Source organism: Psammomys obesus, unplaced genomic scaffold (genome assembly GCF_907164565.1).
Source record: "Psammomys obesus unplaced genomic scaffold, mPsaObe1.curated_primary_1811, whole genome shotgun sequence".
Taxonomy (NCBI): domain Eukaryota; kingdom Metazoa; phylum Chordata; class Mammalia; order Rodentia; family Muridae; genus Psammomys; species Psammomys obesus.
Genome location: NW_026595981.1, coordinates 16,046,619 through 16,190,797, shown reverse-complemented (window position 1 = coordinate 16,190,797; position 144,179 = coordinate 16,046,619). Strand labels below are relative to the sequence as shown.

The 144,179-nt window shown below is 38.5% G+C and overlaps 1 pseudogene; it reads left to right on the top strand.

Annotated features, from left to right (window-relative positions):
- The first annotated feature begins 31,714 nt into the window (after window positions 1–31,714).
- LOC129686628 (small nucleolar RNA SNORA17) lies at window positions 31,715–31,804 on the top strand (annotated as a pseudogene).
- Window positions 31,805–144,179: the final 112,375 nt, after the last annotated feature.

Sequence of the window (144,179 nt, the reverse complement as noted above, 5' to 3'; positions counted from 1 at the left end):
CCTCTTCAGGCACCTCTGAGCTCAGAATTTTTGACGTTGTTGGTCTCCTTGTACAACTCCTGTCCCTTTCAGGTTTTTCTATCTCCCCCTTCTTCCATAAGATTCCCTGCACTCTACCCAAAGCTTGGGTATGAGACTCAGCATCTGCTTTGATACCCTGCTGGGTAGAATTTTTCAGGGGTCCACTATGGAAGATGCCCATACTGTTCCTTGTTTTCTCCTACTTCCAATGTCTATCCTGTTTGCTCTTCTAAACCAGGATTAAGCATCTTCCCTATGGTCCTTCTTCTTGTTTAGCTTCTTTAAGAGTATAGATTTTAGTATGTTTATCCTATATTATATGTTTAATATCCACTTGTAAGTGAGATCCATATGATTGCATCTTTCTGCTTCTGAGAGGTTATAGAGAAAGTGGAACTGTCCTCCACTGCTCGTGGGAATGTAAACTTGTATAACCACTTGGGAAATCAATCTGGTGCCTTTTCAGAAAATTAGGAATAATGCTGCCTCAAGATCCAGGTATAATGCTCCTGGGCACATGCACGAAAGCTGCTCAACCACACAACAAGGACATTTGTTCAACTATGTTCACAGCAGCTTGATTCATAATAGCCAGATTCTGGAAACAACATAGATGTCCCTCAACCAAGGAATAGATACAGAAATTTTGGTACATTTTCACAATGGAATACAACTCAGCAATTAAAAACATGGAAATCATGATTTTGCAGGCAAATGGATGGCACTAGAAAAGACCATCCTGAGTGAGGTAACCCAGAAAATATTTTTTTTAATTGACAGGGATTTTATCCATATAATACATGAAAGAATCCTTCTCCATGTTGTGAGTGTGTGTGTGTGTGTGTGTGTGTGTGTGTATCACTATGGAGTGCAGATTAAATCCATGTGCTTGTAGATGATGGTCACAGTGTTTGACTTGTGAGCCCTGTTTTTTCCCAGTTTTAGAGTCAATTGAGGTCCGTATGGATCCTCACAGTGGAAAAGTGAGCACCCCTGAGAACTATAGAAATAATACAATACCAAACTAAACTAAAAAGTGACCACTGTTGAGAACTATACAAATAATATAATATAAAGCTAAATGGAAGCAGTAATATGGAGCAAGGAAATAATTGAAGCATACATTTTGAAACGTTGCTTCATTCAACAACAAAAGAAGTATTGGTGGGGGGAGTATATAAGCCAAAATGATGGATTAGGCATGGGTGTTTAAGGAAGATTAAAATAAATATATCCTCCATCTGCTTTGTGCCAGGAAGAAACCTTTTAAAACACTTTATTGATTTTAAAGAAAGCTTAATGTATTTTAACTGAGCTAAGCGACTTGAAGGAGAATGTGACTAATGATGGATTTTTTAATAATGTTTTCATAAAACATTAAAATAGGTCTTAGTTCTACTCATCTTTCACAATGACAATACTCCTTGCTGGAGTAATCTTAGAATAAGCTTGATGTATTTTAATCCTATGTGAAGCTTTCAAATATGTATTGCAATGCATTTTAATAAAACATATAAATAATGACATCTCTGTAAACAGTCTTATGTGCATAGACCTTCCACTGAGCTCAATGGCGTTTATAAGCTGATGTTAGCAGCTATGCTGTAAGTTAAGAAAGAGTTATCCTTTTAATCGTTGTAAACTCCTCATTGGCAAACTAGACTATTTTGCACACTGAGAATTTGTCTCTAGAATTTATTTAGAAAATACATTGTGTTGTTAAACTCTTTTGTTGGTCATTAATAAATATACTGCCTTTAGCCACCATCAGACATCAAATACAAAGAACTAAGCAATAGTCATAAATGCTGATGGGTTGGTAATTACATTGGTGTTCTTACAAGAAAAAAAAATGTATTTCTTGTTATTTGTGTTAAACTGATGTTTTAAAGTCATTTTAAATGACATAAGTGGGTGAGACAAAGAAAACTTCTAGCAGGTGGACATTGAAAAAAATAAAACAGGAAAAAAGGAAGTTTGAAATAAAACGTTCCCTTGGGATATGGAAAGGATGTTCAACAGTGTATCAGGGGCACAGCATATAGAAGATATGTCATTGTTCCTTAGAGGCATGCTGCCAGCCTGTTTAAATGAGTTGTGAATCTGTAACTGTTAAGCCAAGTGATTGGGGGAGAGTGAAAGACCTACTTAAATACTGTGATGAGAAGGGTGATTGTGCATGAAGATATCATGGGCCATGAGTTGGAGGAGAGGGATGATATGGAGGTAGAAATGACACAAGCTCTCCTGTGGCAAATCTTCTTTTACCCAGGAGTCAAAGTCAGAGTAAAAGGTTCACTGTACACAGAAGAGAAAGAGTGCACAGATTTTTGTGATATTCTTGGGTTAGGAAAAGCTCTATCAAAAATAACCTAGGAATTAAATGGTGTATATAAGTTACTTTTAGGCTGCTGTGATAAAAAAAAAACACTATGAGCAAGTAAATTTTAAAAGAAAGCATTTAATTGAAAATAAAGTTTCAGAGGGTTAGAGTTCATGATGGCTAAGTGAAGGCATGGTGGTAGATATTGCTGAGAGCTCACATCTCGTACTGCAAGCAGAATGCGGAAAGTGCACCAGGAGTGGTAAAAATCTTTTGAAACCTCAAAGCCTGCCCCATAGATATTTTGTTTGGTTTTGGTGGAACAGATTGTACAAAAGGGTTCAGAATGATCTTTTGTCATGTGACACACTGGTGGTTTATCTGTAACAGGTACCTACAGACTTATGATGTACAATATACTGATGTAAACACAATCATTTATACATCTATAGTCAATGGTATCAAACAAAAATTGTAAAAAGTTGTTGTTGTTTAGAATGTACTTAAGGGTTATGCTGTTTACTAAAGTAGTGGATGTTGGTTCTTTGGCAAGGTATGTGGGCCATGACTACATTCCTTGGGTTATTGTGCCATAATAGTTGGGTTCATAGGTATCATGAAAAAGTAGAATTTTTGGTTATTTTGCTTCCTCAGAAGCTTTCACGGCACCTGTTGGTACCATGATAGCTAAGTCCCCAGGGAGAGGAGGGCATTCAAGTCAGTTCCAGCTCAGGTACCTTTGGACCCTGTATCTGAAGCACATGGTATCTTCAGCAATAGGGACTTACCTTCTACCTCAGGGGCTCAACCAAGGGCAATAACAATAGTCTGTAATGTTTTGCAGGTCTCAAGGATAGCTTTGACAAACAACTCAATAGAAAGCTTCTCATACCTAGTGTTGGAGTTTAAATAGACAGACTTTATCTCTTGGAGGGAGCATTGTTAGGCCATGTGAAGCAATTTCATATATATATTCTTATTTGTGTGTGTTTTAATTGCTTTTAGAAAGATAGTTAATCGTATGATCCCTTAGTGTAATTTAAAGACCTTAGTGTAAATTTTATTTTTCTCCCTCCTTCTGTGTTTATTTCCTTCACCAGTCCTAATTATAAGCCCCTAATTTTCTCCATTCCCCCATAAGATCATTTGTACTCCGCTATTCTCTTCTTTATTGCTCTCACACATCCACTCTACCACAGCAATGATTTTTTTATATAATTTTTATTTATTATAGTTTATTCACTTTGGATCCCAGCTGTAGCCCCACCCTTGCTCCCTTCCAACCTCACCCTCCCTCCCTCATCTACTCCCATGCCCATTCCCCAGCCCACTGATAGGGGTGGACCTCCTCCGGTTCCATCTGACCCTAGCCTATCAGTTCTCATCAGGACTGTCTTTCATAGTCTTCCCCTGTGGCCTGGTAAGGCTGCTCCCCACTAGGGGGGAGGTGGTCAAAGAGCCAGCCACTGAGTTCATGTCAGCACCTGTTCCCCTGCGCTTACTTCAGGATATGTACTGCTATCTGAAGAGATTTGGGGCTAGGAACCCCCAATGAGAGAAAATATTTGGCATTTGTCTTTCTGGGTCTGGGTTACCTCGCTCAGTATGATGTTGCCTGGTTCCATCCATCTACTTTCAAATTTCATGATTTTCCTTTTCCTTGAAGGTGAACAGTGTTGTGGGACTCTGCTAGATAAGGCTGAAATCTGCCATCTCCAGATATCCAATCATTTGTGCTTGGTCTATAATGCCAGACTACCTATTCTCAGGGAGGTTCTGAATATCTCCCTTGACCTGGATAATTTCAGATATTGTAAGGAGGTCACATGGCCGTGAGGGCTGATTACAGGCCTGTCTCTTCCCATGATATGGAAACTTCTGTAGCAAGCATCTAGGAATTCCTAGAAATGGCCCTTCCCCGTTAAGGATCTTAGCCCAGCAGTGACCTTCAGTTGTACTTGGAGATTCCTCCTTAACCCTCCACTCCACATGGGAAAATTAAGTAGTGTATTTTCCATCTTGTTATAGGACCATTAAATATTCCAGATCCCCTGACTCCAGTGAATCAACACATTCACCCTCGAAATCTCTCCCTCTGCCAAGAGTTCATGTTTCCCTTGATTTCATAGGAATAAAGGTTTGTAGGTTCTCACTTTCTCACTTTAAGACTGTCTGAGATCCCTTGTTTATCCTCCTCTGGGTCAGGCCTGCCCTCTGGTCCTCTGGGCATGGACCTCACTGGGTCTGGGCCTTGCCAGACCTGGGCCTCAGCTGCAAGTCGTCTAGGCATGGGCCCTGGCCCTCACCTCTGTTGTTCTCAGCACAGCAGTGTTACACAGAGCTGTAACAGTTTTGTATCATCATAGGCTTTGGAATGCCTGAGCTTTCACTGACACCAGTAATCTCATGCTAAAAGAGACAAACTGTATCACTTTATGGAAAACATTTTTCATACCCTGGCTTAGTGCACTTGGGCCTCCTTCTAAGGAACTCTACCTGCCCCTGAGAGAAATGGAACTCCCTGCCTGGACTTCAGCCTGAATCCAGGCTCCATTGGAACAGAGAATGATAGTGTTCCATAATGCTTATATACATTTTCATCATTCATTCATCAGCTGAAAGATACCCTGAATCTTTCTTTTTTCCTAGCCATTGTGAATACAGCAGCAATGAACATGGCTGAGCAAGTATCTGGGGAATGTGAGGTCATGTTCTTTGGACCTATGCCAAGGAGGGACATAATTGGGTCATACAGATTGTCCTTAAACCCACAGATACGTGTTCATGTTATCCCACATCAAGGAAAATTCTCCTTGCAGAAGATAGACATTTTCAATAATGAGAAAAAAAAAATCTCAACCAATCAAAACTTAGAGAAGTGGAACCCAGTCCCAAAGGAACTCCCACAATAAAGCTCATGAATCATTACAGAAACGGAGCAGAAAATTGTAGAGACAGGGATAGAAGGAGTTTGCTTTGAGCCTGTGTCTGTTAGGCATATCAGATGCTACACTCACATATTTTCAATAGGACTACCTAAAATGAGTTGAATGAAAGAAAAAAAAAAAGGGGGGGGGATTCTAACCTCACCAGGGGTAAGGAGGCCCAGGAGTCTCAACCTTATACAAGGAACTACCGCAACTAATGAATTCTGAGATCTGGAAAATAATCTTCCCCAGGGAAGAGCACATCAGCTGGTTATCCAATACCAAATGGTCACCCCTGAAAACATGCATAGAAATAACATTATACAGACTAAGCATGAGTAAAGTTGCACTTACGTATTTCGGGAATACATGTATATACATATAAATATAGAAACATGTTTAGAAACATGTTTATATTTTAATTATATATTATATTGCATGTTTAATTAAAAATTTTGCAAACATACAAACAGACTTTTTGTCAACTCAGAAATAAATGCTCTTTCACAAAGCATATTTATACCTTTTAGAATTGGTTGGCAAAGGCATGAGGATAATACATTCAAAGATATATTAAACAAGTTAATGAAGTATGCCCTTTGCCTGATGAATGTAGAACTACTTAAAACATCATCTATTTGAAACACAGGAAAGAAATATTCTGTATAATGTTTTTTATATTCAAGAAAAAACCATTCTAGAAATTTGTAGGTGTATTAAGCAAGTACATATCTTTTAAACATTAAAACAATTTTTGAAATTCATGCTCAGCATTGATTTGTTATGTTTACTTGCATTCGAATTTTTTTATTATTTTATTGAACTGCTTTTTTATTTTTAAGCATTAAACTCTTCTTTCATTGCTGCCTAGTTGAAGCAAATGGAGTGATCTTTTCTGATTTTCTCTTTTCTTTTCTTTTCTTTTCTTTTTTTTTTCTGTTTTCTGAGTGTCATTGATGTGACATCCAGACATTCATGAGGTCAACTTAAAAATAGCTGTAACTTTGTCTGTTTACACAATAAGAATAGGTGTTATTTCTGCATAGTTGACACATTCTTACCTGACAGTTTTATCAAGAAAGATTCTAAAAAGGGGCAGCTGCATTTCATATCATGATTCAAAAGACTAAAATTAGTGGAAGGCAAATAGAAGTACACATTCAATGGGGGTAACAGGAGTAGTCATTTAAAAAGAGAGAAAACATTAATTTTGAGAGTTTGACAGGTCGCTATTTTCAGAACAACTGGGCATTTTATTTTCTTTAAGTGTGTTTAGTGTACTGTTTTATTTGCGAGCCAGAATTAGATAGCTGTGGCTTCAGCCTGCATGACCGAGAGTCTACAGAGCCTGTAGAACGAGCTTAGCCTCAATCAAACGATTCAACGCCCAAGATAATTTATTTTCCTCAAAGGAAAAATTAAGCAAAAGAGTGACAGAGCACCGACATCTAAAGCTATTATCAGCAGCTATAATTTATATTGCCTACATTGATTTTTGTTCTCTGTAGGGTGCCGATGCAACGGGCCTTCAAATTTAGCAAGAGGACTTTTAAAGGAAATATAAAATCTGCAGAACATACATCCTCATGTAATTTTATACCTACAGATGCAAGAGCCCTGAACCAAGGGAAAAGCATTTTATGTTTAAGCTCTCCATCGGCATTAACGTAAATTCCAATCTCCACATCTTATTTTCTCCTGCTTCGGTGTTTTTAAAATGATTAAGAACAAAAAGTTACATCTGTTTCCATTGCTTTAAGGATAAAAATCAATTTTCACCACCCAAAGACAATGTAGCACTAATTAATTGAAATACGTTTTTTTTTTTTTAAACCTTGAGTAGCAATGAGTGGGTTTCCAAAAAAGATTTCTTTCCTCCCTGGTAGCTGAAAAATTAAATATGTCACCTTAAAGATGGCTCTATGTCAAAAAAAATTAACAAAATTAATATAAATTACTCAGGGTTTGAATAGAAGTAAATGATAAAAGTATAATAATATAATAAAATGCTTTTTAATATAAAATACCAGTTTTGAGTATTGTGTTAATAATGAATGTATTCCCTTCGATTCATTTCAATGTTTCATTTTGATAGTATTGTAGATTAATTACACTTCAAGACTCTTACTTCAAGACTCTCAATAGAGTCTTATTGCAAACGATGGCTAGAAAGAAGGAAAAGGAGTTACTGAACAGGTTGTGAATAGTGTTGAGATGGTTGGTCTTAGGTGAACAAACATGGGCAACCAATCTAATTTCAGATTCAAATTTTGACACGCATCACTATTGATGTGTGTGATGAGCATCTTCCTTCAACCATAGAAATGGATTAAAGTTCCTTAGCTGATCTGTTTTCATTTTATGGCTCTGAGATAATTTTTTCACTGACTGATCCAATTATACTTTAGATTTAATGCTTGATTCAACTGTTCTAGCCATGTATAAGTATGTTCATTTCACTGTACTATTTCTTTTTTTTTTTCTAAGAGAAATGGTATGTGGTTAAGTTGGGGTGTTGTGCCTTAAAAACTGTCTGCCTCTTTTTAATAGCTTGTTTGTTTTTGTTTTGTTTTGATTTTTGAACAAGCTTTTACCCATTAGACTGCCTGGCCAGTGGGCCTCTTGGATTTGCCATTCCACTACTTGAGCACTGTGATTACAAATGTGCACCTCGACTCCTGATTTGTTACCTGAGTACTTGGAACCCAACTGAAGTAGTCCCTGTGAATGGACTTTCATTTTATCATCAGTATAAATTAAGTTATCTGTTTCATGATTCAACAATGAGAAAGAGAAAATACCTAGTCTAATTGTTGAGCTATAACAACCCAGTTGTGATTCTCAAATTATGACGTGAAAAGAATAGGAGCTCCACAAGGACCAAATATATCTGGGTTCAGGGGTCTTTTCTGAGACTGACACTAAACCAAGGACCATGTATGAATATAACCTAGAACCTCTGCGCAGATGAAGCCCGTGGTAGCTCAGTAACCAATTGGTTTACCATAGTAAGGGGAACAGAGACTATTTCTGACAGGAACTCAATGGCAGGCTCTTTGACCTCCCTAACCCAAGGGAGAAACAGTCCTGCTAGGCCACACAGAAGAGGACTTCGCAGTCAGTCCTGAAGATACCTGATAAAACAGGGTCAAATGAGAGGGGAGGAGGTCCTCCCCAATCAGTGGACTTGGAAAGGGGCAGGGAGGAGATGAGGGAGGAGGGAAGGTTTGGGAGGGAATGAGGGTGTGGAACACAGAGTTCATAAAATGTAACTAATAATAAAAAAAAAATTAAAAAAAAATCTTTGGCTTTGTTTTTCAGAATTCTCAGCCAAGGGAATATTTTTTTTAGACCATATGTTCTCTCTCTGGTAAATTTCATGATAGACAGATATAAGAGAGGGCCTTTGTTTCAGAATACCTGCTACTATTGCTACTAATGTTCTTAGTAGCATTAACCTTTAATGCTACTAAGTATTTCTGCCTTAAAATCGTCATACAGATATGATTCATGAAACTTTTAGCATCATCTTTTTCTCTTTCTAAATAGACAGGCTTTATATAGAAACAAAACAATGGTGTGACAAAGGCACCAGGGTTTCAATAAAAAGGCAAAAATTATCTGTAACAAAAACACCTAACTCAGAAAGACAAAAACTGCATGCTTACTCACAGACACAGATCTCAGCCTTGTGTGTGTGTGTGTGTGTGTGTGTGTGTGTGTGTATCTGTTTAGTAGTAAAGCCTAATAAATAAGAAAGAAGATTAAGAAAGTCAATAACAAGACAATGATGAAAGCCAAGAAAGACAGCCTGGAGAGAGGCGACAATGTGAGTGAGCATAGGAAACCAGTCAATATAGTGATCACGAGTTTAATTGAAGAGACTGATAACTCCAAAACACAGCTCCAAAACATGTTGGTTTGCAAAGGACAATTTATCTCATTATGCCACGAGTTGAGACGCACAATGTGTGGTCACTACTTTTCAGGCAGTTGCAGTACAGTTCTCACATACAGAGAAGCAACTTTCAACACAATTGAAAGGTTGCCGCTCAAAGTACAGTAATATGGTCTCTGAAGTATTCAGAAAACAAGCTAATACTTCTTCATGATAATTCTATAAATTCATACATTGAGCCAAGTGCTATGCAATAAAGATGTCCCTAGATAGACAAATTAAAATGGAAAAAAAAAAAAGCAGATGAGTTTAGAACTAATGCCAAGGTTCTGAGGAAAGCCATGCCACCACAAAAGCAGAGATAAGTGTTGGAAAGTTTGGCTTCTCTAGGAGACAAGAACTAAAAATGACTGTGCAAGAGGTGATTGAGCATGAAAGTAATTTCTGATGTTTTTACTAATGGAAGGAGAACAAGAAATCTTTCTGTTTCTCTCAGATTAGGGCTATAAGTACCTGAACTGACAACTTTTTTATCTCTTCAGAGTGTGAAAACTTACAGACTTTCTTGGGTCCAAAGAGAACAGAAGATCAATTTGAGGTGACTAGAGTGTATTGGAGGGAGTAATGGCCATGAAAAACATCAAAAATATTCCAGAAATGGGAAAATAATAAACTGGAAGCAATCAAAAATAAAATTGTTTTACAATAACATCGCTAGTAAATCCAACATTTTCAAATGTATTAAAAAAACACTAAAAATAGCCAGAGATGAGTTTATTTTATATAAATTAAAATGATGAAATGAAATAATGGGACTGGAGAGATGGCTCAGTAGTGAAGAACATTAGATGCTCTTCTCAAGGACCCGAGTTAATTCCCTTACCTACATGCGGCTCACAATTTTCTTTAACTCCAATCCCAGAAGATCCTATTTCCTCTTCTGGACTTCACAGATATCAGGATCACAGCATCATCGGTGCATTGGTACTCATACATACATGCACAGAAAACACACATAAATATAAACACACATTAAAGAATGAATTGAGAAAGTCTAGGTACAACCCTGAAAGGTAAATAAATGTAACTTTTCAGAATGGAATAAGAAATAATAAATAAAATATAAAAATAAGGCAAATGGGATTATAGCTGTGGTCTTTGAACTGTGGAGACTAAGAAAGGTGGATTCTCATAAAGATTATGCTAGCTTGATTTTGTTGTGAAAGATAGGCCAGGTTGAACTACATTATGATATTATTTTACTCTCTCTATCTGTACATATATATTTAATAAAATATTTAACACATAATATATTTCATAAAAGATAAGGTGGCTCAGAACATATTGTATCATGTATTGGAAATAAAAATGTATGGGCACTCAAGCATAACATTCCTTCTGGGCATGCTGGAATAGTGTTATTACCCTGCTCCTCCAGATATAGAGCATACTGAACATGAGGCTAAATATGAAATAAGCATTAGAAATATGATTCCTGAAATGAAGAAACAATAATCTCTTGAAGTACTTGAAACCAATAATTTCCAAGATTTTGACTAAGAGACAAGTATTGAAAGAATTTCTGTTTGAGTTTACTTTCTATTGCTATGGTAAAGAACATGATAAAAAGATAACTTGGAGTAAAGAGTATTACTCTTACAGATAGTCAAAATGTTGACATTGAAAAGTGTCAGTCTTGTGCCAGGAACACACACACAATGAACAACAACAAAATATTAAAAGCAGCAAGGAAAAAAGGCCAAGTAAAAAATAAAGGTAGATCAATCAGAATCACACCTGACTTCTCAACAGAGATTATGAAAGCCAGAAGGGCCTATTATACAGACAGTAAGAGACCACATTGCAGACCCACACTACTATACCCAGCAAAACTTTCAATCACTGTAGATAGAGATAACAAGGTATTCTATGACAAAACTATTTGCAGATGTTGATAGTATTTACATCTATGCTCTGATGTAGCATTAGGCCCTGTTGGGAAACCCTCCTGCTGCTAAAGTCAAAGTCTGACATTTCCAGAAAGCCCTGAGAATGGTAGGAAATGACAGGCTTCCTCTGTCAGTAAGGCTTGCTGTTCTCTCCCCTGGGTTGATCCAGGACCCTACAGCCCCTACCTGAGGAATGTCACTTAAGGAAATTAACCCTTAAGGAAATTACAAGTCCAGCTCCCTCTCTTCTGACAAGAACCCATTCAGTAAATACCTGGGATTCCTAGAATGCCTCCCTATGCTAACAAGTACTTTATCCCTTCAGACAATGACATTTACCCATCCTGAATATTATTACTTTCTCCGCAGAGTTCTAGATAAACCTCATTCACTGCAAACAAAATTGATCTGCCTCCCCAAAGCTGATCCCAGAGTGTTGTCATTTCTGCTTGTACTCCCAATTCCTTGTCCACAGGGACTTATATTGGACCCTGGCACACAGTACAGTGCCACAGTGTAGACACAGGCCCTGCATGCTATAAAATGGAACTGCCAGACAAGGTATGGCCACTGGTCCAATAAAGCAAGATTATGTATGAGGTAACCAATAGTCTCTTGATTGGATCTGGGGCCTGCTTCACAGGAAACAAATTAATACCTGCCACTGTAAACATGTTAAGAATCCATTGCTAGAGAATTCATTGGCCATAGGGGAGATTTTTTTTTTCTAAATGGACATGTGTTCAAGCTGTTTTCTAAATATTTATGTCCTTAGATTTGTGTTGATCTTGGTCATTGAAACGCCACTTCTCTTAGGAATGTGATCACTGGAAGGCTTGCCAACCCCTGGTGGATGACCTTACATCCATCCACGTATGGGCATAATTGACTAGACTCAGTGGACTAAAAATAGTTTAAAAGGAGAAAATAATTTGGGAAGAAAATATGGTCGGAGGTCTAGGGAACAAACTGGAAACGGGGAGTGAAAGGTGGATATGATCATGTTATACTGTATATATGTATGAGACTTTATTGCTATCTGATTGAGGTATCAAAGCAGAGGCTGAGCCTCATAGCCCATCTTTGGGCAGAGTGCAGGAGATCTTATAAAAGAAGGAGGAGATAGAAAGACTTCGAGGGGACCTGAGCTCCAAAGGAGATCAACAGAGGCAAAAAACAAAAACAAAACACCTGAGCTCTGGGGGCCCAGCAGAGACTGATACCCCAAACCAGGACCATGCATGGAGAGGACCTAAAACACTGGCTCAGGTGTAGCCCATAGACTCTCCAAGTAGGGTCCCTAGTAAAGGGAGCAGGGACTTTCTCTGTCATAAACTCAGTGGCTGGTTCTTTAATCAACTCCCCCTGAGGGGAGGGGTACAGCTTTGACAGGCCACAGAGGAAGACAATGCAACCAGTCCTGATGAGACCTGATAGGCTATGGTCATATAGAAGGGGAGGAGCACCTCCAGTGTCAGTGGACTAGGGGAGGGACATAGAAGTAGAAAAGGGAAGGAGGGTTGGATTGGGAGGAGACAAGGGAGGGAGACACAACCAAGATACAAATTGAATAAATTGTAATAAATAATAATAAAAAAAAATCATTAATAATTTCAAAATTCAAAACCAGGTAGAAAGTAAATTAAGTATGGAAAAATTGAAAATATAGACAAAATGAGATCAAAATTCTCTTACTTTTCAAGATAATATTATTTTTACCATGTCATCATCACACACTCTCTGAGCACTGGGATAGCACAGCTCCTTTACCAGATGACAATGTTAAAACATTGCATTACAAACATGCTGTCATTTTTACTACACAATTTGAAATAACAGTAAAATTGGTTATTTCTGCTTAATGTTGCCAAACTCTGGCATGATAATTTGGGGCTCATGTTATGTAGATACCTCATATAAAAACCAAAGAGAGATGCACTCTGAAAACCATTTTAAAAATTTGCAACTGTATTGAACAGAAAACAATCATTCACTTCCTCTTACTTTGATGACTGCTTCCAACTTCATCATATACACTTTTGAACCCTGATACTTCCACTTAGTTCTATGAATTGGCAAATGAGTTTATTACTTACTGCTGCCAAGGAAATAGAATCTCCTTACTTCATCATGACTCAGTTATTATCTAACCAAGGAAATACCTCCAGACTCATACATAGGTGATGCAAACTGAGTCCCAGTAGCATGTTGCCTTGAAATGCATCACTTGCATGACTTAGTAAAGGGAACATCTCTTCAGTTTTCTCTTGGTATTGACTCCTCCAACTGATTAAAAATACAACATTGATGCATGGTAGCATCTGTTTAATCATCAGGTGTATAACCCAGATATCTATCTGTTCATTGAAAACTGTTCTTCGTTACTCTCTCTCTCTGTGTATGTTTCTACAAGATAATGACATTTCGTATTTCTTTCTTTTTCTCTCATTTTCTTTTTTGAAGTCTGATATAAGCAAGAAAGCAAACAAACAGACAAAAGCAAACATTAAGTGCAAAAATTCTAATGTGTCCAGCTTTATTTTAGTTTTGATGCTACACTAAAATGTTTTTTTTTTTTAATCATTTAAGACCATCAAATTTACAGTAACCTTATCTTAAAATCTTTGGCCATTCTCACATTTATTTCATCATTTTGAATAGAACACAGTAATTACTGTGTTACATTTTATGTAACTATCTATGATCACAAGTCGCCCCTAAGTCATATAGTTAAAGTTCTTTCTCATAAGAGAATGACTGCCAGATGAAAAACAGCTGTAGAATAGACAAAGATAGCAAATATCTAACCTATGGTAGTTGCCACATTATTGTTTTTATATTAAGCTATTGATAGCTACACATGCATAGTAATGAGTGTGAGCAATTCTGCAATCTTCCCTGTAGACTCACTCAACTTCAAAAGATCAGTCATAAATGCTAGATCATATTGTAATATGGACATGTCTTGCAGGTCTTGGCTTTGTGAATCCCTAGATAATAACAAATATCTACTATAAGGAAGAATAAACCTGTGTTTTGTTTGTTGGTTTCTTTCTTTTTTTTTTTTTTTTGTAAGTGATGGAATTCCTCACAAAATATAGCTCACAATAATATCATTGAAAAAGAAGGAGGGGCCAAGATGGTGGCACTGGGAGAACACCATGTCTGAGAAGCGGGACAACACACTCCGGGCAGCAACCAGGAGACTTAACCTGGGCCCTAAAACAACAGCGATCATTCATGTTTCCCAGGTGAGGGGAGGCTCCCACGGCGTGGGAATCGGTCGGGTCCACTCTCGGCTGCCCAGCCAGAACCCGGAAGAGAACCCAGCTGACGCTGGCTTTGGGTCTCCAGGCTGGTGCCACAAGCTTGCTTATCCTGATCACTTTCCAGGCTGATTGGTGGGCACAAGGGTGCCTGAGGCTGAGAGTCCCAGTCGAAAAAAAACCCCACGGGGAAGGAAAGTTGCCAGACAGGTCACGGGTCACCCAGTCTTTCCCTGGAAGGTCTCTCCGACCACGGGTACCTGTCTCCATCACAATTGAGCTCCTGCCGCACACTGATTGCAGCTTTGCAGCTGCATGCCCAGCTCAAAATCCCTACTCCCTCTTTGGAGGAGGCAGGAGGTGTCCAGCAGAATCTTCCACAGACCACATGGTCTGTACCCCAACCCGAGATCTGGGCTGAGAAAACCCAATCCTTTCGGGCACTCCCCCAAACGCCACCATAACCCTGCCGCAGCTGAGCAGAAGGATAAAGAGGCACACAGCAGCTTCACAGTGCCGGAACTCCAGTGCTGCAGGCCGCTAATAGCAAACAAACTACAGCTCGGGATGTGGGACTGTGGTCATTCTACACGTCCTGAGATTATCCTGGATCCAGCACAATAAGGTCTAGCAGCAAGTTCTATCACCGGCGCCCCCCCCAACCCCTGGCAGAGAAACGCCGGCTCAGGGCTCAGGATCAGACTGAGAAGCCCCAACCCCTGCTGGCACTCCCCTGAGAGCACCTCCATAAGCTTGCCCTAGCAGAGGAGAAGGTCAGAGGGGAAGGACAGAGAGGCAGCCTGCCAAGGACACAGCACCCTCTCTCCAGCTCACCCAGTGGCCCCTAGCAGAGAAACCCAAGATCTGGATCTGAGGACACTCAACCCTACCCGGTAATCTCTTGGGATCAGCAAACATAGATTCTACCGCTAGGCTGCTTCTGGCAGAGAGATCTGGGCCCCGGATCTGATATTGAGTACACTTATCCTAACTCTTTCCCGCGCCACCCAGGGACCAGTCAACATAACCCCTCCTGGCAGAGGGAAAGGACAAAGAGGCAGCACACAGGAAAGGTGGACACCGAGTCCTGCGGCCACAGTGTCACAGAGCTGACTGTTAGCCTACACGTACACTTCCGCAGCAGGACCAAAACAGAGAGTAGTGAGCAAGGGGAACCCCTGTGCATTCCAACTGGTCCTGCAAGAGAGTGAGTGAGCCTTCTAGGAAGAGATTGCCCCAGACCCAGGGCCTCTCCACAGAAGCAACCAGATGAGATCCCTGCCACCCACACCCCTAGTGTGGACATCATAGGGATTCATGGGAGAGCGACCCCAACATTGAAGCCTCTGCCTTGTGGGTCCACCAGGGTAATCCAGGCAAACAATCCTTGGATCTCAGTTAGAACTGCGTAATAGTGGCTTGCAGGCCACTGCAATAGTCAGAGAATCTGCGCATGCACACTGCACACGCTAAAAGCACAAGGGAATAGCACCAGCGTCACATTCCTTATTAGGCAAAACTGAAAACACAGTGCGCACTCCCAAAGCAGTGAACCTCTCTCATCTTCCTGAAAAAACAGTCCAGAAAACAGAAAGAGAGGATCATAGCCCAAACTACAATCTCGAGGAACAACCAGTGAGGATTATAAATAACCAGATGGCTAGAGGCAGACGTAAGAACACTCCCAACAAAAATCAGGACATAATGACCTCACCAGCAACACCACAAAACAATGGACACTTCAATTCACTAGATATACAAGAAAATGACCTCAAAACTATGTTTCTCCAGCTATTAGAGGCCCATAAAGACAAAATGAACAAAGCCATCAGAGAAATAACCAAAGAAATCGAGACTAACCAAGAGGAAACAAATCATACTCTCAGAGAAATGACCACGAAAATTGAGGCAAACAGAGAAGAAATGCACAAAGCTCTCAAAGAAATGTTCACACAAATGAAGGCAAATAAAGAAGAAATAAACAAAGCTCTCATAGAAATACAGGCAATTATACCCAAAGAAGTAGAGGCAGAATTAGTGATACATAGAGAGGAAACAGACAAAAAAAATAGAAGCTATCATTGAAAAGCAGGAGTCCACATTCAAACAGATGAAGGAAATGGTGCAAGACATGAAAACAGAATTAGAATCAATAAAGAAAACACAAATAGAGAAAAACCAGGAGCTGGAGAACATAGAGAAAAGATCAGGAACTACAAAGGTAAGCATCACCAACAGAATAAATGAGATGGAAGAAAGAATCTCAGGAGCCGAAGATACACTTGTGGAAATTGCCATGTCTCTCAAAGAAAAAATAAAATCAGAAAAGTTCCAAACACAAAACATCCAAGAAATCAAGGACACCATGAAAAGACAAAACCTAAGAATAATAGGAGTAGAAGAAAAAGAAGACATCAGGCTAAAGGTCCGGAAAATATTTTCAAGAAAATTATAGAAGAAAACTTTCCCAACTTAAAGAAGGAGATGGCCATAAACATACAAGAGGCCTACAGAACACCAAGTAGACTAGACCAGAAAAGAAATTCTTCATGTCACATCATAGTCAAAACACTGAACCTACAGAACAAAGAAAAAATTCTAAAAGCAGCAAGGGAAAAAGGCCAAGTAACATATGAAGGTAGACCTATCAGAATCACACCAGATTTCTCAACAGAAACTATGAAAGCCAGAAGGGCCTGGACAGATATCATACAGTCCTTAAGGGACCACAGATTCCAACCCAGACTACTATACCCAGCAAAACTTTCAATCAACATAGATGGAGAATTCAAGATATTCCAAGACAAAACCAAATTTAAACAATATCTACATAGTAACCCAGCTCTACAGAAGTTACTAAAAGGGAAACTCCAAACCAAAGAAAACAACTACATCGAAGGAAACAGAGGAAATAGATAACTACACAACAAAAAAACCAAAAGAAGACAAGCAATGAAACTCAGTGACACCACCAACACCACATCTAAAGTAAGTAACAATTGTTGGTCACTAGTTTCTATCAACATCAACGGACTCAACTCCCCAATTAAAAGACACAGACTAACAGAATGGTTGCAGAAACAGGATCCATCATTCTGTTGCATCAAAGAAACACACCTATGCAACAAAGATAAACACTACCTCAGAGGGCTGGAAAAATGTCTTTCAAACAAATGGATCCAGGAAACAAGCTGGAGTAGCCATCCTAATATCTAATAAAATAGACTTTCAACCCAAGTTGAAAAAACGATAAGGATGGCCACTATATTCTCATCAAAGGAAAAATCCACCAAGAGGACATCACAATTTTGAATATCTATGCCCCAAATACAAGAGCACCTACATTCGTAAATGAAACAATATTAAAGCTTAAATCACACATTGATCCTAAAACCCTAATAGTGGGAGACTTCAACACTCCACTCTCACCAAGGGACAGATCAACTAGACAGAAAACAAATAGGGAAATAAAAACACTTACAGAGACCCTAAATCAAATGGACCTAATAGATGTCTACAGATCTTTTCATCCAAACTCAAAAGAGTATACCTTCTTTTCAGCACCACATGGAACCTTCTCCAAAATAGACCATTTAGTTGGTCATAAAGCAAGCCTCAACAGATACAAAAAGATTGAAATAATCCCTTGTATTCTATTTGACCACCATGGACTTAAGCTGGACCTCAACAACAACAGAAATAACAAACAGCCTACACACACATGGAAACTGAACAACTTGTTACTCAACGACAGCTGGGTTAAGGAAGAAATAAAGAAAGAAATTTAAGACTTCCTAGAATTCAATGAAAATGAAGGCACAACATACCCAAACATTGAAAGCAGGGGAAAATTTAGAGCATTAAGTGCCTGCAAGAAGAAATTTGTAACATCACATACAAACAACTTAATGGCCCAACTGAAAACCCTAGAAAAAAAAGAAGCAGGTACACCCAAGAGGAGCAGAAGGCTGGAAATAATCAAACTCACGGCTGAAATCAATCAATTAGAAACAAATAAAACTATTCAAAGAATCAATGAAACAATAAGCTGGTTCTTTGAGAAAATCAACAAGATAGACAAACCCTTAGCCAAACTAACTAAAAAGCAGAGAGAATCTATCCAAATCAACAAAATCAGAGATGAAAAGGGTGACATAACTACAGACACAGAGGAAATTCAAGCAATCATTCGGTCATACTACAAAAGACTATAGGCCACAAAATTTGAAAACCTAAATGAAATGGACAATTTTCTTGATAGATTCCATCTTCCAACATTAAATCAAGATCAGGTAGAAAGACTGAACAGCCCTATATCCCCCAAGGAAATTGAAGCAGTCATTCACAGTCTCCCCTCCAAAAAAAGCCCTGGGCCAGATGGTTTCAGCGTGGAATTCTACCAGACCTTCAAAGAAGTGCTCACACCAATTCTCCTCAAACTATTCCACAAAATAGAAACAGAAGGTACATTACCAAACTCATCCTATGAAGCAACAGTCACCCTGATACCTAAACCACACAAAGACCCAACAAAAAAAGAGAACTTCAGACCTATCTCTCTTATGAACATTGACACAAAAATACTCAATAAAATACTTGCAAACCAAATCCAAGAACACATCAAAGATATCACCCACCACGACCAATTAGGCTTCATCCCAGGCATGCAAGGGTGGTTCAACATATGGAAATCCATCAATCTAATCCACCACATAAACAAACTGAAGGAGAAAAACCACATGATCATCTTCTTAGATGCTGAAAAAGCATTTGACAAAGTCCAACACCCATTCATGTTTAAAGTCTTGGAGAGATCAGGAATACAAGGCACATATTTAAACATAGTAAAGGCAATATACAGCAAGCCTATAACCAACATCAAACTCAATGGAGAGAAACTTAAAGCAATCCCACTGAAATCAGGGACAAGGCAAGGCTGCCCACTCTCTCCATACCTCTTCAACATAGTACTTGAAGTCCTAGCCAGAGCAGTAAGACAACTAAAGGAGATCAAGGGGATACAAATCGGAAAGGAAGAGGTCAAAGTGTCACTATTTGCAGATGATATGATAGTATATATGAGCGACCCCAAAAATTCAACCAGAGAACTCCTCCAGCTGATAAACACCTTCAGCAAAGTGGCTGGATACAAAATCAACTCAAAAAAATCAGAAGCCCTCCTGTATACCAAAGAGAAAAGGGCCGAGATAGAAATTAGGGAAACAACACCCTTCACAATAGCCACTAATAACATAAAGTACCTTGGGGTGACACTAACCAAGCAAGTGAAAGACCTGTTTGAGAAAATCTTCTAGTTTCTGAAGAAAGAAATCGAAGAAGATCTCAGAAGATGGAAAGATCTCCTGTGCTCATGGATTGGTAGGATTAACATTGTGAAAATGGCCATCCTGCCAAAAGCAATCTACAGATTCAATGCAATTCCCATCAAAATACCAACTCAATTATTTACAGACCTTTAAAAAAAGATTCTCAGCTTCATAGAAACAAAAAAACCCAGAATCTCCAAAACATTCCTGTACAACAACGGATCATCTGGAGGTATCTCTATCCCTAATCTCAAGTTGTACAACAGAGCAATAGTAATAAAAACTGCATGGTACTGGCATAAAAACAGAAAGGAGGATCAATGGAACCGCATAGAAGACCCAGAAATAAACCCACACACCTATGAATACTCGATTTTTGACAAAGAAGCCAAAACCATTCAATGGAAAAAAGACAGCATCTTCAACAAATGGTGCTGGTCCAACTGGATGTCCACATGCAGAAAAATGAAAATTGATCTATATTTATCACCCTGCACAAAACTAAATTCCAAGTGGATCAAAGACCACAACATAAAACCAGATAGTCTAAATCTGTTAGAAGAAAAAGTGGGGAACAGCCTAGAACTCATTGGTACAGGAGAGAACTTCCTGAATGGAACACCAACAGCACAGGCTCTAAGAGCAACAATCAATAAATGGGACCTCATGAAACTGAAAAGCTTCTGTAAAGCAAAGGACACTGTCATCAAAACAAAACACCTGCCTACACATTGGGAAAGAATCTTCACTAACCCTTTATCGGACAGAGGACTAATATTAAGTATATACAAAGAACTAAAGAAGCTGAAAAGCAGGAAACCAAGTAATCCAATTAAAAAATGGGGAACAGAGCTAAATAGAGAATTCTCGACAGAGGAATATTGAATGGCAGAGGAACACTTAAAGAAATGCTCATCCTCATTAGCCATCAGGGAAATGCAAATCAAAACGACCCTGAGATATCACCTTACACCCATCAGAATGGCCAAGATGAAAAACTCAAGGGACAACACATGCTGGAGTGGTTGTGGAGAAAGGGGAAACCTCCTCCACTGCTGGTGGGAATGTAAACTGGTACAACCACTCTGGAAATCTATCTGGTGCTTTCTAAGACAATTAGGAATAGTGCTTCCTCAAGACCCAGCTATACCACTGCTAGGTATATACCCAAAGTTTGCTCAAGTACACAAAAGGAATATTTGCTCAACCATGTTTATAGCAGCATTATTTGTAATAGCCAGAACCTGGAAACAACCCAGATGTCCATCAACGGAGGAATGGGTATAGAAATTGTGGTATTTTTACACAATGGAATACTACTCAGCAATCAAAAAGGAGGAAATCATGAAATTTGCAGGCAAATGGTGGGATCTAGAAAAGTTCATCCTGAGTGAAATATCCTAGAAGAAGAAAGACAAACACAGTATATACTCACTTATATAGACCTATAAGATATGATAAACATAATGAAATCTATACACCTAAAAAAGATAATCAAGAGAGCAGACATGGGGTAAAATTATCAATCCTCGTTTAGAAAGACAGATGGGATGCGCATTGAACATATGACAGGAGTCTACTGAGTGCATTTGAAAGACCCTAACTAGCAGTGTTTTCAAAGCAAAGACTCATGACCAAACCTTTGGCAGAGTACAGGGAATCATAAGAAAGAAGGGGAGTTAGTCTGATGAGGAAAGGATAGGAGCTCCACAAGGACCAAATATATCTGGGCAAAGGGTCTTTTCTGAGACTGACATGCAACCAAGGACTATGTATGAATGCAACCTAGAACCTCTGCTCAGATGTAGCCTGTGGTAGCTCAGTAACCAATTGGTTTCTCATAGTGAGGGGAACAAGAACTATTTCTAACAGGAACTCAATGACTGGCTCTTTGGCCTCCCATTCCCCAAGGGAGGAGCAGTCCTGTTAGGCCACAGAGGAGAGCTTTGCAGCCAGTCCTGAAGATACCTGATAAAACAGGATCAGATGAATGGGGAGGAGGTCCCCCCTATTAGTGGACTTGGCAAGGGGCACGGTGGAGATGAGGGAGGGAGGGAAGGACTGGGAGGGAATGAGGGATCGGGACACGGCTGGGATAGAGTTAATAAAATGTAACTGATAAGAAAAAAATAAAATTAAAAAAAAAAGAAAAAGAAATAACTATTTTCAAAAATATCTATCTTGGAATATATTTCTAACATCTTTTTGAAAACCTGGTATATTATTTCAGTAATTGGCTCTAGAAAAGGCTCTGTAATTGTATATATCTTTTTTAATAAGGAGTATGATAAACTGGTCATGGGAGTCAAGCCTTTAATCTCAGCACTTGGGACGTCAAGGTAAGCAGATTATTTATGAGCTCAAGGCCATCTTGGTCTTTATAAGTGAGCTCCATGCCATTTAAGACTACATAGTGAGACCCTGCCTCAAAAATTAAACAAACAAAAATGAAACAAAATTATATCCCTTGAAAAGGTGCAAGTAAAATATAAAATATGTAACCCAGAATATTAAAAATATTGAAGTAAAAAAATTTGCCAAGATGAAAGTTAATTTTTAAAATTAGTGTTTGTTTTAATCAAAACATACTTTAAATTGATACTTTAGGATGTCTTGTTTTCTTGTAAAACTGTTTCTGTCAGAATCTCATAAAAAGTAAATATTCTGCACTTTATTTATTTATTTATTTATTTATTTATTTATTTATTTATTTATTTATTTTTAAAAATATAATTCAAGTATCTTAGAACCAGTCTGTCCCTACCACCTAATTCTAGTAATAGCTTCTAAAAATGTTTTTATATCTCATCGGAGAAAGTTTGTCTATTTGCATGGTGATTTTCAACCAGGGTTGAATCTAATTGAAAGGAACCATTTTTGGCTATCAACAACATGGAGAAATTCCTGCTCTTCCTAACTAAGAATCTCATCCCAAATGTCAAGCATATGGGGTTAGAAATGCTTCTGTGGGAATAATTACAGATGCAGATTTGTTCACACTTGACCATGGAATCCTAGCATCATCAACAGATGAAATAAATGCTGATTTGCCAACATTATTTTTTATCTTGGGAGGGGGTGTGAGTGATTGTTTGTTTGTATTTGCAATGGATGGAATTTTGTCACAGGTAAATTCTGGGCCAGAGTAATATCACTGAAAAGAAGAAAGTATTTTCAATAGACATATTTATCTTGGCATATATTCTTAACATCATTTTAAAAACCTGGGATTGTATCTTAATAATTGGCTCTTAAAAGGATTCTGGGTTATAAATCCAACTGTGATTATGGATGCCATCTCCAAAGCCTGCTTTCAATAAAGAGCTCAAGTGCTTACTTCTGATGTGTGGGTGTGGGCAGGTTAACATACCTATCATGACATCCTTCCTCTTCCCCATTCCTCTCAGAATGTTTCTTCTTACTAACAACAGATGACTCTCGGACAAAAACAAGAAGTTTTCAAAATCTGAGAGGTGGTGGAAGATTACTATTATTTCACAGGTCTTAGGTTTCGACAAATGAGAAAGGTGAAAGAGGAATGGTAGAGATTCAGTATCTCATACTAAATCACACACACACACACACACACACACACACACACACACACACACACACCCATATATACACACGCACAGTAAGTACACAGACAGAAATTGTCTGTGTCTGCATAGTTGTCTGCAGAGTTCTTGATATTTTTCCTATAGGCCAAGGTCACTCACCCTCCACCCTTTGACATTTCTTTATCAATCTTATGAGATAGTTTGTCTCCTTTGTGAGAATATGAAAGGAAACATATTTTGAGATTCTTGATAATCCCCAAAATATTAATGTTTCTATATTCCACTATCCATTTTAGCTTTATTATTTCTGGCCTTTTAATTTGTACTTGATAGTATTCTAGTGTTCTATTTGAACAGTTCTCTGTGTTGTTCTGATTTTTTACTATAGATTTGTGTTACTGCTTTTATGGTTTTATTCAACAAATGATTATGAGTAAATTTGCATTATTAATTTCTAACCATTTAATATCCAAAATATTGTATATTTTTTCTTTTTTATTATTATTATTAATTACACTTTATTCATTTTGTATCCCCCCATAAGCCCCTCCCTTTTCACCTCCCAATCCCACCCTACTTCCCCTTTCTGCATGCATGCTCCTCCCCACATCCACTGATAGGGGAGGTCCTCCTCTCCTTCCTTCTAATCTTAGTCTATCAGATCACATAAGGAATGGCTGGATTGTCTTCTTCTGTGGCCTGGTAAGGCTGCTCCCCCCTCAGGCGAAGGTGATCAAAGAGCAGGCCAATCAGTTTATGTCAGAGGTAGTCCCTCTTCCCATCACTATGTAAGCCACTTGGACACTAAACTGCCATGGGCTGCATCTGTGCAGGGGTTCTAGGTTATCTCTAGTCCTTGGTTGGAGTATGAGTCTTTGGGAAGTTCCCTGTGTTCAAATTTTCTTGTTCTGTTGCTCTCCTTGTGGTGTTCCTGTCCTCTCCAGCTCTTGCTATTTCCCACTTCTTACATAAAATTCCATTCACTCTGCCTGCCAGTTGGCCATCAGGCTCAGCATCTGTTTTGATAGTCTGCAGGGCAGAGGCTTTCAGATGCCCTCTGTGGCAGGTTCCTAAGTTGTTTCCTGTTTACTTCTGACTTTCAGAGGTCCTCTGTAGCAGGTTGCTAGGTTGTTTCCTGTTTTCTTCTTCTTCTGATGTCCATCCTCTTTGCCTTTCAGGATGGGGATTGAGCGTTTTAGTTAGGGTCCTCTCTTTTGCTTAGTTTGTTTAGATGTACCGATTTTAGTGGGTTTATCCTATGTTGTATGTTTATATGAGTGAGTATAAACCATGTGTGTCTTTTTGCTTCTGGGACAACTCACTCAGGATGATCCTTTCCAGGTCCCACGATTTACTTGCAAATTTCATGATTTCCTTATTTTTCATTGCTGAGTAATACTCCATTGTATAGATGTACCACAGTTTCTGCATCCATTCTTCAGTTGAGGGACATCTGGGTTGTTTCCAGCTTCTGGCTATTACAAATAAAGCTGCTACAAACATGGTTGAGCAAATGTCCTTATTGTGTACTTGAGCCTCTTTTGGGTATATGCCTAGGAGTGGTATGGCTGGATCTTGAGGAAGCACTATTCCTAGTTGTCCGAGAAAGTGCCAGATTGATTTCCAGAGTGGTTGTACAAGTTTACATTCCCACCAGCAGTGGAGGAGGGTTCCCCTTTCTCCACAACCTCTCCAGCATGTGTTGTCACTTGAGTTTTTCATCTTGGCCATTCTGATGGGTGTAAAGTGAAATCTCAGGGTTGTTTTGATTTGCATTTCCCTAATGGCTAATGAGGTTGAGCATTTCTTTAAATGCTTCTCTGCCATTTGATATTCCTCTACAGAGAGTTCTCTGTTTAGCTCTGTAGTCCATTTTTTAAGTGGATTACTTGGTTTGCTGCTTTTCAGCTTCTTTAGTTCTTTATATATACTGGATATGAGTCCTCTGTCAGATAAAGGGTTGGTGAAGATTCTTTCCCAATCTGTAGTTGCTTTGTTTTGATGCCAGTATCCTTTGCTTTACAGAAGCTTTTCAGTTTCAGCAGGTCCCATTTATTGATTGTTGCTCTTAGAGCCTGTGCTGTTGGTGTTCTGTTCAGGAAGTTCTCTCCTGTACCAATGAGTTCTAGGGTATTCCCCACTTTTTTTTTCTAGCCAATTTAATGTGTCTGGTTTTGTGTTGAGGTCTTTGATCCACTTGGACTTCAGTTTTGTGCAGGGTGATAAATATGGATCTATTTTCATTTTTCTACATGTAGACATCCAGTTGGACCAGCACCATTTTTTGAAGATGCTATCTCTTTTCCATTGTATGATTTTGGTGTCTTTGTCAAAAATCAGGTGTCCATAAGTGTGTAGGTTTATTTCTGGGTCTTCTGTTCTGTTCCATTGATCCACCATTCTGTTTCTATGCCAGTAGAATATCCAAAATATTGTATATTTTTAAAAAGTGATTTTGTTCAATAACTGAATGAGCAAGTAACTAGAAATTGTTCATTTTTAAACACTTAACACCTAAAATATTGTATTTTTAAATCATAAGGGATTTTAAACTATATATTTTTTAAGTATCCTCTGTATTAAACTGGTTTTGTCCTTTGTAATGTTTTTTTTTCTTTGTTGTTTATTGGAAATTTAGGATGCTATAGAGATTTGATATATAAATCATTTTGTAGAATATTATTTGTTGTTGTAGATATTTTCTTTGTGACCCAATAAAAATCAATATATGAAGATAGTCAACATTTTGTCCTATAAAATTGAACAGTTTCCTATTACTGACCGATGCCACTGCCTGTTCATGGTCCCACACATTGCCTCCCTGGCAAGGTGGAGTGCACCATGGCCTCAGGTGGCAGATTCGACTGCTCACAACAAGCTATTCCTCTCCACCCTCGCGTCTCCAGTTCCATCTCTCTCCATAAGACTTGAACTATGCAGCTTCTCTTTCTCTTCCACCTCACACTTAAAACTGTAGTGGTGTCCCCTGCAGGCGGGCCACAAGGCTGGCAGGTCTCCCAGTGAAATCCTCTGCCTGACTGAGTGAAATGCCAACAAGCTGATCTCTTGGTGTCGGGAGGGTCTCTAGATGCCTTCCCCCTCCAGTGTCAGGCAGGCCCCTGTGTGTCTATGGACTGTCTGTGCCTTGCCGTGGCACGCAGCTCTCTCTAGAAATAATATCATATGGCCCATACACACTGAAGCTTTCACACATTTTTTTTTGTCTGTTTCTTTTCCAATATAATGTTCATTTCATGCAAACGAGGAAAGTAAATTACAAATCTTGAAATCAGTCAATTCACCTTGCCTGTGGAAAGCCAGCCAGCCCTGCTTGATTTCAGTTGTATTTTTTCCATCACTTTACTTTCATTTTTCTTTCATTAGATTTTAGCACTGCAGACCCTAGGCAGCATGTAAACAGATCTTGTTAGTTTTAGAGTCACGTGAGAGTTTGTGGTTTTTTTCATTAACATGACTTGCATATTTATTGATAAACTTGGAACTATTTTTAATCTTGATTTTTTCTGACTTAATTACCATGCCTTATTTTTACTAATATTTTTAATGTTTTTAGTTTTGCCTCATTTCCCCATTCAGTTTTTGACATATTAGTTTTTAACTATGCATATGTTCTTATTCTTAGTGACATTTTTATTCAACCTATTTGTGCTGAGTCTGATAATCTTAAGCTTTTCCTCTTCTTCCTCCCTAGAATTGCCTTCTACTTCCCAAACATTCTTCCTCATTCAGTTTTCATGTATTTTTTTTTTAAGTCTAGACTCTTTATATATAAGACAAAATGTGCTGTGTGTCTTTTTGAGTCTAGCTTACATGGATCCATCTGATAAGATGAGTTTTTGTCCTATTCATTTTCTTACGAATTGCATAATTTTTTACCTGGATAAAAATATTGTGTGTGTGTGTGTGTGTGTGTGTGTGTGTGTGTGTGTGTCAGTGTGTCTGTCTGTATGTGACATATATTCACACATTGAGGACCCCATAGGCTTGTTTTCATAACTGAGGTAATTTGAAAAGTTATGTGGTAAATATGGTATTTCAGATGTCATTATCATTTTTCCCAGTTTGATCCAATTTGGCATATTCTCAGGACTAGAATCATATGGTTGTTCAATCTATAGAATTTTGAGGAACCTCCATAATGACTTCAAAGTGACTAGCTTAATTTATACTCTGGCCAGCAATGTTTAGGTGTTCTTCTTCAGCCACATTTGCTTTAGTTTGTATTCCTAGGAGAGCCACTCTGACCAGAGTGAGACAGGATCACAGAGAAGGTTTGATTAGCATTTCTCTGATGACTAAAGGTATTCAACGTGGTTTTAGACATTTGTTGTTCATTTGTGCTTCTTTGAAGATTGTTGATGAATTTAATTGTCCATTCATTAACTATATTTGGGTGTTTTATTATATTTTTTCTTTAATAATATTAATTAATTATTCACTTTACATACTTATCTTAGGCCCTCCTTCCTCTCCTTCCATTCTCATCCTCTCTCCCACTTCTCCCTATCCTCCCTTCGTTATTTTTCAGATAAGTGGAGCCTTTTCTTTTTCTTGTATTCTCTCTGTATATTCTATATACTAAACTGTGCCATGAATAGCTGATAAAGATGAGGTCCTATTTTGTAGTCTGTGTCTTTATTTTTTTTATTATTTTTCTATTGTTTTGCTGGGCAAAATCAGTTTCATTCAATGTGATCCTCTTTGTTAAATTTATTATTATTTTCTGAATGATTGACATTCTATTAATAAAGTAATTACATAGATTTTTGAAGTTGTTCCCCAAGTCTTCCTTCAGCAATGTCAATAATTTAGAACTTAAGGACACTGTTCTGCTTGGGCTGATTTTCAAAAAGACAGAGAAGTAGGCTTAGAGCTCCAACTTCTATGTTTAAGTACCTATGTTTCTGAGCATCATTTGTTAACCAGGCCACAGAGGAAGACAATGCAGCAAGTCCTGATGACACCTGATAGGCTAGGGTCAGATAGAAGTGGAGGAGGACCTCTTTATCAGTGGTCTAAGGGAGTGGCATAGAGGGAGAAGAGGAGGGAGGGCAGGATTGGGAGGAGAGGAGGGAGGGGGCCACAGCTGGGACACAAATTTAGTACATTGTAATAAAGAAAAAAAAAGTTTTAAAAAGACACTTTAAAAAGGAGACTATGTTCTTCCAAATAATTGATTTCTTGTCCCATTTATCATGAAATGAAATTGAATTCTCTCACTTGTCTTTTCTACATCTATCAATATAATGTTATACATGCAGAAACGGCTTTTGACAAAATCCATATTCCTTCCTGATAAAAAGTCCTGAAGAAACAAAGCATACAAGGGACAAGGTAATAAAGGCAGTTTAAAGCTAGTCCACAGCTGACATCAGCCTAATGGAGATAACCTCAAGGACAGGAAAAAGACAAGGATGTCCATTCCCTCCACACCTATTTCATACACTACTTGAGGTCTTAGCTAGAGTAATATGAGAATCGGAGGAGATCACTGGGTAATAGGAAAGGAAGAATTCAGCTTCTTTACTTGAAGATGATGTAACTGTGTTAAAAACTACGTTAGTTTTTAACGTAACTACATTAAAAACTCCTAAAAATCAATCAGGGTGTGGCACTGTACATAGATAGATATAGGTATAAATGTGATATAGAAATTATTCTGTTAATGTATGAAGTCATAAGTTTTATTTTGCCTTTGTGTTATTTTGTTGTTTTTTTTTTTCAGAATAATTTAAAATTACACTGGGGAAAACAAACTCAAAACTACTCTTGAAAGCAAGAATCTTGAGGATAATTACCTTTCACACAATGTAACCATATGATAGGTATCTGGTTTATTTGGCTTATAGCTATGTACATAGGATGGGGGCAAAGGTACCAGCAACTTCAGGGTGAATTAACTCTCAACAGAGGTGCGAGTCTTCTATCTAAGAGTCGAGTTTAATGGTAAAGATAGAAAGGATAATGTAAATTACGACTTCGGTGTTGTGTAATTGACTGCACACATGTGGAATAACTTGAAATTGAAGAGTTACAAAATGAGATGTGTCTTATGTGTTGCTCTGAGTTTCAATTATGGCATGAAGTTCGTATCTCTCAACTGAGAGTGTTGTTATTATGTTTATTTTGCATTTATGCAAGTGAGATTTAAAGAGAAAATGTTGATTCTTTTCATTGCCCATAATAGGTTTTTAACAGAAAACATTAATGTGAACTATTGGCAATCTAATATGTGTTTCAGAATGTTGCTTTAATTAGCTAGTATATTTTTCTTGAAAGTCAGCATTAGAAGATCAAATATATGACAGTTATCTAATAATTAAGTGAATTTTCAAGTGCTTCATAAATTTAGTAAGTATAAACTACTTACTAAGTACATTATTGACAGAATAATTTGTGCAAAAGCATGAGGCACGGTGGATGGACACACAAGCATAGATATTTCCAGAGACCTGTCTGGATACTTCCTGTTGGGATACTTCCTCTTGATATTAGTAACCTTTAACTTCTCTGAATTTATTTAAAAATGATGGACAATAATTCTCATTTCATCAAATTTTAAGAATTTGAGTAATTTATGTATGAAATTACTGTATATATTAACTGAAAACTTCTCAATGATATATTTTCAAGTTATATATATGGTATGCCCAAATTGTATGTCCTCAGTTCATCTTACATACATATATAAACACACACACACACACACACACACACACACACACACACACAGAGGATGGTGACTCAGTTCCTATGGGTTGTATAAAAATTAACACCTGACGCTCTTGATGGCCTTGTAACCCTCTAAATGGAAGTGGTGTTGGTCATTTGAGAGAAGGGAAGCAGAGAATTGCACTTAGAAATCAATTTGGCCAGTGTAATTGGAGAGACACCTGTTCATACAGGAGAATTCTTTTTTTCTTTAAAGAAAATCCGTCACCAATACACAAGTTATATAAACAGTCTCTGTACCTACAGATGATAAGATGCTATAGCAGTCAGAGGAATCTGAACCAACATGCTTAGTCCCTCTTCTCTGACATCTATTGCCTCTCCCCATAAAAGAGAAACTAGCCTTCTATTTTGCAAAGCAGCATCTACCTATGAGTTCATTAGCATTACAATTCTGATTTTCTTTACTATCAATAATGTCCCAAATTTCCTTACAATTGACCTCACAATCAAGGAACTGTGAACACAGGGGAAAAAAATGCGTGGAGTTAAAATGGTACAGTCGTTTTTTTATGCTTTATAATTGAAATGTTTTAATGAATTTTTTTTTTTAGAGCAAGAAAATTTTGAACTCTAGTTTGCTCCTAACTCTAACTGTGATCGCAGGTACTGTCTACCCTATTGCAAAGATGACAGTTTGCAGAGTTCTGTGTAATGATCCTACTCACCTATCATGGAGTAAAATGCTGCGGTTCCTATATGTACTTGAAGTTTATCATCAAAGCATGTAAATACCTCCCTGAGATGTGCGACATCTCTAGCAAATAAAATTGAGGAATATGTTCAGCGAGAACAATTTGGCTTCTGCTGGTGTGTCAGGTGATGCAAATAGCTTAATGCAGATAATCCATTCTCCACTCATCTTAGAGGAGTGATGTCAGCCACTGTCAGAATTGTCAAGTAATACAACTAGTCTATCCCACAAAAACTGCACTGGGGACACATAGAGCTGAATCCAACACGATTATTGATCAGGGAAATATTCAGCTTAGCTATTTCAAGATACTGCACAGTATTGAAAGGCATAAAGTGTTTCATTTCATTTTGAAATAATACAAAGCAATCAATAATACATACAGATTTCTTATTTGTTGCTAAAAAACTTAAGCGTAATGGGGAAATATTAAAGCTGGGACTAGAAAGGCATTTAAATGTCATTTTGGTTATTCTCTCGCTACAGAACAGGCTTAATTCAGTTTACATAGATCATTATTGATTCCAGTTCTACAAAACCACAATGAAAAAAAAAAGCCCAACAAATCTGACATAATTTAAACTCCACAAAATTTAACATTTTTCGCCTCAGTATAATCCATAGAAATGCGAAAAAAAAACATTCTTCCATCTATCTTAGAAACTAGAAACAAGTTATGATTAACATTACTATGAAATTTAAATGTAAAAGTGTATCCTCCAAAGCTCAATTTAAGACTGGCTTATAAAAACAATATTATAGGTTACAATTTCATAGCATGTTCTGGGATTACTCCCAAAATGACTCCTAGAGATAGTCATAGTTTGTGCTCCTGCTTATTACTCTTCTGGAACTCTCCCTGTGCTTTATGAATTCTTTTATGAAACAGGTACCACTGCATTCATTAACCAAATTCTCTGCTCCATTGGAACTAGAAAACCTCTTGAAAGGGCTGTTTAAGAAGTACAGTTCCTTCTACCGTTAGAGATCTTGCCGCCATGGCTGCTGAGTCATGTGTGGAGAGAGGCTATGTCTACTCCCAGTGTTCTGACCTATGAAGATTTGAATGATTAGTAGCTTAACATTCCCTGAAAGTAGCTAGCTAGAGAATCCCACCAATCCCGTGCCAGGAAGGCCCAGATCAGCTTCCAGGACAGGCAGCAAGCAGGAGATTAGCAGAACCCCTCCTGGGACAGCGGACCCTAGGCCGAACTGAGCCCAAGACACAGGGCCACATGGACAAGCAGGGCGAGGAGCTAGACAGAAATGACCACCATACTATTATTGAGGGGCACAGACAAGGGTGCTAGATGGAGAAAAACACAAGCCCGACCCTGTACACAGACACTCCGGCGCATTAAAGGAGCAAGTAGGTGGTAGAGAAATGAGAGATGAAATGAAACAGAAGGATGTGGGAACAACAAAGAGAGGCATCACAGGAGACTAGAGGGTAGTGAGGAACAGCCTGATGTGAGTAGATGTTGTTGCCCCCAGGGACCGTAGTGGGGTCCTAGCCTATGCTGCCAACAGGGGCAGGATACAACTGGGTTTGTTGTCCGTTGCAGCAGAGACCTAGTACCACCAAAGGCCAGGTGAATGTCCTCGGTCTGGGCTGCTGTCTATGGATATGTTCATGTCTAAGGGCTATGCAGAACTGGCCCCACCTTTCATCTGGGCATCCTGGGAGAGCTGAGCCTACAGGCATGACAACCAGAAGAGCTGACCCTGACCCTAGACAGTAGGCACCGTGCATTGTGGGAGTGGCAGGGGAACCATCCTCTAGGAGGAGAGCTGGCTCTTCCACTCAGTCTCTGTGGTGGCATAGATGAAGGCAAGGTGCCCTCTCCCCGCTTAATCCTCCCCTTCTAGTACTCACCACCTGAGGCAGGTGAGAAACCTTTCCCAGTGTTCATGAAAGCAGGAGAGCAATCCCTGCCTTTCACCTGCTGCAGCACTGGGGACAGTCAGTCCTGCGCCCCCCTTGGGCAGCACAGTAGAGCTGACCCTGGTGGTGGAGGTGCGGGTGAGGTGGCACTGAGGGTGTGAGCATGAGAAAGCTGGTCTTGTCACTGGTCTGCCATGTGGTGACAGGGGCAAGGGAGAGACGCCCTCCATTTTTTCCTCCTGCCACCAAATGCACGTAGGAGAGCTGACCTTGAAGTCATCAGACTGAGAAAGTCAGCCCTGACTCACTTACTGCATCATTTGGGGGAGCAGGCTCTGAACCTCACTTGAACATCACAGTAGAGCTGGCACAGGATATGGGGGTTGTGGGAGAACTGGCCCCAAGGGTGTGAATGTGGAAAAGCCAGCCCTGCCTCTTGCCGGCGTGGGAAAATATTCATTATATTATATTTTAATGTAAACTATTAAATATGACTTTATAGTTATGTTAAAAGTAGCTTTTTAAAGATTTTCTTTTTTAATTTTAAATTATGTGCATTTGTTGGTCATCTGGTATGTGCTTTGCAAGTGCAGTACCTGCAGAGTCCAGTAGAGAGCCTTGGATCCTCTGAAGCTGTTTGTTAGTGCATATATTAGCTCCTGGTTTGTCTCTCGGGACTCAATATAGCCTTCTCCTAACTATTAAGTACCTTTCAGGGTAACTAGGAAAAACTAAACAGCTTTTTGGATTGTAAAATAGAATAGTGACCAAGGACATGATCCTTTACATTTGAGAAATGTATGGCTGGATTCTCCCAGATAAATAGATGATAATATATTCAAAATTATCTGACAACAGCATAGCCTCGGGAATTTAAATCAATGTTTAAAAAAAATGTAGCTGTGTGTAACACATTACTTTGCTCTAAGATTCTTTTTATCTTCAAAAACATGTGGCGACCTTTTGAAAAATGCCCAATATATAGTTTTAGAAATTCTTTTTAATCTTCTATATTCTGCTATTCAATACATAGACATAGGATAGTACAAGAAAATTAAGAAGTTGAAAGGATCATGTTATTTAATAATATCAATGGACTCCAGGAGGTAGAACCAGGTGTTAAGCTTGATATAAAGTTAAAGCAAAGGGATAAATGGACAGAAATTATTATCTGCAGTGCACACTGTCTGGGAACATCTATTCCATTTTCTTTTTCTGGTACTTATTATGTTGCTTATAATTAGAGAAAAATTTATTATAATTCTCTTGTTTACTGATTCCAAAAGTACATTGTTTTTCTCATGGGGACATTTTATTGGAAATGTATTCATTCACAAATTATTTTCTTTCCTTATATGATTAATTTATTTTTTATTCAGTTTACATCCTGGATGTAGCCCCATCCCTTCTCTTCCCCGAGTCCCATCCTTCCTCCCTTCTCCTTCCCCCCTTGCCTCTTTCTCAGAAGAGGGGAGTTCCCTATCCCATCTACTCCAGATCATCATGTTGTATCAGGACTGAACATGTCTTCTTCCTCTGTGGCTTGGCAAGGAAATCTCACCGGGGAAAGTGATAGAAAAGCTGGGAAGTGAGTCTGTGTTCACTGCAGTCCTCACATCGTTTAGTAGAGGACCCACATGAAGCCTCAGCTATACATCTGCGATCTTTGTAGGGGGCCTAGGTGCATGGTACTTAGTTGATGCTTCAGTCTCAGCAAGTCCCTCTGGGACCTGGTTTGTTGGCCCTCTTGTTCTTTCTGTGGAACTCCTGTTACCTCCATATCCTTTTCTCTTTCCTCCCACTTTTCCACAAGACTCCCTTTGCATCACCCAATGTTTGAATGTGAGTTTCAGCATCAGTTTTGAGGCTCTGTTGTATAGAGTCTCTTAGAGGACAATTCTATCAGGCTCCTGTTTGAAAGCTTAGCAGAGTATCATTCATAGTGTCAGGGCTTGGCACTCTCCCATAAGGTAGTTCTTTGGCTGGGCCAGGCATTGGTTAGACATTCCCTCAATCTCTTTTTCTGTCTGCTCTATCTTTATCTATGTACATCTTGTAGGCAGGGTAAATTTACAATACGAACAAAAACTGCATGATTCTGGCATAGAACTAGACTGGTGAATCAATGGAATCAAATAGAAGACCCAGAAATAAACCCACATATCTACAGACACTTGATTTTTGACAAAGGAGCCAAAACCATACAATGGGAAAAAGACAGCATCTTCAAAAAAATGGTGCTGATCTAACTGGATGTCTACATGTAGAAGAATGCAAATAGATCTATATTTATCTTTCTGCACAAAACTCAAATCCAAGTGGGTTAAAGACCTCACTATAACACCAAATACACTAAATCTGTTAGAAGAGAAAGTGGGGATGAGCATGGAACTCATTCTGTTCCTGAACAGAACAACAACAGCTCAGGCTCCAAGATCAACAATTAATAAATGGGACCCCTTGAACTGAAAAGCTTCTGTAAGGCAAAGGGAAATGTCAATAGAATGAAACAACAATTTATAGGTTGGGAAAAGCTCTTAACCAATCCTACATCCAACAATAGGCTAATATCCAAAATATATAAGGTCAAGAAGCTAAGGTCAGATGAAAGGGGAGGAGGACTCCCCTATCAGTGGACTGGGGGAGGTGGCAGGATTGGGAGGGGTTGAGAGAGGGGGCTACAGCTGGGATACAAAGTAAATAAATTTTAATAAAATAAATTAAATAAATAGGGAAAAATAATAAAAAGAAACTAAACACCAATAAACAAAATAACTCAGTTAAAAAATGGGGCACAGAGTCAAATAGAGAATTTTCAACTGAGGAATCTTGAATGGCAAAGAAGTACCTAAAGAACAACCCACTTCCAAAACCTTTGATCTGAAAATTACCCTGCTTACAAGAAGTGCAGGGATAAGGAGGGAACAAAGACTGAGGGAATGTCCAGCCAAGAACTGCCCCAACTTGAGACCCACCACGAAACAGAAAGCCAGCCCCAGACACTGTTAATGATGCTCTGTTCTGCTTGCAGAAGGAGCTTAACTTGGCTGTCATCTGAGAGGCTTGAGCCAGGAGCTGATCCAGACAGAAGCTGGGATTTCAACCAAGCATGGGGAAGAGCTTGGGGAAAAGAGGAAGGACCTGGAGGGGACAGGAACATCACAGGAAAACCAACAGAGACAACTAACCCAGTCCTATGGGAACTTACAGAGACTGAGACATCAACAAAAGAGCATGCATGGTCTGGACCTAGGCCCCCTGCATATATGTGCCCAATGAGTGGCTTGGTTTTCATGTGGGGCACATGGCAAATGGAGGGGAATGGACTTTTTTCTAACAAGGACTCTATTCCCTGCTTTTGAATCACTTCCTTCTGAAAGTTTTGCCTTGTCTCACCTCAGGGGATGATGATATGTTCAGTTCTGATGAGACTTGATGTTCTTGGGAGGGTTGAGACAGGGGGAGAAGAGTCCCTTTTCTGGGGTAAAGGGAGAAGGGGAAGAAATAGGGACTGGGGATAGAAAAAGGAGGGAAAACCTTGGGATGCAAAGTAAATAAAATGAAATAATAATAATAAAATAGAAAGAGGCCAAGATGGTGGCACCAGGAGAACACTGCATCTAAGGAGCAGGACAACATTGTCCGTACAGCGACCAAGAGACTGAACTCTGGGCCCTAAAACAACAGCAATCTTGTTTCCTAGGTGAGAGGAAACCCCCACGGTGTGGGAATCAGTCGGGTCCACGCTCAGGCCACCCAGCGAGAACCTGGGAGAGATCCCAGGTCATGCAGGCACTAGGTCGCTGACCAGAGCCACATGCCTGCATGTCCTGATCACCTTCCCAGGCTGAACGGTGGGCACAAAAACACCAGAGACTGAGAGTCCCAGTCACGAGAAAAACCCACAGGGAAAGAGAGTAACGGGACTGGCCACGGGTCACCCAGTCTTTCTCTGAAAAAAGTCTCGCAGGCCGGTGGTACTCGCCGCCTTCACTGAACTGGGATCCTACCACCAGCACAGACAGGGGCTGCGTGCCAGCTCTTTAGCACAGAAGGAGCTGCACGCCCTAGTGCAACAGAGTCTGGGAGTTCCTGTCAGGAGAGGCCCCCACAGGGAAGGAAGGAAACAGTACTGACTTGGGACACCCAGGCTTTACCCGGGGAAAGTCTCTCGCAGACTGGTGAGTAGAATCCCATCCCTGAACTGGGCTCCAAGCACCAGCTGCAGCACAGAGAGGGGCTGCACGCCCAGCTCTCTTGCATAGACAGAGCTGGGCGCCCTAGTGCAACAGAGTCTGGGAGTTCCTGTAGGGAGAGACCCCCACAGGGAAGGAAGGAAACAGTACTGACTTGGAACAACCAGGCTTTACCTGGGGAAAGTCTCTTACAGACCGGCGAGTACAAACCACCATCACTGATCTGGCCCCAAGTAGGAAGCCCAGAGAGTAGTTGGGCACCCAGCTCCCGCAGACTTGCAGGCAGGCGCACGTGCCACCAGCCCAGGGACCTGCTTTGTACCGACTATTCCACACAGACAGAACTGTGTGCCCCAGGACACCAGAGACTTGGAGTCACTGTCAGTAGAAATCTTCACAGGGAATTAACCAAAGGGGATAGACTTAGACCACCCAGCATATCCCCAGAAAGGGTCCCGCAGACTGGCACAAACCAGGGACCTGCTGTGCCCCAGATAGCCTGCTGTTACCAGGAGACAGTACTGATCCGCCACAAATTACTGCTTGGGTACTGGGGCACAGAGCCCCAACCTCAGACCTACAAAAGCCCGGGATCCCTGAGATCAACCCCCAGATACTGCTCCACGGGGCAACCACTTATCCCTAACAAAACTGACCAAAACATGGAACACAAAGGTTACAGCAGCAGATCACTAAATTCACAGCAAGAAACTGGGCAGCTGTCTTCAGGACTTCTCCTGGTGAGAGAAGAGCCCTCTCAACTAATATGGACCACAGTTACCATTCAGATCTCCATGCCTGAGGTGAACAGCAGAAACTCCAGTGACTATACCCAAAAAGCTGAGAAGGCTTCCTTCAGGAAAAATCATCTTCCTGTCAAAGGGATTCTCTCCACCACAGGATTCCAGGAAAAAACAGAAACCAACTTCAAAAACCTAAGATAACCCAATGGGTAGAGGCCAGCATAAAATTTCAACCAACAAAAGCCAGAGCAATATGGCGCCTCCAAAACCCAGTTATCCAGGGACAAGTAGCCCTAGACACCCCAGCATAATTGAAATGCAAGAAGAGGACCTAGCATCTATGATCACGAAGAAGATAACAGAGGAAACAAATAAAATGCGTAAAGAAATAGAGGAAGATAAAAACAAACAATTTATGGCCATCCATAAAAAATAGAGGAAGTTGCAGCCAAACAGTTAGTGGCCTATAGAGAGGAAATGCTTAAATCACTGAATGAAATTAAAGAAAAAGAAGATTGTTCAAACAAACAGCTGAAGGAATTGATGAAAAACAGGAAAATACAGTCAGACAGGTAAGGAAATCAACAAAATGACTCAAGACCTGAAGATAGAATTGGAAAACTTAAAGAAAACACAAATGGAGGAAATTGTGGAAAGAAAGAACTTAGGGAAGAAAACAAGAACCACAGAAGTTAGCATAACCAATAGACTATAAAAGATGGAAGAAAGAATCTCAGGTGTGGAAGATACAATGGAAGAAATAGATATATCTGTCAAAGAAAATGTTAAATCTAAACAATTCCTGACACAGACTGTCCAAGAAATTTAAGACAACATAAAAAGACAAAACCTAAGAATAATAGGTGTAGAGGAAAAAGAAGACTCCCTGCACCAAGGACCAAAAAATATTTTCACCAAAATCATTGAAGAAAATTACCCCAACTTAAAGGAGAGGCCAATAAGAATACAAGAGACCTACAGAACACCCAATAAATTAGACCAGAAAAGAAAATCCTCCTGCCACGTAATAATCAAACAGTAAGTATACAGAACAAAGAAAAGATACTAAAAGCTGCCAGGGGAAAAGGCCAAGTAACATATAATGGCAAACCCATTAGAATCATACCTGACTTCTCAACAGAGACTATGAAAGCCAGAAGGGCCTGGACAGATATCATGCAGACCATAAGAGAACACAGATGTCAGCCCAGGCTACTATACCCAGCAAAACTCTCAGTCCTCAGAGATGGAGAAAACAAGATATTCAATGACAAAAACAAATTTCAACAATACCTACACAGAAAACCAGCATTACAGAAGACATTACAAGGGAAAATACAACCCAAGAAAACTAGCTACTTTCAAGAAAACACAGGAAATAATTAACCTCACTACAGTAAAACAAAAAGCAACTAAACAGACAACCTTATGACACAGCTAACATCAAAATCAAAGGATCTAACAACCACTGGTCATTAATCTCTCTCAACATCAATGGACTCAATTCTCCAGTAAAAAGACACAGACTAACAGAATGAATGCGTAAACAAAACCCAGCAATCTGTTGCATACAAGAAACTCACCTAAGTCAGAAAGATAGACATTACCTGAGGGTAAAGGGTTGGAAGACGGCTTTTCAAGCAAATGGACCCAAGAAGCTAGCAGGAGTAGCCATTCTAATATCTGATAAAATAGACTTTCAACCAAAATTAATCAAAAGAGATGAGGAAGGACACTTCATACTCATCAAGGGAAAATTCCAACAAGAAGACATCACAATCCTCAGCATCTATGCCCCAAATACAAGAGCACCCACATGTGTAAAAGAGACAATGATAAAATTTAAACCACACATAGATCCCCACAAATTAATAGTGCGAGACTTCAAGACCCCATTCTCAACAAAGGGCAGGTCAACAAGATAGAAATTAAACAAAGAAACAATGTCTCTAACAGAGGTCATTAATCAAATGGACCTGACAGACATTTATAGAACCTTACACCCAAACACAAAAGAATTTACCTTCTTCTCAGCACCTCATGGAACCTTCTCAAAAATAGACCATTTAGTTGGTCACACAGCAAGCCTCAACAGATACAAGAAGATTGAAATAATCTCCTGTGACCTGTCTGATCAACATGGAATAAAGCTGGACCTCAACAAAAACAGAAATAGCAAAAAGCCTAAGTACACATGGAAACTGAACAACTTGTTACTAAATGACAGCTGGGTCAGGGAAAAAATAAAGAAAGAAATTAAAGTCTTCCTAGAACTCAATGAAAATGAAGACACAACACACCCAAACTTGTGGGACACAATGAAAACAGTGCTAAGAGGAAAGTTCAGACTATGTGCCTTCAAGAAGAAATTCGAGACAGCTCATTCAAGCAACTTAATGGCCCACTTAAAAACCCTAGAAAAAGAAGAAGCAGACACACCAAAAAGGAGTTGAGAGCTGGAAATAATCAAACTCAGGGATGAAATCAATCAATTAGAAACAAATAAAACAATTCAAAGAATCAATGAAACCAAGAGCTGGTTCTTTGAGAAAATCAACAAGATAGACAAACCCTTAGCCAAGCTAACTAAAAGGCAGAGAGACACCACCCAAATCAACAAAATCAGAAATGAAAAGGGGGACATAACTACAGACACTGAGGAAATCCAAACAATCATTAGGACTTACTTCAAAAATCTATATGCCACAAAATTTGAAAACCTAAATGAAATGGACAATTTTCTTGAACGATTCAACTTACCAAAGCTGAATCAGGACCAGGTAAAACAATTAAATAGTCCTATATTCCCCAAGGAAATAGAAGCAGTAATCGAAAGTCTCTCATTGAAAAAAAAAGTCCAGGACCAGATGGTTACACTGCAGAATTTTACCAGACCTTCAAAGAAGGGATAACTCCAGTTCTCTTCAAGCTATTCCACAAATGAGAAACAGAAGGAATATTGCCAAACTCATTCTATGAAGCCACAGTCACTTTGGTACCTAAACCACACAAAGACCCAACAAAGAAAGAGAATTTCAGGCCTATCCCCCTTATGAACATTGAAGCAAAAATGCTCAACAAAATACTTGCAAACCGAATACAAGATCACATCAAAAATATCATCCATAATGACCAAGTAGGCTGGATCCCAGGTATGCAGGGGTGGTTCAGTATACGGAAATCCATCAATATGATCCACCATATAAACAAACTGAAAGAAAAAACCACATGATAATCTCCCTAGATGCTGAAAAAGCACTTGACAAAATCTAACATCCATAAATATTTAAAGTACTGGAGAGATCAGGGATACAAGGCACATATCTAAACATAGTAAAGGCGATATACAGCAAGCCTATAGCCAACATCAAACTGAACGGAGAGAAACTTAAAGCAATCCCACTGAAATCAGGGACAAGACAAGGCTGCCCACTCTCTCCATATCTCTTCAACATAGTGAAGAGATAGGAATTCCTTGCTAGAGCAATAAGACAGTTGAAGGAGATCAAGGGGATACAAATTAGAAAAGTAGTAGTCAAATTATCACTATTTGCAGATGATATAATAGTATATGTGAGTGACCCCAAAAACTCTACCAGGGAACTCCTACAGCTGATAAACACCTTCAGCAAAGTGGCCAGATACAAAATTAATTCAAAAAAATCAGTAGCCCTCTTGTATACAAAAGACAAAAGGGCTGAGAGAGAAATTACAGAAACAAGACCCTTCACAATAGCCACAAATGACATAAATTACCTTGGAGTAACCCTAACCAAGCAAGTCAAAGACTTGTATGAAAAAAATTTCAAGTCTCTGAAGAAAGAATTAGAAGAAGATATCAGAAGATGGAAAGATCTCCCATGCTCATGGCTTGGCAGGATTAACATAGTAAAAATGGCCATCTTACCAAAATCAATCTACAGATTTAATGCAATTCCCATCAAATTACCAACACAATTCTTTAAAGACCTAGAAAGAAAAATTCTCAACATCATATGGAATAACAAGAAACCCAGAATTGCTAAAACAATCCTCTACAATAAAAGATCTTCTGGAGGTATCTCCATCCCTGATCTTAAGCTGTATTGTAGAGCAACAGTAATAAAAACTGCATGGTACTGGCATAGAAACAGAATGGTGGATCAATGGAACTGAACAGAGGACCCAGAGATGAACCCACACACTTATGGACACCTGATCTTTGACAAAGATGCCAAAAACATACAATGGAGAAAAGACAACATCTTCAACAAATGGTGCTGGTCCAACTAGATGTCTACATGTAGAAAAATGAAAATAGATCCATACTTATCACCCTGCACAAAACTAAAGTCCGAGTGGATCAAAGACCTCAACATAAAACCAGACACATTAAATCGGTTAGAAAAAAAAGTGGGGAAGACCGTAGAACTCATTGGTACAGGAGACAACTTCCTGAACAGAACACCAACAACACAGGCTCTAAGAGCAACAATCAATAAATGGGACCTCATGAAGCAGAAAAGCTGCTGTAAAGCAAAGGATACTGTTCTCAGAACAAAATGACAGCCTAAAGATTGGGAAAGAATCTTCACCAACCCTCTGACAGAGGACGAATATCTAGTATATACAAAGAACTAAAGAAGCCGAAAAGCAGCAAACCAAGTAATCCAATTAACAAATGGGGAACAGAGCTAAACAGAGAATTCTCTGCAGAGGAATACCAAATGGCAGAGAAGTACTTAAAGAAATGCTCATCGTCATTAGCCATCAGGAAAATGCAAATCAAAACGACCCTGAGATTTCACCTTACACCCATCAGAATGGCCAAAATGAAAAACTCCAGTGACAACACATGCTGGAGAGGTTGTGGAGAAAGGGGAACCCTTCTCCACTGCTGGTGGGAATGTAAACTTATACAACCACTCTGGAAATCAATCTGTTGCTTTCTCAGACACCTAGGACTAGTGCTTCCTCAAGATCCAGCTATACCACTCCTAGGCATATACCCAAAAGAGGCTCAAGTACACAATAAGGACATTTGCTCAACCATGTTTGTAGCAGCTTTATTTATAATAGCCAGAAGCTGGAAACAGCCCAGATGTCCCTCAACTGAAGAATGGATGCAGAAATTGTGGTACATCTACACAATGGAATATTACTCTGCAATGAAAAATAAGGAATTCATGAAATTTGCAGGTAAATGGTGGGATCTGGAAAGGATCGTCCTAAGTGACCTGTCCCAGAAGCAGAAAGACGCACATGGTATATATTCACTCATATAGACATAATATAGGATAAAGCTACTAAAAACTGTACATCTAAAGAAACTAAGCAAGAGAGAGGACCCTGACTAAAACGCTCAATCCCCATCCTGAAAGACAAAGATGAAAGCCATCAGAAGAAGAAGAAAACAGGAAATAAGCTAGCAACCCACCACGGAGGGCCTCTGAAAGGCTCTGCCCTGCAGACTATCAAAGCAGATGCTGAGACTTATGGCCAACTGTTGGGCAGAGTGCATGGAATTTTATGTAAGAAGTGGGAAATAGTAAGAGCTGGAGAGGATGGGAACCATACAAGGAAAGCAACAGAACCAGAAAATTTGAACACAGGGAACTTCCCAGAGACTCATACTCCAACCAAGGACTATTCATGGAGATAACCTAGAACCCCTGCACAGATGTAGCACATGACAGTTCAATGTCCAAGGGGGTTCCATAGTAATGGGAAGAGGAACTGCCTTTGACATAATCTGATTGGCCTGCTCTTTGATCACCTCCCTCTGAGGGGGGAGCAGCCTTACCAGGCCACAGAAGATGGCAATACAACTACTCTTGATGTGATCTAATGGACTAAGGTCAGAAGGGAGGAGAAGAGGACATCCCTTATCCGTGGAGTTGGGGAGGGGCTTGCATGAAGAAGGGGGAGGGAAGGTGGGATCAGGAAGGGAGGAGGGAGGGTCCTATGGGGGGATGCAAAGTGAATAAAGTGTAATTAATTGTAAAAAAAACAAAAATTAAAAAACAAACAAAAAAATCCTATCAAGCTTAAAAATAATAAATAAACTCATCTCACTTACAAAAATAATAATAAAATAAAATAAATAAAATTTGACAAAGAAAATGAAATGTTCAACTTCCTTAGTTATAGGGAAATGCAAAATTAAATTCTATCTCACTCTGGTCAGAATCACTATCGACATCTCAAGTGACAGCACATGCTGGGGAGGGTGTATAGAAAGGGGAACACTCCTCCATTGTTGGGAATGTAAACTAGTACAACCCCTTTGGAAATCAATCTGGCACTTTCTCAGAAAATCAGAAATAGCTCTACCTCAAGACCAAGCTATAAAGCTGCTGGGTATATACCCAAAAGATGCTCTACATATACATCAAGGACACTCAACTACATTCATAGCAGATTTATTAGTTAATAGCCAGAATCTGGGGAAAAAGTCCAGATGGACCTCAACTGTGGCACATTTACACAATGGAATACTACCCAGCTATTAAAAACATAGTGAAATTTACAGGCAAATGTATGGAACTAGAAAAGATCATCCTGAGTGAGGTAACCCAGATTGAGAAAGACACATAATGGTATGGACAGAATTACAAGGGGATTTTAGCCATGCAATACAGGATAACCATGCTATAGAAACATAGACCCAAAGAAGATAAGTAACAAGGAGGATCCAAGGGAGGATGCATAAATCTTCCTTGGAAGGGGAGATAGAATAATTCTGACAGAGGTAGTGGCTGAAAAGGGGAACAAGGTAGGAGATGGGGCACAGAGAGTTAAGAGGATGGAGATCAGACCTGGGAAGAGTGAGAGCAAGAGGACAGAAGGCCTGTAGAGAAAAGAGAAGCAGTGGATGGGGGTATCTCTGTGATAAGCTGGAGACCTAAGTCAAGGTAGGCCCCTGGAAGTATATGAGGGGGATTCAAGCAGAGAGCATAAAGACTGAAGTGGACTCCTTCTAACTGGACTAGCCACTTAGTAGAGGAAGGAGAACTCCAACCCACCCACAAAAACTTCAATCAGAAATTATTTTCATAATGTAACAATAGCATCCGGTGCAATGAAGTTTATGTACTGAAGGAGATGCAAAAACAGCAATGAGACCTGGTCTGCGGCTACACATGAACAATCCCCGCACTTTCAAGTGGCTACAAATTACTCTGCAACTATGATTCCCAGATCCCATCAGTAAACCTACCTCTTGTTTCGTGGTAGGATGTGAAAATCTGAGTACCTTGGGAGTGTTGATATAGAGGTGATGTTGTAAACAATTGCATACCAACAAATGAGATGACTTTTAAAGGGCTCTTACGTCACTTCCAATCTTAAAGAACAATTTTCTTTGGCCATTAATTAGTCTTTGGAAAATGTAATTACAATCATTTCATATTAGTATGTTGTATGAGGTAATCATATAGTTTCCAGGTAAAATGTCTGTTGTTTTTATACATACATTCTATTTTATCATGTGGCTATTTTTGGTGGTGGTGATGGCAGTGCTGTGTGTGTGTGTGTGTGTGTGTGTGTGTGTGTGTGTGTGTGTGTGTGGTGTATCAAATGACATTTGTGTGGAAGTCAGATGACAGCTTTTGGGGATAAGTCCTTACCTTCCACTGTAGGTTTGGGGGATTTCAGGGTTATCAGTTTTGGATATTAAATGCTTTTAACCACTAGTCCATTTTGTTGGTTCAGTTTGCCTCTTTATATATTGCCTTCTCTAACTCATGGTCACCAGTGAATGCATGTTAAATTGCATGTTAATAACTATCATAATATAAGAAGATGCTCTAAGATGATGCTGATACATATTTTACTATGCAACACTTTCATATACTTAAATTGGGGAAAATACTTTTTTTTTTCTTTAGGAAAGCTGAAAGTATTTAGGTAAATTTGAGAGATTTATGTAGAAAATGATTTTGTCAGCCTTTAGAAATGTTACTCAATTTCTTCTGATATTAGTCATTGAAATTTTCATGCCTAGTCCATTATTTTCTTTTCATTCATAAAATTAGCCATTATTAAGCATTCCTAGGTGCTGAGACCAGAACACTAAGGGAGACAGCTGGATTATTATATCAATAACATTTTTGTCTCATAGAAAACGACATTTTAGACAACTACATCTTCAGCTTTTGTATTTAAAAAAAGAAAAAAATTAACACTTAAATTTTACTTAAAATTTAAGGATGTTACTGTAATGTAAAAACTTATACAGCGTTTGAGGTTGGGGTGATGGCTTGTGGGTAAAAGAACTTGCTATGTAAGAGTGAAGACCTGGGTTCAAATCCCCAACACTGATGTAAGAAGCCAGGCATGGTTGCAGATGGATATAACCTCAGGGTTGGGTGGGAGAGATAGGTGGACACAGGGATATTGCTTGCAACTCAGCCTAACCAAATGGCAAACTTCAGTTGACTACAAGTCCCTGTCTTAAGGGAATAAAGTAACAGCACGTGATCGGAAAAGACACTTAACATCCTCCTTTTATTTTGAGCTAACTGTAGGATATTATCAAGCGTCATCTCCCCTCGTTATCACTTTAAGTCCTTTGCTGGCTCCCAGGTGTAACCCAGATTTTAGGTCCTATGGGTTACAGATAGGAAGGAAGAACAGCTAAGGTGAGAAGAGTCTGACTTTTGGTCAACCCTAATGTGCTTATTCAGAACACAAATTTTCTCATAGACTATCTTCAAAACTGGCTCCTTCCATGAGGTTCCTTCTGTCGTTGCCTCAAAGAGCCTTTCTTTTCTCTGGTTATGTCTCATTGCAGGCATGACAGGAGTGATCTGTATGTCTGGAGTGGATACAGTTGCCCGATTCCAGTGACAAGGTGCAAAGAAAATATTTTGCTGTATTTTTACATGTTTAAAGATAATATACAATAGTTTCCATATATATTACGTTTGACCAGTTTATAATTATGCTTTGTTTTGCTGGAAGATCAATTCAGGTCAAAACATGTTATGACACAGCCTAATGTAGCCCAAATTGGCTGTAAATTGCTTTTAAGCTGAGGGTAACCTTCAGATTCTGATCTTCATGCAACCTTGAATGATGATATTGCAGGTATAAGCCACTGTGGCATTTATTGAGTGCTGAGATTTGAACTCTTGACTTCATACATGCTAGATAAACGTTCTTCTATCAAATCCTTGCTCATTTCGTAGTGATGATGGGGGCTGAATGCTTTGACACTTGTCATGGTAGGGAATCACTCTACAACGGAGTTATACATATACAGTTTACTGCTCTAACATTTATTGAGACTATGTCTAGGAACTTTACCAGAGTTAAGTGTAAATCAAACTGAAAGATTATTACCTCCTGAAGGAGATTTCACTATCTTTTTACCTGTGTTTTCCCTCATTGTAGCAACAGAAAGACCCGGTTTTCCTTCAGAGTGCAATATGTTATTTCAAAAAATATTCCTAAAGAAAATTGGTCAATTATTCAGACAATCCACTCGGGATTTTCAATCTTGTTATAAAATGAAGATATGTAGGTAATGGCACCACACTTGAAACTCTGTTTGGAATTATACATTATAAAAAAAGTGTACAAGATGAAAAGTCACACGACTTCAAAAGTTATAAAATTCTCTTTTGATAAATTGTTGAATTTGTAGTTGTCTGACTGAACTATATATGAAACTCAACTACAATTTTTCAAATAATTGCTGATGCTTTTTCACATTCCACTAAGGGTATGTACAGAGAGAAGAAACCGCATAAGCAAAGTAAGAGCAAAAGGCTTGCACATCTTTCCACATGCAGAGAACATACCTGCAGACTTTAAGGAAGCTCAAGAAGACACAGGAAAGGGATACAGGGAGAGGCATAAAACAAGTTGCTTTAAGTCTCTTTTGGCTAATTAACTTTATGGAAAGAGGCTACTTTGTTTTTCCTGCAGTTTCCCACATTTCTCTAAACCTCAGTGATGAAGAGGTACAAGTTTGGAAAATAATTTTCAGCTTAATTGAAGCAATCAGTGTGCATTCATCCCAATAATGGCATTTTCCTCTGCATTATACATGGATATCTTTTGTTCTTCTTCGCTTTTGTTACAATTTTGCTTCACATTAAAATGTGTCTTATAACGTTCCATTCTTGCTTTGATTTTTACTATTCTGATCTTAGCGGTTATTCTGGGAACTGCAATTGACACATTAATTCCTAATAATCTATTTCTGATAAACGCAATTTGATTTCAGTAGCATGCAGAATGTTTTTCTAATTTACATTTTTTTCTGATTAATTGTGTAAGTTAGTTATGATCACTATGGTATTTCAATGTTTGTAACAATCTGCCTCACCCAACTCTGTATATTCTTCTACCCCACCCCCTTTCACTATCCCATTGTATACTTCTGTAAAGCTAGATATTTTCTACATATGTAAACAATGTTCTGTAGTTTCTATTTTACTGCAATTGACAGACTTTCATTTTATAATGATTGAGTCATATTTCTTTATATATATAAGCCACTTATTCTTTATCCATTATTACACCAAAGATATCTGTGTTGGTTCTGAATACTCACTAGTGTGAATACTAAGATTAGTGCTGCCAAAAACATGGATGCAAATTATATATAGTTTATATGTATATTATAACATATTATATAAATTATATTGTACGTAATTTATAAATACATATTTTATATATGTTGGAGTTTTTGAGACAGAGTTTCTCTGTGTAACCCTGGTTGTCCTGGAACTCTTTCTGTAGACCAGGCTGGCCTCAAATCACAGAGCTTCCTCCTCTGTCTTCTGAGTGCTGAGACTAAAGGTATGCACCACTACCTCTTAACATTAAAAAACAAACAAACAACAACAACAAAAAAAAAAAAAAAAAAACAGGATCTAACTATGTAGCCTTAGGTGAGCTGGAATTCACTAGGTACACCAGGTTGGCCTTAAACTCACAGAGATCCTCCGGAGAGGCCTTTGCCCCCCGCCCCAGATGCTGGGATTAAACGCTGAGCCATCACCGCCCAGCCAGCAAGTTTACATTGAGTAGAAAAACCTCATCTTCTTTGACCTTCGTTATGAGCGGGCAAAGATGTTTGCGCATACGCCCTTGAGCGCATCTAATGGGCTCGTGCGAACACGTGCATGTGGAAAAACCAGATACCAATCTTGGATGTTGTTCTTCTGGAAAAATTTACTAATTTCTTTCATAAGTTTTTATTTTTCATTATTATTATTATTTATTACAGTTTATTTACTTTGTATCCTGGCTCTAACCAGCTCACTCATCTCCTCCCCATCCTCTCTCTCCCTTTCCTTTCCCCCATCTCCCTTCCCTAGTCAACTGATGAAGAGGTCCTCGTCCCCTACTATCTGACCCTAGCCTATCAAGTCTCCTCAGGACTGTCTGAATCCTCTTTCTTTATGGCCTAGTAAGACCCTCTCACCAGCAGGAAGTGATCAAAAGAGGCAGCCGCTGAATCCATGTCAGAGGCAACCCCTGCTCCCCTTTCTACGGAACCCCCATGGAGACTGAGCTGCCCATGGGCTACATCTGAGCAGGGAGACCAGTTCCTTTCCATGCATGGTCCTTGGTAGATTCATCAGTCTCTGCAGATTCCCCCTAGGCTCAGAATTTTTAGCTCAGTCTCCTTGTGGAGATCCTGTACCCTCCAGGTCCTTATTCCATAAGCTTATTCCATAAGATTCCCTGCACTCTGCTCAAAGATTGGTTATGAGTCTCAGCATCTGTTCTGATACTCTGCTAAGTAGAGTCGGAAGGCTCCTGTCCTGTTCCTTTAGGGTCTACTTAGCTTTCTCTGTAGCCCCTGGGTTTCTTTATAATTATAAGCTTACTCTCATTGTTCTAAGGTTTTTATAAAAATCTCAGATACAATAGTTATCTTCATAAATAGAGATGAATTTTATAAATTTATATATTATACTTAATGAATTTATGTTTATAAAAAATCTCATAAAATATTGCTTCATATTAATGTGTCTGCACTGGTGTTTATATCAACTGTGTAGTCATTTTTACATGTTTTATTTCTATTTAAAATATTCCATTTAATATTTGATAAGAAGATTGTGTCAGATGCTAGTGATACTGGTTCTTATAAATCTGGAAATATTTCAACATCCCTTTTAGTGTTGAAAGTTGGTTTTGCATGTTATGTAATTCTCCTTTGATGACCTTTTTCTCTCATCACGTTGCACAATCCACCTGATTACTTTCTACAGCCCATGGTTTCTGATCAGATGTTATCTATTATTCAGTTATGGAGGGGTCCTTTGCACACTTCTTATTTTAATTCTCTTTCACCTTAGCAGCGTATAAACTATCGTAATACATATTCCATCACATTTAACCCACCATACTCTTCTGAGTTTCTCTGATGTTGATTCATATTTTAATGGCTTTTGTCACTTCCCCCTTTATGCATTCTGCTGCTCTTTCATTTTACTTCCTTTCTGGACCTTTTGGTGTCGTGTGTGTGATGCCCTTTATGGTGTCTCAGAAAACTCCAACATTGCATTCCCTCTTCTTAATCATTTTTGATGACTCCATGCTAAAACTGAATAATTGCAATCACCCTGTCCTCTAGTTCATGAATTCCTCTTCTGGTTCATACTGGTTGTTAAGGCCCTTATTATTTTTATATTTATTTTTTTGATAATTTCATTTGTTACTAATTACTTTATTTATGTCATGTCCATACTACCTCTCCCTCCCCCAACACACTCTAGAAATAAAGCTGAGTTGTTCATTTAGTCTTGCTTCTATATGTATACACTTAGCAATGACTACTTGAGATTGTTTAAACTCTCCAGGGGCCTTGTTCTGCAGCAGGCTGATTCCCCAGGAAGCCACTAATTGTATGTCTTCATTATTGGTCTTGTGGTATCCTGAACATCCATGTTGAGATGTCAACTGAGGTTGTGATAAAACAAAACAAAAATGTTTACATGACCATATTGTTTAGACTTTCTAGGTGTGGATGCCTGCCATATGCGGAAGCAGATGCTCAGGACTTCTGGCTTGTACAAACTGTCTGCCGCCTCTTCCATGATGCTTCCTGATTTTTATGTGCAGGATGCTCACTGCTGATGTACAGTTGTGACATAATCATCTAGGGATCCAGTAGTGAGTTGCTCTCTGCCCCTGACCAGTTGAGAATTTCTGTATTGTCCTGAAAAAGCTGCGAAGAAGCTTCTTTGGTAGGAGGTAAGGGTGACACTCACCTGTGGATTTAAGGACAGACACTTAGGATGGAGTTGGGAATTATACCGGCTTCAGGAACTGAGAGCAGTTAAGTTCTCCACTTGTGTCCATGATCTCACCAATCTTGGGTAACTGACTAGGATTACAGTACTGAGCACAACCCTTCACACACTTTTTAATCCAACATGTGTGCTTTTGTTTTATATTTTCTGAATGATGTGTGACGTCCAGTGAGATATTTGAATTGTTTTGTTTCTTCTGACTTTCTTTGCACTTTGTGCTTTTAAAATAATTCAACTTAAAATATTGTCTGTTAATTCCAACGTCTGGCTTCCTTGAGGAAAGTTTTGCTAACTTAATTTTTTTTATACCCTTTACACATGGGTGATATCTTGCTTCCTTACAAGGGTCATAGTTATCTTTGTAAATCTCAATATTCTCAATGCTACGGTGTAGCAACATGGGAATAAAATTTCTGCCCTTTCGGCTGTTTGCTTCTGCCAGCTTTTACAATTGTTCACTCACTTCCTAATGCGGCAGTCTAAATTTGTTGTTATAGTTACTGCAGTCACTGCTTGTGATTTTCTTCCATATTGCACCAATAAAGTATCCAGCCTCTACCTCTCCATGTCTGTCTCTGTCTGTCTTTCTGGTTCTCTTTCTCTCTCTCTCTCTGTGTGTGTGTGTGTGTGTGCACGCACATGCACATCTGTGAGTGTACATACGTGCACATCTTATTGTCTTACAAAAGTGTCTTTGTTTTCCACTTGTATAGAACATCTGAAGAAATCATCTAGAGGCAAAACTTTAAAAAAAATGCCTTTCAAGGGGCTGCTTACTTCAGGACTACCTATCAATCAATGTACACCTTTGAAAGTGCTATTTGCCATCTCTTTTTCCTTCTTTTCTTTTCTAACTTATGGCTTATCTCTTATCTGTAACTAGTATCAATGTCTCATGTACCAAAGATGGTTAAAAAACATTCCTCTGTACATTTTGCACAGATGCACAGTTTTTTTTGTTTTTTTTTTTTTTTCTTTTTAATGGAGTCTAGCTAAAGACAGACAGGTCCTTGGTAGAGGGGCAGACAGCCAAAAGTATTCATGGCAATTGTTTGAGGGAAGAGAATTTATTTACTTCTACTTACTTCACTGGACTTTGGTTTTATGATCTTCTCTGAAACTGTTACTGTAGTTCTATCATTTTTCATAGTTACTCTCAAGATGAGAAGGTGATGGTGAGAGCAGAGCGTAAGATTCTACAAACAGAGCAGAGCAGAGCATAAGATTCTGCTACTGTGTGACATTCAGCCCCTCACCCAAAAGAAGCACTTCTTCCATAGCTCAAGAATTTGCTTAGTTTAAAGATTTCCTCTAATTTTTTTTTCAATAATTTCATTTTTCTTTTTTTCTGTGGAGGTCCCTGCACTCTATTTCAGGATTCCATTTTAGGCTCTTAGATCCTAAAAACAGTATGTCTGTGAAAGTCCACATAGGCAGACATCAAATGTCTCACTTTGATCTTTTTATGACTATAAAACAGTCACTATTTTTACCCTGAAGTCTTACTGTTAGTGTTACTGACAGCTAAATTGTTGTCTCTTCTGGGTGATTTAATAACTTGTCATTTTATTTGATTTTTGATTTTTAGCATTTCATTTCTATTGAAGCATTCTACCATCTTTTTTCTTTAACATAACATGCCCTTCAATATATATTTTGAAGGATTATTTTTTTCTCATTTTCAACTTTTCTATTGAGATTATATTGAAATATTGGTTTATTTTCTTTATTTGGATTTTTATTTTAGAGCAGAGCTATTTGTGTGTGGGGAGTGGGTAATGCTCTGTCCACCTCAAACATATTTAAATCTATCTTTCTCTGTCTCTGTCTTAATCTTTTCCCCTATCTTTCTGTTCTCTCATTTATAAAAACCTTCTTTTGTCTACATTTCACCTTAACAATTTCAATCTTCCCATTCTTTGAAGGCGAATTATCATAAGTGACTAAAAATACATAAAATATTATCAAGAAAACTTTATTTGCGACAAATGGTTATCATTATAAAAGAGCACAACCAATCTAAGACCACAACAAAATGTAAGAGCTTTAGAGCCCAGTCCCAATGGGTCCATATACAAAACACTCCATTTCCTAAGACTCAGAAAACACTAAATAAGAGGAAGAGGAAACACTGTAAGATCCAGAGAATATGAGAATTTACTTTGAGATTGTTTCTCCCAAATGTCAGAATTTATATCATTTGTTTCAAAACATCAACATAACTGTCTGTTGTGAGCTGAGCTGATGACACTAATGAACATGACAATGAACTGGAAGGGAAAAGTCCATGAGGTCTCAACCCTATGCAGAAAACTATAAGCAACTAATTAAAGAACCCACACATTTCTTGTCCAATGGCAAAAGTTCAGTTTTGAAAACATACTCGTTGTATTATATGGGTTGAACATGTTATATTTGGGAATATATATATATATATATATATATATATATATATATATATATATGGAATTTGAAGCAGAGTAGGGAGAGATATATGAGGATTTAGAAAGAAAAAAGAAAAGATAGGGGGGGAATGCTGTAATTAAATTGTAATCACATAAACAGGAAAGAAAGGTTGTGCTGAAACAGGTTGAGGAGACTTATACATCAGCCCCATTTCTGGTGAAGCTTATCAGCCAGGATTTCACAGACTTAGAAATGCCTTCAGTATAATTGGCAAAGGAAAACACGAACCATTTCAGTGACTTATCATGTCTTCTTTCTGTCACTGCACACAAAGGAACATCTTTAATTTTACTATATTACTTCTGTTTCAGTTTGCTTTCTTCTTGAGTCATCCAGCTCATTTTACGCAAATATTACATCGATTAAGTCTGTCTTCTCGTTCCTTGCTTCAGCCTTATCTTCACATTCATTCGAGTATAAGAAAAATTTCATGAAATAGAAATATCCACTCTCTTAATGCATTGTTTTGCTATTCTCCGAAATCAAAACATTAGTCATAGCCTGAGTCATTCTGAATCTTATTCCATGTGTGGTTGGTTTGTCTTTCTATTTTTGTTTTTCACTCTCTTAATATTTATCTTGTTCAAATGCATCTATTTGCTGTGAATATTGCTTTCCTTTGCTTCCATGATTAAGCTGTGAAAAAGAATTCCTGTTGTTGTTAATCATATTGTTTTTCTTTTCAAAAGGTAGCAGATTTATAACTAAGGTGGGCTTATAAAAAAGTATCTTGAAAACCTCATCAAACACCATATATGAGAAAAATTATTAACTACTTTACTGCCCATTTTAGGAATCTCCCTTGCCTGAAAGAAGTTCAAAGTAAGACGTAGTCTGCTGTAGCTATTAAGTATAATGTTTCACATCAAAACAGAAGGGTGGCATCTCCATTTCATCACTGTTTTGTTTTATGGTGAGGATTATAGGGCTTGAGTCCTTTAGCTCTCTGGCTGCTGTCTCTTGAAGCCTCTGCAGTCCTTGTTTCTTAAAATACCAGCTGGAGGTTTACTAGGTACTAGTCTATTCCAGGTACCAGCTAGACTTCTAACACACACTGTCACTTAACATAGGCTTTTACTTAGCTCTACCAATTGCCTCATGACCTTCCAACCAACAGTTCTTGCTGTAATTGAAATTTTTCAGGACTCTGAGGTGGAAGAAGCAAGCCAGGCTTGTACCTGTATAGAATTCCAGTTAATGGTATACAGGAAGCAACAACAACAACAAAAAAAAAAAAATGCAGGAGCCCCCAATCAGCAAAATGCACTTATTACTAGTTTTCTGAAGACAGTCAGCGTAACAGTATCCTTATGTTTTTTTCCACTTGCAACTGTCTATGAAGACCCCACCACCTCCTTTATTTATGTCCCCACACAATGCTTGAGCCATAATGTGCATATCTACCAACGTTCCTCGTAGCTTCTGGGATAATCTGTAAATATAACACTTATTAAATCATGGTGCAACATAATTTTAAGAAGCTCAGATTTTAGCTTCTGGTCAATTGAAAGGGTCCAGAAACCATTCAGTCTTTTTTTTTTTTGTTTGTTTCTATTTATTTTATTAACTAATATCCAGGCTTCACCACAGAAAAATTACAATAGATTATCTATGAATGTTTACTACTTGAAAGTATTTCCACCATGTCTATCTAATGTGCAGCAAAGTGGAGACTCATTACATTGGGCCTTTTTTCTCAGTCCTTTTCCATTGACCAGGCGTGTGAACAAGCAGCCTAAGAGTGGTTATCTGCTGAAAAGAAACAAGAGACTGTTTCACATGAAGGGTGATAAACGAGCTAATATGTAATGCATGTTCATTTTTATACGGGTAGGGACAATAGGATGTGACGTTAGGATGTGAAGGGCAGTTATATTCTACCGGAAAGGGGACCCATTTGCTAAGCTAATTACACTTTTACTCAATGTGTAAAACGTGTTGTTAAGATATATGCTATTTTTATAGAGTGATAGAAAAAATAAGTATTCTTAAGATTCTAAGACAGAAAGAGATGGTATATATTTTTAAAAGAATAGGGTACACTTTCTATTAGTGTTTTTAGTGTACACTCGAGAGATGAGGTTGAGTTGTGGACTTGAGTAGAATTGTCATTTCTATGAGAAGAGTAAGTGTAGAGCAGAGTGGACATAAACAAGATAGAAATGCTTTTTTTGTATGGGGTTGTGTGTGTGTGTGACAGGGGAGGACAGCAAGTAAAATCTTAAGTAAATTCTTAAACAAGGAAGCATCCAATTGGGGAAATGGCCCAGCAGTTAAGAGTACTTGTTATATAAACATGAGCTGGGTTAAAATACCCAGTATCTATTTCAAATGTCAGATATGTCCACATGCATGAATCTCACCCATTACACTAGAAATAGACAAGAGCATCACAGGAGCTTGTGGGCCTTGTATATATTTCCAGGTTGATTGAGAGACATTTCTTTAAGGGAATATGGAGAGTGATAAAGCAGAACACCTAACCGCTTCCTCCAGCCTCTGAGGCCAAACAGCCCTATGCACTTTTATATACATGTATAATTACACTCAATACATATACCTCACACAGACACACACACACAGACACAGACACACACACACACACAGAGATAGAGAGAGAGAGAAACACTGCCACACAAAAACATAATATTATGATTACAGAATCAATAAATACACAATGCATTGAATTATGTGCAAATAAAAAACTAAATATGTATCATAGTTAAAGTCTCCAGGTTTTCTGAATATCCATTCTTATATTTGTCTTCAATTACAGTAATTGGCATACATAGCTAGTCAGTAGTGATGTTCTGGGAAACACAGCCAGTCATGGATGTGAAAATCTTTTGAAAATTATGATGTAAATATGATATATCATAGAAGTGTGATATATTGCCAATTTTATTTAATACCTTATTTTTTTAATTTTACGTTTAAATATGTACAAACAACAAATATCTAGAAATGAAAAATATTGACAAATGAATATGACAGGGAAATGTGTTTAATTCAAAAAGGGCTGACCATTTTATTAAAATGTGTTTGTATTGATTTTGAGTTTTTGCAATTACTCTTATTTTATTTTATTTTTTATATTAATTACAGTTTATTTACTTTGTATCCCAGCTGTAGCCCCCTTCCTCATTCCCTCCCAGTCCCATCCCCCCTTTCTCATCTCCTCTCTAAGTCCACTAATACAGGAGGTCCTCCTCCCCTTCCATCTGACCCTAGTTTATCAGGTTTTGGTTTTTATAACACACTGAAATTAGACGTTTCATGGTGAATAACATGATAATTATTATCCAATCTGTCATATGTCCCTAGAATTCAAAGCAACTGCTTTCCAGAAAGTAAGGGCACCTGGGAGCAATATTTTTGCACCTCCTCTTCATTCGACACACCCGATCCTTTCATAGTATTCTCAGCTAACCTAAATGGATTGACAGACTATAAAGATGTTTCCTAACTGGCTCATAATTTACCTGTTTGTAACCTCATTCTTTTTATAAGCCACCAGGCCTCTCTAACAGCCTAAGGCTAAGAGGAACATGTGGGTTTACAACATGCTATGCGCTGGATTTCAGAATCCTAATCTTTTCTGATTATCATAGCATCCATAATTACAAAAAACCAGGCACACACCAGCTTACACTTGTTGCTCCGGGCACAATCCAGAGATAACAAATAACATCACCAGTAAATTGTTGGCAACAAATGTATCTTTCTTGCTTTTTTTTATAAACTCTCTCTCCTTGCCTGAAGTTTTGGTAAACTCTGAAAGTATTTATTCTTTGCGGCCAGGTTGAATCGCTCATATCTGTAACATGTTTTTTTTTTGTTTTGTTTTGTTTTGTTTTTGTTTTTCCTCACGAAGGGTCAAGCACACAAAGGATCATAATCCACGTGCACCTGTAAAACTTCCCTCAGGTCATAGAGAACATTGTAAGATCTTGTGTTCCACTGACCACAGCACACCCCCTAGCTGGATTAAATAATGCACATCTCAGATGCATGTGCAGCTAAAATGACTATGGGCAAGGAGATCTTCATTGTAGAGAGAAAGAAGACAATTAGGAACAGACAATTTGGTTCTGACCATATCTGTGCAGCATTCACTCAAGAAAACATATCCATGTATCTTCTGGAACAGCTGAGTGAGCACACACAGAATAAGATTATGCGCACCACTAATTGGAAATAGAATCCAATAGCACACTATTTTAGTTAATGCTTTGAGAATAGTACTAGAATTTTAACATTTTATTTATTGGCACAATGTATGTAATTATTTTATATAAAACATCATCTCAGTAAATAGTAACTTACATGGCTATGCAGATCTAAGTAACATGTATTACAATACAAATCTAACTCTGTAGTGAAAATACTTAAAACCTATGTGGTTATTTATGTCTTAGTTACTTCTCTAGCATTAGTGTTAAAAATACTGTGACCAAGGCAACTTATTGAACAAAACAGTTTATTTTGAGCTTATTGTTCTAAAAGATCAGGCTCCATCATAACAGGCACAAAATAGCAGCAGGTGCAGATACGATAATGGGAGCAGCAGCCTAGAGCTTATATCTTGAACAGCAAAAGAAAAGCATAGAGCAAACAGGAACTGATTTGAGTCTTTTTGAAACCTCAAAACCCACCCTCAGTGAGTGGCATCTCCTAAATCTACCCAAACAGGACCACCAGTGTAGATCAGGTATTCAAATGGTGTCTATGGAGAGCAGCCTCATTCAAACCACCACACATCTGCCATTTTCTCCCATATCCACTACACTTTCCAAGATTTCACCAACTTACTCCTCCTAGCTGACTGATATCATAGGGCTTCGGACTGGTGTACCTTCACATCTCCACCTTTACCACCCCTGGCCATTATAAGTAAATTCTCTGCTATGAAAAACTCAACTTCTTTTTTTTCTCTTTTGCATTTTTGTTTTTATTTATTTGTTTGTTTTTATTTATTTTTTATTAATTACAGTTTATTCACTTTGTATCCCCCCCATAAGACCTTTCCTCCTCCCCTCCCGGTCCCACCCTTCCTCCTCCTTCTTCGCGCATGCCCCTCCCCACATCCACTGATAGGGGAGGTCCTACTCTCCTTCCTTCTGATCTTAGTGTATCAGATCACATCAGGAATGGCTGCATTGTCATCTTCTGTTGCCTGGTAAAGCTGCTCTCCCTTCACAGGGAGGTGATCAAAGAACAGGCTTATCAGACTATGTCAGAGGCAGTCCCTCTTCCCATTACTATGTAACCCACTTGGACACTTGGACACTTGTAAACTTGTACAACCACTCTGGAAATCAATCTGGTGCTTTCTCAGACAACTAGGAATAACACTTCCTCAAGATCCAGCCATACCACTCCTAGGCATATAGCCAAAAGGGGCTCAAGTACACAGTAAAGACATTTGCTCAACCATGTTTGTAGGAACTTTATTTGTAATAGCCAGAAGCTGGAAACAGCCCAGATGCCCTTCAACTGAAGAATGGATGCAGAAATTGTGGTACATCTACACAATGGAATACTACTCTGCAATAAAAAATAAAGAAATCATGAAATTTGCAGGTAAATGGTGGGACCTGGAAAGGATCATCCTGTCACAGAAGCAGAAAGACACACATGGTATATACTCTCTCATATAGACATATAACATAGGATAAACCTACTAAAATCTGTACATCTTAAAAAACTAATTAAGAGAGAGGACCCTGACTAAAACACTCAATCCCCATCCTGAAAGACAAAGAGGAAGGACATCAGAAGAAGAAGAAAACAGGAAACAACCTAGGAACCTGCCACAGAGGGCCTCTGAAAAGCTTTGCCCTACAGACTATCAAAGCAGACACTGAGAGTTATGGCCAACTGTTGGGCAAAGTGCAGGGAATCTTATGTAAGAAGTGGGAAATAGTAAGATCTGGAGAGAACAGGAATCCCACAAGGAGAGTAACAGAACCAGAAAATTTGAACACAAGGGTCTTCCCAGAGACTCATAATCCAACCAAATACCATGCATGGAGATAACCTAGAACCCCTACACAGAAACTCAATTTCTTTAGGTACCATATATAAGTTTAATCAATATGTGTTTGTGTTTCTATGCTTGCATATTTAACTTGATAGAACTTCCTCCAATTTCTACAACATCACAGATAACAAGATCCTCTACTTTTATGCTATTTTTTTTTTACTGTGTATCACTATTAAAAGTGACATTATTAGAAATAGTCCTTGTTCCCCTCACTATGGGAAACCAATTGGTTACTGAGCTACCAGAGGCTACATCTGAGCAGAGGTTCTAACAGGAACTCAATGGCTGGCTCTTTGGCCTCCCCACCCCCCAAGGGAGGAGCAGTCCTGTTAGGCCACAGAGGAGAGCTTTGCAGCCAGTCCTGAGGATACATGATAAAACAGGATCAGATGAATGGGGAGGAGGTCCCCCCTATCAGTGGACTTGGCAAGGGGCACGGTGGAGGAGAGGGAGGGAGGGACTGGGAGGGAATGAGGGATCGGGACACGGCTGGGGTACATAGTTAATAAAATGTAACTGATAAGAAAAAATAAAATACGAAAAAAAAAGAATTTCAAAGTTAAAAAAAAAAGTGACATTATTGCCAGTTGTGGTGGTGCACACACACACACACACCAAATCCCTCTCCCAAAAAATAAAATTTTTACAAGTGTGTATTATGTATCCATGCATGTGCAAGCACATGGATATATGCTTGCCCTGGCATCCATGGGAAGGTCAGAAAACAACTTATAGAAATCACTTTTCTTCTTCTATCATGTTGGTTCTAACTACCAAACTCAGGTAGTCAGGCTTGATGGTACTTAGCTTTATCCACTAAGCCATCTCATCGACCCCAATATGTCACACTTTTTATTAATTTCATCTACTGATAGACCACTAAATTAATCTCATATTTTGGTTATTATGAATAATGATGCAATATATACAGGCATACATATACATATAGCTTCTCTACTGTGAAAGGACCTTCCTTCAGTTTCTTTGGATGTAATCTTACAAGCCAGATTGCTGAATCCCACCCAGTAGTTCTAACATCTTGAGGACTCTCTGCCCGGCTTTTCATAACAATGCAATTTACATTTCTGCCAACATTGAGCAAGTGTTCCTTTTTCTCTCCATCCTCCTTGTGACAAGCAAACTATAGCTATTCATTTGGATGGCAGGCATTCTGATATATGAGGTGATGCCTCGTGTGGCGTTAATTTGTATTTCTCCGACGATGCGTGCTAGTGAACATTTTCTCTGTACCTATTAAACGTCTCTGTGTTTGGAGTTGGGGTGTGTTAAGTACTTGCTCATGTCCTTGGCCTCCTGGCTTAAGCAAGGGCAGCCTGGTGGATATTCTTTCCATCTCTGATGTAGTTAATAGTAAATTTGTATCACAAGAAATGAATGGAAGCTTGACATTTAGCTGTTTCCTATCTGATTCTCAGGTACAGATTCCTCCTACTGGAAAAGCAAATGTGTCTTAGTCCTCGTCTTCTTCTTTTCTTGTGTGATTCCTTCTTTTGCTTTCTTGGAATTGATGAGCTGTAAAACAGGCCTCCACTCTTAGGTAGGAGGCTAGCAAATGCACTTCTACTTTTCTCTGCAGCCCCATTCGTTCTAGATGATTCAAGACCTGGAACAAGACGTTTGAATAGAAATATGGTATGAGCTCTACACATTTAATTTTAAATTCAACAGCTATATTCTAAAACAAAGTATCACATGAAACCTTAAGTCATTTTTCACTCTGAAGTCACACACCAGCTCAGACCGGTCACGCTCTGTGTGCTTCTGGGACACATATGACTAGTACCTACCAACTACATAGTGAATGTTTAAAATATTGGTCTTTGGCGGGGGCAGCTAGAAGAAGTTGCAAATACTTGGATTATTTCTATTTAATGTAGTAATAAGGTTCACAGTACAGCACAGCATGTGAGAAGAACTGTATCCTAGATTTTATATGCTACCTTAAGCCTCATCTTTTTTTTTTTTTTTTTTTTTTTTTTTTGTGTGTGTGTGTGTGTGTGTGTGTGTGTGCTTGTTCTCAGGTCAGCAAGCCTGCTATAAAGTAAAAAAAAAAAAATGAAACTTACATTTTGCTCTGGGAAACAAAATACTCTTCTTACATTCTACTAGATGTCCGGTCTCCAGCAAAGGCCAAGCTACCTTCTTTTCACAAAAGCTACTGACAAGTAGACTGTGCACATTTAAGGGCCCAGAGTATCTCAAAACAATCTAAAAGGAAAGTTCAAAGTATCTTTCAACTGAGACAGAATTTTATGTGATAATCTTTTTGTCCTTATTTTGTGTTACCAATTCACATACATTTGGTTTCACATCATCTTCTCGCTGCCGCTATTCTCCCCTATCCCCTATCTACTTCCCAGTCACTCTCTATGCAGCCTCTCCACATTGAGCATCGCCTCTTGTGCCTTCGTATCCCACGTGCTGTTAACCTCTCTACATCTTTCCCTTAAAAGATCTTTCCTTCCTTCTCATATTATGCCTCTTGGCTAGTTTCCTAGATACTGCAAACATTACCTCCCCCATATACATGGACATATGAAGCCAAGGACTACACATAATAAAAAACATGTATTATGTCATTGTGTTAATTAGTAGATTGCTCATTCATCTATATTCTAAATATCTAACAATATTTTTCAGTTGTATTGTGATGCTATAGTGTGCGATTCTAAACAGGAAAAGAGAAATTTATTTGGCAGCCAAAAAAATAAATGTTCTAGTTAATGATATTTTAAAGTGTGATAATCATTGTCACCATATTTGATTAAGTATTATACATAAAACTATAGGCATCCTACCCAGTATCAAACATTAAGAAAAGAAATGTGAATATCTGCTTTACACTGCAAACACATCTTGTTTTTAAAGTAAAGGAGTCACACTCTGTGTTCCATGATAAAGTAACTCACTCTAGCATTATTGAACCTTAAGCTTTAAAATTCTGACCAAGATTTTCATGGGAATATGTAAGTCTTATTTTGACTTTTCCTGCCAACAGTGAGTTATAGAAGAATGTGAAGAATACATGCATAAGACAATATGAAGTGATCTCCAAGGCCTACTCAGTACTCTAAACTCAACCAGAATTTGTCAGAATTTTTCTCCAGGACTGGAAAAGTATAAGAAAGATGGAGGGGAAGAAAAAGGGAAGGAGGCAGAGAGTTAGGTAAGAAGAAAGGGCAGGTGGGAGGAAAGGAAAGGGAGAAATGAGGAGGTAAAGGGAAGAAGGAAGGAAAGAAGGATGAAATGAAGGAAGAAAGGAAGGAAGGAAGGAAGGAAGGAAGGAAGGAAGGAAGGAAGGAAGGAAGGAAGGAAGGAAGGAAGGAAATTGGGTCAGAATTTATTTATTTGAATATGAGCTGTAACAGTTACTAATTCCAACATATTAGACAATCTATTGAAAAGTAATTATTGCTTGACCCCATTATTTATAAAGCAGTAATAAATTAATCGATGGAATTAGACCAGAATTTTCATCTCTGATAGATGAACAAATGACTCAGATTTTTAAAAAGTAATATCTCATGTATTTCAGACTGGGCTCCAAATCATATATATAAGAATGGATAACTTTGGACTTCTCATCTTTCTGCCTGTATCTCCTGTCTGCTGAGACTGTAGGTATGAACCATTAACTACTATGTACCACTTATGCTATGGTATAGTACGGGGTATATGACTCAGTGCTTCATACACAGTGACCAAACATTTAGTACCTTAGATACATTCCTTGTCCTTAGAATGTCTTGACATATAGGAAACAGGCAGCAAAATTTTAGTGATAGTGTTTTTTATTACCATTAATTTAATTATCTAATAGTTTCTAAATATAGTGTCAAATCTATAATATATATGTATATATATTTAATGTGTGTTTAAATGGATATCAACCATAATTCTCAATCTTAAATTTGCTTCAGTTTTCTAACCAAAAACTTAAATGTGAAAATATAGAGTTGTTACTCAAATAAGGCAAATCTAAATTCATTCTGTGGTTACAAGAGTTACTTTATGAATATCACCTATTGTTATTATGGTCTAATTATTCATCAGTTACCTGCATATGGTTCCCATTCAGTTATAAAACTGTGACAACTTAATTTCTTTATTATGAGCAAGTTAAATAAAGCCATCCCATGAATTCACTCATTTTGTACATTTTTATTCACGATCTGTAGCAAAGCTTTTCACTGGGCTTACATCAGTGTTTGAAGATCCTAGAATCTCACATGGCACCAGTTTTGAACATTGTTGGACTCTGAATTGTTGGAACAAAGAACAATCACATTTCTACTCATATTTTATTTCATCATTTAATATTTTACTATGCCCTTATGTTATCTAGCCTATATAATTTAAGATATATATATATATATATATGTATACATATATATATGTATATATATATATGTATACATATATATATGTATTTCAGACATATAATATATCTTCATAAAATAATTTAATGTATTACAGGGGCAAATAATATAGCCATCTCAGATCATGATATAAGAAGATCCAATAAAGTTAAAAAATAGAATTATAGAATCTGTAAACTAGAAAGAGTTATGGAATGGGAAATTATCTTAAGCCTGGAAGTAGAGTGGAAGCGTGTTCTGGTAATGCTAATAATGGCTTAAGAAGGTGTGTAGTTGTCCAACTATAGGCTGTAGAAGTGGAAGAATGGAAAGGAAAAAAAAATGAGACCTGAAGGGTGAGTCTATCACAGGGTAAATAATGATGATTGTGAACAACAATGGTTTCATGGTTGCCATGGAGAGAAAAACAAAATAGGGGACCACTAAGCAGTGATTCTGACGATCTCACTGCAGTCACTGCATGATGTGCATGAGGTGATGTTTCATTGTTGAAAACTGAGACTACTTTGGATTATTAAGTGAAGCTGCATAAACAATTTGAAACTAGAATACTAAAATGTTTTTATGTATGTAAGGAATTAGATTATGCTATTTATTCCATATGTGTTGCATTAATCTAATCTTCATTTCCTTATAGTAGAGCTCACATTGTTTATTTTCTTGTTGCTGTGATAAATTACTCTAACAAAAGAATCTTAAAAGATATATTCTAGTTTATGTTGTAAAGGTGCAGACCAATATGGCAAGGGGTGTTAAGGAAGCAAGAGCTTGAAAGCACCTGTTTGCATTCAGTCTACATTAAAGAAGCAAAGAGTGAAAATGAAGTGGAACTGAGCTGTAAAACTTTAAGGTCCATAGCCCAGTGATTGCTTCCTCCAACAAAACTCTACCAAATGGTCCCACATTCTTTTCAAACAAGATCACCATGTGGGGGACCTAGTGAGACTATGAGACTATGCGGGACATATCACACCCAAACCACATCCTGTAGCATATCCTCATATGAACATATACACACAGTGGCTTGTACACTGAACAAAATTAAAGAGCAAGACAAGTTGCCCAAGATATTTAACTTCATAAATGGCAGCACATAGGTGTGAAACCAGGACTATTGAACACAGAAGTGCCCTCTTGTCAATGAGGTAAGAGAGACAGGTTCCTAAGTTTCACAGAGTTAATAACTCCTTTGTAAACATAAATAGAAGTGATGATGAAAATGGAGACAGGTAGAATTCACGTTGGCCACTGCTTAAACTGACTCCTTGAAGAGTAATTATTATGCAAACTATCTATGAGGACTTTTGGTATTTCTATGAAAGTGTTTCTATTTCTTGATGAACAACTAAGATTCTTATATACCATGGAAATTACATCATACTTACAACCTTGCTTTCATGTTTACAATTTTAGAATGGTGCAAGTGAAAGGTAATACTTAAATTATCATTTATTATCACCCTGACTTTTTAGAATTTGTTTATTTATTGTTATTTATTACAATGTATTAAGTTTATATCCCAGCATACTGTCCCCCCATTTATCTCCTCCCAGACTCACCACTCTCCCTCTTTTCTACCTATTCCCCTCCCCTAGTCCACTAATAGAAGAGGTCCTCCTCCCCTTCTTTCTGACCCTAGCCTATCAGGTCTCATCAGGCCTGGCTGCATCATCTTCCTCTGCGGCCTGGCAAGGCTTTATCCCCTTGGGGGAGGTGATCAAAGAGCTAGCCACTAAGTTCATGTCAGAGACAGACCCTGATTCTCTTATTAGGGAACCCACTTGGAAACTGAGTAGCCTATTGTTTCATCTGAGCAGGAGTTCTAGGTCCTTTCCATGCATGGTCTTTGGTACAAGTCTCAGTCTCTGCAGCAGCCCCTGGGCTCAGGTTTTTTTGTTTTATTTTGTTTTGTTTTGTTTTGTTTTCCTCTGTTGCCCTCCTTGTGGAGCTCCTGTCCCCTCTAGGTCTTTCTGTCTTCCCCTTCTTCCATAATGTTCCATGCGCTCTGCCCAGAGTTTTGCTATAAGTCTCACCATCTCCTTCGATACCCTGATAGGTAGAATCTTTCACAGGTCTTTTGGTAGAAGGTTCCTGTCTTGTTCCCTGTCTTCTACATGGAAGTAGGAAATGTTGGCCTGACTTCTTGTGTTATTATTTATTTTTTCTCTTTGTGCTTAGAATTTTTTAAATTTTTTAAATTTTGAATTTTTTAAATTTTTAAATTTTCATCTATTACTTTATTTATATCTTTTTCCTTTTTAGTCTCTTTTCCCAATTTATCTCATGTTCTCCAAACACCACACACTCTCTCTCAAATTCATGATCCCTCCTCCTCCTTCTTCTATATTTTTATTGTTTGTTTGTTTATTGTTGTTGCTGTTGCTGTAGTTTTGAGACAGAGTTTCTCTGTGTGGCCCTTGTTGACCTGTAACTAGCTCTGTAAACCAGGCTGGCCTTGAATTCAAGGAAATCAAGTGCTTTCACCTTGGGGTTCTGCGACTAAGGGCATGTTCCACCACTGCCTGGCTCATGATCCCTTTTCACAAAGGATTATTTTTACACACACACATACACCCACAAACATACACAGAACCTTCCGTGTCTACTTTATTTTACTCACTGGTGCATTGTTTAGGGATGGTCATTTGGGATTGGATAACCAGTCTGGGAGCTTGTTTCAAGAGAAAACTCTCTTGACTTCATTCTTAGATGAAGATATACCTATTCATCTATGTGTGTGCCCTTGTAAAATTTTCTCATCCAAATTGGCATGTAGACAGGGACTGTCAGTCTATAGGCATTGTTTAGGTGATCATAGTATTGAGATTCCATGATTGTAGCATTCATTTCATATATAATAAGCTTCCTCATACCCAGGATCTTATCTTAGATGCTCTATAGCTTTTCTGTGTAGGATTACCATAAAATGTGACAAATATATGTATGTGCATATGTGTGTGTGTAACTATAAAAAACCTATGTGTGTGTGGTGTGTTTCTTTTTTGTGTAAGCATATAAAAGAATGTGTTTCCTTGTATTTTTAAAAGTATTATAAAAGTATTATTTCTCTCCCTTCTCCCTTTACGTCTCCTTTTTCCAGTGAAATCTTCCCCACCAGTTTTTCTCTTTTATAGCTTCATAGGACCCGTGTTCTTCCTAGAACTCCTCTTCCCTCCTCCCATGATGCCTTTCTACTTACTGTTCTTTTGAAATTACTTCAGCTATATACTTGAATTTCTGTGTGTTTGTGTGTGTGTGTGTGTGTGTGTGTGTGTGTGGTGTTTTGTGTTTGGGCACAGAAAGATGCCAAAAAGAGAGATTCACATCTGTTTTCCTTTGTCTATGTTAATCCCTTGAGAGAGAGTCTCTCATTGAACCTGAGGCTCGCAAATTTTTAGAAGGCTTCTAGGAGCCTCAACAACACTCTTACTTTAGCTTTGCACAGAGCTGGGGTCACAGGAGATCCTGACCAAAATACATTTTTTAAATATTTTAATGTGGACATTTTATTGGGATCTACTAAAGAAAATATATGTTAAATATTACAGATCCCTTTCAACAGGCCACTTTTTTAATGTGGTTCATGACAAATAGAAAATACAAAGTTTCACTTTACAAACACATGTTTTCCATAAAGTGATTCCATTTTTATTTTGAGGCAGACTCTTGAAATGTAGTGCAGGATGGCCTTGAACTTATGGGAGCATGCCTTTTCCTTTCAAGTGCTAGATTAAAGGTATGTGTCAACACATCTGAACTCCCAACAAAACTATTTTTTCCTTCGCCTCATTTATTACAAGTCATTTCAAAATTAGATAGAAAATGGGCAGCGGTATGTACCTGGCTAGGTAATATAATCCATTTGTAAATGAGAGAATTTACAAATGCACATTTTAAAAATGTACATTATTGTGCCTTTTAATTGAGATACTTTAAATAAATATAAAAACGTTAAGCTTTTTCTAATTTTATGAATAGTTCCAAATACAAAATAAAGTCAATCACCAAGACCCTTTAGAAAATACATCCTCCACATACCATGACCTCTATTTTCTTAGTGCAAGATTAGTAACATGTATCTTAGCAACCACACCTGGACTGAGGGCTCTTGGGAAGAGTCTTGGCAGAATTCAAGGTAAGATGCGGTAAACTTAGATTGAATGCCAACAAACTGTACACAGATTTGACTCTCAAAAATACCATATTTTTCCAAATTGGGGAGAAGAAGAGAAAAAGAGAGATAAAGCAGTAAAAAAAGGAATAAAAATTTTAATGGGTAACTCACTATTCACTTATGATAATAATGATCTAATGAAGCAAGCATAAACTTTAGCAAACCAAAATTTTTTGCTCTATTGCCAGAACAGAATTGTAAGACTTTGGGTTTCTGAGCAGAATTATGGTTAAAAAAAAAAAAAAGATAGTGTAAAATGCATAGTTGTAGAAAATAAAGGTTTTTTTATTTACAATTTTAAATAGGCATTAGTAATGTCCATGTGTATTTTGGAAAAATCTCCACACACTTTTCATGTACAATGAAATCAGAATTATATAGAATTATATATATTAAATATATATTTATATATAATTATATATCTATTATATAATAGATATATATTATATATATAATAGAGATATATAATTATATATCTATATAGATATATATATCTATATATATAATATATAATTATATATCTATTATATTAAATAGAATTTCTACTGAAGACAGATGTTGGTCTTAACGCATAAACTAACAAAGTTTAAAAGTTAATCTAAAATAACAAGATTAGAAACATTGTTGTGTCCCTCCATTGTTTTCATACACAGAGAAATTAGAAAACAGGTATAAAAGGTAGCCTCAAGATTTCAGGAAGTGTAGAAATTTGACAATTTCTCAGAATCCGAAAGTTCTGTCTGGAAGAAGGCAGAGCATGTCTACAGAGAGACTAGGGACTTGTTCACAAAGTGCACAAAATACTAAAGGGTTGAGGCATCCTAGAGAATGGTGTTGGGATGATGTAGACAGAGAGCTAATTTGACTTGTGAGCAGTGATATAGCTCAGTTATAGAATGCCTGCTTCACAGAGTTTTGTTCTTCTGGTATCCTCCATCCCCTCTGGCTCTTATAATTTTCCGGTGTCCTTCTCTATGAGATTCCATGAACTTTGGGTGGAGATATTGGATAGAGACATCCAATTTAGACACTCTTCACATAGTATCTAGCTGTTCCCACCTGACTGCAGAGGAAGCCTCTCTGATGATACTTGAGTAAGACAGTGATCGGTGAACATAGCAGCATACCATTAGGAGTCCTTTTATTCTTCCTTTCATAAATCTTGATCAATAGTGTTTGGTTTTTCCCAAGGTCTCTGGGCTATCTAGTCTCTGGTCCTTGGTAACTCAGTGTTGGTATAAGTTCCTTCACATGCAGTGGACCTTTGGTCAAGTCGGACATTGGTTTAGTTACTCCCGTAATTTCAGTGCCACCGTTGCGCTTGCATATTGCACAGGCAGGACAGATTGTAGGCTCAAGGTTTTGTGACTGGATTGATTTCTACATTTCTCTTTTGGTAGTCTGCAAAGTATCTTCTCTCAGCAAAGGGGTTAGAATGAAGGCGTGAAGACTCCTTTTAGGCACCAGTTTGACTTTCTCCATGTTCAATTAACTGCAGGTGGGTTGTCCTCAGCAGGTGTGTTGTCGGTTTGCTGAGAGCAACCCTTTATTGCTGGATTATTTGGGGATGTCCCTCGGCCAATATCTCAGCTGATCGCAGCCCAGTCCCTATACTGGAAGCATTGTTTGGCTGTAAGAGATGACAATCGAGATTCTCTATCCCCCATTTTTAGGAATCTTCCATCAGGTCATCTTCATAGATTCCAGGAAGTTTCCAATGCACTGGATTTCCACAGCTTCTACAAATACCACCAATTTCAGCTGTTTCTCCCTGCACTCTCTCCACACATGAGTCCCCACAACCTGATTCATCACACCCCTCCCCCTGCTCTCATCCCTGGGAGATCTACCCACCCCCACTTTATCTAACCTTGCTGAGTCTACAGATTGTAGCCTGGTTATCACTTATTTAATAGTTCATATTAATTAATACATATCATACGTCTTTCTGGGTCTGGGAAACTTCACTCAGAATGATTTTTTTTTTCTAGCTCAATCCATTTGCTTGAAAATTTCATGATGGCATTTTTTTTTTTTTTTTGTAACAGCTGTGTATCACTTCATTGTATAAAGGCACCACATTTTCTTTATCTATTCTTCTGTTAAGGGGCACCTTGATTATTTTCAGTTTCTGGCTATCATGAATAAAGCTGCAATGAACACAATTGAACAAGTGTCCCTATAGGATGGAGTGTTATTTGTGTATATTCCCAAGAGTGGTATGGATCTTGATTGTAGATACATTCGATCTTACGGAGAAAATTATTTCCATAGCGGTTCTACACATTTGCACTCCCACCAGCAATGAAAAGGTGTTCCACTTGCTCTACAGCCTCACTGGGATCAGCTGTCCTTTGTACTATTGATCTTAACCATTCTGATAGGTGTAAGATAGAATCTCAGGATGTTTTTTTATCGCATTGCCCTGATGGCTTAGGATACTGAACATTTCTTTAAATGTTTCTCAGCCATTTGAGTTTCCTCTATTGAGAATTCTTTGTTTACATCTATATCTCATTTCAATTGTTTGAGGTTTTTGTTTTTGTTTTTGTTTTTTTGATATCTAGTTTCTTGAGTTATTTATATATTTGGGTATTAGTTCTCTACCAGATGTGGAATTGGAATAAAAGTTTAAAATTAAAAAAATTACATTCTGACAGACAGGATGCTGTTCTGTCCAACTAATAGTGTCTTTGGCCTTAAAGAAAGCTTTCAGTTTAAGAGGTCCCATTTAAGTGTTGATTTTACTGCTTGCTCTAGCTGTGTTCTGTTCAGGAAGCTGTCTCCTGTACCAATGTGTTCCATTCTTCACTTTCTTTTCTATCAGGTTCAGTATGTGGTTTTACGCTAGGGGACAGTTCCAGGTATCACCAGGTCTCACAGAGGAGATAAGGAATCAGCAAGGGAGGAGTGATTGGCACTGGGACTGGAAGGAGTTTTACATCTTCACTGACTGGAAGTCTGGGTGTTTCTTTATTTATACAGAACTTAGTAGGCAGGAACAGATGCATGTTCTTCCAAAACACAGGTCAGATCGATTTTGTTCCCAGACACATGTTTCAAGTTCCATTCGATCATTAGTTTAGTCATCATTGTTAAATCCTGACAGAACAGAATTATCTTTTACAATCATGTTCCCTCATCAACCCCACAACACAACCTTTAACAATATTGTAGTTTCAAAGGTATATTTTGCCAAAGCATGGCAGCGTATTCTTAGGCTGGTAGCTCTTTTGGTTTCAGGACAGAAACAAAATCTCCAAACCAGCCTGGGTAGATTGTCATGTCCCAAGCAGCATTACCAATTTTTAATGGTCACAGTGCTAATTGTCCTTATGTCTGGAAAAGGTCTTCAGGCAAAAGTAGCTGCAATTATTATTCAATTCCTACCACCATACAATGTTTATATTTTAGATTTTTAGAATTTATATGTCTAGTCTTGGTATGTTTTTGTTCCTTGGTCATATGACACCATAGTAGCCCTGTGTGATTTCACTTTTTCTGAGAAATAGAGGTCTTAATGCTTTATTCTTTTATCATTTATTCACACCATTCTTTGTCTATCAGTAGTATGAAGAGGCTTTTAATTCGATCTGCTGCCAACTTCTCTAGACCTCCCCCAAAATAGTTTAGCTTTTTAAGTTTACTTTGTTCTGATTATTTTGTTTTTTTGAGAAAGTGTGGGGACAGATGTGCCAGGAGTATCTTTGAGTCATAGTCCTCTAAGGAGGTCTCTGGCATAATTATTTGAATCACAACCTCCAGGACATAAGGAAGACCTTCAAATATGACCAGAAAAGGATATCTCCCTAAAGCAGGAGAGGTATTACGCTCAGGGCATTCCTGGGAAAGCTTAGAAGCAGTACTCATGGGAGAAGGTGTTAAATGATTCAGAAGAAAATTTCTATCAATCTACTATCCAAAGTTGTATAAATAATAAAATTTCCCCAAGCATGTGATGTGTAGAGATCAAGGGAAAAAGAATGGGAGGCTGCGCCACAGCTGTTGCATCTATTGACTCAGGTTTCTGGGTCTTTGTCAAGTAGCTATGCTGGCTTTATGACTTTTGTTGTTCCCATAGATAAGGCTGTGCCAGTTTTAAGTTGAGGTCTTTGACCCTTTGGACTTCCGTATTGTGTAGGATGATGAATATGGATCTACTTGCATTCTTTAATACAAAGACAACCAATTTGACCAGAACCATTTGTTGAAGATGCTTTCTTTTTTCCAGTGTGTGTTTCTAGTTTTTTTTATCAAAAATTCTGGTGTCCATATGTGTTTGGCTTGGATTTATGTCTAGGTATTCAATTTGATTTCATTGATTATGTCTGTTTTTATGCCAATACCATGCATCTTTTATTACTATAGGTCTGTAATGCAATTTGAAATCAGGGATGGTGTTACTTCCAGTATCATTCCTTTTTGTTGAAAGTATTTATCAGATATGAGACCACATTCATGTAATTTTTAGGGTACCTTATGTATATTATCACATCATCTACAAATAATAATAATTTGACTTCTTTCTTTGTAATTTGTATCCCCTTGTTCTTCCTCTGTTTTCTTATTGCTCTTGCTAAAAGATTAAATACTATATTGAATAGCTATGAAGAGAATGAACACCTGTCTTGTTCCTGATTTTAGTGGAATTGCTTTAGGTTTCATTTAATTTGGCATTGGGTACATGTTTACTGTGAATTTGCCTTTATTATGTGGAGGTATTTCCCTTGTTGAAAATTGACAGAGGCCTTTTCTGAGTCTAATGAAATGACCATGTATGTTTCTTTCTTTCAGATTGTTTATAATGGATTACATTGACTGATTTTCATATGTTGAACCATCTCTACATCTCAGGGATGAAGGCTACTTGATCTTCATAGATGATCATTTTGATGTGTTACTCGTATTTTATTGAGTAATTTTATGGAGTATTTTAGCATCTATATTTATAAGAGAAATTGGTCTGTAATTCTTTTTCCTTGTTGAGTATTTTGTTTGAGTATCGGGTTAACTATAGTCTCATCAAATGAATTTGGCAATTTTCCTTCTGATTTTTGTGGGGGGTTTTTTGTGTAATAATTTGAGGAGTATTGGTGTTACTCCTTCTTTGAAAGTTTGGTAGAATTCTGTACAAAAACTTTCAGGTTCTAGTTTTTTAGCTTTTTGTTGTTGTTGTTGTTCAGAGAATTTTAGTGACTGCTTCTATTTCACCAGGGGTAATAGGCCTATTTACATTGTTTGTCTGATCTTGATTTAGCTTTGGTAAATAGTACCTATTGAGAAAATTATCCTTTTATTATTATTATTATTATTATTATTATTATTATTATTATTATTATTTCCCAGTTGATGGAGTAGAGTTTTTTCAGAATATGTTCATATCATTTCTAGAGTTTTTAAGTTATTATTACAATGTTGTTATGCCCCCTTTTCATGTTTAATTTTGTTAATTTGGATATTCTCTTTGTGTTTTTTAGTTAATTTGGATAAAGATTTATTTTTGTTGATATTCTCAAAGAACCAGTTCTTTGTTTCATTGATTCTTTGTACTATTCTCTTTGTTTCTTTCTTATTGATTTCAGCCCCCAGTTTGACTATTTCTTGCAGTCTAAGCATCTTGGGTGTGATCGTTTCTTTTTGTTGTCGGTTTCCTCTTTGACATCACAGCCCCACTTCATGTTCTGTATCCTCCTTCACAACATCCATAGTATCATTATGGTTATCTACTGTAACTATATACTATATCCACCCAGTGATATGGTGTGTTTATTTCTTAACTAATACTTCCATTGTACTTTTAAATGATATATCCATCTATCCATCCATCCATCCATCCATCCATCCATCCATCTATCTGTCTACAAAGGTTGCCTATTTACAGAAGAGATATAATTCTCCAGGGAAATTTTTATCATCTTGAAAGCAAAAATTGCCATGAGAATAGGGATTAGGGAAACCCCAAAACATGTGAGTACTGCTATTAAGTTCTTCTCTGCCCAGTAATTAATCTTTTTTTTCACTCCCACAATAGGTGCTAAAAACTCAAATATACATATCAAATTTTGCTTCAATCCTATCAGAAATCTTTATTCAGTAGATATTCAGCACTTTTTTCAAAGTTTGCTTTTTTAGCCTTTCTTAACTTCTTTTTTTTTAACAAGAGCAAAAACAAACAAATAAACAAACAAAAAACCTCCCTGTTCAGTAAAAATACAATAAAAGAAAAAGTCTTTGATGCCCTCTGATTCTGAGACTGAGAATTTCTGAGTTCCCGAAGCACACTAATTTCTTATAAATTCCCAGAAGAACCAAGAACAATATATTAGAAACAAACAATAAGTAAGCTGCATTGGGCTTTGGTTTGATTTCTGAAGGTCTCTAGAGCGATATTGATTGCTTTGTTTCATAAAGGTATTGAATAGTTGTCATGTGTACTGCATATTATACTAAGTGTTGTAAAGAGCTTAGGCAAATTAATTTAATATGAAATATGTACATATTAATAATGGAATATGCCTGTGAATGAATAACTATGTTGCTTACATCAACAAGTAAGATGCTTTTCTTAACACTGTCAATTCTAAAAGGAGTGAAATTCTCAAATTCACATGTACTTTTCAAAATTAAAAACAATGTCATTTTAAGAGGTTACCATATTAAAAGAAAAACTTAGGTTTAATTTGCTATAGGTTTCTAGTTCAGTAATGGCAAACAAAATGAAAAATATCTTTCCTATCCTGATGTTATGCCCCATTATTTTGACTCCTTAAATTTTATTAGCAAAGTGATACATTTATGAAAGAGAGAAGGTAGGAATTGTAAATGACGTACAGCTAACTGGTTCTTTCAAACGGAGTTGTTGCTAGCCAAGATATGTGCAAGTGCATAATTCAGAACAGGATATAAGTCAACCCAAGAGCAAATGAAGAAAAGATAAGTTTGTCAGATGATGTGAGAAGGCAATGAAGGATCTACTCAGAAGCTTCAGAGAGAATGAAGATACAGCAAGCAGATCAATTCACTTAAAACACAATTGGGGATGGATGAAGATTGGCCAGAATCAAACTTGGAGTGAGAAATGAAACAACATGATTAAACATGGGCTGAACAGCTAAGAAGATACCATTAAAAGATGCTGTGGGCAACTCAAAATGCCGAAAATAAATGACATCTGTAAATTAGACTTCCGTATTACCTTCTCTCTAAGACCCATAACATATCATAGAAAGGGAGTCACGATCGGAAGGGGTGAAAAGTCCTATTAATTTTTTTTTTTCTAAAAGACATGGACTGTGTAATCATGAATGAATAGTAACTATGGTTACCTGCTCAAGACCTATAAAAAATAAAAATAGGAACATAGTAGGATGGGAACTATTTTAGGAGAGAAGAGGGCCAGTAAGAGAGTGATGAGAAATAGTCATGCAGATAAATGTCTGAAACTATCAGCATACATTAAAAATAACAATTGTTGTATCAGTAATCAGTGCTACATGGCTTTTTTTTTATTTTATTTTTTCTTATCAGTTACATTTTATTAACTCTGTATCCCAGCCATATCCCGCTCCCTCATTCCTTCCCAATCCCACCCTCACTCCCTCATCTCCACCTTGCGCCTTTCCAAGTCCACTGATGGGGGGGGACCTCCTCCCCATTCATCTGATCCTGTTTTATCAGGTATCTTCAGGACTGGCTGCAAAGCCCTCCTCTGTGGCCTAACAGGACTGCTCCTCCCTTGGGGGGTGGGGAGGTCAAAGAGCCAGCCATTGAGTTCTTGTTAGAAATAGTCCTTGTTCCCCTCACTATGGGAAACCAATTGGTTACTGAGCTACCACAGGCTACAACCGAGCAGAGGTTCTAGGTTATATCTATACATGGTCCTTGGTTGAATGTCAGTCTCAGAAAAGACCCTGTGCCCAGATATATTTGGCCCTTGTGGAACTTCTATCCTTTCCCCATCATACTACCTCCCCTTCTTTCATATGATTCCCGGTACTCTGCCGAAGATTTGGTCATGAGTCTTTGTATTTGCTTTGAAAACACTGCTAGTTAGAGTCTTTCAGAGGCCCTCAGTAGACTCCTGTCATACGTTCAATGCACATCCCATCTGTCTTTCAAAACGAGGATTGATAATCTTACCCCATGTCCGCTCTCTTGATTATCTTTTTTAGGTGTATAGATTTCATTATGTTCATCATATCTTATAGGTCTATATAAGTGAGTATATACAGTGTTTGTCTTTCTTCTTCTGGGATATTTCACTCAGAATGATCTTTTCTAGATCCCACCATTTGCCTGCAAATTTCATGATTTCCTCCTTTTTGATTGATGAGTAGTATTCTATTATGTAAAAATACCACATTTTCTGTATCCATTCCTCTGTTGATGGACATCTGGGTTGTTTCCAGGTTCTGGCTATTACAAATAAAGCTGCTAAAAACATGGTTGAGCAAATATCCGTTTTGTGTACTTGAGCAAACTTTGGGTATATACCTAGCAGTGGTATAGCTGGGTCTTGAGGAAGCACTAGTCCTAATTGTCTGAGAAAGCACCAGATAGATTTCCAAAGATGTTGTACCAGTTTACATTCCCACCAGCAGTGGAGGAGGGTTCCCTTTTCTCCACAACCTCTCCCAGCATGTGTTGTCCCTTGAGTTTTTCATCTTGGCCATTCTGATGGGTGTAAGGTGAAATCTCAGGGTCATTTTGATTTGCATTTCCCTGATGGCTAATGAGGATGAGCATTTCTTTAAGTGTTCCTCTGCCATTCGATATTCCTCTGTCAAGAACTCTCTGTTTAGCTCTGTTCCCCATTTTTTAATTGGATTACTTGGTTTGCTGCTTTTCAGCTTCTATAGTTATTTGTATATACTGGATATTAGTCGTCTGTCAGATAAAGGGTTAGTAAAGATTCTTTCCCAATCTGGAAGGCAGTTGTTTTGTTTTGATGACAGTGTCCTTTGCTTACAGAAGCTTTTCAGTTTCATGAGGTCCCATTTATTGATTGTTACTCTTAGAACCTGTGCTGTTGGTGTTCTGTTCAGGAAGTTGTCTCCTGTGCCAATGAGTTCTAGGCTGTTCCCCACTTTTTCTTCTAACAGATTTAGAGTATCTGGTTTTATGTTGAGGTCTTTGATCCACTTGGACTTTAGTTTTGTACAGGGTGATAAATATAGATCTATTTTCATTTTTCTGCATGTAGACATCCAGTTGGACCAGCACCATTTGTTGAAGATGCTGTCTTTTTTCCATTGAATGGTTTTGGATTCTTTGTCAAAAATCGAGTATTCATAGGTGTGTGGGTTTATTTCTGGGTCTTCTATTCAGTTCCATTGATGCTCCTTTCTGTTTTTATGCCAATACCATGCAGTTTTTATTACTATTGCTCTGTGGTACAGCTTGAGATCAGGGATGGTGATACCTCCAGATGATCTGTTGTACAAAATTGTTTTAGAGATTCTGGGTTTTTTGTTTCTCCATATGAAGCTGAGAATCTTTTTTTCAAGGTCTGTAAAAAATTGAGTTGGTATTTTGATGGGAATTGTGTTGAATCTATAGATTGCTTTTGGCAGGATGGCCATTTTCACAATGTTAATCCTACCAATCCATGAGGACGGGAGATCTTTCCATATTCTGATATCTTCTTCAATTTCTTTCTTCAGAGACTTGAAGTTTTTCTCAAACAGGTCTTTTACTTGCTTGGTTAGTGTCACCTCAAGGTACTTTATGTTATTAGTGGCTATTGTGAAGGGTGTTGTTTCCCTAATATCTTTCTCGGCCCTTTGTCTTTGGTATACAGGAGGGCTTCTGATTTTTTTGAGTTGATTTTGTATCCTGCCACTTTGCTGAAGGTGTTTATCAACTGGAGGAGTTCTCTGGTTGAATTTTTGGGGTCGCTCATATGTACAATCATATAATCTGCGAATAGTGACACTTTGACCTCTTCCTTTCCGATTTGTATCCCCTTGATCTCCTTTAGTTGTCTTACTGCTCTGGCTAGGACTTCAAGAACTATGTTGAAGAGGTAGGGAGAGAGCGGGCTGCCTTGTCTTTTCCTTGATTTCAGTGGGATTGATTTAAGTTTCTCTCCATTGAGTTTGATGTTGACTATAGGCTTGCTGTATATTGCCTTTACTATGTTTAGATATGTGCCTTGTATCTCTGATCTCTCCAAGACTTTAAACATGAATGGGTGTTGGATTTTGTCCAATGCTTTTTTAGCATCTAAGGAGATGATCATGTGGTTTTTCTCCTTCAGTTTGTTCATGTGGTGGATTACATTGAGGAATTTCCATATGTGGAACCACCCTTGCAGGCCTAGGATGAAGCCTACTTGGTCATGGTGGATGATATCTTTGATGTGTTCTTGGATTCGGTTTGCAAGTATTTTATTGAGTATTTTTGCGTCAATGTTCATAAGAGAGATAGGTCTGAAGTTCTCTTTTTTTGTTGGGTCTTTGTGTGGTTTAGGTATCAGGGTGACTGTTGCTTCATAGAATGAGTTTGGTAATGTCCCTTCTGTTTCTATTTTGTGGAATAATTTGAGAAGAATTGGTGTTAGCACTTCTTTGAAGGTCTGGTAGAATTCCGTCCTGAAACCATCGGGCCCAGGGCTTTTTTTGGAGGGAAGACTGTGAATGACTGCTTCAATTTCCTTGGGGGATATAGGGCTGTTCATTCTTTCTACCTGATCTTGACTTAATGTTGGAAGATGAAATCTATCAAGAAAATTGTCCATTTCATTTAGGTTTTCAAATTTTGTGGCATATAGGCTTTTGTAGTATGACCTAATGATTGTTTGAATTTCCTCAGTGTCTGTAGTTATGTCACCCTTTTCATTTCTGATTTTGCTGATTTGGATAGATTCTCTCTGCTTTTTAGTTAGTTTGGCTAAGGGTTTGTCTATCTTGTTGATTTTCTCAAAGAACCAGCTTATTGTTTCATTGATTCTTTGAATAGTTTTATTTGTTTCTAACTGATTGATTTCAGCCGTGAGTTTGATTATTTCCAGCCTTCTGCTCCTCTTGGGTGTATCTGCTTCTTTTTTTTCTAGGGTTTTCAGTTGGGCCATTAAGTTGTTTGTATGTGATGTTATGAATTTCTTCTTGCAGGCACTTAGTGCTATAAATTTTTCTCTGAGCACTGCTTTCAATGTGTCCCATAAATTTGGGTATGTTGTGCCTTCATTTTCATTGAATTCTAGGAAGTCTTTAATTTCTTTCTTAACCCAGCTGTCATTGAGTAGCAAGTTGTTCAGTTTCCATGTGTGTGTAGGCTGTTTGTTATTTCTGTTGTTGTTGAGGTCCAGCTTTAGTCCATGGTGGTCAGATAGAATACAAGGGATTATTTCAATCTTTTTGTATCTGTTGAGGCTTGCTTTATGACCAACTATGTGGTCTATTTTGGAGAAGGTTCCATGTGGTGCTGAAAAGAAGGTATACTCTTTTGAGTTTGGATGAAAAGATCTGTAGACGTCTATTAGGTCCATTCGATTTAGGGACTCTGTAAGTGTTTTTATTTCCCTATTTGTTTTCTGTCTAGTTGATCTGTCCCTTGGTGAGAGTGGAGTGTTGAAGTCTCCCACTATTAAGGTATTAGGATCAATGTGTGATTTAAGCTTTAATATTGTATCATTTACGAATGTAGGTGCTCTTGTATTTGTGGCATAGATATTCAAAATTGTGATGTCCTCTTGGTGGATTTTTCCTTTGATGAGAATATAGTTGCCGTCCTTATCTTTTTTGATTAACTTGGGTTGAAAGTCTATTTTATTAGATATTAGCATGGCTACTCCCGCTTGTTTTCTGGAACCATTTGCTTGAAAGACATTTTTCCAGCCCTTTACTATGAGGTAGTGTTTATCTTTGTTGCATAGGTGTGTTTCTTGGATGCAACAGAATGTTGGATCCTGTTTCTGAAACCATTCTGTTAATCTGTGTCTTTTTATTGGGGAGTTGAGTCTGTTGATGTTGATAGATACTAGTGACCAACAATTGTTACTTACTTTTGATGTATGTTTGGTGGTGTCATTGAGTTTCATTGCTTGTACTCTTTTGGGTTTTTTGTTGTGTAATTATCTATTTCCTTTGTTTCCTTCGATGTAGTTGTTTTCTTTGGTTTGGAGTTTCCCTTCTAGTAACTTCTGTAGAGCTGGTTTACTATGTAGATATTTTTTAAATTTGGTTTTGTCTTGGAATATCTTGAATTCTCCGTCTATGTTGATTGAAAGTTTTGCTGGGTATAGTAGTCTGGGTTAAAATCTGTGATCAAGGGATCATGGTGATCCCTTAAGGACTGTATGATTTCTGTCCAGACCCTTCTGGTTTTCATAGTTTCTGTTGAGAAATCTGGTGTGATTCTGACAGGTCTACCTTCATATGTTACTTGGCCTTTTTTCCTTGCTGCTTTTAGAATTTTTTCTTTGTTCTGTAGGTTCAGTGTTTTGACTATGATGTGACATGAAGAATTTCTTTTCTGGTCCAGTATACTTGGTGTTCTGTAGGCCTCTTGTATGTTTATGGCCATCTCCTTCTTTAAGTTGGGAATGTTTTCTTCTATAATTTTCTTGAAAATATTTTCCGGACCTTTAGCCTGATGTCTTCTTTTTCTTCTACTCCTATTATTCTTAGGTTTTGTCTTTTCATGGTGTCCTTGATTTCTTGGATGTTTTGTGTTTGGAACTTTTCTGATTTTATTTTTTGTTTGAGAGACGTGTCAGTTTCCGCAGGTGTATCTTCCGCTTCTGAGATTTTTTTCCCTCTATCTCTTGTATTCTGTTGGTGATGCTTACCTTTGTAGTTCCTGATCTTTTCTCTATGTTCTCCAGCTCCTGGTTTTTCTCTATTTGTGTTTTCTTTATTGATTCTAATTCTGTTTTCATGTCTTGCACCATTTCCTTCATCTGTTTGAATGTGGACTCCTGCTTTTCAATGACAGCTTCTATTTTTTTGTCCATTTTTTTTCTATGTCTCACTAATTGTGCCTCTATCTCTTTGGATATAATTGCCTGTATTTCTATGAGAGCTTTGTTTATTTCTTCTTTATTTGCCTTCATTTGTGTGGACATTTCTTTGAGAACTTTGTGCATTTCTTCTTTGTTTGCCTCGATTTTCATGGTCATTTCTCTGAGAGCTCTATTTGTTTCCTCTTTGTTCGTCTTGATTTTTGGGCTATTTCTCTGAGGGCTTTGTTCATTTCATCTTTATGGGCCACTAATAGCTGGAGAAACATAGTTTTGAGGTCGTTTTCTTGTATATCTAGTGAATTGAAGTATCCATTGGTTTGTGGTGTTGCTGGTGAGGTCATTATGTCCTGATTTTTGTTGGATGTTTTCTTATGTCTGCCTCTAGCCATCTGGTTATTTATAACCCTCACTGTTTGGTCCTCGAGTGTGTAGTCCAGGCTATGATCATCTCTTTCTGTTTTCTGGACTGTTTTTTTCAGGATGATGAGAAAAGTTCACTGGTTTGGGGGTGTGCGTTGTGGTTTCAGTTTTGCCTTAGTAAGGAATGTGACACTGGCGCTATTTGCATGTGCTTTTAGAGGGCGTCGTGTTCATGCACGGATTGTCTGACTATTGCAGTGGCCTACAGGCCACTATTATGCAGTTCTGTCTGAGATCCAGGGATTGTTTGCCTGGATTACACTGGTGGACCCACAAGGCAGAGGCTTCAATGTTGGGGTCGCTATCCCAAGAATTCCTATGATGCCCACACTAGGGTGTGGGAGGCAGAGATTTCGTCTGGTTGCTTCTGTGGAGAGGCCCTGGGTCTGGGGCAAACTCTCCCTAGAAGGCTCACTCACTCTCTTGCAGGACCAGTTGGAATGCACAGGACTTCCCCTTGCTCACTACTCTCTGATTTGGTCCTGCTGCGGTAAACGCATGGGTAGGGTAACAGTCACCTCTGTGACACTGTGGACGCAGGACTCGGTGTCCACCTTTCCTGTGTGCTTCTTCTCTGTCCTTTCCCTCTGCCAGGAGAGATTATATTGACTGGTCCCCGGGGTAGTGCGGGAAAGAGTTAGGTTGAGTGTTCTCTATCCCAGATCCCAGGCCCAGATCTCTCTGCCAGAAGCAGCCTGGTGGTAGATTCTATGTTTGCTGATCCCAAGAGAGTACCAGATTAGGTTGACTGTCCTCTGATCCAGAGCTTGGGTTTCTCTGCCAGGGGCCATTGGGTGAGCTGGAGAGGGGGTGCTGTGTCCTGTCGCAGGCTGCCTCTCTGTCCTTCCCGACTGACCTTCCCCTCTGCTAGAGCAAGCTTATGGCGGTGCTCTCAGGGGAGTGCCAGAAGGGGTTGGGACTTCTCAGTCTTATCCTGAGCCGGGGTTTCTCTGCCAGGTGTAGGGTGGCCCCCGGTGTTAGGATTTGGTGCTAGACCTTATTGCGCTGGACCCAGGAGAGTCTCAGGACGTGTTGAATGACCACAGTCCCAGATCCCGAGCTGAGGTTTGTTTGTTAGGAGCAGCCGGCGACACTGGGTTCCAGGCACTGTGAAGCCGCTATGAGCTTCTTTATCCTTCAGCTTCGCCGTGGCAGGGTTATGGCTGCGTTTGGCAGAGTGCCCGAATGGTTTGGGTTTTCTCAGCCCCAATCTCGGGTTGGGGTACAGACAATGTGGTCTGTGGCAGATTCTGCTGGCTGCCTTTTGCCTCCTCCCAAGAGGGAGTAGGGATTTTGAGCTGGGCGCGCAGCTGCTCTCTGTGTGCGGCAGGAGCTCAGTTGTGATGGCTGCAGGTACCCACGGTCAGCGAGACCTTCCAGGGAAAGACTGGGTGACCTGTGACCAGTCTCGCAACTTTCTTTTTCCTTGGGGTTTTCTTGCGAATGGGACTCACGGTCTGTTGTACCCTTGTGCCCACCAATCAGCCTGGGAAAGTGATTGGGACACGCAGGCTTGTGGCTCCAGCACGGAGACCCAAAGCCTGCATTACTGGGATCTCTTCTTGGTCCTGGCTGTGAGGCCCAAGATTGGACCAATTCCCACGCTGTGGGAGCCTCCCCTCACCTAGGAAACATGATTGCTGTAGTTTTAAGGCCCAGAGTTCAGTCTCCTGGTCGCTGCAATGAGAGTGTTGTCCTGCTTCTCAGACACAGTGTTCTTCCGATGCCGCCATCTTGGCCCCCACTCAGTGCTACATTGTTAATAGTGGTCACATAGTGTGATGTGATTTCATGTGGCTTTTGATATAGGCTTTATATTTTGCATATTATTTATGTTTAATATGACTTATTAGCAACTAGTTTTATGCCTACTTTCTTTATTAATTTTGAAGACTTAAAAACCACTGTAAAATTATTAAATTTTATTTAGCCTATTTTTTTTCAACCTATACTTAACTTCTCAGCACAACACCTAGTATTTTTTTTTTCTTGAGATTAATGTCTCTTTGGAGAACATAATAGGCACATGGTTCTAATGAGTCTATCAAAAACAATGATTAAATAGCTCCTTGAAAACACTGCAGACATTAACTACATAGAGAATACCACGGTTCTGTTCCATGTTAATATGGGAAATTTTGGTTTTTCTGTCTCCTGTGAATCAAAAGAACACCGAAAAAAATTGCCAACGCTCTTCTGTATGCAAGGAGGCGCCTGGCACACTTCATTGGGAGAAGTAAATGTCTAATTAATCCATGACACAGTGTACAAGTTTCCAGTTATCAAAAAAGTGTAAATTAAAGTAAAATACAATTGCCTGCCTCTGAACGGAAGAGATTTAAAGGGTAATAATTGCAAGGATATAGAGTTGAGCAGTCAAGTACATTGTTGGTGGGAGCACACACTAGAGGCAACTCACAGCAAAACAATTTCCAAGAAAATATTCCTATACATACAAGTGAAATTATTCCTGCTCATACACCATAAGAAAATCAAGACTATAGGGACATTGCTTAGTTACAAAGGTGATCATTGTAAGAAATACAAAATAATGGTCCATTTTCAAAAGTGCTTATGAGTAGCTTAAGTCCATCTTCAAGTGAACAGGAAAACTCTGGGCATTTGCCAACAATGCTCATCTAGCTAACTCCCTCAAACTAAAATTAGAGCAGAAAATTATTGAAAGCCAAGCTTGCCTGCAGAGGTGACAAGGCTATGAAACTGATAGATTTTAAAACAGGCGAGAACCCACACACTGTTCTTTAAAATAAACGGTAAATGTAAATGACAGATGGGAAGATAAAGCCCAGATAATGTGAAAGACTGAACCCTCCTGATTAATCATCCATTGAGGAAAGGGAGTTATGAACACTGTTCTCAATGTTCTGTGCCCGATCAACTCACTTATTCTGGGCTTCGTAAGGTCATAAAATAAATACCTGGCTTTTGATTCTCTGAGTCTCCGGTAATTATTATTAATTAGAAGAGGGAGCCCTCATTTCTCATAGTCACTAATACATTACTTTTAGTGACAAACATTGAAAGCAACATTACGCAGAGGGATCATATAATTTATATTGTGTCTAGAAATAACCATACTATTTCTGAACACTCTAAATTGTATGGAGAACAGTTCATGATATATAGTATATTGCCAAAGATTTATTTCAACTTTTACTATGTGTATGTGTGTATCTGAATGTAGTCATGTGCAGCTGTATAACATGCCTGTGGAGGATTGAAAAATAAATGGTCAGATACCCTGTAGTTGGAGTTATAAGTGGTTACAAGCTGTCTGACTTGGGAACTGAGGACCTATTTAGGATTATCTGCAAAAGCAGCACATGATCTTAATCACTGAACCTCCTCTCTTACTGCCTGTTCTTGAAGTATCTACATGCCCACCTTGAAAATGAACTGGATAAAGAAAGGAGAAAATGTTTTAAAGTTAGTGATTGTTATCTCTCTACATGGGTAGGGTTTGTAGTGATACATTCTATAATACATGTTTTAGCATTTTAAATTATTCCTATACATTGTTTCAAGAGGAGGTTTACACTCTAGACTAGGAAAAAATACATAAAAGTTGTAAAAAACTTGGGCTGTGAGGTGGGGGGCTGCAGAGACAGATAATCTGTCCATGGACCATGCATGGAAAGAACCTAAACCCCTGCTCAGAGGAAGCCCATAGGCTGCTCAGTTTCCAAGTGGTTTCTCCAGTAAGGGCAGCAAAGGAGGTCTCTAACATGAACTCAGTGGCTGGCTCTTTGATCTCTTTGATCACCTCCCCCTTGGGGTATAGCCTTGCCAGGCTACAGAGGAAGATGATGCAGACAGCCTTTTTGAGACTAATAGGCTAGGGTCAGATAGAAGGGGAGGAGACTAATAGGCTAGGGTCAGATAGAAGCTGCCCTATCAGCTGACTAGCAAAAGGGCATAGGGAGAGAAGAGGGAAGATGAGTGGGATTGGGAGGAGATGAGGGAGGGCAGCCTAGTGGGCGTACAAGGTGAATAAATTGTAATAAATAAAGGAGCAAACGGAGTTACTTTATTTTTAATCCATGTTCACTATTGTATTATCCATGTGTTTCTTGACTAACATATGTGATAGAATTGGCATAGAGTACAAGATAAACATCCTACAAATCACAGATCCAAAGAAGATAAGTAACAAGGAGGACCCAAAGGAGGATGCTTAAATCTCACTCAGAAGGGGAAATAGAATAAACAATGGAAGTGGTTGAAAGAGGAAACCAGGGGTCATGGAGACTGAAGAGGATGCCCTCTAACTAAAAAGGACTCTAGGAGAGGGATCAGAAAAACCATCCCAATCACAAAATTTGACCCAAAATTTACCCTGCCTACAAGTTGTGCAGGAATAAAGATAGAGCAGAGATTGATGGAATGTCCAACCAATGTTTGGCCCAATCTATGACCTACTCCGTGGGAAAGAGCCAACCACTGACACTATAAATGATACTCTGCTATACTCCTAGATAGGAGCCTAGCTATTATAGCTTTCTTGTGAGATGCTCCACCCAGCAGCGGATTGAAACAGATGCTGAGACTCACAATCAACTTTGGGCTAAGCCTAGGAAGTCTTGTGGAAAAGTAGAAGGAAGAGTAGAAGAATCTGGAGGTGATAAGAGCTCCACAAGAAGACCAACAGAGCCAACTAACCAGGGCCCAGAGGGGCTCGTGGAGATGCAAGCACCAAAAAAAGACCATGCATAGGCCCCCTACACAGGTGTAGTAGATGGGCAGCTCAGGATTAATGTGGGTTCCCTAGTAAGGAGAGCTAGTGCTGACATGGACCCTGTTGCCTGCTTTTTAATCACTCTCCTGGTGAGGTGACCTCACCAGGCCTCATGGAAATAGAAAGTGTATTCCTGATGTGACTTGATGGACTGGGGTAGTGGATAGAGGGGCACCCTTTTTTGAGAAATAGGGAAGGTGGGACAGGGGAAGAGGGAGGGAGAGTAGGCCTGTGAGGAGAGAAGGAAGGGGGATACTAGTGGGATGTAAAGTGAATAAGTAAATAAATAAATAGATTTTAAAAAATAATTAGCATAATAATTAAAAGGTGATACATAAGATTATCTTACAGGTTACAATGTGAACAGTCCAACAATGGCTGGCTTCACAGTGGACTTGCTGAGAACCAGTTGGCTGCTAATTCTATGAGTTTGAATGACTCAGGAGTTTCACTCTTGTGCAGAAGACCCAACAATTTCTGGAGAACTATCGGACTTCAGTCCATGTTAGACGCATGGTGAAGTTCAGCTCTGAAATCAGCAAAGGGTGACATCATCATCATCTGCAAGGCAAATGGATTCACAAATGTGAAAGATAAACTTGACAGCAAGATGCAAAGGTAGGCAGAGAAAGAGAAGTGCTTTCCCATTCCTTTCATCTGGGCTGTCACCAGAAGATGCCAATTAGATGTAGGATGAACTTTCCATTTGAATTAACCCAATCAAAAAGATCCTCACAGGTATGCCCATTGGTTTCTCTCTTAGTTTGTCCCAGATGCAATCATATCAGGAAACAAGATTAACCACAAATATCAACATATCAATTTTATCTAAGACAAAAACTAAAATGCGCTACTCCAAAGATGGAATTTCAATTCAAGAATCAAATACTTGCAATTGATCTGGGAAAATAACCGATATACATCTGAGCGGATCTTAGAGTATATTCATTTTGTGAGCAAAGGAAATATAAAGCCGTTTGTTTGTTTTCAGCACGTCTATACTCTACCTCAAGAAGTAATGTATATTTTGGTGGACTGAGTACAAGTGTTGACAGCCAAAATAGAGAAGTTAAGAAGAGTGGCGTGATTCCTTCTGATGTTAAAAATAATAAAATGCACAGTTCACATCTTACTGTTAAGCAGTATATTCTGTGACAATTAGAAAAAAAAAACACTTGAAATTGTGAACATAAGATGTTATGTTATCTATTGCCATTACCCCATGATAATATCGCATGTAGCCCCACCAGAAAGCTAGCTTGTCAAGATTCTATGGATGAAAAATATTTTAAAAAGTAATGAAACTTTAAAACCCAGTAGTTTGTTTATTTATTTATTTGGCTGGATTGGATTGCCTATGACCTCCACAGCCCCACCGGTTGCCTCTGCTGACGCACCGCATATAGGAATTACAGACCTGCACTACTATATGCAGCTGTATGGTGCGCCCTGGGGACCAGAAGGCAGTTCTTTATGCTCTATGGCCAGCATCTTGCTCACCGAGACATATCCCTGGGTCTGTTGTCCTCCTGGGGGAAAGATGAAGGATTTGGCCTTCATTTTAACAATGCAGAACATCCACTGAAGCCTACCTCCACAGAAAACGATGACATCATATGACGTGTCAAGTCAAGGTCTTTATACCATGTGCTGCACACATCAAACCATTTCCCAGGAAGCGTTTTTCTTACCCAAAGAAAACGCCATATCCCCACTTATCTCATGCATGATTTGTTTCAATTCATTGAGCAAATAGTGGCAAATATTGAAAGTCTAAATCTCATCAATCCACAATTGAAAGGTGTAATGTGAAAAAAAAAAAAAGTCTTAGTTACTCATGGATATCATCTTATTCATTCACTCAACAATCCCCTCACTTCTACTTTTATGATTTAAGGCTATCTTAGGGCCATCAGAAGAGTACTAAGCAATACCAAGTAAATGTGAAACCATTAAAAAAGTGTCTGGAGTAAGCATTATGAAAAACAACAGAAAAGTCAAGTGACATCCAGAGGAAAGGACTCTGAAATTAGAGCCAAATAAGCAATAAAAAACTTTATCCTGGCCAATATTGTCTATCGTATCTACTAAGATGGGCAGTACAGAAGGATTTCTGGTAATTAATTTTATAACAGATAGGTAATTCATTAGAGGAAACCAGGGCAGTGTTTTTAGAAAAATATTCATGAAAAAAATATCCCAGAAACTCTATCTTGGTAGTGACAAGGATTTTAGCAGTCTCCAATCTCATAACAAAGTCTTAAGATGAAATAAAATTTATGAGCAGAATAAAAAAAAAACAGGATTAATAAATCAGGCATTGATGATGAAATAGATTAAATCTAAAAATACTAAAGGCTATTGAAATATAATGAAGCGTTCTAAAGTATGGTGACTTTATCAATCTCATAACGTAATTTAAAAGAAGGCTAAAGTATTATTTAATGTGAGCATTCAAAATTAAATCACATGAAACAAACAGGGAAACAAAAAGAGAAATGATGTGAATTTTTGTATTTCTAAGGAAGCACTGGGTTATGAACCTATAGCTGGATGTGTCATAGGCCCTAGAGGATAAGCTAACTACTATTTTGCTGCTGAATGCTATTAAACTGACCCCTGATGACGTATAGTTATACCTACCCATGGAACAATGCATCTCTCATCCTTAATCTGAGGATCTTTGTTTTCAGCAGTCGGTGATTAACACAAGTGATCAAGGCGCACAGAATGAGAGACTGACTGCAGAATGCTCAGCCTTAAAGGGAACATAAGACCACCCTCATTTCAAGTTCAGGGATCACTGCAGAAGAGGAGGCAGAAAGAGTATAAGGTGGGTGGCTACAAGGAGCCATATCTCCTGGCATAGCAGTACAGTTACACATATGAGCTCACAAAAGTTGAAACAGTGTACACCAGATGTGTGAAAGCTCAAGCCACACCAAATCCCTGCAAATAAAGGGAAGCTGGACATACAATCCCATCCCATGCCCTGCGGCTCTTGGTAGTTGGTTGCTGGGAGAGGGAGAAATAGTTTCCCCTGAAAACCTAATCCCTGGTAGGTCAACCAAGACCATACATCCAAAAGCATTTGTACAGCACAGACTAGCCTTGAAGAATTAAAAGAAAAAAAAAAAAAAGACATGTATGTGTTTGGCTGAGTTGGAAATTGTGTTAAATTAGGGAAGAAGAGTTTTGGAGGAGATGTTGAATATAATCGAAGCACTATGTAAATCTCAAAGAACCACTAAAACAGAAAAATTAAATTTCAAGGGGACAAAGTAAATAACCTGTGATTGATATTAAAGAAATAAAAATTAAAAAAAATTCAAATGGAGAAAATGGTTCCTATAATTAGCACAAACTGAAAAACCCTTTAAAGGACAACATTCTTTCAAAGGCATAAAGTTGAATTCAAATTCCAGAAGTACAATAATAACAACCGAGAAGACAAAATACAATAACCTAAACATACAAAAAGAGTCAGAGTCAAGCCGTGGGAACAGTTAATGGGAGAAAGAATTTCATTCATCTTGACCTGACAACTATATTTTGTTTAATAAATGGTTAAGCAGATATCTGGATTCAGGTCAGATACCTGACTTGTTTGCTTTTCTAGTTGACAGGAGCCAGAGGCAAGGAGTTACACAAAAACCTCTCTTAAGCCTTGATTCAGGTAAGTGACAACAGGACACCCTGAAATTTGAGCACAGCTTCTAATGTCTGTCAGTGAGGGTTGCGCCCCAGGGAAGCTGATGTCTTGGAGGCTGAGCAGAACCTAGTAAATCTGCAACCTTCTGGCCTTGGCCATGCGCCAGTGCCTACATGGTTTTTGGAAGCAAAAAATATATTCAAATTTAATATATATATACATATATATATATATATATATATATATATATATATATATATATATATGTATTTTTTTTTCAACACAACGTCACATCCCCTTCCTGCCTTGTGTCTTTTCTAATGACAATTCCGCTTTCATTAACCACCATGATTCATTTCTGTGTCCAGGTCTGGCTTCTCGCTGAGACACCGTCTCAGTGTTGTGAGAAAGGCTGCGTGAATTCAACAGGATACCGAATCTCCGTGTCATATCGCCCTGCATTTCACTCTTAATGAAGTTCAACTTCTCCATATTCAAGAAGATGATCCTGAAAATCCATCACTCGTTGGTGGTCTCTGCTGATGTGGAATGATCAGGAGGTATTCAGACTGTTCCCATTGGAAATGCATTTGGCAGTGGACTGTGGCTAGTAAGCATCACATATGCTTTGAAATTGGGGATGAATGTCTGACAGAGGAATGCTGTGTGCCGCATATATGCCTAGCAACCCACAGGGAAGCTGTGATTAACACAGGGAAAAGCAATCTAGACTCACAAAGGCATTTCTTTATTCTGGAAGGAAAGCCCTTCAGGGAGGCCTTTTCAAATGATAGACCAGATCTTGAGTTGCCTCTATGCTCATAGAAGAAACCAAATTGAATTGGAACAAAGCATTTTAAGCAATCTGACCTTAAACTTAGGCAAAAAAAAAAAAAAAATTCAACAGCAGGCACTGAAGAGGTGATTAAAATCAAGATGTTCAGGAAATGAACCTCAGCTTCATTAAAAGGGAACACGCAATGCTCTGGGGTATGGCATGTTTAGCACCGCACCGGTATTAGGATGTTGAGTGAGAACTCAACAATTGAGTGAAAAAGAATATGGCCCTTTATTAGTTGATCTCATTAACACAAATGCCTGAATTTGCACATTTCCTTTACCTGTGTATAATAGCCCAACATCAGTGTCCCAGGTCGGACCCTATTGTTGCTGAGTCTTCTGAGACACGTGTATTTGGGAAATATAATCCTTTCTCTGAAGGAAATAGGCTGTTTTTCCATTTGTATCATCATTTTAAACATTCTAAACTATAGAGCTCATGTATCTTAAAGAGGATACATCGATGGAATGCCTTTGTGGTCCTGCTGACCCATCTGCTTGTATTTATGACAGGTCCACTCTTGTTTCAATGACTCACTTTGTAATATAGTAAAATCAATCAATCAATCAATCAAGTATTGTAAATCATTCAGCTTTCTTCTCTAGAAAGCAGCTTTGGGCTATTTGGCCTTCTTTGATAATGTGAGTAGTTTACAATAAAGTTTCCCATTTAAAAGAATGACTTTGGAATTCTCATTAAGGTTGCAATGATTCTGCAGGTTGCATTGATTCTGCAGGTTGCTTGGGTTCTGCAGTTTGGAATAACACATAACCAGCTTCTGATCCCTGGAGTGTCTGAGCATGCCCCTTAGATCAGTGTCCCATTGTATCATCCCTACCCTGCAGCCCATGTCTCCTCCTTAGCCTGTTTTCTCTCCTTCTTATATTGCTCGAGGCCTCATATTCTTACTTATTTCTTTCCTGCTTTGTGTCGACATTTGTTTTCTTTTATATATTTGGGAACCTAAAGATTTGGTGAATAAAACATTAGAGCAGTTAAATCTTAGGAGAGTGTCACTTCATCATCACAGGATATCTTCCTTTGCCTCTTTTGATTCTCTTTTTATTTAAAGCCCCTTTTCTTCCTGGGACAAGTAAGATATTCCTTTTCTGTTTTGATAAAAACATGAATAGGCTATCTTCTACCCTTTGCATTCAGTCTATGCATGTTTCTAGGTATAAAATATGTCACCAGAAAATTACAACTTTTTCATTTTTATGTGTGCATGTGTGGGCATACACATGCCAAGAGCTTATTGGAAGATCTTAGGACAACTTGCAAGAGTTTGCTATCTTTTCCAGCCTTTGGGTTCCAGAGATTGAACTCAGACCATCAGTCTTGGTTACTTCCTGAACCATCTCATTGCCCTAAGTGTTTCTCTTTAATAGTACACTGTTGTGTCCTATTTAAAAGCCAGAAACCCTGACTTTGGATGCCATTATAATCCCCCTTTTTACTCTTGATACGTTCTTTTGTGTCACGTGCTTTTATACTTTTAGTGATAGGCATTTAATTCCATCTTGTATTCCTTAGGGGAATTCTCTGTGTTTAAAAAAATACATAGAAATTATCATTGCAATAGCTACAGCTTGATAAAGACAGAGCACTCTGTTTTGACACTAACTGAACAGCAATCTTATGAAAAACTCTACCTGATATCAATTTATCTGATATGATTTACTTTTTTTATGTTTTTGGACTCTAAATTCCGTGCGTCAACATCACTGTACTACAACCGACTATATCTGTCTGTATGTCCACCTTTAACTTAAAGTTTTGCACAATTGCCTTTCATCTGTATTTTTTTTTTGTCCTTTCTTCTCCAATTTGTCTTGAAGGACCCCCTTCTGTGGTTCTTATAGACTATTGCTAGTGATAATGGACTCTTTTCATTCCTGCTTATTTGTAAAATCTTAATTTCTCCTGAGAATTAATATGTGCTTTTTTTAGCACAGAAAATGTAGGGAAAGGTAAATGGGCAGGAATAGACTCACAGAGGGAAACAAAATTACCTGACACTGCAGTTTGCAAGAAGTCTGGAGTGATTCCCAGATACCAGTCTGGATGCTCACACTCTTCCATGACCGTGTTGAAATGGGAGCTCGAGAGAAAAGTATACATAATCTTAATGACATTTGTCAAAAGAATGTCTTCAAAGTGCTTAAGTTTAAGGTGCATTTTCTAGCTCGATATTAAATTCTTCCCAAATTTCAGATATCAAATTATTTCCTATATGATTCAATGGTAAGATACGTTTGCCATTCGTTGATAAATAGAAAGACCCTGTCACTTCTGGGAGTGATGACATGAATGAAGAATACAGAGCCTCCCATTATAGCAGTCATTTCCCAGTGTGGTCACAAGACATTCACTTTGCACTTCCTTAAGAGTGTTCTGAATTCTTTTTAGCACATATCTTTTATTTGTGTTTGGGTATCCTTGACATGTTGCTAATCTAAGCACAAGCTTCCAGGGACCCTGTTGCCATCTGAGGCACAACTGTTGAGCAGTTGCAGGGAAAGCACTGTGACTAGAAGCTTGATGCCAAAGCTCTTGCTTTTTGTCTCTCTAGGAACACTGCCACCCCTGTCTTAGGTCCATTTATCCTTCTGCTACCTAGCTTCTCATTTCTCTTTATTCGGAGCATTCCATTTCCTGAACTGCTGACCTCCCAGGAACTAGCTGACTTGTTGTGCAAACAGCTGTACAACCTTGAGAAAATTGCATCCTTACTGGAGTTGATCAGAGCACCTGCCTTAGAAAATGGAGCAAATTAAATGAGTTATTATACATGCAGTATTCAGGACACAGTTAGCTACTTTATTATCGTTATTGTGGTTACTGCTATATAAAGTGCACAACCATAAGCCACAAAAGACATTATAAAACATGAATGTCTGCCCTATGGCTTTGAGACATTCTTGTAAAACAAATAGAGTGAGAGAATAAAAGCTTAGGGGTTTACATGTCTATATCCAACAACCAGCTTTGAAATCCATTGCCAAGCATAAAACTTGACCTTGGTTTAGAAACAAATGGAATTAATTTGCAGGTCCTGCTTGTAAGAGTTACTTTCTAATGGCTGCTCTCCCTCACCAATTATCTTTAGTGATTTGGTTTTTGATTCAAGGTCCTCACAGTATGCATCCAGATAAAATTGTCCAGGGCATCAAAATGGAACATGATTTGGTTGTAGCAGACTTTCCTCAGAGTCAGTTCTCAGTTACAAAGGACTTTCTCACACTGCACAGTAATCAGAAAATATTACATCTCATATTCTCTGCTCTACCCAGTAAGAAATATGGGTTGAACTAGAGAACTAAGAGTAAGAGAATAATTTAGTGTGAGTATTGGGAGAGGGCAGGTATATGTATCTATGTGTATGTTTGTGTGTGTCTGCATATTTAGGCATGCAGTCACACATACAGTTATGTGTACATGTATATGAAGACCAGCAGTTGATACCAGGCATCTTACTCAACAGCTGTACACCTTATATTTTGACAGAGGGTGTCTCACTGAACCTGAAGGTCGCTAAGTACAACTAGTCTGGTTGCCTGGGAAACCCTAGGGATGTGCCTGTCTCTACTTCTCAGCACTGGAATCACAGACGTGCATAGGAATGTCTTACATTTTTAACTTGGTTCTAGGGATTTTGAACTCAGATCTTCACACTGAGAAAGCATTCTAAAAGCTGTGCCGTCTTCCTAGTTCCTGTGATACAGAGTATTAATGCTCTGATAAAACAATCAACTGTTCAATCTATTCTACTGATCTCTCATCCCATCTGAATGCCAAAATGTCAACTCAATTCTAAAAAGGCATCAGAATGTTATTTCACCCACAATACATTTCTTTTTTTTGCTCTTTAATCTAGGATCATTTACATTTTTTTAATTTTCTTTCAGTAGGTAATTTAAATATGTGTATGGATTTGTTTCTGTAGCTACAATTAGAATATCTTAGAAAATGAGCCAATTAAAGGGTCCGTACTGATGAAAGGCTTCTCCATTCAGTTATACAGAGCCAGCCTGAAATTCTTTCTGCTTGAGTTCCCTGAAGTGAAAACGGTTTCTGACTGAGAATGTTGCTTACAGGGCCTCAAGAAGACATAGGTTGATGAAGATTTATTACTCCACATAGATCCCTGAACCTGAACCTGACCCCTCCAGCACGCTTATAGCTCATCTACAAGGAATGGAAGCCCTGTGGACATGTGCTCAGAAGATAACTTGTAACTGGAGCAAACCTGAGTAAGAAAGTCTACTTTCCCAGCCAACAAAACAAAAGATTTTATGAATACAGAGCCACATCATTTTGAGTTAGTATTTTACCTTACACATATTTTCTGACAAGATACCTTTGCATTACTATGAAGATCTATAGCTTATATCTGGCAACAATTTGATTCTCACAAAATGAAATCAAGTCCTGTCTGGGACATGTTCATCTGAAAGTTGATATGTTTTTGAAGAAGGGAAGAAGATTAAGTAGGCACACTTGAAAAATAATAGAATATGAAAGAGTGGGAAAATAAACTCGTTATCATGATTCAGTAATGGTTTTCATCATTGTTTTGATTTTGTGTGTGTATGAATTTCATATAAAAATGCAGGGCACAAAGGGCCAGTTGTTACGTTCAGCTGCCAAAGTTTTTTGTTTTTGTTTTTTTGTTTTTCTGTGTCTACACAGATGTCAGGAATTAGGAAAACATCACCTTGGAGGTATTTTCTCCAGTTCAAAGGTTTGCGAACCACTTTTACCACTCTGAAGAGACAAAGAAACAGTGCTATTTTCTACAGCATGGCAAACAATATGCTCATTTATTTTTCATGTTCCCAACAAAGTTGGGTTATGCTCAAGTTCTACTATCATGGTAAAACTATTTAAGAGGTATATGTACCTTGTACATGTAGATGACATAGTCAACATCTACACAGGCCTTCATTTCCGTGTTTCATAGACTTCTGCCTAAACCTCTTATCTTGTATAAATTTCTGTTATTTTCTATTTCTACTAGTTAGGCCACTTCTCTTCTTTCTTTTAATCTCCTCCCCTCGAGAGTTAAAAATAGGAAGGCAGCTGTCCCAATTTTTGTAGAACCTACTTTTCTGAAATCAGCACCATTAGTCATTGTACAAGTGAAATTGTCACAAACCGTTCACATCTGCTAAGCCCTATTCTCTATTATTTGCTATAGAGTTTTGCATGCAGCAGGAGAACAAGGCCCCCTTAATCAACTAAGCAAGGTGCATATAAGACACTAAAGCAGCAAGCACAGGTCTGCACCAGGTCCTCCACATATACATTACAGTTATTAGGTTAGTATTTTTATGGGACTCCTGACTGTGAAGAATGAGTGGGTCTCCAGCTCTTGTGCCTGATCTTGGGACTCTATTGCTCCTGGTTGGTTGCTATGTCCAAATTTGATATGATAGTTTTTGCTTCATCGTATTATATTTTATTTTTCTCATGTTTAGTTCTTATTTCTTAGAAATCTGTTCTTTTCTAGTGAAATACAGAAAGGAAGTAAATATGGAGGGAATGGAAATTGGGGAGGAACTTGGAGGAATAGTGGGAAGGGAAACTATTATCAAGACATACTGTATGAGACAAGAATCTATTATCCCAAAGTTTTGTTGCATTGAGAATCCTATGGCTTGGCTATGTCTTCTGCTTCAGAATCTCTTGCAATACTAAAATTCAATAATGTAAGTGGGCATCAAAGGTCTCATTCAAGGCTTTATTGAAGAATGAACAATTTTTAGGTTGGAGAGATTATTTTGGTTTAAGACAGAGTATTTCTCTGTAGCTCAGAATGGCCTTCAACTCAACAGGTAGCAGAATATGGACTTGAATTTCTGGCAAGCGCTTGCTTCAGCCTCCTAAGTTCTGGGATTACAGTGTGTGTCACCACATTCATTTTCATAATTTCTTTTCCAGTTGTTGTGATATCATACTCTGACAAAAGCAACTTAAGGGAGAAAAGATGTGTTTACTCACATTTCCTTTTTATTTTATTTTATTTTAATCACAGGTCATTTACTTCTATCCCAGTCATAGCCCCCTTCCCACTATCCCTCCCAATCCTACCCTCCCTCCCTCATCTCCTCCCTGTCTTCTTCCAAGTCCACTGGTAGAGAAGTCCTTCTCCCCTTCCATCTGAACCTAGCCTATCAGGTGTCTTCAGGACTGGCTGCAATGTTCTTATCTGTGGCCTACCAAGGCTGCAGCGGGGAGGGGGAAATCAATGAGCCAGTCACTGAGTTCATGTCAGAAATAATCCTTGTCCCCCATACTAGGGAACCCACTTGGATACTGAGCTACCATGGGCTACATCCAAGCAGGGGTTTTACGTTACATCCATGCATGGTCCTTTGTCAGAGAAACAGTCTCATAGAAGATCCCTGTGCCCTGATATATTTGGTCCTTGTGGAGCTCCTGTCCCCTCTAAGTCATATTAACTCCCCCTTCTTTCATGATTCTCTCCACTCTGCTGAGGGTTTGGTTATACTACATAGCAATTAAAAACAAGGAAATCATGAATTTTGCAGGCAAATGATGTGATCAAGAAAATATCATCCTGAATGAGGAATCACAGGAATAGAAAGACACACACGGTATATACTCACTTATAAGTGGGTACTAGACCTATAAGATAGGATAAACATATTAAAATCTGTACACCTAAAGAAGATAAACAAGAAAGAGGACCAGGGGTAAGATGACTAATCCTTACCTAGAAAGACAAAGGGGATCGACATTGGAGAAAACAAGTAACAGGACAGGAGCCTACTGCAGAGCGCCTCTGAAAACTCTACCTACCAGTGTATCAAAGCAGATTCTGATACTAATTTTCTCGCATTCCAAGGTACAGTAGGGAGAAGGGCCAATACAGCAAGAGTTTGAAGCATCTGGTCACATCATATCCACAATCAGGAAAAATAAGAGGGACAAATATACTTTCTGCCACTCATTTTCCTTTATAGACATGTACAATGTAAGATTGCTACCAGGTAATTACATAACCCACAGCTGATAAGTCTTCTCATCTAAATCATGGAAAAAAGGTAATACTATATTAGGCTTCCAGGAGTTCCTAGATTCTGTCAAGTTGAGAAATAACATTAACTAACCATTGCATCCATCTAAAGCTTTCAAGCTCACTTCTGCCATGGGTTGGATTTAGCTTCTCATGAAGCACTAGGAAAAGGGTCTTGGAGGATCACTAATTGCTAGGGAATTGCTCCCTTATTTCTTTACCATATCAGTCTCTACATAGCAAAGTTCAAAGCATGACAGCTGGTTCTGCTGGTGTAATAATGTGAGTGGGGAAAAAAGTGTGAGTGTCACCAAGATGGTAGTCCTCAACTTTTGGAACCACTCTCAGAAATGACATCTAACCTCACTTATCATTCTGTTTATTATAGTCAAGTTACTAGGATCAGTACAAACTCATGAATTTTTTTTTTTTGCACAGCACCCAATGCTGTTACCACAGTCTAAATGTTAGTGCCTTATCAAAATTCATGTATGTTGTTGATTATTAATATTTATTATTGACTTTTACTTAAAGAGTGGTTATTCCTAAACCAGCTGTATACCCAAATCACCACACAGAGACTAGGATTTATTTAATTAACCTAAAGCACAATTATGGGCAATAGTTACTCTATTCTAAACCTCCAAGCATGCATAGTTTCCTCCCATTCAGATTTCCCGCATTATACTTGTTTTTAGTCATATCTTAAGTCTGTTTCATCTCTCCTCATCGTTCCAAGTCCTGTCCTGCCGATTTCTCCTCTCCAACTCCTCCCACTCGCTTCTTTCTCCTCCCCTCTGGACCAAGACGAACCACCATATTCTCTCCATGGCTCAGCATTGGCTGGTTGTTTTATTGAAATTACAGAAAACAAATGGTGGCATGTTTACACAAACTTCAGACAGGTGATGCTTAGAATAAATATCACAGTGCAATGTCCAGACTAACCAGATAGTGGGGTAGAGAAATCAGCATTCGAGAACAAGGGTAAATTGTATACATCCCACATGAACATTATACTAACACATGTACTAAAAATTTGTTCCATGGGTGATGATATTAGAAGGTCGAGGTTGGAGAAGGCAGTTACATTTTGAGCTCCTCCATCACAAATGACATTATAGAGGAGCCTTAAGCTAACTAGTCCTTTGTAACATGTAAGGGTAAAGTAAGATGGCATCACATATAAACCTTTATCAAACATTCATTTTGCCACAGCCTTAATAGTGAACTTCGCAGCAGCCTCCAGATCTGTGATAAATAAATGTCTTGGTGTTTCAGGTTTTGTTTTTAATTTTTCATTCAACATATTTGAACATATTCCTCCACTTCCTCCAACTACTCCCACATATTCTTCTCCCTCCCTACCCACCCAACCTCATGTTGTTTTTCTCCCTTCAAAAATGAAAAGATGATATGATATGAACCCACAGAGACCATGATAGCATCCACAAGACCTAGACATATTCAAACCAGACAAAATCCCCATTGTTTACAAATCACTTGGGTTTTCTTCTTTGTTATAGTAACCAGAATAGATGAAGATAGGCACTAAGTCCAAAGAATAGAGGAAGGACATCAGGAATCTTCTATTTAGGCAATGTTTGTAAATTTTATTTCCTTGTGCATCCAGGCAATGTTCTGCGACCATATTCCTTCTGTCAGAATAACCTCGGTCACACATGTGAATCATCTGCTCTGACCACCACCTTGACTGCTTTATCTGTTCCTCTTATTCGTTATGTGTTTTGAAAGTCTTGATTAAAGTAACTTTTGGTTCATTTCTATCACAATTTGTTAGACTGTAAATCATATATTCTTTTTTCATTCTTCCGTTGGTTTTCCTTATAGTAACAACTGATGAGTATGACAAAGATAAGAAACCCATTGCCCACGTCTACGTAGATCATTTTACACATTGCTTAAACAGTTTTACTTTTCATGTCACCCTTCCAGAATGTAGAAATGATGTTTGTTCATTTGGTGTATATTTCCCATTTTTCAACACGGTTTGAGTCATTAAATGTCTGAAAGATGCATTTATTTTTATTCCAAATTTGATTGTAGGAACATTAATCTAAAAACCTATCCCGTTCTCTGCTTTTATAGATATGAATTTGATACCCACTCTACATTGCAACCTTGAAGTATGAGGCTGACTATCATTCCACCATAGATAAATTGGATTTCAATTAGTTTTATTTTTAGCTTTAAAGATTTGTTTCTCTCAAAGCTGAAATTCAGATTTTACATGAAATTTCAATATGTGTCTGCAGATTTAAAATCTTACCAAGGAACTAACATAGTATGAATCAAAGAGCTTGCTAAAGAAATAACCATCTTCTCTACAAATGAGAGCAGTGACTCAGTCAATGGCAAACCTTTGATTGACAGATAACAGTAAAATACATTAAAATTAATAGACAATGACAAATAATACATAAAATAAAACTTCATAATCATGACCCTATTTCATGTTCTAACAAGCCTTTCACCATTATCCGTTGATCATTGGGCTCATTTAATCATAGTATACTAGGAAAGCCAGTGAGAAAATTATTGCTTATAATTAGTTCCAGTTAAATTGTCCATCATTCTCGTCTCTCTTTTTCTGCAACACACTCCTCAGAAACATAAAACTATCATTACTTAGTTTCCAACATTCTTTTTTTCAAGGACGCATTTTTGTACAAACTCCTTTAGAGGCAAGAATTGTCTATACATAAATAAATATGCTGAATCCAAATGTTTGGAGAAAAGAGATGCCTTCTAAGACTCTGACATGGAAGCCCTACAAAAGATTTTGTTTCCTTCTTGTCCTGTAGAAGAGAGAAAAAGGTCCCAAAGCAAAAACAAAACAAAGCAATAAACTACCACCTGAGCTGAGCTGATTGTTTTCCTGGGTTTTATTTTCGAGGTTGGGTCTGCCTTCATTGATCTGGTTCTTGTTATACAAACAACCCTGTACAACTCTATTCCTCCTTCTTTTCTTTATATATTTACTGCTTATTGGGAGATTTCTGACTGCCCAAATCACTGGCTCAGGCTGCATAAATTGAAAAGCTCAGGCTGTGGATAGGGAGCTGTCCCAGCCTCCCTTGCAGATTATAAATGATATTGTCTGGCTGGAGGACACTGTATTAATGGGCATTACAGAAAGGCCTGCTCTATTTTACAGCAGTGATTTTAAACCAATCACTTGTCTAAGACTAGGAGGACAGAGAAGGCTGTGGGTGAAAAAAAATAGTAGTTTCCCTTTTCAGAAAAAAAAATTACAAAGAATACATACAGTGATAAGAAATAAAAGCAACTGTATTGAGTCAAGGCATGTTTGAAAGGGGATCAAACAAACACTTTCTCCTCCAGCTTCTAAGGATCGATGTTTCTTTACCTTATGTAATGGAACTGATTTATTAAAAAAAAAATGTTATTTTTTTGTATGTGAAATTACTTCTATTTAGTGGACAAAAAAAAATTGAAACTGTAGCTATTAAGAAAAAAGAAAATTTTGCTTGGCATGGTGGCACATGCCTTTAATTCCAGCAGGGAGGCAAAGGTAGGTGGATCTCTTTGAGTTAGAGGCCAACCTGGTCTAAAAAGTGAGTCCAGGAAAGCCAAGGCTACACAAAGAAATCATGTCTCAGAGGGGAAAAAAAAAAGAATACAGAATATTTCAAAAGTAAGGAAATGTGGGACAACTATGTTGAGTACATTAAGATGAAGAATAGAGAAGCCAGGTAGATAACTCCCTATAAAGAGTATAGGTGTCAGAAATAACTATGAATTCTCTGTAGAGGAATATCAAATGGCAGAGTAACATTTAAAGAAATGCTCAGCGTCATTAGCTATTAGAGAAATGCAAATCAAAACGATCCTGAGATTTCACCTTACACCCATCAGAATGGCCAAGATGAAAAACTCAAGTGACAACACATGCTGGAGAGGCTGTGGAGAAAGGGGAACTCTCCTCAACTGCTGGTGAGAATGTAAACTGGTACAACCACTTTGGAAGTCAATCTGGTGCTTACTCTGATAATTAGGAATAACGCTTCCTCAAGACCCAGCTATACCACTGCTAGGTATATACCCAAAATTTGCTCAAGTACACAACAAGGACATTTGCTCAACCATGTTTGTAGCAGCTTTATTTGTAATAGCCAGAAGCTGGAAACAGCCCAGATGCCCCTCAACTGAAGAATGGATGCAGAAATTGTGGTACATCTACACAATGGAATATTACTCAGCAATAAAAAACAAGGAAATCATGAAATTTGCAGGTAAATGGTGGGACCTGTAAAAGACCATCCTGAGTGAACTATCCCAGAAGCAGACAGACACACACGGTATATACTCACTCATATAGACATTTAATATAAGATGAACCTACTGAAATCTATACATCTAAAGAAACTAATCAAGAGAGAGAACTCTGACTAAAATGCTCAATCCCCATCCTGAAAGGCAAAGAGGAAGGACATCAGATGAGGAAAAAAAAAAAAAAAACAGGAAACAGAGGTCCTGCCACAGAGGGCCTCCGAAAGGCTCTGCCCTGCAGACTATCAAAGCAGATGCTGAGAATTATGGCCAACTGTTGGGCAGTGTGAATGGAATCTTATGTAAGAAGTGGGAAATAGTAAGATCTGCAGAGGACAGGAACTCCACAAGGAGAGCAACAGAACCAGAAATTTGAGCACAGGGGTCTTTCCAGAGACTCATACTCCAACCAAGTACAATGCATGGAGATAACCTAGAACCCCTGCACAGATGTAGCCCACGGCAGTTCAGTGTCCAAATGGGTTACATAGTAATGGGAAGAGGGACTGCCTCTGACATAAGCTGATTGGCCTGCTCTTTGATCACCTCCCCCTGAGTGGGGAGCAGCCTTACCAGGCCACAGAAGATGACAATGTAGACACTCCTGATGAGATCTGATAGACTACGATCAGAAGGAAGGAGAGGAGGACCTCCCCTATCAGTGGACTTGGGGAGAGGCATGCGTGAAGAAGGGGATGGAGGGTGAGTTTGGGAGGGGAGGAGGGAGAGGCTTATGGGGGAGATACAAAGTGAATAAAGTGTAATTAATTAAAAAAATAAAAAAGAAAACGGCAATGAAGAGACATGGAATAGTTGATACTTCCATGAACTGAATTTTTTTTTTTGCAGTTTTTCAAGGAAAATTAAATGATGATCAATATATATCTCAAATAAATCCACAATACTGAGAATTAAGATGGGTGGAAGGCAGGTAGATGATGCATTTTGAGATTTATAGTGTAAAGCAAGAGCAAGAAGACTGTTCTTTTTTTTTCCTTTAGAATGATGTATTTATGCACAAGAGTGCTCTGTCTGCATGTTTATCTGCACTCTAGAAGAGGACATCAGATTCCGTAACGGATGGATGTGAGCCACCATGCAGTTGGTGGGAAATGAATTCAGGACCTCTAGAGGAGTACCCAGTGCTCTTAACTGCTGTGTCATCTCTCTTGTCCAGAAGAACTGTTCTGACCTTTATGCTGAATCACTGAAGACCTTAAATAAGTCACTGAACTGTTCTGGATGTTACACATTTGCAGAGCAATGTGACCACAGACATCCTACACTGATGCCCCAAGATGACTGAAATACATATATATATATATATATATATATATATATATATATATATATATATATGTAAAGAATACAATGTGTGGCAAATTGCAAGCAGTGAGAAAAACCTGATTCTTTCATTTGTCCTTCATGTGGACCCACTGTATGCATAGTAAGGGCTGGGGAGATTGCTTAGTGGTTAACAGCATTTTCTTTACAAGCATTAGCGCTTGACTTTCCATTCCTATACCCACAAAAGAACAAAATAGAACAAAACAAAACTGAGAGTATGGGCCTAGAGTGATAGCTCACTGGTTAAAAAGCACTTGCTGTTCTTCCAAAGGACCCATGTTTGATTTCTTGAAGGAATAAGGTATGAAGTGATCTTCATCTGCACCCTGCATGCATTTACAGATGCCCACACCTGCACACACATGAATATGCCACACATATATGTCACATACACAAGACATACTTCCCAGAAAAATAAATTAATTTGAAAAAATAAAATGTGAGTTTTGTACGATGTGGTTTTGTTTGCACTCAGTGTTTATAGTTAACACACTTGAAACTGATAGCGTCTGTCTTTGTGGTTCTCACCTTTTCTTGAAGATTGAGAGAGTTTAGCAAATCACAATTCAAGTTAGGTCTTCCAGTCTATCACAGCATTCATTAATTTGTTCCCTATAATGTGGAGATAAAAACTCTGTACCATTTATTCTGCTGTAACTAAAATGATTTGAGAAACTAGACCATTTGGAGCTAATGACAGACAGCCATGTTCTCAATTTAGAGATCCTCTCCTAAGCATCAATTATAACTCACATTTTCAGAGAGGATAACAAATCAACCCAATCTCAAATCATTTTATATAACAGGGAAAGTAAGTAGATAACTTGATGAAGTTGTCACGTTTGCTGTTGAAGTCAAGAAGAACAAAGACAGAGGATCAGAGCAAGAGAGATAGCCTAATTCTAGGCATTTCTCCTGGCTAAGTAACTGAAGGGTTGGTGTTAAAGTCTGTAAGGATGTCACAAGAACATCTTAAGGTTAAGCTACTGAGGTAGCAGAAACCTAAGCATAAGGACAGAAGGAACCTTCAGCACCAGCGTGGCTTTACAGGGATTTTCTGAATGGGTCTGATTTCTACTTTCTTTCTGGAACACTGCATGAAGAGCAGGATTATCTTTGAAGTGAAGGCTCTTTATATGAAGTACTTTACTTAGGCCCAACTGAAGTTCTAACTAGGGGAATGTAGTTGATTATCACACTGGCATGTTACTGGGGCAACACAGTGCCTGGGAGACAGGAATTTGGAACCATTTGAATTAACATTTTTTTTCTCCTTAATTATAGCCCATCTGATACATAGGGCAAGCCTTCACAAAGGTACCAGGACAAACCACTTTCTGAACATCTGCAGTGAAAGCTAAATGGATTAATATGTGGACAGATTCCCTGGAGCAACACCATTTGGCTACATTATGAAAGAAGCAGCTATGGATGCCCTTGACATCTGCCACAGATGACTAATGTCTCACCATGACACCAAGGACAAGCACATAACTGAAAAGTGTTAAGTATCCTTTGGCTGTTATGAACTTTTGGCTCTGGATTCAGTGTTTACCTGCCCAACCTTCTCCCACAACACACTAACACCTCTCACACATTCTCATAGACAGGCCCACAGGGTGTTGGCATCTTGACATATATTTGAACCGTTGTGATCCTAACAGATGTCCCATAAACAATATTCATGAGAGTCATATATCTCTGTGGTGATCATGGATTGCAATGTGCAGCACAGGCACAATTAAAAAGCCTATGGCAGGTGCAATCCTTATGAACAGTTATCTAGATCTTGAGTAGGACAATTCTGGGCCTGTAGTGTTGACATAGTCACTTTTTAAAACATGAGTCTCATTCAATAAGTTAAGAAAATCTTGACATGTACTCATTGTTGGCTTATAAATTTATTCAGTCTTCCCTTCCATCCTTTCTTTTTCTTTCTACTTCTTGTCTATCTCATAGAAACCTCTTCATTTCATTTATTCTCTACTCTTCCGAATTTTTTAAAAATATGATTTATTTAGTGACTGTGTCTGCTTAAAACCAAGTAATAATTATGATGATAAAAATGTTAAAGTATCAATTACATGTAAAGTATGATGCTAAATAGCTAATGAATGTGGTTATAGCTATAAAGTTTTTATTTTCAAGAAACATAACTTAAATCATAACATAAAACACACCCAGAAACATAAAGCGAAATAAAGATGGTTGTGTGTATTCAGAAAGATGGAAAATTAGAAAAGAAAGCTGCCTCCCTTACACAGTGGAATCAGTGCATGAAAAACGAGTGACACATGGGCTGGGCCCAGTGGAGTTAATAAGATCCATAGAGAAGTAAACTGAGATTGAAAATATGAGACTCATAGGATAAAATAGACAAAAGTAAAAAAATAGAGGGCAATGCATGGTTTTGATAATGACAACAGTATATAGGCTGCTTTTTTTTCTGTAAGGAAATGAAAACTCAGAATTGGGTTAACAATGATTGCAGCTACTGACAGAAAATGTTGATGTCCACAAGTGAGATCTACTTTTCAGAGAAGATAGGAAACTACGATTTTTCTAGCCTTTTAAAGTTATACCTTTTGGGGGAAAAAAGATGAAAGAAGAATCAAAAGAAATAAAGCAGGACCTAGAATCACATCTTCCTGGAAGGTTGGAAGAAGAAAGCAAGTGGAGACTCAACTGAGTGACAACTTAGGAAAGCTGGAGAGGAAAGGGGGAAAGGGTCCTATTGTCAGAAACATCCATGGATCTGATAGGATGCAGGCTTAGGAAAGACAGATGCAGCTACCGTTTTATGAGTCACTTAATATATAATCTCAAGCAAGTCCTATTGTATTTCTGGTCCTCCTTCATCCATAAAATAAAACATGACAAACAAACCCAGAGCTGCCCTTGGAAGCAAATGAAGAAAATCATTAAATATTATCTTCCAAATAGGGAGGATTATAAATGTGTACTTTACCTCCTGCCTCTTTCTGGGAATGTTCTCCTTTGCTTTCATGTACACGCAGGACCCTGAGACATATTTGAAAAGTCTCAGGACATTCCAGATAGCTCCCACCACTCTTAGCAACTTGCCTCTAGAGTCCTCTGCTTACTGCTGTCCTTTCCAAGTTCCCAACAGAAAGTACCTAATTTGTTGTGTAGGAAAATTTCATTCCCAAGGCGGTTATCATGGCCCAGAGATTATGATCAGGTAGTCCTGAGCCATACCTCACTGGAGATGTCAAAAATTTGGGCTGTCTAAAGTTAAGGTCCAGGTGGATATATATGCTGTTCTTGTGTCTGGGAAATAGATGAATGCTGAAAACATTTCAGTGTAAATTCTGAATTCAGTCATCTGTCTTCTGTTTATGACCTAATAGTAAAAAGGTACTCAGTCTATTATAATTATCAATCCTAGTTGATGTGATGCCATTGTTCACTGGAAAGCAATGAAAATGGAAACATGACGGGGAAGTTACTTCTGACACACTTCCTCTGGCTACCAGCTATTGCCATCAGATGTTTAGACTCCCCAGAATGAGGCAGAGAACTGTCTGGCAAGGAAGATTCTAGTACTTCTTCTTCTCTGTGTGACTTTGACTGTGTTACTTCATATTTGACATTTCATTATTTCATTTTCCTTTTTTGTGGTTTCTGAAATATTTTTTTCATTAATTTATTCATTCTCTTTATGTCCCAATTGTAGTCCCCCTTCCCTTTTCTCCTTCCAGTTCTTTCTCATCCCCCTCCTTCCATATATCCCCTACTTCTCTTCAGAGAAGGAGAAGCACCTAATGGGTACAAACCCACCCAGGCACATCAAGTAGCAGCAGGAGTAAGAGCATCCTCTCCCACTGAGGCCAGACAAAGCATTCCAGCTAAGTGAAAAGGATGAGAAAGCAAAGTCAGAGACAGCCTCCATGCCAATTGTTTGGGGAGTCACTTAAAGACCAAGCTGCACATCCGCTACATATGTATAGGGGGCCTAGATCTATCCCATGCTCTTTGGCTGATGGTTCAATCTCTGTAAGTCCCCATGGGCCCAGGTTATTTGACTCTGTATGTTTTCTTGTTGTGTCCTTGACCCATAAGACTCCCTCCATCCTTCCCCAGACTATTCCACAAGACACCCTGAGCTCTGCCTAATGTTTGGCTATTGGTCTCTGCATCTGCCTCCATCAGCATTGCAGCATATTAACCAGCTTACCGAGTCACTGTGCCTAACAGTGCCAGGTAAGTTTCAGATGCTCAGGGAGCAATATGTTCCCTTGTATAAGTTAGCATGGAGTAGGGATATTTTGGAGTATGAGTTAGAGTGGGGCAGAGGAAAAAGAATCTGGGATAAAAGTTCTAAGATTTCATTTTTTATCCTTTCCCTGAAGGACCCTAGGCCTTCATGATGTTTGAACTTCAATTTCTCTTTGGATTCCAGTGATTTCAAATACAAACAAGTACATTCTTTAACTATTATAACCAACTTTTTAGGTGTTCAAAATTTCGAATGAGCTAAAATATAGAAAAATTGCAAATTAGAAAACATTACAGCTTCGGGAGTGGAGGAAGGAGGTGGCTACAGCTGAGATACAAAGTGAATAAACTGTAATTAATAAAAATAAATAATTTTCTTAAAAAAGAAAAAAAAACATTAAAGCTAAATTTCACCCATAACCTCACCTTAGTCATTACTCTTGAGTATTTGGAACATTGAGATGTAACCCATAAAGATATAATTTTCAAAAATACCACTGAAGTGGATTCTTGGGGGGAGAAATTTACATTTATCTTAATCTCAAACACAGAGATTTCTTTTGCTGTGGGCAAAATATGATGAACAGATGGGTTTAGTTTTGCCCACATATTGTTTTTCAAGTAATGTTGGAAATGTTTTCAAAATGTTTAAAATGGAAGATATATTTTTATGGAAACTTAGACTTGCATGCTATCATCAAGGAAAAAAAAGGAACATCTTACAATTCAGCAGCAATATTTAGAATGGCCAATTGTTTGCCTAGTAGCTGCCTACTTTTAATATTTGCTTCATCATAAGCTATGGTGGCTTTATGGTTTATAGTATGATTCTGCCAAGCAGGTGCTCAGCTTGTAGTTCCTTCCACAATATACAGTTGCTATCATACTGTTATTATACAAGGAGTCCATTCCCTACCTTAAGACTATAGGAAGAATCTCCATTTCCAATGGAATGATATACCCAGTGTTAAACAGTGAGTGTACATTACTTAGAGACAGGCCCAAGTATAAAGTCAAAACAAATGTTGCTGCTTTCCCCTTATATAGATTATTAATTCATTTGTACATGCCACCCATCATAAAGACTTATTGATTTGGAGTGGCCTAAATTTGACATGGATTTTTTTTCCTCTTGTAAAATGAAAGCCATTCCACTGAATATACAAAATGAGTGTGAAATTTAGGCTCTGTAATGATCAATATTAAATATGACATTATTAGGGTATTTACTTCGGTCTAAGGAGAGGGTCTTTAGCCTGATTTAAATTCCTGAAGATTGATGGAATAAAACCTAAGAATCACTTTACTACAGGGAACTAAGGAATGTACAATAACCAAATAGCTTGAGCCTGTATTACAGTATCTTGCTTGCAGAAAGAGGGGATTACTTTTAGTCATTTCTGATTTTGAGCTTCAGTGTGTTGAGTAAAGAGACACTTGAGGAAAGACTGTTATGAGTATATATGTTATAGCATGGATCCCCAAATAAGCTTTTGTATGCATGGATGAATGAAGAAAATGCAACTAAAATATGAAAACAAACCAAGAAGTATACTGTGAGTCCAAGAAGATTATTTTAAGGTTGTACATATACTCACGGGGGGGGGGGGGTTCTCCCTCATTCTTCTATTTCATCAGATCTTGGAAAAAGAGGGGCTACCAACACTTTCATATAACTTGAGTTTGCAAGGGGTCTTTCACAGAAACCAGACTAGAAGCAGAGATGGTAGCAGAGTTGAACACTTTCCATTGGGAAAAAAAATACTATCTTCTTGTTATGATTGCAACTAGAAAAACAAAAACAAAACGCTAATAACTTAAAGTTGACAGATAAATCAAGTTAGTAGGCCAAAAGAGGATTTTTTTTGTCATTCCATAATATTAATATGCTAGTTGAGAAAGGGAAAATTTTAAATGTGTTTTACCTAAGAAGTTGTTTCTTGACCAAGAACAGTATTGACACAGACAAAATCAGTAGATTTTGTAAATTGCAACATCTCAATGTGCGTGGGTTTGTGGGGCTTGCAAATTTGTTCAGCCCTCATAGATATGGTATGTTTTGGGGTACAAAGCAGTTTCTTCTCTTCAGAAGTTTAAACTTTAAGCCAAAGAATGTTATGTATGTTTTTTTCTTCTAAATTCTTATCTATACTATACCATAGATCTTATTATACCTAATTATACCAGTCTATCATATACATTAGTATACCAGCAGCTTCCACTGCTCATCAGAGAAAAGCCTTACTGCACTGAGTGAACTGTGCTTAACACAGTCTCGCAGCTAGCCAAAGTACAGAGAATAAGCAACTACAGGATGCTTGACCTAAATGGGAGATTTATATCACTCCTCCACAAGGCTCAGGTAGCACCATGGAAAAGGGAGCAAAACTATTGTAAAGCCAGGAGTCAGCGAGGACTGCTTTGACACAGTATCTTCTAGAGCTGGCAAGACCATTACACCCATGAACTCACAAAAGTCTTTATGACCTGGATAATATAGAGCCAGCCAACACTCCATCAAGGATGCTGGGGCAATTTAGATGGCCCCACTCCTAGTACAGAGTTATTGACAGCTGATGATTACCAGGGGAAGGTGAGTCAGTTTTCTTCACCAGTGTGGCTTTTTCTCACGGAGGTCACCCATGTTCCTGAGTATGGCTTTGAAATCATGCACATCGGGACATCTCTTATTGAAGTCGGTGCTTTATAAAGGCAAAAATAAAAAAGAAAAATAAAGAAGAAAGAAAACAAAAAAAGTATGAAGTTGGAAATTTTGAACGAAATCTGGGAGAATGTGGAGAAACGTGAATATGAACAAAATACAAAATATGCATATGAAATTTTCAAAATACATAACTAAAATTAAAGTTTTAAACTGAAATATAGTTTAGGTGTGTGCACTAATTAATTATTATTTTATTTTTTACAATAAACACCATGACCAAAAGCAACCTAGAGAAGAGCTTTGTTGAAACAAAGACAGATTTTGAATGCTGTTTTGTACCATTTTACATATTACTTTATTCATTTTAGATACTATTTCATCTCCCTTGACCAAAAAAAAAATATATTAAGTTAATGTATATGAGGGATGTTTTTCACAGATTTTTCACTTATTATTTTCTTCTTTATGTTTCTGATCTGGCTCCATTTTGCTTTAAGCCCGAATGTCAAGATTTTCCCTTTGGGATGTTTACAAATGACAAAGGAGAGATATCCAGCTAGGTAAGCAAAAGCTGGGATTCAGCTGGTACTTTGGAATTCCACAGTCTGCCTGTACTGCCCTTTGACAGCTGTGGGTCCTATTGTTTAATTTCACAACTCTGCTTATGATTTATTTATTTTTTTGCCAGGGTTAAAAATGAATTAAAATTTAATTTTCTGTTGAAAATTGTTTTGGAAATTCAAAGCTCCTTGAAGTAACTTGAGGTGCTCAGGGGACCAGACGAAGTAGGTGAAAACAGGTAAGAAATTTAAACACGGGGAGAAAACATGTGATGTTAAACCCAGAACAGTTTCCCTAACCATACTAGTTCTTTAGCGAATAAAATCTCCGCACGTTTATTAGGCAAACTTTGAAGTCAGGTTGCCCCTCTATGACATATTTCATTTAGAATAATATCATCAAATTCTTCAATTTTTCACAAAGAGAAGCAGTGCATTCATTTTTAATGGTTAAATGGTGTTCCATTAAGTACATCAACAGTATTTTCTTTATCCATGTATCGATGAATGGACATTTAGGTTGACTCGATTTCCTGGCTTTTACATACACAGAAGGGTACATTTGTTTCAGTGTACTGATTTAAGAGTTTATAATGCCAAATAAGTACTATATTTATAATTTTAAACTATTTATTTATTATTATCTTGTGGGGGGATTTGCCTATTTCTGTGTCTTTGTACCATGTTTATATCTGGTATCCACAGAGGCTAGCAGAGAGCACTAGATCCAGTAGAACTGAACTTAGAGAAGGCTGTGAGCTGCCATGTACATTCTAGGAACTGAACGCAGGTTTTCTAGAAAGAGCAGCTAGCATTCTTACCTGCTGAGCCGTGTCTCAAGCAGCCCATCCTAAGAACCGTTAAAAACCATAGCAAAAGGTCAGACCTGAAAATATTTATAAAAGTAACGTTGTACAGACTGAGCAGGTTGCATGAACATATGCATGTATGTTTGTGAAAGCAATTGGTGACGGGGAGGCCATGATTTGTAAAACAGCAAGGAGGAGCACATGGGATGGTTTGGAGAAAGGAAAGGGAAAGAAGAAATGATGTCATTATATTCTAATCTCAAAAACTAATTTAAAAAAAAACAGAGTATTCAAAGTTAAAATATTTGGAGACACATGTCATTGCAGATATCACCACACAATAAAAAAATATTATAAGAACAAAATATTGAGCGGTACCCCTTTTTATTGCAACATACTTAATTTCTTTTTTTTTTCCCTCGGTTAGAACATATAGTAAGTACGGAGCAGAAGATAAATGCATCATCTCATTTAACCTATGATTGATCCTATATTTGTTTGTCTATCTACACTAGCTATTAAACCCACATTTCTTTTTTTTTAATTTTAAAATTAGCAAATTAAATCTTATTATTATTATTATTATTATTATAATTAATTACACTTTATTCATTTTGTACCCCCCATAAGCCCCTCCCTCCTCCCCTCCCGATCCCACCCTACCTCCGCTTTCTGCATGCATGCTCCTCCCCAAGTCCACTGATAGGGGAGGTCCTCCTCTCCTTCCTTCTGATCTTAGTCTATCAGATCACATCAGGAATGGCTGCATTGTCTTCTTCTGTGGCCTGGTAAGGCTGCTCCCCCCTCAAGGGGAGGTGATCAAAGAGCAGGCCAATCAGTTTATGTCAGAGGCAGTCCCTCTTCCCATCACTATGTAAGCCACTTGGACACTAAACTGCCATGGGCTACATCTGTGCAGGGGTTCTAGGTTCTCTCCATGAATAGTCGTTGGTTGGAGTGTGAGTCTTTGGGAAGTTCCCTGTGTTCAAATTTTCTTGTTCTGTTGCTCTCCTTGTGGAGTTCCTGTCCTCTCCAGCTCTTGCTATTTCCCACTTCTTATATAAAATTCCATTCACTCTGCCCGCCAGTTGGCCATCAGGCTCAGCATCTGTTTTGATAGTCTGTAGGGCAGAGGCTTTCAGATGCCCTCTGTGGCAGGTTCCTAGTTTGTTTCGTGTTTTCTTCTTCTGGCTTTCAGAGGCCCTCTGTAGCAGGTTCATAGGTTGTTTCCTGATTTCTTCTTCTTCTGATGTCCATCCTCTTTGCCTTTCAGGATGGGGATTGAGCATTTTAGTTAGGGTCCTCTCTTTTGCTTAGTTTGTTTAGATGTACCGATTTTAGTGGGCCTTTTGGCTAAGATCAAGTGTAGTACATTTATTTTTTTAACTTTTTTTATTTTTTATTAATTACACTTTATTCATTTTGTATCCCCCCATAAGCCCCTCCCTCCTTCCCTCCTAATCCCACCCTCCCTCCCGTTTCTGCATGCATGCCCCTCCCCAAGTTCACTGATAGGGGAGGTTCTCCTCTCCTTTCTGATCTTTTTTTTTTTTTTTTAAATCTTTTATTTATTTTTTATTAATTACACTTTATTCATTTTGTATCCCCCCATAAGCCCCTCCCTCCTCCCCTGCCGATCCCACCCTCCCTCCCCTTTCTGCATGCATGCCACTCCCCAAGTCCACTGATAGGGGAGGTCCTCCTCTCCTTCTTTCTGATCTTAGTCTATCAGTTCTCATCAGAAGTGGCTGCATTGTCATCTTCTATGGCCTGGTAAGGCTGCTCCCCCCTCAAAGAGCAGGCCAATCAGATTATGTCAGAGGCAGTCCCTCTTCCCATTACTATGTAACCCACTTGGACACTGAACTGCCATGGGCTACACCTGTGCAGGGGTTCCAGGTCATCTCCACAAATAGTCCTTGGTTGGAGTATGAGTCTCTGGGAAGTTCCCTGTGTTCAAATTATCTTGTTCTGTTGCTCTGCTTGTGGAGTTCCCGTTCCCTCCAGCTCTTACTATTTCCCACTTCTTACATAAAATTCCATTCACTCTGCCCATCAGTTGGCCATCAGGCTCAGCATCTGCTTTGACAGTCTATACTGCAGAAGCTTTCAGAGGCCCTCTGTGGCAGGTTTCAAGGTGGTTTCCTGTTTTCTTCTGGCTTTCAGAGGCCCTCTGTAGCGGGTTCCGAGGTTGTTTCCTATTTTCGTTTTCTTCTGATGTCCATCCTCTTTGCCTTTCAGGATGGGGATTGAACATTTTAGTTAGGGTCCTCTCTTTTGCTTAGTTTGTTTAGATGTACAGCTTTTAGTGGGTTTATTCTATATTGTATGTTTATATGAGTGAGTATATACCGTGAGTGTCTTTTTGCTTCTGGGTCAACTCACTCAGGATGATCCTTTCCAGGTCCCACCATTTACCTGCAAATTTCATCTTAGTCTATCAGTTCTCGTCAAAAGTGGCTGCATTGTCCTCTTCTGTGGCCTGGTAGGGCTGCTCCCCCCACAGGGGGAGGTGATCACAGGAAACAAACTAGGAACCTACCACAGAGGGCCTCTGAAAGCCTCTGCCCTGCAGACTATCAAAGCAGATGCTGAGCCTGATGGCCAACTGTAGGGCAGAGTGAATGGAATTTGATGTAAGAAGTGGGAAATAGTAAGAGCTGGAGAGGACAGGAACTCCACAAGGAGAGCAACAGAACAAGAAAATTTGAACACAAGGAACTTCCCAAGAGACTCATACTCCAACCAAGGACTATTCATGGAGATAACCTAGAACCCCTGCACAGATGTAGCCCATGGCAGGTCAGTGTCCAAGTGGGTTACCTAGTAATGGGAAGAGGGACTGCCTCTGACATAATCTGATTGGCCTGCTCTTTGAGTACATTTCTTAATTGATTTACACAAGTTTGGTTGAAAATATTACTATTCAAAGTGCTGGGTGCCAGGAACACAATAATGATTGGAATACACAAGGTTCTTGCATTTCTGCTTCTTCCACCTTTAAATCTGAAAAGCAAAAGAGAAAGATTAAACGGTGTAAGAGTTTAATTCCTCAGATACACGCAGAACAGGTAAATCAAAATGGATGGCAACAGGAGGAGAGAGGGAACTGAAAGTATATGGTAAGAAATCTGAGTCTTCAATCCTATTTGTTGTTCTGTTCTTTTCGTAACAAGAAAGAATCACTGTTCCCTGTCTCCTTGCAGTCAGTAATATCATCAGTGTGTTTGCTTATGGTCCCTGCAATATGGGAAGAAATGTTGTGCTTTACATCAGGGTAAAGAGTAAATAAAACCCCAGACCTGAGGAGGTTGATCCCAGAAGATGGAGAATCATCCTTGGATATGTAGAGGGTGGGAAAAAATGAAAAAAGAAAAAAAGTAAGAGGAAAGTAAAAGAAATAGTGAGAAAGGATCAAGTATATATAATAGATTTCTTGTGACTGGTCTATGTCCTACACATATGTATTGGGAATACCTACCTGTAGATGTAGATGTGAAATGTCTACTATGTTCCCTTTATTTTTTGAGACACTCTTGTAATTGTAATTCACCTATCAAATCGACTGCTGAAACATTGCTGGTCAGAGATCTCCCAGCACTGAAATTACAGATCCATGCTGCTTCATCAGATTATATATGTATGTATATATAATACGTATATATGTGTCTATGTATGTATGTATGTATGTATGTATGATATGAGATCAACCAGGTGGTCACTTTTTTCTTTTAAATAATAATATAAAGAGAGGAGGTCGACCAATTGCTGGGTTTTGATGTTTTTTGTTCCCTAACCCAGATTAGAGGAATGATGATGAATTCGACCTGTTGTCTCTTATCTTCCTCTCTCTCTCTAGTATTAGGTAACAGAATCAGTTGGGCTTACTCACTCTCTGCCAACGTGACTCCTGGAAGCAGGTCAGCCGGTTGTCCTTTCTCATGGAAGCCATGAATTCAAATCCTATCCTCATGCTTGTAGAGCAAACACTGTATGCACTGGACCATCTCCCCAGCCCCTTAAACAGGGGAATGTTAATCAGGTAGAAAAAAGGAAGCATCCATTTTGAAGACTTGGGGAGCTGGATGTACAAGTCATAAAAGTCATGATGATAAGGGCCTTTGCACATACTGCAGTCAACATTAGTAAGGGCTAGAAGGAAAGTCAGCTCTCCCATGGTTATCAAGGAATATAAAGAGTGGTAGGTGATAAAATGACAAGTATTATTAAGTATTAAGTATTATTAAGTATTAAGTATTATTATTACAAGTATTATTATTAAGTAGTACTTCCTAGCAGAATGCGAAATTTGAAGTTCATTCCCCTTGTAGTAAGGAACCATTGATAACTAACAAGCAGAAGAGCAGCATTATTTGATCTCATCTCATCTTCCACAAGACCTACACAATGGACAGAAGGAAGCCAGAGACCAATTAAGTGAGTTATTTTCATAGCCCAAGAAATAGAGCAGGATCAGAGAGAACAAATTTTGGATTTACTGTGACAACAAAACAAACAAATTTGGATTTAGGATCGAGGGAGGACTCAAAGACTGCTCCTCATTGTTGTTTTAAATAATGAAGCCCATAATCTTTATTCCATTCAATGACATGAAAATGACTGAGGAAGGTGAAAGTCATAGAAACAGATAGCTGAGTTTTACTTCAATTCCATTGAACTGGAATACCAGCCCATCATTTGAGAAAATATGGTATATTATCACTTAACTTTAACAGTCTAAATTACACTATGACATTCTACCTTGAACAAACAAATACGAGTATAAATTTATACACGAAAAACTAAATTACAGCACCTGGGAAATGCCTGCATCTCCAGAGAGAATGTATGCGGTGAAGAAGGAACAAGTCCAAGTCAAGCTTTCTGACACCCTTGTAATTGGGAAAGCACAGTGGGATGGTGGAAGTAAACCAGGTGAATCTATGGTGTGACAGCCAAGACAAAGCATTCTAGATTAAAGATATCGGTTTGAACTTGGAAGTTATGCAGGAAGGAAAGAAGAATGACTACTACTTATCATTTGCCCCACGGTATTCATCAATGAAATTGACAAAAGTCAACAGGGCAGGATGATAACAACAGAAGCCAAAAATCTCCTGGGAAAAGAATGAGAGACGATGTTGGTGTGAAAAAGTGGAAATTGTGGTTGTGGACTATTCTCTGAAAACACATTGTGAAGTTGAATTGAAAAGTGGGTCTGTAGCTAGAGGATCAATACAAGGTCAAGGAGAGCTTTCATTGATCTTTAAAGAAAAAATTCTTCTGAGAGCATTGGGGAAAGCAGCATCAAGGAGCCAAGTAGTTACTATAAGGCAGCTGCATGACAAAGCTTACTGAGTTCTTTATAGAGGGAAGTTTCAGTACCAGATGAAAGACTTGGAATATATGAATTTACAGGAAAGAAGGTGCTAATGAGATGTAGGCACTCACAGGTAAGAGATAAGAGACCTCCCAAACCATAGAAGAAGAAGAGAACTATCCAGCAAGTGATGAAAAAAGCAGTGTTTATAATAAGAAGCTGAAGGAAAAATACCATGTTAAAAGGCCCTCAAATGTGACAGTGAATTTTATGACAATAGATTTTAATAAAATAACATCAATGAGGCAAGAATGACAAAAAAAAAAAATCTGTATTTGAAAAGTTTGTTTCCCACAAGTTTATGGAATCTGGCATTGCATTACATGTGAAAACATATTAATGTTTATTCAGATATACAACCAAATATATTATTAATCATTAAGGTCAATTTCCCACCATAAAAGAAGGATATAAAATGAGGTATGTGGTAAAATGCACCAATATTACCACATACGCCAGTTATCCCAAAACTCAAGAGGCTGAGGAAGGGCCTTTAGTTTGAAGATATTCTGGGCTATAAATTAAAATCTGTGAATTAACAAGCAAACAAACAAAAACTATGAAGGCAGCAATCACACTTACCCGTGACTCGAATAAAATGTGACCTGTCAGTAATAATATTATATACTTCCTGAAAGAACAGAGTTTAAGGTATTTCCTTCATCCTCTTGAAATTTATCTCCAATTTATAATTTCCTTCTCATCACAAGACGTCAGATACATTTAAATAAAGGGTCACTGCATATATAAAATATACTAAGAGAGCTTTTGTCACCTCACGAAAAGGCTGGGCAGCCAGAGATAGTGTCACAAATAAGAAGTACGACTATTTCATGGAGAATGTCATCTTGAATCAGCAGCTGGGAAAGTGAGACGATGGGATGAGAGCATGAACCTTGACTGTAAATTTGACTAGGTTGAAAAATGCCTAAATTAATAAAGTATACCCGCGAGGATGTCTCTGTTGAAGTGTGCTGTGGAGTGTGGCTGCAGAACCCTCCCCTCTTCCTAGGGGCGGGGCTTCTCTCCTAGAGGCCCTTCATATATAATATAAACATCTTAGTTCTGCAGCCCCTTTTCTCCCTTTCTATCCCTTTCCTCCCTTTTTGTTCTCTCTCTCTCTCTCCCTGTCTCTCACTCAAACTCTCATTCTCTCTCTCTCCCTCCCTCCCACTCTGCCACACCCCAGCAAGAGCTCCCATTCCCCCACACTCTCCCTTACTGCTTCCAATAAACCCGCATTTATATAATATAGCTTTGTTTCCCCATTATCTCACTCTGTTTTATTTAAGCAATCATCTGGTGCCCCTGACTCAGGGGAAGTTGAGCCCCACAAACTGGGTTTCATAGGGACACTCCTTCCCTTAATAGTTCTCCACCTGCTCTGATGGTACCATCTTGAAACCAGTGAGAAGCTGAGTACCTAGTCCAGTGACTGGGCAACTTGGGGACCAACTGCTTCTCTTCTCCCACCTCCCTCTCTGCCTGAGGGAACTTTGGATTCTATAAATGCTATGTCCCCCAGCTGTTGCCAAAAAGTACCAGATACTCTTCTGTGAAGATGTAGCCATGTGAGAGGAATACCTCTGGAACAAGCCAGACCTTCTCAGATTCTTGATTCGGGACACCACTTCAATAATCTTGGAATTCTAGCAAAGGCTGGAAAAATGTGTGCTTCTGGGTCTCAAACTAATGGCCATACGCCTCTTGGGTGTCTGCGGGAAATTTCCAAACTGTCTGTGCAGGTGAAAGTGTGCTTCCACTGCTCCCCCTCTTCCACTTTCTGAGGCTGTGTCTGCACACTTGGCTTCAGGTTCTCCCTGCCCTATCCTGACTCTACCCCCCTCCCACGCAAAGTCTCTGTGGTGGAGACAGCAGCAGGCAGAACCAGGGCCTGGACTGGTGATCCAGTTTTTAATTTCCTACTTTGGACGGCTTAAGACACGTGGCTGATCGCCATGTTGATTTTGGAATAAGGGCAGGTGAGCCATGGCTTTGTCGCCACCTTTTAAGCTTTTGCTGTTCAGTCTGCATTGATGAGGTATGATAGGATCAGCAGGATTGCAAGTCTATGAACTTTTATCTATGATTGAAATTTTCCCTTTGATACTAATTCAGAAATATATTAACAGTCATGCTAAAAATAATGATTAAGCTTTACCAAGTCTCTTGTTTTCTGTTTCCAAGGTTAAGCCCAGTATGGATAACTATGCAATCAAAGTTTGTTCAGTTCAGCTATACTTAATCGATCATGGTCCTCAAACCCGTCAGAAGATCTGCAGAAGAGCACATTTAAATGCTTAATAAAAGGTTAATATGACAGATGCCCCAGATTCTAGTGGTGACCCCAAGGCCTCCAGGAATATTTGGATACAACGACAGGTGACACCACCTGGATACTGTGATATTGGGCAGGACTGCCCCAACTGGCCCCTGCTAAGGCCCTGCCTGAACTGTGGACAAGCATGACACCTGGAGAGCTGGCTGCAACCATTTTGCCTGGACAAAATAAGGTCAGTCATTCTCCCAAATTTCTCCTCCACAAGAAAAGCCTCTCAGATTTGCTTGGCCCAGAACTGGAAGACTGATGCTGCAATGCTGTCCTAGGGCTTGTGACCACAAGAGCCACTGACAACACAGGAGTCTGCCGGGAATGCAGTCTGGATGATGGGTTAGCCTCTGTCGCACTAATCAATGCATAGGCCGTATGGATTATGCTTCTTGCGTTAATTTATCCTTCTCAGGTTTGAAGATCAGTTTAACAGCAGCAACAAAAGCTTCCCCTGCCCTTTCAAAAATGTACAGTTTATGTATCAGTTCCTGTCAGAAGCAGTCCCTGTTCCCATTACTGTGGAACCCACTTAGACACTGAACTGCCATGGGCTACATCTGTGCAGGGGTTCTAGGTTATCTCCATGCATGGTGCTTGGTTGGAGTATGAGTCTCAGGAAAGACCCCTGTGCTCAAAATTTTTGGTTCTGTTGCTCTCCTTGTGGACCTCCTGTCCTCTCCAGATCTAACTATTATTTCCCACTACTTTCATAAGATTCCCTGCATTCTGCCCAGTGTTTGGCCATAAGTCTCAACATCTGCATTGATAGTCTGCAGGGCAGAGCCTTTCAGAGGCCCTCTGTGGGAGGCTCCTAACTTGTTTTCTGTTTTCTTCTTCTTCTGGTGTCCATCCTTTTTGTCTTTCAGAGTGGGGATTGAGCATTTTAGCCAGAGTTCTCCCTCTTGATTAGTTTCTTTAGGTGTACAGATTTTACAGATTTTAGTAGGTTTATCCTATATTATATGTCAATATTAGTGAGTATTTTCCGTGTGTGTGTTTCTGCTTCTGGGATAGATCACTCAGGATGATCCTTTCCAGATCCCACCATTTACCTGCAAATTTCATGATTTCCTTATTTTTCACTGCAGAGTAATACTCCATTGTGTAGATGTACCACAATTTCTGTATCCATTCTTCAGTTGAGGGGCATCTGGGCTGTTTCCAGCTTCTGGCTATTACAAATAAAGCTGCTACAAACATGGTTGAGCAAATGTCCTTATTGTGTACTTGAGCCTCTTTTAGATATATGCCTAGGAGTGGTATGGCTAGATCTTGAGGAAGCACTTTTCCTAGTTGTCTGAGAAAGTGCCAGATTGATTTCCAGAGTGGTTGGACCAGTTTACATCTTTTAAAATTCAAATAATGCCTGCAGTATAGTTAACACTCATGATAATTCTTTATTTTTCATAACTATCAAAGTTACATCATTAATATTAGTAAAAGCTATAGAAAGAGATACAGAGATTATTTGTTATCTTTACAATGATGCATCTTGATAGCTATATAAATAGCTATATAGCATCATTTCCAAATATACGTTTGTAAGAGGACATTTTGGAATTTCTCATATGTAATACAATATAAAGTTGTTTAAAATTTTAGAAATTGTTCCATTGTCCATACTGGCTGTTGAGGCTTGAACTTTTCAAGTTCACTACCACGTTTAAGGGCAGGGACCCTAGAGTTAATGTCTGGCTGAGTAATCATACATATAAAACAAATTTCTCTAGCACAGACAGAAGAAGAATAGTAACTGTTCTGGTTAGTCTTACTGTCGAGTTGACAGCCGTGAATCACTAGGAAGAGAGTTCTTAATGACTGGTGCATCAGCCTTTTACTTAGCAAGCCCTTACCATTCACCTTTCTGTTGCTTAGCTTCTGCCCTTCTATCACTTAAGCAGAGAAAAACACATTAAGCACTCAAGACATTCTTAGGCACTCTAGAGTTTTGCGATTTCCCGGTTCCCTCCACTTTTATAGAGAAATACACGTATATCATTAGTTATGCATTAGGTGTGCATTCTGGTGCTTATGGGACCAGGGTGAAGAAATAATAACTATTATATTTAAGAAAATCATGACTTTCTGTATGCACCACATCAATAAAATAAAGTGAAAGATCAAAAGACATACCCCAAACCCGGGGGAGCTAACAAACTGGGTTCAGCCAGCATGCAGAAGAACCAACTACCTCTTATTAAACTTGCTGTTATTAACACTTTTCAAATTAAGAAAAGTCTGTTTTAACATCTAAATAGGAAATGGCTTTTAAAAAATTTTGGTGAAAGAGAGTAAAAGGTTTGAAAGATGGCCCTAGACATACTACTTGTAAAAGCCATCATCTTGAATGTTGGATTGAAAAAAAAAACATTTAAATGTTTAGAATATGTAAATAAAATATGCTAATATGGTTTCTTTTACTCTAAAGAATTTTCATGGAAAGCTCTTGCTGTTTGGCCAGAGAGAGAATGCAGACAACATGGTCAGATTTCAGACAACTAAAGGATGTTTCCCAGAGGCCAGCTCCAAAGAACAAAGACATCATCACATAAGCACAGGTTATCCTAAATCTTTGATGATTCAAAGGAAAATTTTGGCTACATTTCAGTAATGGATTTGCACTGATCTTAAAATGCAAACAACGTTGACACTAATGGCCAATATTACCCATAATTTACTATATACTAGCAACTCATGACACACTTTATTGGTGGTATTCCAACAGCTTCTGAAAACTGTTTAGCATTCTTAGCTCTCTATTAGCGTACGGAAAATACAGCGATAGAGCAGATGTGGACAACTCTGTTGATATCTTCTCTCATTTTCTCCCTTAGAATCAAACTCTGAATCAATTAACTTTGTATGAAAAAGGCAATTTGCACAAACAAAAATTATCACTTTCCTTCATTTCATCTTCTCTTCATGAGGAAGTGACAATGTCACGGAGTTCTACTGAGTAAGTTGTAAGCAAAATGTTTGTAGAGATTTCTGTGAAATTCATACAGAGTAAAATAAAAGAATGGAAGGCCTCACATATCTTGGATGGTATAGCTGGCAAGCAATTGCTTTTCTGGGTTTGATATGAACAAGAAGATGCAGGTTAACAAAGTAGGGACTTTGTTACAAAAAACACCAGGAATTATCAAAAAAGGGTAACATGGGAAGATGTATTGACTTTTTGCTTCCTAACACTCATGTCAGATTGTTCACATCTTCCTTTAACTCCAGCTCCTGAGAATACAAGACCTCTGATGTCCACAGGTGCCAGGACTCACATGCACACACCCATAAAAACAGAAACACACATCCACATATTTAAAAAGCGACAGAGACAGAGTGAGAGTGGAGAAAGAGAGAGATGACTGTATAATACAAAGGTAGAGAGAAAGAGAGAAATGAATCAGACACAAAAAGGAAACATTCTGCAGCTTGTACGCCTACATCTTGGGAGGGTGATGAACTAGGAACTGAAGGTAAACAAGCAGACATCTTGACATCTGACTGGCAGCAGATGCAGAAAAGGGCCATAGTTTATGTGTCAGACATGGGGATTTGGTGAAATTTGCTGAGGCATTAAGGAAATACAGTGTATCACTTAGTCTACTTTCCAGATTCTAGCCAGATGATACTTGGTCCTGGGGGTGTTATTGTTTGATTCTCATCTACACTGTGTACCTGAAAAATAAGCTAGAGACTGAAGCCATATAGGTGTAATGCCTGGACAGGAGATGACTATGGACAGCATTCATCAAGAAAGAAGGTATCATATAGATCCACTGAGACATTTAAGCAGCTATGAGCTCAGGCTGTAGAGAGGAGAGTGGGGGTGGTCTTACCCTGCTGAGGAGACCACTTATCACTTATGGAATACTGCAGAAGATTTAGAGTTCGGAGCCCAAGGCTACAAGTTTGTCTGTCTGCCTCAGCTTCCTTACTACTTGCATGCCCTAATTCTTTATAGGGTCTACAACTCTGAACCCAACGTGGATTTCTTGGTTTCCACAGAGTAGTTAACTCTAAAGAGTAGTCTGAAAGCATTTAGACCAAAAGGTGGATGGCCTAGGTTTGTTCTATTCAGGGAATTTATAGAATGCTCTATAGTACAAAGAAATCTTTCCTCCCCACAAGGCAGTTGGGAGAATCCCCTAAACACCAAAGTATTCTGCAGCAAGTGGCAATGTGAAACTCCCACATGGCATAAAGCTTCTTGGAGCCAGAAGCAGCTCCCAGTAAACAAAGTGAACCATATAAAGAGAATAAAACCTTGATATTGACAGTATATCCTGCCCTCAGCCCACACACAGTACCAAACTTTACAGAATGAGGAAGGACTATAATAGTTTCTATTCACAATGCACCTCTGTTCCCTTAAACGCACGGTTCTAATATTAGACATTCAGAAAGACTCTCTGCTTCTTTGTCTTTTTTTTTTTTGAGGAAAAAATAGTTGTTAGTAGTTTTTAATTTACTTAACTTTCCAAATGTCTTCTATGTGTTTTATTACTCTATCTTTTTATATAATATTTTATATATCATTTGAAAATGTCATTGGACATATTTTGATCCTAGTCTCTCCCCTTTCCGCAGCTTCTTCCACATCCATTCCCACCTCCTTTTCACAGACTTCCCTTCTCTTCTCGCTCTATATTTCTCTCTCTCACACACACACATTAATTCTGTTAGCTCAGTTTTATAAGGTGAGCAGTGCTAAACAGAAATACAGAGCACAAACAGCAACGGTAGCTGACTAGCATAATTGCTAACTTTAATATCCCACTCTCATCAATACAAAGGTCATTCCAATCAAAATATGCAACAAAGAAACTTCAGAGTTAAATGCCTGGTATGAGCTTGATAATTATTGTTAAAGAAAAAAATATATACCATGGAGCAGTGTTTGAATATACTTGCCACCAAACCTAATGACCTGAGTTTGATCCCAGAGATCTATATGGTAGAAGGAGAGTATAGACTCCCACAAGATGTCCTCTGATTTTTCACACACAGACTGTCACACACACACACACACACACACACACACACACACACACACACATAAACACACACACACACACACACACACACATACACACACATACACACACCCTAATCTAAAAATCTTGAAAAATAAATTCACTCTTTAAGCCAATAAGGCCTTGATAACAAAACTGGATAAGAATTAAACTACAAATTTACATGAATATCTCCTCTTTGAAATATGAACAAGATGCCTTGGACTCAGATACCAGAAGCTTCCTTCTCATCATGCAAATGACTGCTACATAATAAGAATTATTGAAAAGAAGGAAAATATGCTTTGTTCTTAATGGTAGCAGACTATCTACCTCTATAATTCTAGTATCTCAGGACAATTAAGCATCTCACATGTTAAATCTCTGTGCTTCCAGACTTTTACAAACTTGTCAAAGTCTTATAGTAAATGGAAAAGCCGTTAATAAAATCAGGTTCATACTCTCAATAGAAATACTAAACAATTTAACCAATTTAAATGGTTAGGTTATTGCTTCGAGTCTCTTTCTATTTTGATTAGTTCATGTATCTTTAGCTAGTGAAGTCCCATTATGTAAAGACAGTTTTAGAAAGTCTCATTATTTCACAGCATGAACTTGATTCGGAAGCTCAGTTATCTTAAAGCAGAATGATTTGCATGCCCAACTTGCTGATTAAGATGGTATGTTGATTATTAAACAGAAATGCAGAATCAAAGAAATTGATAGTTCATGTAACTTTATGAGACTCATTGTCTCTCTGCAATTCAAATTTATTTCGGGGGGTTACCTATAGAATATTGAACAAAACAAAAGAACTCAGTAATAGCAGTGTTTATCAAATGCGAATAAATTCTACAAAAAGTTACATGAGAATCAGGACCTGTTTCAAACTCATTACAAAGCAAAGTCAACTGAACAACTGAACATAAATAGTCATGAGAAGATTATTCATGGTGAAGGAAAATAAGTAAAGTAAGCTCCCTCCATCCACAGAGTGGATTTCCAAGAAACTTTGCTAAATGACTATATGCAGATGAAAGAACACACACAGCACGTTAATCAAGCAGCCATTTTGCTGGGAGTTGACAAGAGAGGAGTTGTCATAGAGTGAAAGAATGCGTGGACCATGTCCTCAGTTCGTATTAAAAGAAATATGTCCAGGAAAAATACTGCTGGGTATATTTAACATGTTCACAGAAACTTAATACTGAAACTATATGTGTATAATATAAGCTCAGGTCTTATGCGGAACTTCTTAAAATGCCTTTATTCAGAATATAAACGGTGCTGAACAATTTAATGTGAAAACATTCACCACATCTTTCCCCCAGTTATCTTCTAGGTAAACTACGCTATTATGCCCATCAGTGTCTATGTAGATATATCTGGTCAAACTCAACCATGTAAGTGCTGTTTAACTTACTTTTAACCTTTTTTTTTTCCATTTTATTGATATAGTGATTTGACAGTTTCATATATATATATATAACATATTTTGATGACTTCTCTAGATTCTTTGATTTTCATCTCAACATTCTCACACCCCTATCCCTACCAATCCCTCTTTAAGATTCGTAATTTTGGGTTGGTTTGTGAATCATTTAGTTCCACTAGAGCTGCCTGTGCTGGATTTGAACTATTTCTAGGGACCTGATGTGGTCACTAATGGAAATATACCTGAAAGCAATACCTTCTCTGCAGAACCTACTCGTTTGGAACAATTGAGCAGTAACGAGTAGGTGTCCCTGAGACCTCCTTTATCCAAGTCTGGCTGTTCCCAGGTTCATTCTTGTGTCGACCAGTGCAAGCATTTACAGCTACTGTGAGTTTCTGGTTAGACTTGTCAAGAAGATGGCATTTTGCAGACATTCTCCTTTGTCTATGGCTTTCGCTTTCTGTGTTTTATTTAAATTTCTTATTTACTTTACATCCTGATTGTAGCCCCCTCCCTCATGTCATATTGGTCCCACCCTCTTTCCCTCTACCCCACCCCAAACTCTGTCTCCTATTCCTCAGAAAGGGGGAGCTCTCCTCCCCTATCAACTGACCCCAGCCTACCAAGCCTCTCACCATGACTGGCCTTCTCTTTCTTTGTGGTCAGGCTAGGCCACCCCACCAAGGGCAGGTGATTGAGGAGCAGGCAACAGAGTCACTGTCAGAGATAGTACCTTCTCGCCTTACTAGAGGACCCACATGGGGACTGAGCTGCCCATCTGCTACATCTGAGTAGAGGGCTTGAGGTCTTCTCCATGCATGGTCATTGTTTGGTGCATCAGTCTCTGCAGGCACCCCGGGGCTCAGATTTGTTGGCTCTATTGATCTTCTCATGGAGCCGTTGTCCCCTCTGGATCCTTCTATACCCCTGCCCGAATGTCAGTATCTGCTTTGATCCCCTAGTGGTTGGAGTCTTTCAGAGGACATATAAGGTAGGTTCCGTCTCTTCAGCTGCTGCCAGTGTCTATTAAGGTATCCCTTCTCAATGAAAATTAAGCATCCTCCCTAGAGTCCTCCTTGTTATATAGCTTCTTTAGGCCTGAGAATTGTAGTATGGTTATCCAACATTATGTGGCTAAAATCTGCTTATGAGTGAGTACATTTCATGCATGTCTTTCTGGGTCTGGGTTACCACTCTCAGGATGATCTTTTCCAGATCTATCCATTTGCCTGAAAATTTTATGATGTCCTTGTTTTTAATAGCTGAATAGTATTCCATTGTGTAGATTGCTTTCTTTTCTTCCATTCTTTAATAGTATTTTCTGAGTCTTAGAGAAAATAGTATGAATTATTTGCGTAGGACTGAGTATTCACCCATCACTTATTATGAGCTCCTTGTGTAGTGATTGATCTCTGTACTGACCACTGTTTACTGGAAAGACAGCTATATCTGAGTAAGGTTGAATATGTCATTCATCTCTGTGTGTAAAGATGAATATTCACTATATTGCTTGATGCTATGTCAATTTATCTAAATGGTATTCAATTTATTCCTAGGGCCTATGGTTTCTCTAATATAAAATTTTAGCCGGGTTTACAGTTGCAGACATGTATTCCCTGCTGTGGAGTAGGTATAAAATCCAAGTAGAGAGCAGTTGGTTACCCCTGTAACAGTACTACAATTACAGGGCAGTAATACACACCATGCTTGTGGTCTCATAGTTGTTCAGATTCATAGCTGATTCAGACTGCTGATGTCTTTTCTCCATCAGCAGCAGACTACATAGTTCCTACACAGACTGTCAAAGCTAGTGGGGGAAGAAGCTTTCAACTCAGTTCCAACTTAATTTCTCACTATGATACTCTAAGGCATGGTATCTTCAGCAAAAGGGTCTCAATGATGAGACCACTTTCTGATGAGTGGCCAAGAGTGACAGCAAAAGCCTATACCATGTGGGAGGGAGAGGGGAGCTTCTGAAGCCTGTCTGACATCTCAGGAGAAGGTATCTGACACAAGTTTTGAGGGTGTCTTCCTGGCTTACACTCTCTTTCCTGGTCCACATTTCTCTTCCACAAAGCGTTTCATCACCTTCAGGCCAAGTGTGCAAATGAGCGTTCTTCTCAGCACTGTAACACTGAGGAGGCATTTTCAAACCATCTCAGCATTCATAAACCTCGGAACTGAAGCCTTTCTCACAGTTCCTGAAATTATATGTGTTGAGTGTGTGATTAGGTTAATGAACATGTCAGCACGACATCTGAGACACGCAGCACCACTGGCCAAAGAATTCTAGGCCAAGGGTCTGGAGAGACGGCTCAGAGGTTGAGAGTTCTTTCTGCTCTTTCCAGTGAGTCAGGTTTTGTTCCCAGCCTCCACTTCAGAAAGCACACAGCCGCATGCACCTCTAGCTGGAGGACATTCGACGCCCTCTTCTTCACCATCATGGGTACACACACATATTAGCTATCTCTCTGTCTCTGTCTCTCTCCCTCTCCCTCTCTCCCTCTCTCTCTCTCTCTCTCTCTCTCTCTCTCTCACACACACACACACACACAAACACAGACAAACACACATACCAATGAATCTAAAAAAGTCACATGGAGAAGAGTATAAAAGTGTAATGGGAAATAGTAAGAGCTGGAGGGGACGGGAATTCCACAAGCAGAGCAACAGAACAAGATAACTTGAACACAGGGAACTTCCCAGAGACTCATACTCCAACCAAGGACTATTCTTGGAGATAACCTAGAACCCCTGCACAGGTGTAGCCCATGGCAGGTCAGTGTCCAAGTGGGTTACCTAGCAATGGGAAGAGGGACTGCCTCTGACATAATCTGATTGGCCTGCTCGTTGATCACCTCCCCCTGAGGGGGGAGCAGCCTTACCAGGCCACGGTAGAGGACAATGCAGCCACTTTTGATGAGAACTGATAGACTAAGATCAGAAAGGAGAACCTCCCCTATCAGTGGACTTGGGGAGGGGCATGCATGCAGGAAGGGGAGGGAGGGTGGGATCAGGAGGGGCGGAGGGAGGGGCTTATGGGGGGGATACAAAATGAATAAAGTGTAATTAATAAAAAAAAGTGTATCTAGCCTCCCTGAGTCTGTTTAATGGAAGAATGTGTACTATAAAATGAGAGAATTGTCATAATTAGAAGACAGCTATTGTCCCAAACGTCAATAAGTAGTTAGAAATTTTGTTTATGACTAGAGAGCTAGAACAAAATTATATTGCTATCCAAGGAGAAAATTTTACAGAGTGGATTGATCGATATCCTAGAGAGCACCAGGGAAGATATCTGATTATTTATCTCTAAAAGTGAAATTTTCCTGCATCTCTGAAATAATTTCAGCCCGTGAATAACAAGCAAGAGAGCAAGCATTTATAAAGCAGGTATTTCCAAGTCACCCCATGCATTTTCCATATGTAGCACTTGAGGACAGTAATGACAGAAACTGTGACCTATTTGGAAAGTACTTCTTCTTGTAAAGACAAGTTTGCAGATGGATATTCTTTGTTCTAAAAATGAACAGTAAAATTGTCAAATGCCATTTTACAGAAAACTACACTGTAATGTGCATATGAAGGAGACGGTTAAATGGAGACTTGGTCCACGTTAGCAGTTTTAATAGACTGCCAAGAGAGTCCCGCTTTTAAAACAATCTCAAGGGGAACTGAGGACTTAAGTAATTAGCTTTCCTGAGTACCTTCATGTGAGAGAGCTCCTTTCAAACATTTGAGGTTAAGTCAGAGTTAAAATTGGATTTAAGATTCCTGTCAAGAATGAACCGTGGCAGACACAAGATTATACACACCCAAATGGGAAATTTGTCATATATCCATTAGAAAGGGCACTGACTGTCAACATAAGAAATGGCTTCTGTAGTTTTAAGTAAAATCTTGTTTGTCAGAAGGGTAATGAGATAATTCACCTCTGAAGTTAGAGTAGCTCGTGAAAGAGGAAGAGTGAGGTTGGCTTCGAGGAACTCAGCTGTGAAGCTGAAAGAGCATCTCCAAAGGAGGGAAGAGCTGGTTAAGCCCAAGTCAGGTGTATGTATCTACCTAGGAATGATTCCTTCAGAGGATGTATCATGGTGATTCGGGATTGTTGTGAGCTGTGCATTTATTTTGATTTGTGTTCCCTATTTGAGATAGCATAGACAACTGTTTTACTTCCTGAAAATTGTTTCAGATACTATGGTTTAATCATCCTCATACATAGACTGACCCAAAACTTTCAATGCACTTCAAAAATGACATAAGAGGTCTGGAGAGCTGGTTCATTTGCTAAAAGCGTTTGCTACTCTTAGGACCTTATTTTCATGACAAGCCCCCATATCAGCTTCTAGCTCACAGTCACCTATAACTCCAACTCTAGGGGATACAACAACCTCTTCTGGCCTCTGCCCTCCATGGGACACATATTTGCATATATACACATAGTTAATTAAAAATAAAATAAATCATATAAAGGACATATTAATATTTAATCACTATGATTATGACAACTTTCTACTCTTAATCTTGCCTGTAAATGTTTTTAATATACTATCTTGTAGGAAACAGTTATCATTTTCATTGCATAGGCAAGAGGAGTGAGACATGGAATATATTAACTTTCTCATTTTCACAGTAACAGTGCAGTAAAGACAGGATTTTAACTAAACTCTATTGCAGAATTATTGCTCTTGAACATAATATTATGTCTGCTTCAATAAATGTATGTTAAACAATCTTATTTTTTAAAAAAGCAATAACTTGGCCATTACCCCTTAAAGTCTAAGTGCTATTGATCAGAAATATGCTAAAAGTTGTCCACAAGGACATCTAAGAAAAACTAGCCATTATATGTTCTTTGTGAAGATATGCTCTTTGGACATGGATGTTCCTTCATCAGTGCTACATGCTTTTGTATTTTTAATTTGCACATATTTTGGTAAAGATTTTTAAAACTCTTTGGTAACATTTGTACAACCTTGAATACCTTTTTAAAAATTTAAATTTAATTGTTTTTCTTCACAACTTATTCATTATATAATCCAACTGAAGCATCCTCCCTCAACTCCTCCCAATCCCGCCCTTCCTCCCTCTTTGCCCCTATCCCCTTCCCCTAGTCCACTGAAAGGGGAAGTTATCCTCCTCTGCCATCTGCCCAAAGCTTGTTAAGTCTCATCAAGACTACCTGGATCCTCTTCCTCCACAGCCTGGTTAAGGCTGCATCACAAGGTGGAAATGATCAAAGAGCAATCAACCATGTTCATGATAGAGGCAGCCCCTATTCCCCTCACTCACAGATCCACATGGAGAATGAGCTGCCAATGGATCACAGCTGAGCAGGGGGTCTAAGTCCTCTCCATGCATGGTCTTCCATTGGTGCATCAGTCTCTGCAAGACCCTCTGGGCTCAAATACTTCAGCTTTGTTAGTCTCCTTGTGGGACTCCCATCCCCTCCATGTTCTTCTATCCCTCCCCCTTCTTCCATAAGACTCCCTGTGCTCTACTCAAAGTTTGGCTATGAGTCTCAGCATCTGCTTTGATCCTCTGTTGGGTGGAGCCTTTCAGAGGACCCTCTATAGTAGGTTGCCATCCTGTCTCTCTCTTGCACTGCTTCTGGTGTCTATCATGTTTGCCATTCTGAATGAGATTTAAGTATCCTCCCTTAGATCCCCCTAGTGTTTATCTTCTTTAGTTCTGTAGATGGCTATCCTATATTATACGGCTAGTAACTGATTGTAAGTGAAGTCATCTTTACTCAGGCAATATCATAAAGTTTAAACCTTGCCCATTATCCCACAATCTCATATTCAACTTTCTACCTTCTAGATCCATTTAGATGACTCACCATGTATTTTTTTTAAGCCACTGCTTCTATTATCAAAGGTTGGCAAAATAAAACTACAACAAAAATGTTGAATATCTAGTCAATGATAACCCATACTATTAGTTCATGTTTAACTTTGGCGAGAAATGGTCCTGAAGGCTCAGTTCCTTTCAACTTTTGGTAGTTGAGCAGACAGCTAGATCAGATTGCTTAAATTCAAGAGAACTCTTTTGGCAGGTGTTGTGAATCCTAGAATGAAAGTTTGGTATTAGTGCTTTTGATATTCAGTGCTTTGTCCTAGGTATATATATCTTATCACTAATCCAGATTACATTTTTACCTAGAGCAACTATGTAGATGCTGTTCTTTTGTGAGGTGTGTGTGTGTGTGTGTGTGTGTGTGTGTGTATGTGTGCACACACGTCTACCCTCACTCACATATAGGTTATCGTTCTGCTCGAACATTGTTCATATACAGCATGTTTGTTTGGCTTGTATGATTGAACAATTAGAGTTCATGGGATGACAGCTATCTTAATAATTTTCTCCTTGCAACATAATGTCCCATAAGCTGTGTGCTATAACTCTATTATGTATCACTAGTGATGTGTGTGCCAGAACCTTTCTTGAATGACAGAAATATTCATTTTCTTACTCTTCTCATGTAATCTGTCAGAAAATCAAATCATCTCTACCTTCAACATATATATATATATATATATATATATATATATATATATATATATATATATAAAATATGACTTCTTATCGCTTCTCCTACCACTGTCTGATCTAAGATGCTATCATATCTCATTACGTGATTTATAGATTTCTAAACATTTCCCCCACTCTTTCTTCTTTTTCTATACAGTTTATAAAATGCAGCGGAAACAGAGAAACCCATTTGAAGCCAAAGGGAAAGCATATTTAAGTCTCCAGTGAAGCCCCATGTTACTGAGCATAAAGCAAAATATTTGACAGACCATAATTGACAACGAGGATTTGTTCGCTCCTCTACTTTCTCAGCTGTCAGGACTCATTCTTCCTGTATTCATTTTACTGTGTTAGTTTTCTAGGATGATCACAACAAAGCACCATCCATCAGACGACTTAAAGAGAAATCTATTTCCAAACAGTTCTTTAATCTAGTAGTGTCAAGCCAAGTCTTCTCCAAGATCCTATATTGAGTCTCCTCTCCTTAGCTTGTACATGGCCATATTCTATATTCATATGGTCTCTCCTCTATGTAACTATGTTAAATTTCCTCTTTTTGAAAGAAGAGCAGTCATATAGGGTGAAAACTCAACCCAAAGACCTTATTTTAACCCAATTATCTCCTTAATGCTCCTATATTTAAGTACAATGGCACTCCTAGACATTAGTGTTTAAGGCATCAATGTATGGATTTGGAGGCAAAAAAAAAAAATAAATCAGCCTATAGCATCCATTCTATCCAGTCAGGCTGGACTCTGAAGGTCCTAAAGCTTAAGCCTTTCATCCTCATCCTCAGTGCTTAGACATGTCTGTTGTCTCATCCATGGGCAGATACAACTCTACGGATTAATTTCTCACCTCATTAACCCTTCAAAAATATTCCATCTTGTTAGCACAGATTTTTCTGTGAAATACATTTAAAAGTACAACTATTGAGCACAGCACTTCTCTCCTTCCCTTTCTTGAATAACATGTTTTGTTTATTGCCTGGCTCTCTTAATTAGAAAACTACAAGGATCTTAGAAAGTACCGAACCTCAAGAAGTCTATAATAGGGCTAGCATATAGTCAGCATTTAGTAAATATCTGTTGAAATTTTAATTCATTACCATCTGGATTAATTGGCTTCTAAATATGACCTAGAAATGTAAAAACGACTCATCTCCAAATCCAATTAGAATTAAGTTACTAATGAAAAGTTCAATTTCGTGTGGAAATACAAAGTGCTAATAACTGGCAAATGTGTTTCATGGTAAAAATAGATAGTATAACATACACTGGTAAGTGAAGGTTTCATTACGTTTTCTAGGAACTTGAAATGATCAACATTTTGTGAAGTTATGAGGGAAATAAAATCACTTTATCAATTTTATTATATATGTGTGTGTTATGTACACAGAAGGGCATATGTATACATGGGTACATGTGTGTATGGATGCATTTGTGTAAATGGGCGCATACGATTGAGTGGGAGCAGGCTTGAGGAGATCAGATCATCAAGTGTCATCCTCAAAATCACCATATTCTTTCTCTGAGCCAAGGTCTCTCACGGGCTTGGAGCTACCAGATAGGTTAGCCTGGTTGATGAGTAAGCCTCAAGTCTCCTCCTGTGTCCACTTCTTCAGCAGTGAGATCATAAGCATCTTCTACTATGCACAGCTTTTTAGGTGGGTCCCGGGAACTGAACTCAAACCCTCGTGCTTGCACAGCATGTGCGCTGTTAATCGAACTATTTCTCCAATCTCCACTTTACAGTTTCTGACCACAAATACTCTTTTCTTTCCAAATGGAGAGAACGGCATACTGCTTTTGAAAACAAGCAAGTGCAGTTGCCCAGGCATCAAAGTGGTTATGGGAATTCCATACCTGGTCCTCAAGGCACTTCCTTGAACCAGTGAGAAAGGCTGCCAAAATAAACATAGCCCAGAGCTGTGCCAGAGGCTAGCACAGAAGCGCTTTCCCAGTTGAGTTCTGTCTTGCCTTGTGCTCCCTGAAGCAGAGTGTGGTTGTCAATACACCAGAAAGACTGAAGACTACAAAGAGGAGGAAGTGTTGGAGTGCTACTCAGTACATACCTTAAAGTACTGGGGTACTGGTTGAAGGGATGTGCCTCGAGGGAGTGTGGCTGTTTACCAAACAAAGCTAATATCACATTTCATATTTTGCCTGATCCCCGACTATGTGAGTGACATAAAAATGTACTCAACTGTGGCAGTCCCCTGCTCCACTGGCTTTAATTAAAATTTCTTTGTGCTTGGGAAATTAGCAAAGTGTTTGCAGTTGAACAGAGAAAAACATAGGTTATTCACATGGGTAGATTTTTTTTTTTCCTTTTTAGCTTACACAACTTGGATGCTTTGTCATACTCAGACACTCTCTGGTGACTACAGAGCAGTGCCAAAAGCCATTAGCAGAGTCTGCTTGCCATGCCTTTGCAAGGAAATTGCCACCTAAGTCTGGAGCACATGATGGATCGCATCAAAGAGGAAGGTCACTGACTAAGGCCCTTATCAGGGACTTGTCACTCTGGACAACAATGAGCAGCAGAGAATGAATCTCATTGTTGGGCTAACAGATGTAGTAGCATGGGGATTTTTCTGGATTTTCCAGCTGTTTTATATGAGAATGACTGGCTGGTGCTGTAGATTTGAGCCCATGGCAAGCTTTCTTTTACCTGTGACAAAGGATTAATGTCATTTGCTAAAGCTTTAAGCGTGCAAAATAAAAACTTTGGTGGCAGCAGCAATTCAGCATTTCTGCTGAGAGGTGAGGCCACTTGCAGAGTGAAATGTAAACAGAATTGTTCCTTGCGGTAATTGGAACATAATTTCCTGTAGTTTAAGGGAAAAACACAAGACAAACTAAAAGTAATTAAGGCGTCTAACATCATTGGCTCTACAGCAGTAATCTATGCATCCAATAGCCATAAAACAAAATGATTTGTTGGCATATTGTTACCATAGTTGGGGCAAGAACACTGGCTCCAGGGAGGGCCCAATAGACTTGCTGCATCCAACATCAAGGTAAGGATTTTCGTACCTGTGAAGTAGGAAAGTGATTTCATTAGTAGCATAGTTACACTGAAGAACAGTGGTGCAGGGACAAAGGGCCATCTGCTGTCTATGTGCTCTGGTATAGAACCGTTTCATGTTATATATGGGAGTAAAGCAAAGAGAATGGTTTGAGGATTTCCATGGCAGCTGTCTAGGTGGTTTTGGTCTAGCCATGGACAGTTTGAGCATTCCATTGAGGCATTATCACAGGATCCATCATGTACATCATTGTGAATATCAAGAAGTTGGACATTGTTTAAAGAGGCGTTGTGCATAGTTTTCTGTCAACTTTACTCAAGTTAAAGTCATCGGAGAGGAGAAAACCACATGTGAAAACATGTCTCTATAGATATTAAGGTAGTGTAATATGCTCTTAATTGGTGACTGGTGGGGAGGATCTAGGCTACTGTGGATGATGGCACTTTTTGGGCTGGTTGTCCTGGATTCTATAAGTAAGCAGGCTGAGCAAGCTATGGGAGCAAGCCAGTAAGCAGCACCCCTCAAAGTCCCCTGCATCGGCCTCTGCCTCCAGGTTCCTGCCGGTTTGTGGTCCTTTCCTGACTTACTTCTTTGATGGAGTGTAAGCCAAATGAAACCCTTTCCTCCCCAACTTGCTTTCTGATTATGGTGCTTCACAGCAGCAATAGTAACCCTAACCATCTTCTCACAGGCAGAACCCTTCTTGTTTGGTAGATCCCTGAATCTGTTATAGTGGGTTTTCATGAAGTGCAAGGACGTGTTTGGGGACTACAAAATTTACAGATGAAGATGTATTATAAAAATATGTTACCTCCTAGAGGTGACTACAGAATATATGCAAAGAAAATAAAGATTTTCTCTATGAGTAGGTTATAAAAGGGATAAAGAGCTATCTCTAAGCATGTGGAGCAAGGATCAGACATGCAATAGTTAGAGTTACTATCTTTACCTATGCAATGCCTGCAGGTAAATCATTGTACCCCCAAGGCAAACTTACCTATCTCTTAACTAGTGATGTTTTAAAAATAACACTAGCTAATGAGTGTGGTATCAGTAGGTTAGCAGTAATTATTTAGATACTTCTTTTCTTTGTTGACCCCAAATTCTGAAAAGTGATGAAATCTGAATAATTAGCCTAGAAAAACTAATTTTAGGCATGTCAGATGTTCAGAGGGCTGTAAAAACACAGCCAAGTTGTAAAACAAGTGCCCTTCCCTTTGGTTGCCTGATGTCAATATAGAAAAGGTCTCTTGTTGAAGGTGAGGAGTCAAGAGTGTCACAACTAATAGGGAAATCCATCACTGAAAATGGATGAAGCTGATATCAAAACAGAAAGAGTTTTTGTAAAAGTAGAGGCATTGAAAGTTTGCCCATAAAACCTTGAAAAAAATGAAAAAAGAAAGAAAGCTTGAGTCCAAAGACAGGTATGTGACAAAGAAGTACAAAACAACAATCGATCAGAATGGCAGTCAGAAGGCAATCAGCTTCTAAAGCATTTTTGTGCTACAGGAAAGTTGTCTACATTCTGTCTTGGCGTCACAGGAAACATGACAAGTGGCCTGTCCCATGCTGAGCACAGCTGGTTATCTCTTTATTTGCAATGACTCAAAACCTGCATGTTAAAGTTTTTTATATTAGGAACACCCCCAGGCTAAATATTAAGATAAATAGCTATGGAAACTAATAAATGATTTCCAATATTTGTTCTTTCTCGTGTCTTTTTAAATTCTATACCAAATGCTCACTATTTCAGGTTGGCTTTAAGCTATGGCCTTTTCATCTAATTTTATGTTCTGACAAATGATTTGTAGCTGTATAAATTGGGTCATATCTCACTGTGAGATATGGGACAATGAGATCAACCTTGTACTACAGTTTCATTAAGTAATTGGCACTTTTTTGTTCATACTTTTTTTTTGTGTAAGGCAACTTTAAGAGTCTGCAAATGACCCTGCTCTGTCATTCAACAGCTAAGAGCTGATCAGTAGATTTCCCCAAAAATCTCATTTTATTTCTTGATATTGTTAAAACTGTCAATTCTTCCTGTGTCAGGAAAAATTATATTCTTCTACTTGGAAAATTTAGAATAATTAGTGAAAATGCATGTGATTTAAATGTGTTATAAATGCATAGGTGAAACATGCCCTTTCTAGGTGAATAAATTGTTACGATTTATTTTATTTTCAGTTTGTATAATTTATTCTAGAAAGCCACACTAAAACTGAAAAGGGAAAATTCAATAGCAGAACCATGGATCATGATGTAAGCAGTATTTGCTGCAAACCCAATATTAACAGTCCTGACTGGACTTTAAAAATCTTTCTGAAGGAGAACCCAGAGATGGGTCACTCAATAAAGAGTTTCTCTTGCAAATACAAGAATTCACATAAAAGAACTGGGCAGGGTGGCCCACATATGTAAAGCCAGTGTTAAATCATATAAGACAGATAAGACCTAAAGGCTTTCTGGGTAGTCTCTAGGCTTCTTGGCCAGTCCCACATCAGTGTGAGACCCTGACTTAAAAATCAAGGTTGATTGCTCTGTAGGTCTTCTTGTGGTATTCTTGACACCTCTGACTCCCTCTATCCCTCTATGCTCTTTCTCCCTCTACCTACTCTTCCACAGCACTCCCTGAGCTTGGCCCATTGTTTAGCCTTGGGTCTCTGTATTTGACTCCATAAGCTGCCAATCAGAAGGCAGTTATGCTAGACTCCTGTCTGCAAGCATAGCAGAGTATCATTAATAGTGACAGTGGTCAACCCTCTCCTGTGGGTTAGTGTCAAGCTGGACCAGTCACTGGTTTGTCATTCTCTGTTCCATCTCTGTCCCTACACTTCTTTGGACAAGACACAAGGGTTGAAGGTCTTGTGTCTTGTGTATGTGTGAGTTAGTGTTCTCCTCCCTCTGCTGGAAGTCCCACTTGGTTGCGGGAGATGCTGACTTTATGTTCTTTATGACTTGTTACTTGGAGTAGCCCCATAGATTTCCAGGAGCTTTCCCTATTTCACACCCATTTCTCTTCTTTCTCCCAATTCTTCTACTCATCTTCCCCTCCACTCTCCTCCTTCCTGATCCCCTTCCTCATTATCCTCCCTACCCATTTCACATCCTGTTCCCTCCTTCCATCTACCCTGTCTATTTTATTTCCTGTTCTATTGAGATTCAAGCATCTTCCCTTTGGGTCTCCTTGGCTTCTTTGGGTCTGTGACTTGTACTATGGTTATCCTGTACTATATGGTTAATATCCATCTATAAGTGACTAGGACTAAGTGTGTCATTCTGGGTCCGTGTTACCTCACTCAGGATGATACTTCCAAGCATTTGCTTGCAAAGTTCATGATGTCCTTGTTTTTAATAGCCGTGTAGCATTCCATTGTATAAATGCACTACAGTTTGTTGTTGTTTGTTTTTTCCATTTTTACTTGAAGGGCATCTAGGTTGTTTCCAGTTTTCTGGTTATTACGAAAAAGGCTGAAATGAACATGGTTGAGCAAGTGTCCTTGTGGAAAGGCGGAGCATCTTTTGGGTATATGCCCAAGAGTGGTATAGCTGGGTCTTAGATTTGTATGTAATTGTCTTAGAAACCTCTAGATTGCTTTTTCACAATGATTACACACGTGTGCACTCCCACAAGCAATGGAGGAGTGTCTCCTTTGCTCTGCATCCTTCCCAGTATACTCTGTCACTTGAGGTTGTTTTTTAATCTTAGCCATCTTGATGGGTCCATGGGGACTCACAGAGACTGAATCACCAACCAAAGAGCTTGTATGAATTGAATCTAGATTCCTTACACAAAAAGTGGTCATCATGTGGGTCCCATAACAACAGGAGTAGGGGCTGTCTCTGAGTCTGTTACCTGCCACTGGGTAATTTTAACCTAGTTACACTTCCTTGTCATTCTTCAGTGGGAGAGAATGTTCTTAGTCCTGCCATGACTGGTGACTTGAGATACCATTGTGGAATGGTACCAATTGTGGGCCTCCCATAGTCTGGGAGGAAGGAAAGGAGGGAATGGGAAGAGGTGGCTGTGAAGGGTTTGACTTGAGGAGAGGATATAGGGAATTGGGAACAGATGTACAGTGATTAAATAATAAATGGAGGAAAAAAACAAGGTGGAAGTCACCTAATGAATGACAATTGAGATTTTGTTATATATACACATAGTAGAGGGAAGAGCAAATTCTTATGGTCATGTTTTAATTAAAGATATTTTCTTCCATTTGCCTTGTTTATATTTTCCTCCAAATCTATATTCAGACAACCTTCTTCCTCCTACCTACACAGCTCACATAACCTACCTTTGTGCAACAAGTCATGGGAATAAATAAATCAAAAGATAAAGTAAAAATTTAAATAACTAGTACTTTCTTATTTACCAAATTCCGTAATAGACTTTACTAGGTTTTTTATTTTTACAACTGTCCTTTTACTGTCAAGCCACATTATTTCTTTTCTTTGTGTATATGTGCATGCATGTATTCATACGCGTGCATATGCATTTATTGGTAAGTACAGATATGCAGACAGCATAGCACATGGGTGCAGGTGAAAAGACAATGTACATGTGTGTTCCTGTTTTGGACTTCGTGTTAGGCATGGTATCTTTTCCTGACTGCACACATCACAGCAGAAGCCCATCAGCCTTCGGGGGCATATTGTCCCCACCTACCATCTTACTATAATGATGCTGGTATTACAGAAATTCCATTCTACCCAGCTTTTCACATGAATGCTGGAAGCCAAACCTCAGATCTTTACAGGTTACATATCCTCTCTCTCTCCCTCTCTATCTCTGGCTCTCTTCTCTCTTTCTTGTTTTGTACTTACTAGAATTTTGAACCTCTATCCTATGTTTCCAAAACGTATTATCTACTTTCCTAAAAAGTATAATTTCTAACCGCATATTCTTCTAAATATTTACCTTTGTACTCACAGATAAGTGTAGATCTCACTTCTCACTCAGGCAGTTACTTTTTGCATCAGAAGGGGATCATTTCAGACAGCCACAACTATCCAAAATTTAGAAAGCAGCTGACATCAGAATGTCTCACCCAATTTGATATGTCTTCAACATAGCTCCTGAACTCAAAGCTCAGAGACATTGAAGATGAAGAGAGAGAGAGAGAGTGATTGTAAGAGACAAAGACCAGGAAGTCTCCTGTGACATTGTGCCTTCTAGCTATGACAGGAAAGCTACACCTGTGAAATCTCAACAACGTAGATGCCTTAACTAAACCTGAACGATTTCAACAATAGTTGACATCTCAATTTAGATGGAGGAAAACTCACATCACTCCACCCTTAAATGAAGAGCTATAAGCAACTGATAACTGCTAGGAGAGGAAGAATTAGTACTCCCAAGGGATGAACCCCAAAATTGATTATCCAATATCGAGTAGTCAGTTCTATACACATATATGTGCTGCCAACTCTGAACTGAATCATTGTATGTCGATTGTTTATAAGCATATCTCACAACAATGGTTAAAGGGAGGAGGTTCAAGGAGAATCAAACACAACTGGGATAAACGGGAAGAAATGGAAAGGATAAATGTAATAATTATATTTTTAAAGAAAAAGAAAAGATTCAGAACACATATGTAATTGATGGTTAGTTTCATGGCTCAAGCAGGCATGGCAACTATTTGTCTTGGATTTAAGCTATGCCCAAGATGATATGAGGAACTGGGAGTAGAACATTATAAAATTAAATGTAGCCTTTTCCCTTATTTGATTAGAATTTTGTATTATTTATTTGTTTGTTCATTTGTTGTTTGTTTGGGTTTTTGTTTATTTTTTGACACTGTTTCATGTAACTAAGAATGGCCTTGAATTTGTTTTAACTTGTTTTTCTACTTCCTCCACGTTCCAAGAGCGGGGCTTCAAACCATGCAACATTATGCTTAATTTATAATGTTCTGGGATTCCAACATAGTGCTTTATGCATGATGGACAAGGTACTGTATCTGAGCTATACACATCAATTGAGCACAAGCATAAACATGTAAATAGACCTTCACAAACAAAGGCATCATCTAGAATTATCAGGAAATAAATGATCCCTGTTCTGTATTTTTCTTTGATAATATTTAGAGATGTTTGTGCTTTGTCATCCCAGTACAAGGCAACAGATTTCACATGCTTTCTAAGCATTATCACACTAGGTACAACTTATGATGTGGAGTGACTAATTGATGGGGTTTACACCGCTTAACAATGAAAACCAGGAAGGAAAATAACTTAGATAACGTACAAAGGGTAGGTGGTATATGACAGAGCTAGAATGTGAACCCTTTCTTTACAAGTCCAGTATGTCTGTCTCCTTTTACTTTGCCATGTGGTTTCCATTACCATTTAAAACTTGACCATTGTGGGGTCACATAAGATGCCTTTGCTATTTCTGAACTCAACAACTGAGAGAGTAGGTAAATGAAGGCAAGACAGAGGACAGTGAGGTAAAAAAAAAAATTAAAAAAAGAAGAATCATCCAAAGGAAAATCATTTCACATTAATTCTGCACATTTTCATAATCCTTAATGACTATTTTAAATCACTATGTGCTCAGGACATTAGGAAATAAAGCACACATACCTCAGCATTCCTTAATGTGCTTGTAGCTCATACCTGGAACTACATTACAGTATGATTTGTTCCCATTTTCATTAAATCTAGGGCTTTTAAAATTTTTTATTTCCTTCTCCTGTAGATTCAACCATAAAATATGTTGAGGGATCATATCTTCTCTTGAGACTTCTTTTTTTTCCCCTAGGTACTATATATATTTCAAAATGATAGCCCAGAGGTGGAATAGAAATTAAGTGGTAGAAGATGCATGGAGAGGGAGGCTGAATCTGTGGTTAGGAGAATAAAGCAGGGAAAGATTTGAAGAGGAAATAGGCTCTTGGCTTAAAGTATTGCCCTCCCTTATTGCAGGTGAGGGCTTGCACTCTCCAGCAGAGATGTATTTTCATGAAACTCTATAGTTATTCACAGATCTTAAAGCTTGGAAAGTAAAGACTCAGCTAGAAAGTTTGGAAGCTTGTTAAAATTCAGATATCCCTAGAAACCTAGATTGAGTACACACCTAATATTAGGTAAGGTTTAGCCAGTATTTCTGTGGCTATGTAAGGACAGTGTAAGGACAGTCATTTATAAGATCAGACAGAATGCATGCTTTTAAAACAACCGTGCCTTGTTATAAAGGAGGAAAAAGAAGCACACGAATACTAAATGTCAATGACTGAGCGGGATTAAATAAGGAATGTGTCTTCTATCTCTCACTACTACAGATAATTATTAAAGTTATAAAGTTTCCAAAGAAAAAACATGATATGCCTTGTTGTTTAAGTAAATATCTAAGCAATACAACCAGCCCGCATATACAATAAAATAATAAAATATGATCCCTTTAAAAAAAAAACTGCTATGTTCATTAAATTGTAAGCTATCTGAAGGCTTTGAACATGCACCCTTTTTGTATATTCCCCCATATGATTTTGATACCTTCACACATTATATGTCTTAATAAACTCCTTGTTTGTGATATAGCCACTTGACGATGAAATGTTTTCTCTGGTTTGAGGATTTACAGAAACAGTCCACGGGCTGGAATTCAAACCATGTGGCTTTAGCTGCTTCTCTCTTATAAATTCTGTGGCTTTTGAAAAGTAATTTATAATGCAGAGTTGGGATAACAAAAAGAATGGACTTTTAAATGTTTAATACTCTGATGTATAGTTAAATAGCACAAGCTGGCCTTTGGAGTGTTGGTTATTTATTTTCACCAGTAACATGGGCACTGTTATAATAACTGTAGAATAGTTAATGTAGCCATGTCTAACTTGTAGCCCATGGGCCAACATGTGTCCTTGAGTATGCAAGTCCTTGCTATGCAAGTGTTTGAAGATATTTCTAGATGAGAAGAATTATGCTGTGATGTCAAAAGTTTGTCACCTGTGGTTTGAACCAAAATATAGAATGCTACTTTATCAACTATTATTCTAGGTTCCAAGGAGGATGCACATTTTGATGCAACCCAAATATGTGGTACTGAATTTATTTCTAGTAAGAAGGCTGAGCATTTCTTAATATGGCATACTTACCTGGCTACCAAGCGCTGCAGAGGCTGGCATCACAGCACTTCTGTCACTTTATTCTGAATAGGCATGTGTTATTTCCCCAGCTTCTGCAAGACAATGTCTCTGGTTGCATTATCCCAGATGCAAACCTAAAGCCTGGGATTTGAGGAAAATGAGTTATTCATAAGCTGAATGATCTTTCAAGAATCTAGTAAGGGAGTGAGAGAAATTAGACGGAATAGAAAAGTAAGCCAAGCTTGGATAGAATGTCGAGCAAGTCCAGTCTTAGTCTGACCCTCAGGGAGTTGTGATGTGTATATGGCATCTCAAACACTGTAACTCTATAGCAATTCTGAGGACCCAATGGCCTGGGTAGTTGGAAAGAAAACATAGACATTACCTACTTTCTGACCCTGATAACCTTGGCCTCAGAATTAATCTGTAATTATCTTCTTAGTAGTAGACCTAAGACACCTTGAACTTGTTAGTAGCTGGCTTCAGGGAAGTCCTATCCCAAACCTCAATCCAGTGACTGTGAATAAAGACTTTTGTGAAAATCCCTATTTTCTGCTTATCCAGGGCCCTTGTGAGCGCCTGACCAGGACCCCAGCCTGTGTGGGTGACTGGCTGTTTTTGTTTTTTTTTGTGGTTTTTTTTGGGTTTTTTTTTTTTTGTTTTAGAAGGACAGATGGTGCTTTCCAGAATCCAGCCATGCCTTAACTCTCTGTGATTCTTCGTTCTAACAGTTATTAGAAGAATTGGAAATGAGGGTGGGGTGTTCTCTTGAAGCAGTCAAAAACTCAGGCATCCACCATTTGGCTCAGGAGCTGGAATTTTAGTCCAGCTCCATTCTATCAGTGTAGCCAAACGCAGGCTGTTTG